Source organism: Glycine soja, chromosome 8 (assembly GCF_004193775.1).
Source record: "Glycine soja cultivar W05 chromosome 8, ASM419377v2, whole genome shotgun sequence".
Lineage (NCBI taxonomy): Eukaryota > Viridiplantae > Streptophyta > Magnoliopsida > Fabales > Fabaceae > Glycine > Glycine soja.
In genome coordinates, this window is record NC_041009.1 from 11,953,252 (window position 1) to 12,097,430 (window position 144,179).

Consider the following 144,179-nt stretch of genomic DNA (forward strand, 5'->3'; position numbering starts at 1 on the left):
GCATCTTTAGTGCTAGATCTTAAGCAAGAACCTTGTGCTCAAGATTTGATCTTGCATAGATCTTACAGTAAAGGTGTTGTATAGATCTTCAGGGTGGAGAATGAGTTCTTGTAGAAAAACCTTGAAGGTCTTTGCACAAGCTTAAAAAAAACAAAAAAAAACTACTTAAAAACAAACCAACGGACCAACATATCAACCCACGTGAAGAAAAAAAATGGAAGAAGGAAAAAAAATACAAGAACAAAAATGCAAGAACAGAAGAGGAAGAACGAAAAAAAAATACCTTGAGTTCAATGGAGGTTGCGGGAGGAAGAATGGAGAGGGGGAGGGAGGAAGAAGGAGACTGCGGGAGGGGGAGGGGCCAAAGGAAGAAGAATGGGGAGAGGGAAGTCGCAAAGGGGGAGGGAGGAAAAAGGAGAAGGGGTGCAAGGGGAGGAAGAAAGGGGAAGGAAAGGGCAGAAGAAGAAAGAAGAAGAGGTTGGAGAAAGGGAGGAGAAAAAAAATGAGAATGGGACATTGGGAAGTGGAGAGAGGAAGTGAGAAGTTGGATGGGAAGTGGGACGTTGGGGAAAGAATTTTTTTTATATTGTTTTCATTTTTTTTTATTTATAAGTGGGGTCCATGTGGGACTTACAAAAAATTGTCTAAGATCTCAAAATGAGATCTACCACTAAAGAAAAAAAATATAACAGATCTTAATAAATCTTTAATCTTATGTGACATTATGAGATCTATCAAAAAATGGTCTAAGATCTCAATTTGGGATCTACCACTAAAATTGTTCTTATCTTTCTTATTAGCATTATCCCTATGTGCTCTCTGATTAGGTAAACCATCATTATCATCCTCTTGAAGAACTTCAAACCTAGATCCAAAGCCCCCTTTCTATCCTTTCAATTTCCCGTCCACCCCAATCAATGGCATTTTCCCCTTCTTAAACCTCTGTTCGCATTGGACAACCATCCAGGGACCAAAATTCTTATCAGGGGCCTCTTTCACTCACTTAGGACCTTTTTGAAATGACATAATAGAGCTCCCAACTCCCACACCATTATTCTCATGGCCTTCCAAGAGGCATACTTCTTTTTGTGCCTATATCTCCCACAGGAAAAACAAACCAATTAAAGTTCCTCATACTTTGCACTATAAACTCTACTATTCAACTCAAATTGTAAAGGAAACACCATGTTCAAATCAACCTCAATACAAATCCTAGCAAATTTTGCCCTCTTCATCACATAAATCCCTAATTCCATATCCTTCTTTGCTCGCAACATATTCGAATCCATCTTCCAAGATCATCCCCAATACTCCACACAATAAATTTCACATAGTACTCAATTTGTAGGTCCTTTTCCCTAACTTACATAGCCACCTTTCTCATTTGTCTCTCATAGGGAAAAAAATCAGGGTCCATCTCTGAACCAACAAATACTGGTCCATGACCATTCATGGACCACCTTCAAACACGAAGCACAAGTCTGATAAAACATAGAACCTAATGAGAAAATAGTCACTCTCCAGGTCTATCATCTCCATCTCACCCAAAGGTTGCCAAAGCTTGAGTAACCTAACTCTTAGAAATCTCATACTCAATTTTTTCCTTAACAACTTCACAACAATTGCCTTCTTCCAAGGTCTACATGCTTCCTTAATCTGATCCTTGGGAACCTTAACCCTAGGTCGCAAAATAGATTTCGGCTCCAAATCCATGTCAACACCCAGCAACACCTCTTTGTCCTTGCTCACAGAATCATCCTAAAAAATCCACCCATTATTCTAATCCACCTCACTATCCACAATAGCACCATTTAGTCCTAAAAACATGTCCTTTTAGGAAATGCCAGGTCGAATCATAGCTTCCCCTGTGGCAGTAGGGAAAAGGGGTATCCCCTTTGTTCCATTTGGCAAAACCCCGTTGGCAGGTGGCTAAGTCTCTAGGACCACGGTCCCTTGGGATTCATGCCCCTTAGATAAGCCAGACACATTAACACCACCAACTTTACCCTTTTTCTTACTACAATCAAGGTGGTCCAACTCCTTGGTCAGATTGTGCAAAACCCTAAACGTCACCATCTTGCAACTTAGTTTTTAATTATGCATGCATGTCATTTCCTTGAATAAAATTTTAAAAAGTAAAAGATTCCATGGTTTTTTAGTTCAAAACTTTTGGTTTTAAATGCTAATGCACATCAACTATGATGGATATTAGCATTTCCCAGCCCCCCTTACTTTGTCATACCAAATTATTCTTTACACACCCCTAACAACAACCACTTTATTCAAGATGCAAGTTTTAGATAAAGGACCACGCTGAAATCTAGATTGGTTTTTGCTATAAACCAAATAGGATGGCTTATGAACTAGTAGTTGTATAAGCAATCTCAAAAGGGATGATAAATCAATAGGACACTCGATGAGTTGACTTAAAGAAGCCCAAAGATCAAGAGCAAAAGAAGATGGGATGTTGTTTCAGCATAGGAACCATAATGAGAGCAAATGGAGGCAAAAGATTGACCACACTTTTGTAGATTATCATCAGTAGGTAGACTATTATAAATCCAAGGCCAATAGAAAAAAAAATATTTTGAGGGAGGAATCCCACTGCCACAAATTAAGTTTTTTTTCCAAACCATCTAAATCTAAAGTGACATTTTAATTTTGTAAAAGCAAAAAACATACTAAAATTTTTACATGAACGAATTTTAAATATTTCTATATTTTTAAAGATAAAAAATATATTTTAACATATTCAAAATAATTAAACACATAGTTTAAGTCATAAACCCCATCATACCTATTTTTTTTCTCTTTCCTCTCTTAAGTGTTAGATGACATTAAGTATCCCTCAAATATTTTCCTAAGAATAGCTGCTTTATTAATTACCTTAAAGGGCTAATTCCCAAATCAACTGGTGAGCAAACCTTGAGCCAAGCAACAGTAACCAATTTGGACTTGTCCACATCCTCCATCCAAATAAAATGAAAATAGCGAATGCACGAATCTAGCTTGTTTAACATTGTATTTGGCCAAGCATAATATGAAACAAATGCAAATGCAAGCTATGAATAACAAACATAACAACCTAAACTCTTCCCGTATAGGAAAGAACAAACCTCTTCAAGCCCCTAAATATGATCAAGGAAAAGAAAGGAAAAACTTAAATATGTTTTTAACTCTTTTGTCCTTCAAAATTTAAAATTACTAGAATAAACAATTTTAGTTTTAGTTGATGTAAAAAGAATTGATTTTCATTCATTCAAAATTTGAAATCCCTATTTTTCATATCTAGACGACTAGACCTTTCATTAAATCAGTTAACGGACGTCACTTGTTTTTTTTTTTTTTTTAAAGAACGGATGTCACTTGTTAATAAGACCCAAAATAATTATTTAAAATTTTGTAGGAATGAAATTCAAAACACTTTATTGTGGACAAGGAGTGGAAGAAGGAGTGGAAGAAGAATGTCGTAGATGTAAGAAGAGTCGGAGATCGTATCATAGCCTTAAAATTGGTAGTGGAACAGGACACCTTTAATGTTATTAGTGGGTACGCACCTCAGGTTGGGTTATCAGAACACTTTAAGGTAAAATTTTGGGAGGATCTAGAAGGGGTACTTCAGGATATACCCCAAGGAGAGAAAGTTTTCCTAGGAGGGGATCTCAATGGACATGTAGGTAGCGTGGATAGAGGTTTTGAGGGGGTGCATGGGGGTTTTGGCCTAGGGGAGATGAATGGGGAGGGTAAATCCATCTTGGAGTTTTCGGAGGCTTTGGATCTTTCTATAGCCAATACATGGTTTAAGAAAAGAGAGGAACATCTTATCACTTACAAAAGTGGAGGGACATGTTCTCAGATAGATTTCTTCCTTATCAGGAAGTCTGATAGGAAGTATTGCTTGAACTGTAAAGTTATCCCGGGAGAGAGCTTGACTACCCAACATAGAGTTTTGGTTATGGATGTAAGAATTAGAGATAGGGCAAAGAGAAGAAGTCCTATGGTAGCACCAAGGATCAAATGGTGGCACTTGAAGGGTGAGAAACAAGGAATCTTCCAACAAAAGATATGGGAGGGATGGTGTGGACAATCACAAGGAAGTGCAAATGATATGTGGAACAAGACGTCCCAAGAGATTATTAAAGTGGCTAAAGAGACGTTGGGTGAATCTAGAGGTTTTGGACCTAGGGGTAAAGAATCGTGGTGGTGGAATGAAAGTGTTCAGAGCAAAGTTAGAGTAAAAAAGGAGTGTTTCAAGGAGTGGTCTAGGTGTAGAAATTCTGAAACTTGGGATAAGTATAAGATAGCTAGAAATGAAACCAAAAAGGCGGTGAGTGAGGCAAGAGCCCAAGCTTTTGACGGACTATACCAATCTCTAGGAACCAGGGACGGAGAAAGATCTATATATAGGCTTGCTAAGGGTAGAGAGAGAAAGACTAGAGATTTGGATCACGTAAAGTGTGTTAAGGATGAAGAAGGCAAAGTCTTAGTGCATGAAAAAGATATCAAGGAAAGGTGGAAGGTGTATTTCCACAACTTATTTAATGATGGATATGGATATGACTCTAGCAGTCTAGACACAAGAGAAGAGGACCGGAACTATAAGTATTATCGTCGGATTCAGAAACAGGAAGTAAAGGAAGCGTTGAAAAGAATGAGTAACGGTAAGGCGGTGGGGCCAGACAACATACCTATTGAAGTGTGGAAAACTCTTGGAGATAGAGGTCTTGAGTGGCTCACCAAACTCTTTAATGAAATTATGAGGTCAAAACGCATGCCGGAGGAATGGAGGAGAAGCGCGTTAGTGCCAATCTATAAGAACAAGGGGAATGTACAAAATTGTGCAAATTATAGGGGAATCAAGCTCATGAGTCATACCATGAAATTATGGGAAAGAGTGATCGAACGGAGATTAAGAAAGGAGACTCAAGTTACTGAGAATCAATTTGGTTTCATGCCGGGAAGGTCGACCATGGAAGCGATTTATTTATTACGGCGGGTGATGGAGCAATATCGCATGGACCAACAAGACTTGCACTTGATTTTTATTGACTTGGAGAAAGCGTATGATAGAGTGCCTAAAGAGATTTTGTGGAAAGCTCTAGAGAAGAAAGGGGTTAGGGTTGCATATATTCGAGCTATCCAAGATATGTATGATAGGGTATCGACTAGTGTTAGGACACAGGGTGGAGAGTCAGACGATTTTCCCATCACAATTGGTTTGCATCAAGGGTCAACCCTTAGCCCCTACCTTTTTACCTTAATTCTGGATGTCCTCACAGAACAAATCCAAGAGATAGCGCCGAGATGCATGCTTTTTGCAGATGACATAGTCCTCCTTGGAGAGTCGAGGGAGGAGTTGAATGAGAGGTTGGAAACTTGGAGACGAGCTCTAGAAACACATGGCTTTCGCCTAAGCAGAAGCAAATCGGAGTATATGGAATGTAAGTTCAACAAAAGTAGGAGGGTATCTAACTCAGAGGTGAAAATAGGAGACCATATTATCCCTCAAGTCACATGGTTTAAATATCATGGGTCTGTAATATAGGATGATGGAGAAATTGAAGGGGATGTGAATCATCGCATTCAAGCAGGATGGATGAAATGGAGAAAAGCATCGGGAATGTTATGTGATGCAAAGGTACCGATCAAGCTAAAGGGAAAGTTTTATCGGACTGCGGTAAGACCGGCGATTTTGTACGGAACAGAATGTTGGGCGGTCAAGAGCCAACATGAGACTAAAGTAGGTGTAGCGGAGATGAGGATGTTGCGGTGGATGTGTGGTAAGACTCGACAGGGTAAAATTAGAAACGGAGCTATTAGAGAGAGGGTTAGAGTAGCGCCTATTGTAGAGAAGATGATGGAAAATAGACTTAGGTAGTTTGGGCATGTAGAGAGAAGACCGGTAGACTCTGTAGTGAGGAGAGTAGACCAGATGGAGAGAAGACAAACAATTCGAGGCAGAGGAAGACCCAAAAAGACTATAAGAGAGGTTATCAAGAAGGATCTCGAACTTAATGATTTGGATAGAAGTATGGTACTTGATAGAACATTATGGCGGAAGTTGATCCATGTAGCCGACCCCACCTAGTGGGATAAGGTGTTGTTGTTGTTGTTGAATGAAATTCAAAAAGAATTTATCAACACCGAATTCTAAATATACTCATTTTACAATTTACATAGCCCCCCCAAAAAAAAAGAATGTAAAATGTAACTATACTCTTGTCCTTTTAGACTTTTATTTCTAATATGGAGGGTTGTTCAATTAGTTCTTTTAGAATAAATAAAAATTTGATTTAATATTAATGCAATTGAAATGAGATGAACAAAATGTAGCCAAATAAAACTAAATAACAAATAAATTTTCCCTTAAACAAACAGGCTTCTTAAATTGAATGAAATTTCACCAGGAATCGTATATTCAATGGGTGAAACTTAGATTGTACTAGTATATTCATCAAAAGGAAACGGGTCAACAATACAAGGGCCCTGACAAAGTCCTATAAAAGATAACAAAACCGATACATATATGTTGAAACCTTTCCTAAGGCTCTTGGTGCTGTGCCACCCACTAGCAAGGAAATCCCAGTATACAGTAAAAAGGTATATCTTGGATCTCAATAATGTGAACAGAAAAGAAACTTCATCACCCCAATCAATGTTTGCATATTAACATTGAAATCCGCCAGACAAGTAATACTTCTAAAAGTCTCACCGATGGCTAAAAGAGTGCATTCCACCATGCTTCAAATAGAGTATACCACCATCAATCCATACTTGGATTTATATGCTTTAAAAATTAACTTATTTAAGTTTTATATACCCTCATAGCATGTCCATCTACCATTTAACGCATGCACTTTATTACAACAACGACAGAATGTACAGTGCAACTTCTTTCTCTGGTATCCCTGAAATTTTGATTAAAATAAATAAACTACACAGTTTACAATAAAACACACAAAAAAAGTTTACAATTACAACTTGGACAAGAAATCGATTGTTCCAAAGTAAAATGTAAGGGTTCGGGGGAAAAATCCAACACCACAACTTGATGTTGTAGGAAAGAGAGAACACTAAAAAATTGCCTGAAATAGTGCTCTGATACTTGCACCCTTTCTTATGTTACTAATTACTAGTCAACAATCAAAAATTGAACCCCACTTAACACTAATCTTACATAAAAATATAAAAGCTAAGACAATCCACAAGCAGTATTCAAATCAAATAAATCATTTAAACACTGCAGCCTTTGTGGCCTTTGTGTGCTATGTAATAATTATAAATTTAACTACAAATAAGAGTCTCTGTTGCGGAGTCAAGACACAGGAATTCATGATTGGGTTTCTTATTTTGTTTGTGTCTTATCTGTTGCTACCTTTCCTTTTACTCTGACAACACCCCAAAACCCTACACAAGTGTTTGTACAAACTACAAAGACTGATAGGATTATTGTAGACAAGACATTGGCAAAGATGGCTACTACAACCAAAAGCAGGATGACTATGATGGAAAAGGATGGACGTAACTTGAATTGCAGCACCTAAGCTCAGTTTTGGGCTATGGGCCAAGCCCAAATCGGTAGAGAGAATGACTAGGATGTTGAAAAAGGAAACTATTTTCTATACACAATGGAAGCACTCAATCCCAACTCACTAATGAAAGGGAATGCGGTAATGAAAAAGGAGAATAGTGTCTATCCTAAAAGAAGCACATGCTTCAAAGGGAACCGAGCCTTTAAGATCATATTACTATACATTTGGTTTGGCCACTATAGAAGACAAGAAGTAGAGGGTCACTTCAGCAATGAACGAATGTTACTTCTGGAGATGAGGTCGGGAAATAATGCAATGCTCGTGATCCTTTCTTGAGTTAAAAGTACCAGGCCCAATTTATTAAAGAGGGAGGCAAAACTTTTGGGGTTGAAGTCATGGTGACCTGTAAGGAGAAAACCACTTCACTTGGCTAAGGCTCAATAGCATGGGTGAGGTTGGAGATGGTTCAATGACAACCATCACTTAGTCATCGGGACTCTCATACCAAGTCAAGAACACAAGAAACAACAATCCCAAAAAGAAAACTGGTTTTATATTCTCTGACAAAATGGCAACAGAACGAAGTAAGAATGAAAGAAAGGGCCTATAGTTTTCAGGAAAATGTAACTCCTTTCTGTGGTGGGCCATGGGATCAAGTATTGCTTATGGACAAACAATCTCAATGATAATGCAAAAATAATGTGTATATATGCATACATGATAGAAAATGATTGAAAGCAATAAATAATACCGGGTATCAACTTCAGATAGTAGACAAATTTAAAGAAAAATCTCTAATCAAGACCAACAAAACTTACATTTCAGAAAAATTTGGGGTGATCAAGTGCATATGGTTTACTGAAAAAGCACCAATTGCAGACTTGCAATGTAAAAATAACTTTTGACATTGAAGCTTGTCATTTTAAGCAAGTATCCTGCAGAGATAACACGCAGGAAGCAATTAAAACTAGGGATATCAGAGAAAAACAGAGGCACTAGGCTTAACAACAATTCTATTCAAACAATTATGCTTAGATGTAAAAAAATAAAAAAAAGCATGCATCAGGGCTAGATATTTGGGAATAAAAAATGAGGTAGAAAAACAAGGTTAACTTATATGTGAAACTCGTTTGGGAATCAGTCCCCCAAAAAATAAAAAATAAAAACTTAAACTTTAATGCCTATAAGGGTGCATATTGGAACTAAAACATAGCAGCAGGGACCAATGTTTACTAATAAGGGTGTATGGGGATTAATATCTAAGCTTCTTCATACATGAACTGATTCCTAAATGAGTGTAACCTATTGGGACCAAAGTTGAACCAAAAAACAAAGAAAGACCAATTAAAGAAAGATGAAAACAAATTTTTCTTTGCACTTCTGTAAGAAATATTCATTTGATGGCAGTATCTATGGTTGGAAAGTAAAGATAATTAGAACTAAACCCTGCATAATCATTCACCAATTTTAGACAATCATTTGATTTTCTCTTTCTTTGATCACTTAAGGCCAAAGTTCATAAGCTTTTAATGTCCATCATTCCCATTTTCTCGAAGGCCCTAAAATTGCTTAAAATGGCCCTAAAGAAGTGGTGCTTCCTTCTACCTAGTGTGATTATCCTTTACTAAATAGCAACCAAATACTAGTTCTAGTTGATTCCTTTCTTCACCTGTTCCATTCCATATCATATGTCTAGATGTAAAAGGAGAAAGTTGGTTATAAGGCACATATGTACTCTCACATTCAAAATCAAAAGGCTACATGGAAGCACACTAAACACATTCATTTCTTCAACCCCAACCCAGAATAAAATCTAAAATTGAACATGTTTATGCAAAGATAATATGAGCAGACTACTATTACTAAATGTGATGTGGCTTCTAAATACCCATAAAACCAATCACCATTCATGGGAGCATCAACATTGTTCCGTTATCACCCCTTTTGTTTAACATTGTTGCAGAAGGTTTGAGTGGCCTAATGACCAAAGCAATTGAGGGGGGATTTTACAAGGGATTCTTGGTGGGCACAAAGAAGGTGGAGGTTAGTCTACTTCAGTATGCAGATGACACGATATTTTTGGGAGAAGCAACTTTAGCGAACGTAAGAACAATCAAAGCAATACTTCGAGCATTCGAGATGGCATCGGGGTTAAAGATAAATTTCGCCAAGAGTAGTTGTGGGGCCTTTGGGGTGTCTGAGCAGTGGACTTATGATGCATCCAGTTATCTCAACTGTGGGCTGATGTCTTTTTCCTTTCACATACCTTGGTATACCCATTGGTGCTAATCCTAGAAGATGTCAGACTTGGGAACCCTTAATCACGAAGTGTGAGAGAAAACTAGCGAGATGGAAACAGACACACTTGTCTTTCGGGGGAGAGTGATTCTCATAAATTCCGTGCTAACATCTATTCCAATTTACATTTTATCTTTTTTCAGGGTCCCGAGGCAGGTGGTTAGCAAGCTAACCAAATTACAAAGGAATTTCTTATGGGGTGGTGCAGCGGATCAAAATAAAATTCCGTGGATCAAGTGGGAAAAGGTTTGTATGCCTAAGGAGCTAGGTGGGTTGGGAGTCAAGGATATTATCTCGTTCAACACATCATTATTAGGAAAGTGGAAATGGGAGATGTTTCAGAATCAGGAGGAGACTTGGTCTAGAGTCCTTGAATCGAAGTACGGAGGATGGAGGAGTCTTGATGGAGCTTCGACGGTCAGCACTGAATCATTATGGTGGAGGGATCTAAAGATAGTCAATCAAAGTCTGAATCAAGGTCACCAGCTGAACAGGTTGATATTGTGGAGGGTAGGATGTGGGGACAAGTTTAAGTTTTGGGAGGATAGGTGGATAGGAGGAGATAAAAGCTTGGCTAGGAAATATCCTAGATTGTACACCATATCAGCTCAACAACATCAGTTCATTCATCAAATAGGTGCTGTGAAAGGTGGGTGGGAGTGGCATTTTAAGTGGAGGAGACTTTTGTTTGATAGCGAGATAGGTATGGCGGTAGCTTTCCTCCAACAGCTGGAAGGGTTCACAATCAGGCCGGAAATAAATGATCATTGGAAGTGGGCGGCAAAGCCTAGTGGTTGTTATTCGACTAAGAGTGCATACAAGGCAATTCATCATGTCACAGTGGAAGATGGACAGGATGGAAAGTTCAAGGAGCTATGGAAGCTTAGGGTCCCATTGAAAGTGGCTATCTTCGCGTGGAGGCTGATTCAAGACAAATTGCCAACTAAAGTTAATCTGAAAAAGAAGCGGGTTGAGTTACAAGAGTAGGCCACTTGTGTCCTTTCTGCAGATTAGTGGAAGAGACTGTAGGCCACTTATTCTTCCACTGCAGTAAAATTAGTCCCCTATGGTGGGAGTCACAGTCATGGGTAAATATGATGGGCATTTTCCCTTATAATCCGGATCAGCATTTTATTCAGCATATTTGTGGAGCTTCTGCAGGGTTGCAGGGAAAAAGATGGCAGTGGTGGTGGTTTGCTCTCACTTACTCGATTTGGAAGCATAGGAACAGCATTATTTTCTCCAATGCTGTTTTTAATGACCAGAAATTAATGGAAGATGCAGTGTTCATGTTATGGTCATGGCTCAGATGTTTGGAAAAAAATTTCTCTTTACATTTCAATCAATGGTCCTCAAATCTCAAAGATGTCTTTCTTAGGACAGCAACTTAGGAATAGAATTTGCTCCAGGTCTTTTTTGAGTAGTTTGGGCTATTTTAGCTACTGTATCTTGTTTTGTCCCGAACTACCTGTAAATTGGCTCTAAATTTGTATTATCTAGTACCTCTGGTACTCATCTATAATATAATATATTATTTTTGCTGAGCAAAAAAAAAAAAATGGGAGCATCAAACTTGGGTAAATACCATAAAAGTTTGGCTCAGCTTATCAACAATAGAACAAATGGTGATGCTTCCCAAAGAACTATCATAACTGAGACTTCAAAGATATAAATTAATAAAAAAAAAAAATTAAGCACCAAATACGAAAGTAAAATCATGTATCCAGAACATCCAGAATCACATTGCCATGTTTGGATAAGCTTCTCCATTGCACTTATAGAAGAAGAAAATAAGAAGGAATAATGAAATAAGCTTCCACCATAAGCTAAGTCAATGAGAGAAGCTTATTTCATTATTCCTTCTTATTTTATTTTTCATAAGTGTTAATGGAGAAGCTTCTTCAAACAGGGCCTAAGTAATTTTGTTGGTTTAAGAACAGGGAGTTCCTTAGATGAACATAAGATTCTTCAAACCAAAGCACCATAATGAAGAAAAGGATACAAAAGAAATATTATTATTATACATTAATCCATATACAAAAGTTGCCCACAATTTAGGTAAAAGGAAACACAAGTTTGAAACTTACTGGAACATACAAACAAAAGCATTCATCTTAAATGCATGTTAGAAAGGAAATCTGACAACCTGAAAGCATCAATTTTTAGGTTAGTGAAATGAACAAGAAAAAAGAGTGAAGGAAAGGTTAAGGCCAGAGATAATGAGAAGGCAAAGGGCAACCTGATGTCTTTTGCAATTACAGTATCACCCTCTGCAGCCCCTAGATGTCGCAAAACTACCTGCTCCAGACGGCCATCTCGAAATGCATGCTGTGAATAAAGATGGAAGAAAGCAATCTTCAGTCAATTTTGCTAATAGATAATCCTCACTTTTAAAACAGTTCAAAGGCCAAAACCACTATCTAGACATCATAATTCAACACAAGGTTAGGGGAATAGAAACTGTATGCCTGCAAATACTAATAAACTTAGGTACCAGAAAGGAAGAAACAAGTTGCAGACATTGTTTTCAATGCTGCAATGCTAATTTATAGAAAATTCAAGTCATTAGGACAACTGAAATTGGCTTATAGCAAACCAAATTTAGTACACACTTTAGACTCTAGTATGAAAAAATAATTTACTAATGCAATGAATTCTAAGAGTGTATAAGAAAACATCTATATGCCTCGAGAAAAGATAATTATAAGTGCTTAGCCGAAAAAGAGAAAAATGGCCCAGGCAGGGAGAGGGAAAGTTACAGTAGAACTAGTTATTATATTCATAGAATTACCTTGTAGAAACAACTAGTTCCAAAAGGGCAGTTTCCTTCCCCAAAGTCAAAGTGCTTGCAATCAATTGACCTACAAATGGATTAAACAGAATATCAGAAAAAGAGATAGTCATTCACTATTTCACTCAGCTGAGCCTTTTTTTTTCCTTGTGAAATATATGCTATATGGCTTGGCATCAGCTGTGCTGGTCAATATAGAGAAGGGGGAAAGGAAATGGATCATCCCTCATCAACTAAGCAGCATATAATGGTGACCCAAAGTTACAACTCTCCGCGCTTTAGTTGTGATTAAATCATGGATTAATTGGATAGGAAAAACAAAAGAAGTTATAAGATTTTGTAAGTGATCAAGAAATTACTTGAGCTTTGCCTTGTAGTTGTTAATGATTTCTTGTTTTTCTTCAGTTGTTGAGTACCAAATGACACTTGGAATGACAAAGTACGACAGCTTACGACAAATAGGACATGCCCTCAATGTGCTATTAACATCCATCCCCAATGTTGGGTTACTACTACGCCAATTCCTAATACAGGATATGCAGAATGGATGATCACATTCTGATAGCAGCCCAAACTTACACTCAGCTGCTGTAGGCTTTGACAGAACATGCTCCAGGCAAACACTGCATTCAATTTCTTGACTTTGTTTCAATGCCTCAAGATGCTTACGCTTATTTTCGCAAGTCTTCATATGTTCTTCTCTTTCCTCAGGTCGGAAAGGATGCAAGCAATGTTTTCCACAGGTGGGACATAGATCCCCATGAATATGAGGGCATTTTTCGCCTCGTGGACAGTTTCCAGCTCCAGCAAATGAACAAATTGAAAGCTCAGAAGGTGAAGTGATTATTGATTGACCAACATTGTCTTCCCATAAAGGTTCATGATACCCAAATTCTTGATTCCAAACCAGTTCTCGATTCCAAGCCGGTTCACTAGGAAGAAGGTAAGGACTACTGGAAAGAGAAAACTCTGCCCCTGTAGCAACACCATTTGATGCAGCTCTAGTATTTCCAAAAGCAACAGTATCTGAAACCAGGGTCTGGGGTTCGATTACTGAAGAAGATGGAGCAGAAGATTGCTCTCGAGAAGCTTTGACATGATCATATCTGCAGCGACTACCATAAGCACAGACTCCTTTCTGATAAAATGTGCATACCTGTCATAATGAGAAGAACAAGAAAAAATTATCAGAGAAACGTAAATATCTATCAATTAGTAGGGTCTGCAGCAAAGAAGAGTTTGCATCACAAACATTATTTGGAGGATCTTTCCAGTCATGAGAAAATTCACAATGCTCCCCTTTCAGACAAGCTCCATGAGCAAAGAACTTGCAAAGAAACCTACATGATTTCGGAAGATAAGAAATTACAAAAATTAAAATAATCTTCAAGTTGCATAAGAAATTAGAGAACAAATTAACAGAGAAAGAAAAGGTCCACACAACACTTGTCCTAAGTATCAAAAACCAAGGTCCCCAATTAAAACCTTTTATCCATATTTCCACAAACCAAAACAAATGGATCAATTCAAATGATTTCATAGTTATATCACGTCAAGTGTCAAGTACAATCCACAAACAAGATATCAATGCCAAATTTCGCTCTTCTACCTACTACAGAATTCAACATTGTTATAACCTCCAGGAATGGTTTATTGCCTGTCATGACCATAGAAGTCTCTGGGAAGAATGATACGTTAAAAATCATAACCTGATTGAGTTTCCACTAACAAAAGCTATCTAAATCAAATAAAGATTTTCCAAATTCGATAACAAAAGGGGCAAAAAAAAGGTAGTAACTTTCAACCCTTTTTCTTTTGAATTCTGCTCAATGAATGTCACACCCCAGATGGAAAACAAAAACAATCTTTTCTCGGTTCAAAGAAAGCCGGATTATAAGAACAATAAATAACAGAAACATATAAATAAAAAAGTCAATAATCAACAGAAATTGGAGAAACTGCAGAACACAAGACAGAAAACCTACATCAAGAAAAAGTTAATAATCCAATACAAAACACAAGATGATCAACCTCACCTCTTAGACATGGGCGGTTATTGAAAAAAAGAAAGAAATATCCTTTAATTAGGAGAGAGCCGCGAGGACCAAAACCCTAAACCTCCAAAGGGATTATTGGTTGAAGAAAGAGGTGAACAAAAAAAGTGGGGGCAGCCAAAAAAGTGAAGGAGGTAACACGTGGGGTTTTGCAGCCACTCAAATTGAGAAAAGATTGAGAGAGCTTGAGAGAAACGGTGATATTTGGGGGCAATGAGACAAAAAATAATGGAAATATTACGAAATATGGAAATTGGATTTGGATGGTGGTAAAAAATATAGGAAAGAAACTGTGTGAGAACACAATGTTACATTACAGCTTCGTGTCCAAAAAGTCTTGTCCGGTTCATGACTTTCTGTATCACGTGTACGTGGGTTTTGCTTTGTCATGTCATCACGTGTCCTCAATCCGTTGGTTGAATCTGAATTCACTTCATACGTGAGTGGATAGAGAGATTAGGGTTAGCCAAATTCAATGGAAATGCCTCAATTTTTACATATATATTGAAGTTGGAGAAGATTTGGGTTTGTTTTTTACATTTTACATGATGCATTCCTGGAGACAAACGAAAACGAAAATTTTTAAACATGTCTGAAAAAATAGAAACTTAAACAACAACAAAAAGTAGAAACTGATTGTCAGTTTTTATTTTTTTGGGTTTAATGTGTTCTCTCATTGTATAACCATAGAAAATAATTTATTCAACTTTGGTATATGGCCATTAATTGGATCGGATATCTCATCCATCGGTAGAAGTTGTTTGTTCAATCCAGTCGAAAATCTGACTGCAAAAGCAACATATGTGTACCAAACTAAACATGCATAGAAAGGCAAAGGTCTATACTGTAATATCGATTTGTTTTTTAATATGTCTATCATCATTACACTTACACTTGCACTCTATTCAATTAACTAAACTAAATTTCCTTGTTAAACAACATACATTTGTAATTCTTGCTTTGAACTCATTGAAAAGAAGAAACAAATAAAATAACTAATTTCTTCTTTGAGAAAATATATTTTTTTAATTACAAAATTCATATAGTATGTTTAGATTTAGCCAAAAGAAAATATTATTTTTATAGGAAAAACAAATTTATCAATAAAAAAATAAGCAATAAAAGCACCACGATTGCTGTAAAGGTGTACGAAAAGATCAATGAGCAAATAGATAAACATCTTGCTCCAATAGAAAGTAACGCATGAAAAGCCGAATATCTATTTTCTATTAGAACCCATTACAAAGTTTCAAGAACTTGTACCTTACTTTTGTATCCACCTCAGAATAAAACACCAAAACCTTCTCAAACTATATTTGATGAATTGAACAAACGACCCTCACAAACTATATCAGAACAAAACATAACACAGACTTGACTTCATTATAAAGACCTCATTCAATCCATCCTTCACTCTACCAGCTTCAACTGAACAAAACAAATTAACTGTAAACAAAAACACTGATCCCTATTAACCTTATGTAATGTATCCTGTAAACATAATAAAATTTGTGTTTGAAAAAGATATTGTTGACTGGTTTCACAATTCATGACATGTGATCTTAAAAAGCTACAGTACCAATTTCTGTCATTAATTCCCCATGCCCACCAGATGTTTGAAATATTAAACTCCAAATATTCTTGCAGCAACCACACCAGACCCATACTGAAGGATATTAGTATAACCTGTGCACCTTGTTTTGTTTGCCTACTACTCCAAAAGCTATTCATTTCGTGCTTTTTATTACACTGACAATTCAGTTTAAGAATATTTGTTAGTATATAATTTTTGTTCAAAAATAAAGAACTGTTAAGATCAAATGAATGAGAGCAATCCTGCATACCAATTGTGCATATCAGATAAAAAGAGATGTCCCTAATAACATGACTTAAACCATTTCCCAGCTTCATTTTCCAAAAATATCTCCAAATACTTACAAGACCCTCATCCATGACTTTGGTAATGTATTTTTTTATAGACAAAAATGTTATTATTACTAAACTCAGCATGTTTTCATACCAAAAAATGGGTACAATGAATGTAGAATCTGACTCAAATATATTATAATGAAAACATGTGAGTGAGATCATATAACATGCCAATGCCACCAACTCCAACAGCTTATATTCAAATAAAAATTCTACCACTACACCATTCAGTAGCTATCAATGTTGTCAATAGAAGATTGCGGAAAATTGCAGAAAGCTGAAAATCAGCTATAGAATATAGCAGATAACATTGCTGTCAAACAGCGGAAGCTGCATTGCGGTTGAAATAGAATATATATAACAATTAAATATGTATAAACAAGCATGCTATATGCAAATCAAAATAAGCTGGACAAAACATTAACATAATATTATCTCAAAAGTTAAATTGTTCAAGACAAAATATGTTCATTCTCCTCTGCCCCTTTCCCAATATAATAAAAAAAACTAAAAACAGCTAAAAGCTAACTTCTTCTGAGTCCCCAAAATCAATGCCTTGTAACTCTTCAGATTCTTCCGAGACTGCATTATCTTCAACTTTAATCATTTGCTCTTTTCCTCTAAGGGATGAAGATCCTCTCACTTGGCCTCTTTTTGTCTTAGGTGTAGCATCTTCAACACCAAGGGATTCTGGTTCCTTTTTCTTTTTAGTCTTTTGCCTGGTATACGTCATTGGCTGTCTATTCCTCAAAAACTACGTCCCAAGGAAGGCCATCATCATTTTCGTCATCACCATCCATTTGCCCCACAAGCCACTTGTGAATATCAATATCATTGAGTGAAATTGGATCAATTTCATCTCTATAATTGTATCTTTTAACCAATGCTTGATTACATTCGACATACACCAAGTTGTGTAGTCTTTTGTGTTCATGCCTATTCCTTTTCTTGGAATGAATATGTAACAAATATGAGAAAAAAAAATTATGAGCAACTAAGAAAAGAAAATATTAACTAGTAACTATTAATATAATTACTAATTAATAAATTACTAGCTCAAAGAAACTCCAATTGCATTCACATCCCGACGCACTACATGTCAAAATCAAAATCTTAATTGCCAAGTGTTGCAAATTTGGAGTTGACAATCCATATGATAGCCACCATTGCGCTACAAAAGTTAAATCCAAAGAAATGTTATGCTAAAATAATAAATGTAACACTCTAAAATTCTAAGGAATTAAGAAAACTTTTTTTTTTCACCTGGTGAGACAATGCTCCTTTGTTGAATAGCAAATTTTGCTCCAAACATACCACCACCCATTTTATAAATGGTAGCTCTGTAAGAATCTTTTGTCTCACCTCTTGATCAGGCACCAATTTTTCAAGGCATACATACAATCCATTTACCACCTCAAAATCAAATTCCATAGAATGATTGCTGAAGAATAAATCTGGGTTTAGAAAGTGACCAGCTGCATGCAAGGGGTGATGAAGTTGGCAAGTCCACCTACTGTCAATAATTTCAAACACTTCTTTATACTTGCTTTCATTATATTCAAATGACTTCCTTATAGCTTCTTTTGCCTTCTCCATTGCCTCATAAATATAACCCATGGCTGGTTTTTTTCTCACTGTCAACAAGATGCGGCACCTTCACAAGTGGAGCCATCACCTTAAGTATATAGAGCACATTATTCCAAAAAGCTGACATAAGTACAGTTTTCGTTGCTTCCTTCCCTTTGGCTTCCTTGGACAATTTATTATTTGTCCAATCATCTGATACAAACATCTTTCTAAGATTGCCTTTCTCCTTATGGAGCCTTTCTAATGTGAGGAAGGATGTAGCAAACCTAGTAATGCATGCCTCACCAATTCTCTTTTGTTGGTGAAGAACCTCAACAAGCTCAAAGTACTTGAATGGCTATAGATGAAGCCAACAAGGGATATTGCTCTTAGAATTGTCTTCTTTATCAATGGCAACTTACCAATGTCTTCCAACATCAAATCTATGCAATGGGCTGCACAAGGAATCCAATATAAATGTGACCTTTTTCGTTCAAGAAATTTACCTGCCAAAACATAGTTGCTTCCATTGCCTGTTATAACTTGGACAACCTTTTCCTCCCCAATCTCTTCCACAATAGAGTCCAACAACTCAAATGTCTTTTCACCAGATTTCACAAAATTGGATGGATCAATTGATTTATAGAACATTGTCCCTGCTGTACAATTCACCAAGAAGTTAATGATAGATCTCTGTTTTCTGTCTGTCCATACATCAGACATAATTGAGCATCCAAATCTTCCCCATAGCTCCTTTTGGTCTTTCAACAAAATTTCTGTGTTCTCTAACTCCTTGGCCAGAAGTGGAACTCTTATCTCATGATAAGAAGGAGGCCTCAAATTTGGTCCAAAGGCTCCCACATTTGTAAGCATTTTGTGAAAGCTTTGCAGCTTGACTAGGTTGAAAGACAAGCCAGCTTGGTACCAAAATCGAGCTATGTATTGATGAACCCTTGCAGTAGCCTCCTTGTCACATGACTGCCTTATGCTTTCTTGCCTTAATTTCTCTTTTTTCTTTTATTCAATTGCAGATTCTGGATTTCTGAAAAAAGATCAATTGAACCCTTTTAAGTGCTTTTCTTTACAGTAATGCTTTTCCTTGATACAATATTTGCAAACCCTTCATCAAGAGCTCTTTCTTCATCACTATCACCATAGTCTTCAAGAAAATGTTGACGCATCCTTTGAAATGTTTCACTCTCTTGCTTCTTTGTATCCTTCAAATATCCCCATAGTTCTTCTCTAACTTCTTTGGGACATTTGGCATAGGCTGCAACATTGCCAGGCTTTGCCATCAAGTGTTCTTTTGCTCTAGTAATTCCACCTTTTGTAACCTTGCCACAGAAATTGCATACACAACTATTTCCTTGTCCTCGAGTACAATATTTCCATCCAGAATCAGTGCTAGAAGGATTTGATGATCCCTCATTTGCCATACTGTGATTTAAAAAAAAAAAAAGAATAATAAGAAAGGTCGGGTATAAAACATATGACATGGACGAAGAAGGCGGAGTATTAAACAAAAGAAAGAAAAAAAATTGTTACTGTAAAAAAACAAAGGCACTGGACAAAGAAGGCTGGAAAGTTTTGGTAGGGAAGGGTTTACGTGGTGACTAAGAATCAAAGGAGGGAAGGGTTGAAGGGTTTACATTGTGATTAAGAATCAGAGGAGGAAAGGGTTTACGTGGTGACTATAGAATGATCCTGAAAACTGAAAAGTTGCATGAAGTAGAAGTGGAAATGCTAAGAGGTTCTAGAATGGTCTGGAAAACTGAAAAGTTGCATGAAGTAGAAGTCAAAATGCTACTGTTGGGCCTATTAGAAGAAAACCCAAGTCCATAAGTAAAAATAAAAATAGAGTAAAAACAAAAAATTTGACTCTGATGTTTTAAAAACCAATAGAGTAAAATTTTAAAAACCCACGTGACTACTGCACGTGAGTTTTAACAAAGCCAAAAACCTTGTCCACAAGCCCTAAACAACTCTGAAGACGCAACCCGATCTGCAGTCCGCTCCTGACCCAGTTTACTTTCTTTCAGAATGATGAATCAATGAAAGCCTAAATGCCGTCAATGCAATTTCTCTCTAGATTCAACCTTGCCAGAAACGGACGATGATATCCACCCTTTAAGAACATTGTTAATCTAGCACAATGGCAAACCCTGTAAAAAAAATGGTGCAAAAAGTAGTTTATGGCCTCCAATGTCAATTTTTTTTATTGGACTAAGTTAAAGTTTGCGAAAATAGATATTATTTCTGGCTTTCTAATCTCAGCAATCATGGCCTTATTCAGTGGAAACTAACCAATCTCTTTGTGTCATAACACAGTCCATTTTACATTAAAATTGGAGTAGTATAATATATGTGGATGTTAAATATAATTATATATGATAATGCATGTTAGCTTATTCATGCCAACAATAACATAGTATGAAATGAGAGGAAATGCAATATCTTTAATTATTGAACAAATTTCTTAAATGATGTGCGGCATATGATGTTTAGCTAGGGATCACTATTGGCACTGGCTTGAAAAACTGAGCTCAAGATCAACTTTGTACTATCCTAATATCCATGAAATCAGTCTTCAAAGGTAAAAACATTGGGTGGTTGCTCTCTATCGTGGAAGTCAAACTAATTAATCTCTGTATAAGAAATTACTCATGTCACTCTCAGCAATGTTAAAGAAAGGTACGACTCAATAATTGCATGATGAGTGCTATGTTTCACCCCTTTAAATATGTTGCAGAGAACTTGTAGTAGAATAAAAGGAGTTAAAATCAAAATATCATGTCAGCACCATAAAGGTCTTACTACACAAACTCATACACTACCAAGATAGAGTGATGGATCTCAGTAGAGAAAAGGAGAAACAATAATACAATATTAATATTAATCAATAACAAATGTACCTATAAGCTAACATATGACAGATATGAAACGGGACTATACTGTCAAACATCATGATAAACTTATAAATAAAAAAGAGATTTACCACTGATCTGGCAAGTCAAACCAAAATTGTATCACTAGGAATCATGAGTGCTACGATCAGCAAATGCCATGGTTAGAAAGGCTGGGAGCAGCATGCTTTAGCCTAAGTGACTCATCTGAAATAAATTAAATATACAAATTGTAAGGACTAAAAAAACTTAAGAGGCATAACTGAACATTGCATATTTGGGATGCCGTACAAAGAATAAGAGATGACTGTCGATAAGGTTTAAGAGGTTCAAAGACAAGCCTACTGTTGAGCCACATAAATTTAAAGTACAAGAAAAAGCTAAATGTGTTTATTCAGAACTCCTTTTGAATTGAATTGATACACTTTCTGCTTTTTTGCCTGGTAATTAATTGATCATAAATTTCAAGAACAAAAAAATAGAGAAAATATCATTGCATATTTGGGATTCTTCTAAGAGGTGTCATAAACTAATTTTATTCCATAAACTTAATACAATGCAATATTATCCTCTACGCTGAAATTGAAGTTTCTAGTGATGTACCAACATTTACGAAAACTTAATAAATGATTTAATTGAGCCTGAAATTGAAATTAATTCAATGCATAGGATCATATATCTTATGAATATATATAAAATCTTTGTATATACAGATAGGAAATAAAAAAGTAACTCAACTAATGGAGGAGGAAGATTTTGCATTTGTTGTAATAGCTCCAGATACTTATTAAGTGGTAGATAGGAAATAAAAAAGTAGCTCATACTTATTAAGTAGTCTTACAGTCCTAATATACACAAAGTGATTATGTCAGTGAAATTTTATAATGATGCACAGAGCTGAAGCCATATCTCACAAGGAAGATATTTGAACTCACATAACTCTTAAAAGGAAGCTAAGACAACATACCTTCTAGACTGGGAAGATATTCAAAAAACTGCAACATCTAGCAGTTATATTAATGAAAAAATGGATGTCCAGCAAAAATAAGAAAAAGAAAGAAGTGAAGTTCAATAATGATTTTTTCTTCTTGTGATAATGTAACTCTCTTGAAATCAGGCCTTGAGCAATTGATCCACTTAAGGCTCCATCTCTTATCACACCTGTGCAAACCTGACAATAATTAGACTCAGCCAACTGAGCTGAGCACCAACAACATTGAGAAAAAGTGATAGTAAGTAACAATGGGTGTTTAATTAGTTCATAGAGCTTCTAACTTCTGAAACAAAAAAAAGGAAAAAAAACTTCAATAATATATACATAACACAAGATGAAGAACCCAAAGGAGGAGATTGTAGAAAGCATAACATAAAATGAAAGGAACCGATTGCACTTACCCATGACTACTTACTGCTGCTGGAAACCTTTCTGATTCCTAAAATAAAAAAACATCAAGAAACTTTGACATTAGAATCACAAAAGTGAAAATGAAAAGAAAAAAAAGATGGACGAGAATCACCACATACGCACAGCTTCTTGTTGGACAAAACCCTTTTGATTTCTCAAATGAAAAACATCAAGAAATCCATTAAACAAAAATGAGGGAAATTAAAAACAAATATGAAATACCTGTAACAATAAGAAAGGTGAAAGTGAAAAAAAGGATGAGAAAACTTACCAATGGTACCGATGCAGTGGTGAAGGAACTCACTGTTCAGCGGCAGCGGCAGTGAAGGACGTCACTACTCAGTGGAGACGATGGTGAAGGAAGTCGCTGTTGAGCGGCGACGACAGTGTTTGGTCCGCCAAGTTACTCATTGGTGAAGGCGATTTTGGGGAAGGAGAACAGATCGGGGTCGCGATACAGCCACAAGAGAAGGATGGCTGCTGGTTTTCATTTTTTTTTACGAAAATTGTGTCCATGCTCAATAAAAAATGCAGAAGAAAATGGTGGAAGAGGGTCAAGGAGTGGAAAGGGAAAGGTGAAGAAGAATGTTGGGAAGAAGATGCAAGAAAGGAAATACAATGATGCGACTTTAGAGAAAGAAGCATCTCTTTCTATTTTTTTGCAGTCTAGAAGCTTCTGCTTCTTCCGTTTTTAAAAGAAAAAGAAATATATGTCGTGGCCGAAGGCAATAGGATGCTTTGTTGCAGGAGAAGTCGACACATGTCCCAGGCCAACTTTGTTTTAATAACAGGTAATAGATTCAAGATCATCCTTGGAGTTTTCCTATCAATTTTTGCTAACTCGGGCTATCAAGATGCATGATTTTTTTCGCATGAGAAAATAAAAAAAGATGCATCCTTAATCCATTATTTTATCTGTGAAGAAAAGCGTATTGGTACTATTGCAGATATTTTGGAACTTAGTAAATACATTCGGGTATGATTTTTATTTTTATTGGATTCCAAGTAAAGGAAAAAGAAAAGATCCCACATGTGTGGCATGGGGAAGAGACTGGACCATCCTGTGTTTTAGATGAAAGACCCCCCTGCTTTTTCGTAATCAATTTTAAGAGTTAGCTTTAAATAAATGGTATTTTACATATTAAAAAAAGCAAAAGAAAAGTGGAAATCATACTAAACTCATAAAACTAAGCAATCTTTTTCAATATTATTTAACTATGGCTCATCCGAACAACCAAAAAACAAATTCAAAAAAAAAAAAAGACTAGTGCATATGCTGACAACACCAAGAATAACAAGCCATATATTTATACATAGCACAATCACAATTCAAAACCTGCAATGAGACAAGACCAAGCCAAAACGCTTCTTTAATAGCATGATATTAGAAAATATACAAAATGGAATCAGATCACGAACACCGGGTATAAGCATGGCATGAGTATAAGCAAAATAAACTAGAATAAATCTTGAAGTTCCTGCCCCAATAATTGTCAAAGCAAAATGATAGGATACCATACTGCCAAAGAAACTACCTCAATAACTGGTTTATAGACGGGATTTATATGAACTAAGAAAATCTAGTAGTCTTCATCACTGTATTCTTCTTCCTCATCATCATCTTCATCTTCCATATTACAATGCATCATCATTGGTAACAAGGCAGCCTCCATAGGATTGAAATCTTCATTACCAATATCTTCGGGACCAAAATCATCCACACCAGAAGCAAGCGCTTCCGACAATGCAGCCATCTGAAAAATATCCAAGTCCTCCTCATCAGAATCAAAAAGACCTAAACAAGGACCTGAGTCACCAGCAAGCCTATGAGATATATCCATCATCTCAAATGGATCCATATCATCAAAAAAGTCTGAACCCCTCATGATGGAAAAATATTCTGCACTTGTTAAGTCAACATCTTGGAGCATGTCCATGTCATACATATCAAAATGGTTCTGTCTACACTGAGGTGGTGGCCTGTGATGTATCCATGTGTAAGAGCCAGGCTTCACTGTATGCTGAAATCAACAGATATCAGAATTATTTAAGGTCAAAGGAGAAACAAATTGAGGCTAACTCAGATTAAAAAGAAGTCTTTCAAAAAATAATCACAACTCCCTCTATTATATCATTTAGTCCATGTCTCCCATCAAGTTTGAAACAAGATAACCACTGAACCACCACCACTAAAATTTTAGAAACAAGGGAACTTCCTGAATCAAATGAAACAAACCACAGCCAGATCCAGTATGGCTCCAAATCATAGTTCATTATCTCTTCAATTATATTTTTATTAATTATAAATATAATAAAAGATAATACATAATACAAATTGTAGTACACTAACACAACAAAGTAGTTCATATGCTAGTACCTAATACAGTAATACCTAATATCAAAACCCAAAAATTCTAAAAACCAAACACTGGAACTTCTGGAACTGACCAAAACCAAAAAAACCCAGTTGTAGTAATTTTACTCATTCTCAGTTGGTGGTTCAGAGAACTCGCATTTAGTATCGGGATCAACACTGAGTAGTTTCTTGTACCTTTTAGTACCCCTGGTACTCAATTAATATACATATTATATTTGCTGATAAAAAAAAAAGGTCTGGAATTGATATTTCCCAAAAAACTGTGCTCTTGATATTCTTCAAGAAATTGGAATGGTGAATTGTAAACTAGTAGATAACCCCATATAACAAGATGTTAAGCTTCTTCTTGACCAAGGAGAATTATTTTCTGACCCAAGTAGATATTGGAGATTGGAAGAAAGCTTGACTTATCCAATTGTAACAAGACCAGACATCTCTTTTGTTGTCTGTGTGGTGAGTGAATTCCTTAATTCTCCCAGAGTTGACCATTAGAATGCAGTTGTCAGATATTTGATATTTCTTGAAGGATCATGAGTAAAAGGATGGATTGTTGTTTGAGAACAGAAGGCATAAGGAGATTATTGTCTATACTTATGCAGGCAAGGTTGAGTCTCCTAATAGGAGATCCACCTTTGGATATTGTGTTCTATTTTGAGGGAATCTCATTTCATGGAAAGAAAAAAAAAACATGAAACAAAATGTGGTTGCAAGGTCCAAAGCTGAAGCAGAAAATCAAGCTATGACTCTCACAACTTGTGAACTAATGTCTAAAACAAATAGACTAATCACTGAAGAGCTAAAATTGTGAGGTTGGAACTGAGACTAATTTGGTTTAATCACGCAGCTCCTCATATTACATCTAACCCAGTTTTTCATGAGCGTACCAAACATATAGAGATCGATTGCCTTTTTATTTCTAAGAAGACAGTCTCTAGAGAAATCAGCACATCTTTTGCTAACTTCAAATGATTAATTGGTTTATCTGCTCACTAAAGTTCTTCAAGGACCAATGATTTCTTATATCTGTGACAAGATAGATGCTTTTGATCTCAACGCTCAAGCTTGAGTAGGAGTGTTGGAAATAGAATATAAATAATGCTTCCCTTTTCATGTATCATTAGAATTTATTGTATCTTAGGAGTTAAAGCTATAGTTTTAATTTCTCTTCTAGTAAATTGTACTCATCATGTATATAAACAGATGCTTTGCTGGGTTACTAACACTTGAGCATTAGCATTCAGAAATTCCTATCTCATTTTTCTCAAGCTCTCAAATAAGATAAATATGAAAACAATATTTGTGCTAGATAAGACAAACAATGTTGTAGATTTTTTAACCAAGATGGATAGTGAGCCCACAAATATGATTATATAAAATCAAATTCAACAACTGATTCAAGGCTTTAGGGAAGACATAAGAGCCATGCAACCTAATAAATATACTTTAAGTGAAAGGAGAAGCATGGCGGAGTGCAATTCATTGCTCCAAAAAATGATGCTACTCAAATTAGTTAACAACAATGGTAATCAAATTTGACCAAGAAAAATATTAAAGCAGGCAAGAGACAAGAGATGGTAACTTGGATACCTTGTAGAAGCAACTAGCCCCGAATGGACAATTCCCATTTCCAAAGTTAAAATGCTTGCAATCAATTAATCTAAAAAGAAAAGCAAAAATAGGTAAGTTCAAGTTTCAAATATTAACACAAATTGGCCCTGTTCTCATTAATAATCAGATTGTTGTCACCCAAATAACTATACTCTGCATAAACTGCGCTCATCAATAGGAACATGTGAAGAGTGAACACGTCAACATCACAAGATATCAGGATACTGTGCGTGCACACATTTCTGTGTAGCTTGGGAGAGTTTGATTGTTGTGTGGTGTTAAGGGGATTGGGAGTAGGAGTGGGCATATAGAGATGAGGAAAGGAGGGAATTTTTTCCCAACTAACCACCCTCCAAAGCATCTTTGATTAATTAACCATAGCTCAAAAGGTTACCAGTAACCAAAAAACAAATCAATTTCTGGAAATTGAAGGGGAAGTTGAGTAGAGAAAATTTACTTGCAGTTTGCCTTGTAGTTGTTGATAATTTCCTGTTTTTCTTCCTTAGTAGAATACCAAATACCACTTGGAATGACAAAATATGATAGTTTGCGACAAACAGGACAGGTTCTGACTGTATTAGCAGTGCCAGCATTACCGATGTCCATTCCAGATGTTGGGGCAGCACTATTACGCCAATTGCGGATACAGGATAAACAGAAAGCATGGTCACATTCAGGAAGCAGCCCAAACTTACAATCAGCTGGTTTAGGTTTGGACAGAACACGTTCCAAACAAACATTGCACTCTACTTCTTGACTATCTTCCAAAGCCTTAAGGTATTTTCCCTTTTTCTCACAAGTCCTCAAATGATTTTCTTTTTCCTTCCAATCAGAAGGATGTAAGCAAAATTTTCTACAGTATAAGCACTGATTTCCATGAATGCGAGAACATTTATCTTCAAGGGGGCAGTTGGCAGCAGCAAATGCACAAAACAAATGTTCAGATGGTATAGCACTACTAGTACTGGATTGACCAACATCATTTCCAAGAGAGGCTGGATTCTTTTTTTGCGAGCTCCTTGCACGCTTGTCCGATGAAGATGACTTCACAGCCTTCAGAACCCAACTTGATGTTCCTTTAGTGATATGATTCACCACAGGATCCAAAACAGGAGAATGGCGTCCATTTGCTGAAGATGACGGTTGGGAAGCTTTGACATGCTTATATCTGCATCTACTACCATATGCACAGAATCCTTTCTGATAATAGCTGCAAATCTGTTCTCCACATAAGAAACAAAAGTAGGAAAGTAAACAAAAAAGATCCATTGGGGGTAAACACAGTACGCAAAAACCAGAATTAGAGTTACAACTTACATCATCCTTTTTCTCATGAGCAAAATCACATTGATCCCCCTTCAAACATGCTCCACGGGCATAGAACTTGCAAAACCTAAGACAATTCATTAATTTCAAATAAGTTACAAAATAATAAATTAATCAAGATAAAGTCTACAAAAATTCAATAAATAAGTAAACCCCTAAATAAATTATTAATTAATAAATCAAGAGTGTACAAAAATTCAATAGAAAAATTAAAAACATACACAGGGAGTGCATACATCAAACTAATCAAAATCCCCATGCTCACTAATATTCAAGAATTCCAATTTCTAACACAATTTTCAAGTCACGTCAAATGAACCATTACCATAACAAAAAAAACAACTAAACTTCAAATTCAAAATTCACCTTGTATAACGATCCCAAACCCAACTTTACAGAAAATTGATCACATTTTGTGTTTTAACAAAACAAACATTTCCAATCAGTAAAACGAGAAAAGAAAAAGAAAAAAAAAAGTGGCACAAGAATATGGCCTGTATGATCCATCACACAGGCGCCCCAACACACAAAAGAGTAGCAAAATGTTCATCATCTCACCACACCAAAGAACAACGGCAAACAACAAAAAAGAACCCTTCTTTTTTCTTTATTTTATCTTTATCTGTTTCCTCACCAAAACATACGAAGCAGCCAAAAAAACGCAAAATCGAAAAGAGGGTCATAGGATAAATAAAAGAGATCGAAGCGAGAATTGGTGGAAAGGGAAAAAAAATGAGTACCTGTTGGACATGGTGGGGTGATGGAGTAAGAATTGAGGAATTCTTAGGAGTGAGAAGAGAAGAGAAAGGGACAAAGATATGAAGGTGGAAACCTAGGTCAGGTGCGACCCATTTGTTTGAAATTGAAACCGGGTACGAGGGTTTTTTGGCGGTGTGTCGGGGTCCGTTAAATTACAATTGCGAACGTAAAGCCAGCTCATCCACCACACTCTCTCTCCACTTACGCAAAAAACGTGTTTTGGAGATGTTAGCGTATCATATAAATAAATAAATAAATCAGTATTTTTACTAATTAATTTTTCATTGTAATAATTTTACGCGGTTAATTATTTGATTAAAAGTTGGTTCAGATATGACTCTTCAGGATCCGGGTTTTCTAAAATGAGAAATTTATTTTGAAGAATGAAGTAAATAATCTTAATCATTAAGTTTTTTTACTGATTGAAAATATGGATCATATACGATTGTTAATATAATTATCAATATTCCAATAATAGTTGAAGAACATCAATATATTAATATGAATAACAAATTCTAAATGTATTGGAATATTAATAATTATTTTTTCCATCTAGAATTGATATTATATACTTACTTTGACTTTGTTTACTTTGTAAGTCAAATTCGATTTTTTATAGTGGCTATAATAGAAATACAAAAAACTTGTACATTATGACAATAGGATTGGAATTAAGTTGAGTCAAATTGTATTTAATTAAACTTCTCTTGATAAGAATTTGTTTATTTTGTAATTTGATTTAAATTTAATATGAACCTTTTTGCTTAGTTCTAATTCAATTAGATTCAAATTTGTGAATAGTTGGGTTGAACTTATTAACTCAATTTGATTTAAATTTTTTTTATTATGTTAGAGATTTTATTTATATATTTTTTCCATACGAAAAATAATATGAAATTAATTAAATAATTAATCATATGAATTTAATATATATATATATATATATATATATATATATATATATATATATATATATCAAGTTGGTTCATGAATTTTCAAAATTCAACTTGATTTTCAAATATTTTAAAACTAAAAAAGGAAAACCACCTGAACGGAGCCTAAATCTAAAACAGTTTTGGTAATTAATTTCTCAAAAATTGAATACGTAATGTTTTAAGTACGTAGTTCCAACAAAATTGAAACCTATACATATAGGCCTACTACTTATAATAATGTTTGATAAAAATTGATTAGAGAAGGCTTTCGAATTTTGAAATTACAGTGACTGTCTTGTGTTCGAATTTAATCTGGCAAGGTGTGTTATATTTTAGAATTTCGTAGATTTTTGCTTGAAGAGATATTTGTGGATTTCAAAAATAGACATCCTAATATTTGCAATAAGCTATCATATGTGGAAAAATAATCATTTGATATTTTACTTGAAAAAACTTACTGCAAAGTTAAAGGGATTGAAACGGGTTTTGTTTAAGTTACTAAGATATTATGCATGTGAAAAATGAGATAAGTTATTATTTTATGTGAGAAAGTCATCACAGATGAAAGTTGTTATTTCATAATAGAATAACTATTCTTAGCACACCACAATTAATTTGTAAGAAAATTATATATTTTATGTACTAAGATATTTGCTCCATGGGTAAAATAATTATTCTTAAGGTAAAAGTGTACAATTACGGGAAACAACACTAAAAAACACATTTAAAAGTTATTATGTGAAACACTTTATACTAATTAATTAATTAAGTATATAACTTAATTGTGAGATTTTTTTCTTAAATTAGATATCATGGAGAAATTAAACTAACACTACTACATACCAGAATTTTTAAACAAATCAATTAAAAATGACATTTTAAATCAATTGTATGAACATTTTAAAAAGTCACATCTTAAAAAAGTCATGACTTTTTTATATTAGTTTTCAATTATTTTTAACAATTATCATTTAAGATGTGTTTGTTTAGATAATCAATCTAAAAAATAAATAGTTTTAAACCATTTTTAGATGGCTTTTTGCCATAAGCAAACTAATTATTTTCATATAGCACATTTTATTTATTTTTCTTCCTATAAATAGACATCACACCCACATAAAAGACAACACAATGCAAATTATAATAGCAAATGCACTACTTAGTACTTACTCATTGTAAACAAATTATACTCAAACATTTTAAACAAATTCTACTATACTCGTTGAACCTTAATATACATAACACATATACATTTACCATAACCTTATATAAAGCATCCCAAAGATTTAAGTGCTAAATGTTTGTGAATTGATTGGATAATGTGTAACATGGTGTAATATACAACAAGCTTTGGTTCTAGAGTCAGTAGAAAAAGTAAATACATGTCTCACTTGTACATAAACATAGAACCAAAGCAAAAGCATTTGTCAACTGATAGAGAAGACTTGAGGACCCACAAATCTTCTTCATATGATAAATTGGATAGCAAAAGTTTTGAAAGAGGTGGAACGAAAAATCCATCAATAGTAGTCCCAAATGGATGAATGCATCAACAACTATATTACTTTTAGGATTTCATCCTGTAGTTGTTGGGAAAAAAACATTTGATTTAGTTGAGCATTTATTTTGCAAATACAGAGTATCAAACTATCACGATAAGGCTGAACTTGCTACTTCCTAATATTTGACATATGCAAACACTTCTAATGATGACTCTTAGAGACTCGAGAGAAATAAAATCACAATGTTGAGACAAATTTGAATGAGGTCCTAGAAAAGGATAAACATAGAAGCACCAGAAGAACATCAAATATGTTTTTTCCTCTCTGGACCCTCATTCACATTTGTCTAAACATTTTGTTACAATTTTCTCTTAGGCCTCATAGACTCATCACTAGAAGTGTTTGCTTACGCCACTACTAGAAAGTAATAAGCTCAGTCTCATCATGATAGCTTGAAACTCTATATCGACAAAAGAAATGCTAAACTAAATCAAATGTCTTATTTCTAACAATTGCAAAATGAAGTCTTGAAAGTAATTCAATTGGAGATACATTCATTAGTTTGGTATTACTATTGATGATTTTTTTTGTTCCAGTTATTTAAGAACTTGTGCTACCCAAGTTATTATATGAAAAAAATATGTGGGTCCTAAGTCTTATCTATCAATTAACAAATATTTTTTGCTTTAGTTCAATGTTCATGTATTTGGGAGATATGTACTTACTTTTTTGTCTGACTCTTGAACCAAAGTCTGTTGTACAATACATCATGTTACACATTACCCAATCAATTCACGAACATTTAACACACTATATGATGAAGATGAAAAAACCACTTAGGTTATATACAACATTCTACAAATTGACAGCTTCATGAAAAAAATTGTCCAGTGTTGTTGAATGTTAGCAATATTCTCCAAAAGCATTGAACTCGAATTGTTAAAGGTCTACAATTTAAAAAGAAACAAATAATAAAATATTATCTCAAGAACTAAAAACAAAATATAATTAATCTAGCTTGTGAAAATTGACTTACATTTTTCCATGAATCAATAATATTTTGTGACAATTGTGATCATATGGTGTATGACATAATATCCACACTCATAACCTCCAAGTTGTGTTTCGCACTGCTACAAATGAACATCAAATTAGTGACTACTTACATAGGATAATTTTTAATGGATATTCGATTTTAAAACTACTTACACGAGATAAAATCCATGTATGCTTCCTTCTATTTGTTGGTTGTATAGCCATGTAGACCATTAACCTTTGATATTTGTCCATAACACTAACATAAAAAAATAATCATGTGAATTGCATTATAGGTTTTAGAGTTATAAATACATGAGAAAGGAAATGTTTTAGAAATAAAAGCTTATGAATTAACTATGTTTCTCATTTCTCGGTTGATATACTTCTTGTATAATGAACACAATAACACCACAACAGTTTGCTTAGGACAAAGTATCAACAATTGTTAGTGGCTCCTACAATGGAGAACAATTAGTAACTAATAACACATAATTTGAAATAAATTGTAAACTAGAACTTACGAATACAAGTAAGGTGTTAAGTAAAATTGATGTTTGCCTTCATGTAGCTTAATTTGCAAATAGCTTTGAACATTCATTATCTTATTCCCATCATTCTGAAAGGATAATGGGTCCATGAATCCATAAATATGTGCATTCTCCATATCAGTACATAAGAAATGTAGATACCTAAGATATTGTAATAAATGTTAAATACAATAAATTGATATTTAATTAATTAGTATATTTGCAATTTAAATGTACTTACATAAACTAGAATTGTATGGCTGAGATGTTAAGCATATTTGTGCCCATATATACTTCCAAGAGGTTCCTCTGCTCAATATATAATGATGTGTTACAAGGGTGCCTAGTACATTTGGATTCCATTGTAGTTGTATAGGATGCTTAATTGTGTTTGCTACCATGAATAAACGTTCAACGAGATCAACTTGAGGTTTAGACCTTTCGTGTGGAACATCTTTGCTATGTGGCCAGGGCTAAACAATAAAGGTAAAACAATATTAGTAAACATTATTAAGTCATGACGACTATAAATTGAGAAAAACACAAGTAAATAATTGATTACAAATACCTTAGGTAAAATAAACTTAATGAGTCTTCTCGACCACTAAATGAAATGATTAAGAGTATTTCTACTATTTGAACGTCATTAATATGGAAAAATGCTAGAACATTTATATCTTTAACCTCTTCAACCACCACACCATGATTGTAGAATCAAAATGTTTGTATGTTTGAGTTGCATTTTCAATATACACTTAGATGTAAAAAATATAGGAAATAAAAAAAAATAGAAAAAACATATTTATGCAAGCTAGAAAATTTACAAGTTTACTACCTCAGTAGGAAATTTCTTTACCTAAATCAAATAGCTTCACTGAGTGCATCAACCAAAAGGTACCAGTAGATGAGTGTCCTACAACAAAAAAAAAACAAAAAAAAATGTTTATGTATAACACCAACAAAAATGGTTAAGATACATATGTGTGTGTGAAAAAATCAAACCTCATAATTGGTTGCTCCATCAACAATGAATATACAAATTTGTAGCCCATGTTCCAAAAATAACTTTATGCATGTCTAAGCATTGAATCGTTGAATATGCCATCACAAAAATATAAAAAATCACATATGAGAAAGTTATTGCTTAGTTGACAATTTCCAGATGAGTATTTTCCTACATATTATCTAACATTAACAAGCTTTGAGAAATTTTGCATAAATGAAAAGTGAGGCAAAATAATAAGTAACCACATAGAAAAAAATGGAAGACTAGAGTTGATGGATAATGAAAGAAAAAAAAATCTTATCATAAGCAATTGGATTATTAGAACCTGATGAGGAAAAAATATTAAACCTTGAATATCCATCTTCAGAATCTCCCGATCAAGGCCAAGTTGATGTTCGTCTTGATCTCATTTAGCGAGGATTTTGGTTTATAAACCCAAAAAAAGGTGAGTCATGTTAAGAGATTTAACACGATGAAAGGAGAAAGAGGTGAAAGGTACGAGATAGGCGAGAGCGGCTCTAGGGTTTCAACAGAGAAAGAAAATCTAGTGGTTATATTTTAGGGTTAGCCAAAAGTACTTCTTTTAAGTAAGCAATACAATATGGGCTTGGGCCTAATTTCATTCTATGTTTGTTAGGAACGTTTGGTTTTTGATGGATGCAAAAGATCAAAAATTGAATTTGCCTAGTAAAATCCATTCAAACCCATTTTTTCAACTGCCCAATGCATTTACTTGCCCAAACAATAAAAATATATATTATTAAAGTCACTTTATAAATTACATGAGTCATTATTAGATTTAAAATATATATACAGATACACCAAATCATATAGTTGAGTAATACACACACATTTACATTCATTGATAGATAAAATATTAATTTAATATATTATGGTCTATGACCTTTAATTTATAGATAGAACACCTCTAGCGGATTAGGTTTTAGTGCTTAACCTCCACTAAAATCTCACATGGACACAACATACTTTCAATAAGAAAGTTGGAAATCTTAAGAGGGATGCTAATAAGGAGGTCTTGATGATTGTTTGTACAAATGAGAGCCATATTCAGTAAAGTCAAATTTGCATCTATTTTGCAATCATTGTACTTATATTTGTAAAATAAGGATCGATTATAAATGTTGATCATCGGTAACAGTTGCAGTAGTTGGTCGTTGATCGTCGATAACAATCTTGGTTAGCAATCGCGGTTGCCAATTGCCAATAACGATTGTGGTCATTGTTCGCTGGTTGTTGATCGCGATCGTCGATTATTAGTAACAATCGCGATCGTTGGTCACCATTTGCCAGTCCATCATATTGACATTTTTTTGGATTACAAAATTTTATTGTTGAAGATACTTCGGAAGAATTTGGGAATGATTTTGAAATTGATTATGAAGTTCCTTTTCTATTTTGCATCAGTTTTCAAAATCCAAGTTGAAATTAAAAGTTCAAAACAAAAACTAGGTTTTATTTTCAAATATTTCAAAATTGAAAAATGAAAGCCACTCCAAACGGAGCCTAATATTTACGGATAAAAAAGAACATATTCATGAGATATATAGAAAAGAGAAGAGGAACATGGAAACAAAAAAAAATGAAGCATGGGCAAAAATAGAAAAAAAAACAACGAATAGGTAATGTAATTTGGGTATTTAAATAATCTACAATCTTATAACACTTATTATTTTTAACTAACAACAAGGACCTAAAATAAATCTTTTAATATATTAGAGACTCAAAACAATAAAAAATTATTAGGGATCTAAAACAAAATTTAGTAATGTATCGGAGATCTTAAACATATTTTAGCCTTTGTGGCATTGGACTTGGTTTATTTAAGTAAGGTCTTGGGGTTGAGCCTTGTAAATGAAAAAAAATATGATTAGCCAGGGAGATCCCATTAAAAGTGACCAATAAGGTTTTCTGACGAAAATTAATCATCAAGAAAAGTGGTGGATACTTTGCACCAATATTGTGATTAAAAAAAATTAATCCTATGTTTTGTTTTTATCACATTAGTTTTTTATATGTAGAAATTAAATATAAGTATTTGAGTATTTAGAATTGAACAAAAATCACCATACTTAATTAGGATAACAAGATTTTTTTTTACTCTTTCCTCTTCCTCTTCCATATATATTTATATCCATATGTTTCAAAGTTCAAACAGTGTCATGAATGTCTTAACACATTCATTTTTTTCTTTATAGAAAACACATATTCATTTTTTTATAACTACTGTTGAGAATAGTATAGACTAAATTATGACTTTAGTCCTCTTATAATTTTGAATCTATAGTTTTGATCCCCTATTTATAAATCAAAATATTTAATCCATCTATTTTAAAAAATAAACAATTTTGATTATTTCGTCATCCAGAGTTAGACCTTGACTTTGATGTCCATATTGATGCTGATATGATGCTTATATGAAAAAAAAAGATTAAATGAAATAAAAAAAGTATCTTAATATGACCTTTTATTCATAAACAAGATAATGGATCACAAACACACTTATTTTATTTAGTTAATTACATTAACATTATTTTTTATGTATTATTCATCAAGAGTTATTAATTTTTTTCTATATATCTACGTAAAATTAGTAAGATTTCTATTTGAAATATTTTTAATTTATAAATTTTGATAATTTTAAAAAAAATTAATAACTCTTAACTAATGATACATGGAAAATAATGTTAATATAATTAATTAAGAAAAATAAATGTTTTATTGTCTTGTCTAATAATAATTTTATGTAAATAATTAAATTAAAAATAATAAATATTTTAAAATTATTTTACAAAAAAATAAATATAAATAATTTATATATTAATTTATGAAATTTAATTGTAAATTGATAAAATAAAAATAAAAATACGTAAACTATTCAAAATAATAACATATCAATGATATAAAATAAAATTAAAAAAAATTATATATTAAATATTTTTTAATTTATAAATTTTAATAATTTTAAAAAAATTCATAACTATCGAAGAATGATACATAAAAAATAATATTAAAGTAATTAACTAAAAGATAAATATATTAAAAATTTATTATCTATTATATGAATAAAGAATTATAAATTTAATTCTTATTAAAATTTTATTTTTTATTTCATTTAATTTTTTTCATAACCATATTAGTTTACATAAACTCACATCACATCAGCAACATTTTGCCAATTATCATTCCGATTTCTTACATGGCATACTCCTATTGGTAGCCCCCAAAGATTTCAGTGGGTCAGGCTCCACATAAGCCCAATCCTCTACTTCCTCAATCTTCTGGTGGATAAGAAAAAGATCTAAACACTTGCCATGTTTCAATGGACAACAATAACAATAACACACAAAAACAATTCCACAGCTACATATCCACCACACCATGGCCACAACCACCATGTTCTCATCACCATCGGCAATTCTCTCCTCAGCCGCCACAACCACCACCCCAAAACCATCCTCTGCAGCACCACACTCCCCATCATGCAAGCATCCTCTTCTACTACCCTTCAAACAGCCCTTAACAACCTTAACTGCCGCCGCCGCCATCGCCACTATTTTAACCTCCGCTCCAACACCCTCCTTAGCACAAGAGTCCCTCTCATATAAAGTCTACTATGGCACCGCCGCCAGCGCCGCGAACTACGGCGGGTATGGTGGCAACTCCAGCAAGAAGGACTCTGCTGAGTATGTCTACGACGTGCCTGCTGGCTGGAAGGAACGGTTGGTGTCTAAAGTCGAGAAGGGTACCAATCACTGATGCTTCAATTTGCTTCACGTATCTCATACTGATACTCATACGTATTTTTGAAGTATCCAAGCTTATGAAAAAAAAAAAATGAAAATTTCAATATAAGAACATGATATATGTCTCTGTATAATATATAAGCATGGAAGCATTGTCCATTGAAGAACTAAAATTTCAAAATTATTCTTTTTATGGATGATTTCAAGAAAGGAATGAAATTGATAGTACTATTCTTATTTGAAAATAATAGGAAAATAATTTATGATTAGGTTTATAATTTTTTTTAGTGATGTCTATGTTTTTAATTTAGATTTGTAGAATTGCAAGTATATATTCATTACGTTTTATGAATTTTTATACATGTCTCGATATGAATGTATCTTAATACACGTATTGTATATGTGCATCATCATAGGTACCAATGGAACGGACAGTGAGTTTTATAACCCAAGAAAGAAGGCAGAGAAAGAGTACCTCACTTTTCTCGCCGGGTTTCGCCAACTTGCGCCAAAGGATGTGATTTTGAACAACTTGGCACTGTCTGATGTGGACCTGCAGGACCTGATTGGCAATGCTGACAGTGTGACCTCTGAGGAGGTGAAGGATGATAAGGGGCAGCTGTACTATGTGTATGAGATTGATGGTGTTGGCACTCATAGCTTGATCTCAGTGACTTGTGCTAAGAACAAGCTCTATGCACATTTTGTCAATGCTCCTACTCCTGAGTGGAACAGAGATAAGGACGTGTTGAGGCATGTTCATGAGTCTTTTAAGACTGTGGGGTCTTTTTAGTTGGCTTGTGGTGTTTTGTATTTTGTAGAGGTAATGGATGATTATCTATTATGAGGATGAGGATGGTTTCTTTTGATGATAAATTTTAAGTTTTTCCTACTTGTCTGCTTGATTCAATTTTTGGCATAGTTAGCTTCAATTTGGAACTGTTTTAAATAGAGTGTAGCTGTTGCAAGGTGTAAGTCTAGGTTGTTTGTGGTTGAACTTGCGAGTGTTCTTGTAGTTGTTTGTAGCTTGAAAAACTGAAGGATGTTGTTGGACTTTTTCATGTAAAATTCAAAATTTAGGGATTTTCAAAATATTTTGGCATGGAAAATTTAGAATTATTCCTCAGGAGTTAGGCACTGATTATCTGTTCTATGCAGAGGATGGGGTCCTTAGGATGGCTTCTTTTGATAAATTTGGGATTTTTACTGTTTGTTAGCTTGGCTGAATATTTGGTATAGTTGGCTTTGGTTTGGAACTTTCAATTTCTAATGTGGTTAATTGAGAAAATAGAGTTTAGCTTTTACAAGTCTAAGTTGTGTGTGGTTTATGGTTGAATCTGTTAGTATTATTCTGGTTGTTTGTTGCTTACAAATTCAATTTCTGATGTTTTTGGACTTTCTTTTTTATGGAAAATTGAATTTCTGATTTTTAAATTGGAATTGACTAATGAAATTTTGGGTAGGCCGAGGAAAAGGCTGGAATTAGAAATATTCCTCAGGAACCAGGTAATGATTATGTGCTCTATGCAGAGGATGGTGTCCTGCTATGGGTTAGAAATTTTTACTACATGTCAGCATAATTGTATTTCTGGTTCAATTGGATTCTCTTTGAAACTTTCAGGAATCCCTCATGTGAAATTTTTTCTGTGGAAATTAGAGACTAGTGGTTGAATCTAATACTTGCTGTAGCTTGAAATTTGAAAACTCTTGAGTTGAGTTGTGGCAGTTATCATAAGTCTTTGGAGATGTTTTCATGGAAAATTCAATTTCTGATTTTTAAATTAGAGTTATGATCATTGCAATTTCGGGGTAGGATGATGAAATATCAGGGACTAGAAAAATTCCTCTGGGTCAGTGACCTCTCGTGGGATTCATTTTCACGATCCTTTTGATCACTAATATTTATAATTCAAATCTCAAAACTATATGGATGGCTACTCTGTAACTGATATTGAAGGTTAATTGACTAATAGATTGGTAAGATTTTTGGTTACTAACTAAATCCTCTAACCTCTTAAAGTTGGATGCATTTATTTGAGATAAAGCTTGATTTCTGGTACTGTGTTACATGACCTTGATGTTGTTTGATTCATATTGGATGTGGCTTTACCAACCAACCAGTTTAAACTTAAACACTAATTGTCATCAAATATATAAATACTGTGGACTGCAAAATCATAAGAAGATAAACCAGAAGAAAGATGAAATCAAAAGAAAAATTCCTTAAGAATGAAGTTCAACTCATTATAGCTTATCCTACAAATGAAGTTCACGTTTAACTTGGGAAGATTTTGATTTGGCACATTTGATTTAAGTATCAGTTTATTTTATTTTAAATTTAGTAAAATTGATTTTGAATTGCTAAATTAAGTGTCTTACTAATCCTAATATACTAGTTAAGAAACCAATAATAGATAGTATTTTTTTTATTTATTGAAAATCATTTTGAGAATTTATTAGAAATCAGTGCAATACATTAACAATATTTTTAAGGATTAACTAACTTTCTAGTTATTAAATTTTTTCAAAATTTAATCTTTAGTCCCCGAATAAAAATTTGTTCGATGAATGTCTGTTAATTATTTTTCTTTAATGATTCTAGTTCCAAAATAATAATTTGATAGGTCAAAATTCTTAAATTTTTTATTTTTTAATTTATGGAAAAAAGTTTAAACTCCATTATGTTTAGGATGCACATTAATTGTTCATTGGTCAATTGAATATTATTGTCTAAATCAAATTAATGGTGTTAAAAATATGTATTTTGTGATATTTTAAAATCACATAATTATAATTTTAAATTGTCATAAAGTACAAAAATTTAATATCATTCATTTAATTTAGACAATACAATCAAATTGAATTAATTTAAAAAATTAAAGACCCAAATTAAGTAAAAATAAACTAGAAGAACAAAATAAATCTAAAAAATAAATTAAAGAAAAAAAACAAATTCAACCAAAATATTTTTCACTCAATTATCGTTCAAGAAAAGAGTGTGAACAGGGTCAAAGAAATGGAGGTGGGGATAGATCCATTTTTTCTTATTTCAATTTTTTAGGGTTATTTAAATAAAGAATCCCCCCTCCGTCTCAAAGCTTTCCTCGGATCTGACCTTACGCGAAAGAAGAACCCTGGAAGAGAGCGATCCATAATCCATTGGTAAGGAATCTTCTCTGTTGATTAATTGATTTTGTAATTCCAAATTTCGAATCTTTCAAGTTGAGATCCTCACAAGAACTTGAATCAATGGTGCTCATAACCCGTTGCTATTTTTAGTTAACAACAAACAAGGACACGCAAGACAAAAGCACGAAACTCATAGGTATACACAGCTATCTCTTGAGCTTCTTAGCAAAGAGAATTTTGAGCAGAAACTTGGTGGTGGTGTTGGAAGAGGAACAATACATCGTCCCTTTGGTATTCCAGCAAACCCAGAATCCACTGTTGGCTTGGATACACCGTTGTGTAAGCTGTGTTGGGATGAACAAGTCAAGGGTAAGTTTTCACTTCTTGTTTCTTTCATGTATGACGAATGGGTGGACTAGAATTCTCTTCTTTTTTTATGATTTCATTCATAACTTCTTCACATCACATGTTATCTATTTCCTCTGCAATATTTTGTCATCAACTACTTGTAGTATCAACCATGTCTCACAAAATAAACCGATTCTAACATAATTACTCCATGTCCACCTTAATTACAATGCAAAAGAACCACTTCTATTTTTATTTTATTTTTTAATTTCAAAAGAACACAATATCATAAACACACTTAACACCGATAGTAGTCATTGAGCACAAATAACCTCACCAAGAAGCACATGACAGAATGAATACTATTGGTGTTAGAGAGATGATGCGAGATACCTTTAAATGTGGTTTGGCTCCTTGCCTTATATAAGTTATGGTCTACTGAAGTTAACAAGTTATTAGCAACAATGTGCTGAGAGAATATTTCTCCCAAAAAAAACTTTATAATCAAAATTACAAATTCATCGAAAGACCTTCAATCGTCAATTGACAACATTTTTAATATATAATTCACCAATAAAAAAATCATCAAATTTCTATTCAATTGTATCATAAAATTTTACCAATCGTCAACCAAGCATTATATTTCACTAATATATATATATATATATATATATATATATATATATATATATATATATATATATATACTAAAAATCAAATCAAATTACATTAAATTAACTTTACCAATTATTACATCATTTTAAAACTTTAAATTAGATGATATTTTTTTAAAACTTACTGTTTGATGGAAATTTTTTTCCACATAGATCACATATGTAAAATTTTATATTATTTTTCAAAATCATTTATTATATCTTTCATTTAAATTAAAATCAACATCATCTAAATATTAAAAAATATACTAAAATATAGATCGGGTGACTATCTTATTGTTGTTATTCAATTTTTAAAAAAATCAACATAAATTATGTTTGTAATATGAAAATATAATTTAACGATTGAATTAATATAAATCTCATATATATATATATTATAAAAAATAAATCATATTACTTTGTCCATCAATAAAATTAGAATATTTCATGTAAGATTTTAAATAATCAATTTGTAATTATTTCATAATAAAATAATCAATTAACTAGTAATATAGAAAAGAAATTTGAAGAAATAATATAGAATTTGCTATAGTCTCCATTATTTACTCATAGACTTCCTAAAATACTGGGATTGAAGCCAACAAACATTAATGGTGGGACGTATAAATGTAAGATATCATTAATTGAAATTAAGTTAGAAATTCAATGTAAGATATAAATGTAAACAATTTTTTTAACTCTTGATATAACTCTAGAAATTTCCAATATCATTAATTGAAATTTTTTCAATTTTTAAAAAATTATAATACTCCTTAATTTATTTTAAATTCCTCTAATTCATTACCTATATAAAATATAGTCATGTGACTGAAAAAGGTATGAGCAGAATTATTCAGCTAAATTCAACTCCTTAAAATATAGTTAATATAAGTCTAAGGTTTTCCATCATCTCTTTCAAGCTTAAATGACATTTCCATTATTTATATTAACAATATGATACTCTATATTTCTACACTAAAAAGGATTTCCTATTCTAAGTAGTTCAGATTTTATTGAAAATTATAAAATTAGAAAATAATTATTAAATATAATGTGAGACTTATAAAATTTTATTATTGTTTAATAAATTTCATTCAACAAGGTGGATGTGTTCAAAAAAATGTCATATTACTTCTTATAGAATTATGTTTTGTTTTTGCATGTTGGTTTTGTGGATCCTTAAAAACTTTTTTGTTTATTTTTTTTACGTTGGTTGGTGGCTTCCAGTCATCCACCCCCCATAACTATTTTATTTTTATTTACTTCATATATAATTATATTTATATCGATATTTCGATAACTTTTAATTTATTTTATTTACTTATGTATTTCATTGGCCATTTTGTTGACAATTTTAACTCCTGTTCCTCTTCCTCGTCGGTTCTTTCTCTTCTTTTATTAAATACTCTCTTAAAACTTAAGGATATTTCATATAGTTAGTTCTTGTTTAGTTTGACTTGCGAAAAAATCGCTTCTTTTGTCAGGTTTTTGACATAGTTTTTGAAAAATGAAAGAGTCATTATTTTTAATCACTCAATGATAGAATTCTTTCGTAGTTAGTTTTTGTTAATAATAAAGATTCAAATCTACGATCTTTATTTCTCTTCTTCAGCCACCGAACGAATCTTATAACTCTTGAAAGACCCATTATTCTCTTAAGATTGTTACAAAAGTGTGCAAATTATCCTTTAGAAAGTTAATATGTGTACAAAATGTTTCATCATAAGGGCATAACCTAAGCATTTCCTATTCTCTGCAAATGATGCTTCCCACTCTTAGGTGAATTACTGCAACAGGGATTTGAAGGAAAATTTTAAAAAATTAGTGTAGGTCACACATAATTCAAATATTTCTTTACTATTTAATTCCATTCCATTATACTCTACCAAAATATGCTCACAATGAAATGAATGCCTTGGTTTCACCTAGGTAAATTCAGGGAAAATATTTTATTTGTCACCTTCTCAAAAACGCCCAACTTGAAGATTATTGTAGAGATATTATTTGAACACTATGGATATCAAGTGCCCGATTTTCAAAGTGATGAAGAAGCAGTTAAGCGATTGGGACTTTTGCTTAGGAAAATTGAGGGAAGTTCAATGTTGTTGTTCCTGGATGATGTTTGGCCTGTCTCAGAAGCCCTTGTCAAGAAATTTCAAGTCCTGATACTAGATTCTAAAATTTTGGTAACTACTAGGGTTGGATTTCCTAGATTAGGCACTCAGTGTATCTTAAAACCACTCGTTCATGATGATGCAATAACCCTTTTCCGGCATTATGCGTCATTGGAAGAAAGCTGTTCTAGTATTTCTGAAGAAGTCATCCAAAAGGTGCGAACCATATGGTAGAAGTCATTCAATTGAAGTAGATATCACAATATTGGATAATGGATATTAACACTTGGAACCTTTTTATCATTGAACTAACATTGAAGAAACATGTACAAAATAGAAAACCATGTTTTGACCCCTCAAAATAATATGATAAATTACTTGCAGCTTGGGGGCCTAAGTCATAGAAATTTGGTTACTGACACTGGCTATTTTTGGTTGCAAATATAGGTTGTGAAAAACTGCAAGGGTTTACCACTTTCCATCAAAGTGATTGGTAGCTCACTCTGTAATCAGCCTTTTGAGTTGTGACCAAAGACAGTGGAGGAATTGTCCCAATGTCTACTTGATTCTAACTTCAGATAATTCTGTCAAGGAGTGCTTCAGGGACCTAGGGTTATTTCCTGAAGACCAAAGAATTCCTTTTACTTCTCTTATTGATATGTGGGCAGAGTTGTATGGACTAGATGATGATGGCATAGAGGCAATGTCCATCATCAACAAATTAGACTCCATGAATCTGGCTAATGTCTCGGTAGAAAGGTACAATTACAGCATATATTTTCTTCACTTAATCCTAATATATACAACAAATAACATGAATTTATGCTCTATAAAACAGATAATTCAATGTCTTGTATAGCTTATGTGAGAAGCATATGTTTCATCATATAATATTACAAGAGAAATGCTAGCAACACTCTCTAACATTCTTTTTCTGATACTCTATGATTGGTTTAAATTTATTGAAAACCACCAATTTTGGTTGGTCCCTCATCTCATTTAATGATTCTTTCTCCTAATTTAGAAGTGGGATCCACCAAAATTAGTCATTTCTAATAATTTTCCACCAATCACAAAGAGAGTATTAGGAATAGAGTGTCACTAACATTCCTCATATTACAAATTACAAATGACCATTTATCTTAGTGAAATGGAGCACCTTACAGTCTGTATTTATTAATGTGAACTTAAGTTGAAATTCATAATTATTCTTTTTCATAGAGAGCATTTTTATTATCTTGAGTGAATTTCTCTTAAGGAATGAATTTCTGCTTATTTACCCGGAAAAATGCTAGTGACACAGACAATTACTTCTACAATAACCTCTTCATCGTCCTTCATGACCTTCTGAGAGCTTGCAATTCATCAAAGCACCCAGGAACCAATTGAACGGAGAAAAAGATTGATTATTGAGATAAATCAAAATAAACCTGAGTGTTGGCTTGGGGAGAAGTCAAAATTGCTTGGCTGGCGTGTTAAACAGAAGCCCCAACATGCCACTGACCACACATTGTCTATATCAACTGGTGAGTTATACCTTTTCTAAAGGCTATACTTACAAAGTAAAAATTAGTAGTATAGTATGAATGTTAGTTACAGTGATCTGCCATTCATTATATTCACAACTGATGCCATATGGGTTGCATTTGCAGATGAAAATTGTACTTCAGATTGGCCCCTAATGATGCAACTGGCTCAAGTTGAGGTTCTGATTTTTAATCTTTAAACTAGGAAATATTCCTTTCCAGATTTCATAGAAGAGATGAACAAACTAAAAGTTCTGATAGTCACAAGTTACAGTTTCCATCCTTCTGAAATGAGCAACTTTGAGCTATTTGGCTCTTTTCCAACCTGAAAAGAATACGACTAGAGTGGATTTTTGTTCCTTCCTTTGTTGCAATGAAGAATCTTAAAAAGTTATCCCTCTACACGTGTAATATGAAGCAGGCATTTGAAAACAATCACATGCTAATTCCAAACGCTTTTCCGAATCTTGAAGAGTTAAACATTGACCATTGCAAAGATATGGTGGCATTGCCTAAGGGGCTCTGTGATATCACCTCCTTGAAGAAGCTCAGCATTACTAATTGCCACAAACTCTCTGCACTGCCGCAAGAAATTGGAAATTTGATGAATTTGGAACTCCTAAGCCTCAGTTGCTGTACTGATTTGGAAGGTATACCAGCTTCTATTGGAAGGCTTTCAAATCTACGACTTATGGACATCTCAAATTGCATAAGCCTTCCTAGTTTACCGGAGGACTTTGGTAATCTGTCTAGTCTGCAAAATCTCTACATGAGAAGTTGTGCAAGGTGTGAATTACCATTCTCAGTTGCTAATCTTGAGAATTTAAAGGTGGTGGTATGCGATAAAGAGATAGCTGCTTCATGGGACGATTTCAAGCCTATGCTTCCCAATCTAAAGATAGATACTTGTTCCTTAATTATTGTTAACCTGAATTGGTTTCATTCAATCTCTTCCTAATATCATGTAGTTCAGGTTGTCTTTTCAAGGTGTGAATTACCATTCTCAGTTGATAATCTTGAGAATTTAAAGGTGGTGATAGGCGATGAAGAGACAGCTGCTTCATGCGAAGATTTCAAGCCTATGCTTCCCAATCTAAAGGTAGATGTTCCTTAAATTAATGTTAACCTGAAATTGGCTTCATTCAATTTCCTCCTAATACTTGCTTCATGCATTTCAGGTTGTCAATTCAAGAGCTGTTCAAGTGTTTCTGTTTTAAACCGCAACTGATGTAATTTGCGGGTTGGAGTTACTCGAACTCCTTGTGACTTAACTCCAACCATAATAATGAATGTTCTTCTGTTTGCTGTTCAAAAAAAGAAAATCACACCAAAAAGGAAAAAGAATAAAATACAATTTTCACGTTAGTAAAAGTAGAGCTGTCAATTTGGCCAAGTTACAAGGTGGGCCAGGCAGAAAACGCACATAGGGCCAAAATGCCCATAAAAGAAATGGCTATAGGGACAGAAAGCTCACAAAGCCCTGTGGGCTAGGACAGTCCATGGGCCTTGAACTTTTAAGAAATTTATTTATTATTAAAATTATGTTCCAACTCTATTCATGGACCAGCTCACTCTATAGATGAAGAGGATTGTTACTAGCCCCGTCCTCTTTGCTATTCACCCCATCCACGTGGGTAAATTTTTTGTTATTCTGAAAATATCCTTCACACGGAATGTTGATTCTGTTGTGATATTATACAAATGAAATCATGTTTTTGTTCATATTCTTTTTTTTTCCACCACCAAATCAACAAAACATGATCATGTTCTTGTTGTACATAATACAACAAAAACATATTTTTTATTGTTTTTTTAAAGTGTTTTAATTATAAAAAATAAGTTTAGAGTTTTATATTGTAAATATTTTAGAAAATTAAAATAATATTTAAATCAAGAGAAACAAATATAAATTAAAAGTATTAAAAATCTTACAATATGCATAACTTGACAAAATTAAATTTAAATATAAACATTAAAATATTTTAAACATAAAAAATTAATTGATTCAATAACCATTTTACAAAAATATAAATTAACAATATACATTCAGGTATTCAACATAAATTCATCTACAAGAAAATTCACATTAACAAAATAAAATTAATTCGAATCTTACAATAATTAAATTAGCATAACCATAAACATTAATTTACCAACAAAAAATTAAAGTAAATAATCCATTCTATTAATAAACTAAACTAACAAAAAAATGGATTTAACTATTAACTTAAAATAAATATTAATCATTATTTCAATAATTTTAAAAAAATATGAAAAACACAATACACAATGAACAATTTCGTTTTGTATCTCAACCAAGATCACAACATAATTGAATTTTTGTTATGCTTTTTTTAAAAAACACAATAAAATTTTATTTTATTGTGTATTTCAACAAACAACACAATAGAATTATATTTTTGTTATACATTTTTTTAAAACAACAAGGGTTGGGGGCGCAAGGAAGGAGTAGTAAGTTTTAAATTTTGAATTGAGGGATAAAATTATCTTTTCTACGAGTTTTAAATTTTTTAGGGGCTAATAGAAAATGTTGTAGGGATCAATAGCAACCCCTACAGATTAACCATCTCACTATGTTGGCTAACTAAACTAGTCCACTTCTAACTTTAATTATAAATAAATCATTCAATTAAGATGAATTTATTTTAAACTAAAATTAACATTTTATTTAGCATTTCAAATATTCAAATCCAAATATTTGTCAATATATATATATATATATATATATATATATATATATATAATATAAATCAATACAAGTAAAGCAAATGTCTAACTTGTCATTAGCAATGTATTGCAATTAATAAAAAATCAGTTAAGCAAGATACTACTAATAATATCAGTATTTTTGTAAGAAGTATCAGTGCTCATGACGTTAATTCTTTAATTATAAAAAGTTCATTATTATTTATGTTATTTATTTATTTAATTAGAAAAAATAATCATATGATTAAAATTTATATACATACTTACATAGTATAAAGTTTTATTGAATAAAATGTTTAATGAATTTCATTTTTAAAATTAAAAAACTATTTTTATTAGTCCACTTTAAAATATTTTAATTTTTTTTTCCATACAAGACAATTTTGTTCAATCTTGCTTTCTGACTTGGATACGTGCTCAGTTCCCTTGAAAAAATCACGGGAACTATTCCTAGAACACACACTAGCTCTAAGAAGAAAGATTTATTATTAATATAAAATTAAGGACTAGATCAATAGATGTTTATGATTTGGCCAACACTAAAGTTGAATTAATTTAAGCTCATCAATTAAATAAATTACATAAATAAATTTTAAAGTATTTTTTAAGTCGATCAGTTCATCTAAAAAGGTCTTACAAATTTAAAAGATCAGGTTTTTAAGCATATAATAATAATAATAGTAATATCATCATTATTAAATTAATTTTTTAACACATTAAAATTATATATTTATTAACATATTTAAACATTTAAATCTATTTACGTATTTAAGGACTTAAATTACTAACATATTTAATATATGTTCTTAGATTATTTTTATTTGAAAGTCTCGTTAGTTTAGTTATTATATCAGATTACGAAGTAAATGTTGAAATAAACTATATTAGACACTGTAAAATAATTTTACTGTAACACACTGAAAACAACTAAAAATTATTGTGTGATTGTGTGTAATATAGCTAGTTTAATAGATTTTTTTACTTCATAGTATAGCTTAATAGATTAGAAAATAGAGAAATATTTATTTTAATTAGCTTCAATTTTAATTAATAGTAGTATTAAAACAAAGAATTTAGTTAAGAAAAACAAAGTTTAACTTTAAATAAAGCTTGATCAAAACGAAGTCATAAGTCAATAAAATTAGTTAAAGAAAGAGAATGACACTTTGTTAATGGCATTGTTGTAATTAAGTGAAACTTGAGTCTAGAATCTAAAATTAAACTTTTGAAAGTGTAATCATCTAAAAAAACCCACTAATAGATCTAGAGTGACTTTGAATAGTCAAATTATTTATTCTTAAATGATTAGTGATTTTAAAAATTGTAATTAAGTTAATTAAACTTAAACGGACTAAATTACATTGATTATCTAAGTGATTGGATGGTTGACTATCTAAGTTTTAACTTTAACCATCCAAGGAACTTGAAGTCACTTTTAAGACGTAAAAAACTTATGGAACCTAGATTGTTTTTATGTCAAAACTTTCCAGAATCAAATTATTTTGGATGACACCTTCAAGGCCTCTTCATCTGGGTATGATGGAAGTGACAATGCTGATCACAAGGATTCTATCCAAGTGTTGTGTCCAGTCAAGGCTTTTCGTGAAAAACACAGATGATGGCTTCATTTCAAGGTTATGGGCACTTCCCAATCATCTCCAATGACACAATGTTGTATCTAAGGAATTTTACTAATCATGTGATGTAAGTCCATGAAGTACTCAAACTAGAAAAGGAGCAGTGGGCGAAAGCTTACCTAGCTGAAGTTGTTGCCAAGGAAGCTGAAGAGAAAAGTACAAAAGAAATGGTTGAGCAAGATGCAAGAGCTGCAAAGCAAGCTGGAGAAGATGCTACAAAGATTACTGAGGTCCTTGTGTTGATCTCAGCATCCTTGGTGATTTGCAAGAGATTAATGAACAAGCAACGTCCCCTGCAGAGTCCATTGCTGCAAAGGCTGATGAGGTCATCCAATCCATTCAACCTGTCCCTGCGTTCTCAAGTGTTACTTTTTTGAATGTCCATCATTAGACACATCCTTTCTTTGCTCGAAAACATATTTTCGTTCTCACGTGTTACTTTTTTTGAAAAAATTCCCTTTATCTAATAAAAAATACATTCTTGAGCATCTTCAAGTCACTTCTTGCTCTGAGTGTTATCATTAATAAAAAATATTTAATCATTTCTATACTTTGAAAATTTTTCTCAACAACCCAACATAAATAAATAAATAATTTTAATTAATTAATTTTAAATTAATATTAAATATGTTTTAAGTTTTCTAGATAGTGAATATTTGTACTTCTACTTTTATAACTCTTAAAATATATTCTCGGATGGCAGTTGTTTAAAAAAAGAAAAACACTAAAGAAGTTATATAAAATACACCTTATACAATCTATTACAATTAAGCATGTATGTGAAATTAATTAATTAATTACATGAAAAGTCACTTCAATTTTGGTTTTCCAAACTTATTAATTTTCACATTGAGATATCCCCATCATGTTCAATTTCGGAGGCCGCTTCATCTTCTTGCATGCAATCAATGTCAACAGCACCGTGGCCATGGCCAAAGGCCTTTATGTGATCCTTTAGAGATCTTTTGTGTTTGAAATCAGACCCACATAAACAGTACCATATTTTGCCACAGTTCTTCTCGTGTGTCCTCCAATCACCTTTCACCGCAAACGTTTTGTCACATTTTCTGCACATGTAGGGTTTAATGCCGTGTTTTCTCTTGTAGTGTGTTTGAAGGGTTCTGAAGTCCTTCAGAGGCCTTGCTCTTGGGTGGTCTATGTTGTGCTTGCAACCTGGTGCACAACAAAAGCATGGAAGCCGTAGCATTGCTGATGGTTGTGTTCCTTTTAGAGAATCAGGGCCCTTTCTATATTGAGATCCATGTCCCCACATATGCATCTGCAAAGCAATATCAACATGTATATAATTAAATACAGATATGTGCTAATCAGTTGTGATTTATGAATTTTAACTAATTTGCCAGTAAAGAGGTAGTAAAACAAGTATAATTGCTACCCCTTCCTACCATAAAAAGAAAAGTTTGGAAGAAAATTTAGTAACTACGATATATATATATATGCAAGATGAAGGGTGTATTTTAGTTTTGTCTTCGTTGAAAGAAATAGACAATGAGAGAGGGATGTAAATAAATTTATAGATCACTTATTGTTCATGTCACAAATTCATACAGTATTTTCTACAATTAACTTATATGTTTGCCATTTAAATTATTTTCCACAATTTACAATACTAGTGTAACAACAAGCAAATTAAAGCAAGGCAGATAGAAAACTCAAATAATGTATTTCTTTAATTCCACAGTAATATGGCTAATAAAAGGCCCCGTGCTTACAATTTTTGCACAAAATAGTTATTGGCACACAGATATTAACATGATTTTCTCAACCCTGCACAATTAGTTTCATGGGGTATAGTGGGACTGGCTCTTTAATTAATCACACGAGATCTCAATGCGATTCCATATATGAATCTTATCACAGACATGGCTTTGAACATTTTTACTGTGTTTTATACACCTGAAATGAGGTGAGATGCTGATAAATTAAGAACATATAAATATCCAGAAAGAAGCGCTGCTATTATAAATTTCATAATTCGTTTTACTTTCCACTCATTTTCAATCCTGCGCAGAATAGTATTATAAATTCATGTAAAAAAAAATCACTTTATTTTTTGAGAAAACAAATTTATAAAATCAAGCTTGTGTCTAATATACCAAATAGCTAATTAATCATGTTCATATAAATATGTGTGTGTAGTAGATAAGAGAAAGATCGAGAACACCATGCACAAGGGATAGATATATAACAAACCAAAAAGAGATGAAACTTAGGGACTTTACATGAAAGAGAACAACACAAAGGAAATAAAAATACTGTACATGTATGTAAAGTAGCCATGATTTTATTTTATTCTTTCAAATGTTAATATATAATAAAGAGTACAAGGAAAACAACAACCTATTGCATACCTGAAGATTATTATATCTGTTGAAACTCTTAGAGCACACATGACACAAAAACTGAGTAGGACCAATGAGAATCTGAGAAGGGGTGGGAATCCAATACTGAACCTTGTTCAATCTATCAAAAGGGTGTCCAGAAATCACACTCCTCGCATCCTCCTTTTCATTCATTTGTGCACAAGCTGCAGGGATCTTCCTTGACCCATTAAGATCATCAGAAGCAGCCACGCTAGGAAGCCCTATTTGCAGTGCTACTGTCACAGTTTCAGCATCACCCTCTTCAGTAGTAGTACTAGTCATCAAAAGGGTCGTCTCATCCATGTCCCTTTTCTTTCCTCCTTCCTCTTCAACCATACCACCACCACTCTTTGATGGTTCATTTTTTTCCTTTTGTTTTCTGAGGCTTATGTTGTTTATGAGAGGAAGGGCTTCTCTGAGAGGAGGAGAAGGAGGAGCATAAGAGGAAGAGGTTTCAGATTGAATGGCGAAAGTGTTGTTGTTTGAGTAAGAAGAGAATAAGTTTGATTGAGAAGTACTAAAAGAAGAGAGGTGAGAATAGAGGGGCATGAAGTTGAAGGTTTCAGTGTATAAATTGGACTTAGGATCTGTCATAGTGAAGGCTTAGAAGGTTTTGGATCGATCTTTGGCCAGTAGCTATAGAGTGGTGTATAAATATATTGTGAGCATGTGAAGAGAGAGAGAAAGGGGGAGGGATATTGAAATCACCTTCTTCTAGTTTTTTTTGTCCTGGTCGTCTCATTGCTTTCTTAATTAAAAAGTAGTAACATTTTCTTTATTGATATTATTACTTTATTAGATTTTTTTAGTTAACATGTGTGAGACACGAAAAATTACAAAAGCAAAGCAGACAGCTGCATGAAATAATTTTAGTCGTACCATCATAATAACTAATAATAAGATTAATTTTATAAGAGTGTATATATTTATAATTGGGTAATTAAGAAAGAATAAAAAGAAAAAAGATGGCCGGTTCAATTTTTTATTAACAAAAATTAATAAATTAAAAATTAATATTTACCTTTTAAAAAAGTAAGATTAATATTATAGTATTTTCATAATTTAAGAATTTTATCACTCAACATGAACTAATTGGTGTGTAATTATTTTAGTTTAATTAGTAATGTTAAATTTAAGTGTTGAGTATATATTTGTGTTAAATAGTCAGAGTAAGAATTCTATTAAATATTAGTGGGTAATTTAAGTCTTGAGTTTAATTAGTGACATAATATTTTTACTTGAACATGATTAAAAATAAAGAATATAAATAATTTTGTTCAATTCAATCAAAATTACTTTTAATAAAAAATATACTTTACTTTTAAAAAATTCCTTTTCATTTTTTCTCTTTTCTCTTTTTTTTTTTATACTAAGATTAATCCTTAGATTTCTTCAGATACCATAAATAACTCTTTTTTACACAAGAATCACATGCAGGACTTAAAAATGAATCATATTTCTTCAATAGACTTTTACTCATATATACAACAAGAAACTAAGTCTGAATCAGTACACTAATCATGTCTGTATCTGTCAGGCTTGATCAAGTAAATTAAAAGTGTTTTGAACCATATGGGTAAATTTAAGGTAAAAGAACTAAAAATGGAAGCAAAGGTGTGTGTGGAAGTACATACTCAAGAAATTACCCCCCTGCAAACCAATAAGAGTAGTTAAAAGCTACATGGAAATCCAAAGATAGAATCATTGATTAGACAATGGCTGGTTGTCTCCCCAAGGGATAGATAGAGATGTTGCACCATCACGTACACATGCATACACATCTACACAAAAGAAATGTGAGAGAGAACATTCTGTTATTTTTTTTAACTTTTTGCTTTTTCTCTTACCCCAATAAACGGATAGATCTTATTTTATATACTTAATTACCTAGCTACTTCCAGCATTTGCTTAGTTGGGCGTGTTTAGTGTTTCTTACATTTGCACGCATACTCATACCACTGTTCATTCTGCCATTCTCACTTTCTGGCATTTTGTCTGATCGGTCAACAAAATATCAAATGCACTATTGATTTTGGAGTCAAAGTGTTATTATAGTTTGATAATTTCTAAATCACTAATTCCATTTTGTTTATTCCAAGTCTAACCATGGTTCATTTTCAATTGCTGCTCATGATCGGATACGTACTCTCTCTGTTTTCTTAAATAAAAAAAACTTAAATTTTTTATTTTCAAATGTAATAAGTAAAATTTAGCTATTTTTTTCTTTTTTAATAAAATTATAATCAAAATATTCTATATTTAATAAGAATATTAAGTTTAATATAAGTTCTAATAAAGAATAATTTTAAAAAAATATGTTTTTAATTAAAAATGACTTACAATTTAATAAAATAAATTAATTTTCTTATTTTTTCTTATAAAAAAACAGTGGAGTACTTTTTCTTTTGTAATATATTTTGTTAATTTTATGGAACTTCGGTTATTTTAATATATATATATATATATATATATATAAAAGGTGTTAAACTAAGTATTTTTTTAATTTATAAAAATATTTATTATATTGAAAATAAAAAAAATTAACACTTAATTCTTTATACTTTTATTATTCATATGCTTTATCAGCATGTGATTTTTTTTACTTAAATATAATTTTGATCCCTAAAAAAAGGATCATTTTGATTTTTATTTTTTTTCAAATTTAGTCCCTATTAATATTAATATTTTGGATTTTATATTTTACTATTAAATAACAATATTAACTGTTAGCATAATAATAATACTTATAGTCCAGTGACTTACACACGTCAATACGTAATTTTATACTAAATTTATGTGTAACTTTTTTAGTAAATTTTATTTTTAAATTCTTTTCAAATTTAGTTCTTATAAATATTAATATTTTGGGTTTTATATTTTACTATTAAGTAACAATAACAATATTAACTGATAACACAACAAAGATACTTATAGTCCAATGACTTAGACACGTCAATAAGTAATTTTATACTAAGTTATGTGTAAACTTTTAGTAAATTTTATTTTTAAATTTCTCATCAATTAGTTTGATATTATTAACTGTTTTGAATAAATAAAAATTTAAAATTATACTTTAATAAAAAATATGTAATTATGTTATCAGAATCTTTGATAATGTAATTAGGTTAAAATTGGAGTTTTATCTTGATAACCAGTACATTATCTATTGTGTTGGTTATTCGAAGTCTAATTTTAATTGTAAACAGTATAAAAGAATATCCAATCTCTAAGCTAAGTTTTATCCTTTATTATATTGCCACAGGTACCAGAGGAAAACTGCTCTTCAGGCATCAAATTAAGGTGGGATCAAATTGAAGAGGTTATGAGTACTCTGAAGAACAACAATTATAGAATATAAAACCCATACCAATAAATACCATATAATTTGGACGGGAGTGGTAAATAGCTTTATTACGTTGAATCATACTGATCACACTACTGTTAAAGGTGGACAAAAACACAACCTGTAGAAAATGACGTATACGTTGTCGTTTTATTCTTATAATTCAACTTTGCTCGTATTCTTGAGATCACCTCCAGTGTGAATTCTATTCCTTTTTCAAAATGTCCTCAAAGAGATCGAAGTTTCCAGTGGTAACACGTTTTTGACACGTGGAGCACCTATTAGGCACAACATTTGAAGATAGTATTAGTTGGCATGGACACTGTTTGATGCGTGGAGGACAAAATCCAAACATGAAAATGAGATGCAAGCTTGAAGATAGTGGCTGGGAAAAGTATGTGACATGAATTGAACCAGGCATAGATAGCAATGGACAAATTAAAACTATATACTATGATTTACTAACTAGTACTAGTACTAGTAAGAGACTAATTAATTAATATCATGAAAGATTTAAGAGAAATTAACTTTTTTTTCCTACAAAAGTTTATCCAGTTAATAAAAAATGAGACTTGATGAACCCTAAATCTAATTTACTTAAACTTTTAGTTATATATATATAGAAAAATCTGTTTAAACTAGAACTCTTCTAAGTAACACGTAGAAGCCATATTCATGCCATAGAGCATCTCAGACGTGGCAGTTGCTATAACCACTTTAATTCAAGTCATGCCATTACAACCAGTGACGGAGCCCGAACCGATGAGAAGGACCAATATAAAACTTAAATTGCATGTAATAAATACATATTTTATTTTTTATTCAAATATTAGTAATTATATAATTATAATTGAATTTTTTTAAAATAATTAAATAACCTTATTGAATCTTTTAATAATTGAGGAACTCAATTGAACTTTTAATTATAATTAAGAGACTAATTATATAATTAAACCTTAATTTGATCAAGAGCCATGATATTTTAGGGAAAGATATATTTGTTAATATTTTAATTAATAAATCATGTAATATTTATTTAATTAATGGATTAATCAATTATATATTTTAGGGGAAAATCATTTAATCAGTTTAAATTTCGTATAATTATTTTGAAATTTTTATGATTGTTTAAAAAAATCAGAATTTGAGGTAGAAAATGAATATATTTTTAGGGTAAAATCAAATCGCCAGTCTCATTTTCCTATAATAAAAAATGTGAATTTGATTTATTTTAAGAACTAATTTATTTTATGATTCTTTATAATTGTCTCCCATTTTCTTATTACTGATTAGGGAAAAATCATTTTTCCAGTCCCAATTTCCTATATTAAAAAATGTGAATTTGGTTTATTTTATGATCTAATTAATTTTATGATTATTTATAATTGTCTCCCATTTTTCGTATAATTAATTAGGGAAAAATCATTTCTTCAGTCCCAATTCCGTGTAATTATTTTTAATTTTTTTGAAGCAATTTTTAATTTTTTATGCTTGTTTACAAAAACTGTATTTAAGGTACTTTGCACTGAAACTTTTTGCACTTTTATCTCAAAAGAGCAGGGGACCAGAAAACCCTTGCATTTAGAATGGTAGTACTCAAGAAGACCAACAATTATCAATCAGAATTAGAAAATTAGAAATTGAATTAGGAAGATTAAGGATAAAGTGTTTTTAATAAAATATTAAATTAAAAACTAAAATAAAAAGTATAAAATTTGTTATGAGATCTTAGTAATTTAATTGATTGGTGTAATTATGTAATTCCCATTATATTTTATAATTGGACAATACATAATATATAGCAGTGTTGTGATTTATTTTAAAGTTAGATCAAAGTAACGGTTAAATATTTTATTCTTTTGTTGGGGTTGATATTATTTTCGTTTTAGCTCCTTGCATCATATTATATTTCTATCATCATATTGAATCAACGAAAAGGACATTCATTTTATCCTAATTCAAAATTTCCTTACAGATATAAAATTCAAAAATAACTAAATTAGAAGAAATGATTTCGCATTCACTAAATGTTAGCCTCCTCACACTCAAGTAGACTTCTTCTTAAAAAACACATATCATGATCAGGGTTAATAATAAAGAGCTTAATTTTCCTAAAGCAAAAAAAAATCATGTTTATAACAAAACATTTCAATTAATTTTTAATTTTTTTAATAATTGAAAAACTTATTTAACTGTTCCAGAAATAAATTATTTTAATAGACTTCTTCTTAAGCAACGGTTCAATATTTTATTCTATCTTTTGTTGGGGTTGATATTATTTTCGTTTTAGCTCCTTGCATCATATTATATTTCTATCATCATATTGAATCAACGAAAAGGACATTCATTTTATCCTAATTCAAATTTTTCTTACAGATATAAAATTCAAATTAACTAAATTTAGAAGAAATGATTCCACATTCACTAAATGTTAGCCTCCTCACACTCAAGTAGACTTCTTCTTAAGAAACACATATGATGATTAGGGTTAACAATAAAGAGCTTAATTTTCCTAAAGAAAAAAATTATGTTTATAACAAAACATTTCAATTAATTTTAAATTTTTTTAATAATTAAAAAACTTATTTAACTGTTCCAGAAATAAATTATTTTAATAGATTTTTAGTAGCTTTTAGCAAAAATCACTTATAATTTAATTAGGTTTTTAACTTTCAGCTTTCAACTAGCTTTATAGTTTTCAGTATTTCTTGCTTTCATCTAGTTTTTTTAGTTAGTTTTGCCTAATATAGTTTAAAATAATTTACTTATACTATTTTTATTTATCAAAAATTAAAAATATACAAACCTTGTTATTTTGGAATCCTACCCAAAAATAGTTATGTCTTAACTAATTCCAATTGTTCATAAATAAACTTTTTTTTTAATTTTTTCTTCATAATAGATAAAAAAAACTGTATTCTTCATAAGGGTTCATTTTCATCACGTATCCTTAATTAAACAATTAAACAAAAAAAAATCAATAACATTTTTCTGGTACTTTGATCTTCCTAATTCCTTCTAAAAGAAGAAAAAAAAAATTAAAACAACACTATATCAAGAAGAAGTAAACATTCTAGTTTATCTAAAACTGATGATTCATCCAACAAAATTTTATGAAATCTAATATTATTGTGTATTGAAACGGAACAAATGATCGTGAGACATCTATCATACTTTCATCCTTTTGGATGTCAAAAGAGATCAATAACTAAACCATTGTTGGTGCATGCAAAAGCATCCAGTTTACTAGTAGAACCGATTTCTATTTCATAAATTCTGTTTTAAAATTAGGGTTTATCTATGAAAAGAAGTTTAAAACTTTCCAATTAATGTTTCTTACATGTCAGCATCGCCCTAAATAACCTAAACCTTGCCGCCACCTAAAAATAAAAAAATATCCTAAACCTACATATTTTGCTAAAGGAAGATGACAAATAAGTCAGCTAGCTAGCATCATATTACTAGGAAAAAATTATATAATTCTCATTAAGAACAATTAAAATCGTCAAAAATAGAAGGTTTCTTGGATTTTCTTTTGCGTCTAGGTGAGCCCACAAGTGTCTCTTTGGATGGGTCATCTAAATGAATTCTAGACGAGGAAGATTCAAAATCAACACAGATCTGAATGCGAGAACTCAAAGATTAGACGATTAGCAACAGAGTCATTTTCTTGAAGAATGTGGCCATTAAGGATTAGTATTAGCTGGGAGACCGGAATTTTTTGTATTTCTCCACGTTGTTTTTTATTTTTTCTTTGACCTTTTCGACGGTCTCGGAGAATCCCATTATCATGGAGAATGCTGTCCCTTGTTGAGGCTCCAAAATTATCTCCATGCTCACTATTGTGAATTCTGCATGTTGTGAAATATGCAATGCTCACTATTGTGAATTCTGCATGTTGTGAAATATGCAATCCACTATGAGGTCATATATATATAATAAAAACTATATAGTCACAATTGTAATGATAGAAAATAAATAAATAAATAAAGTATCAGGACAAGATTCCTCATAACCTTTCACCGTATATAGATACATAGATTTGAGTAGTTGAATTTTATTAAAATTTCATATTATTGGTTTATTTTTTGGGGGTAACCGGGGAATTTAAGTATTTGATCACTGATTTGATTTATATATTGATTATTGATGTTAAATAATAAATCACAAAAATAATAATACTTACATTTCTTCTATCACATTAAATTAAATAATGTGATATGTGTAAATCATCATTAAATTAAAATATAATTATATTAATTTTTGAGATTTTCAAAATTAAAATTTCTGAAATTTGCAACAGGATTTGATGGTTATTATATCCTATATTGACTACCAAATGAGTCCTAAAAGATTCTATAAGTATCTTTTAAATTGTCATAATTCTACTTCTCCCAAATAGTTTGAATAATAGATTTTTTTTATTTATCTTGATCACATGTATCTTATATGCAATCCTATTTAAGTCAAGTATGATCATCATAGAAGCTAAAATTCTTCTTTCAAGTATTCAACTCAGTTGCATATTTTTTGAATTTGAGATCCCTAATCAAACTGAAATAATTTCACTTCAGTTGGATAGTTCAGATTGAAGAGTAATTTGTCACTTAAGTGAAAACTAGTTCCTCTTCTAAACTCAAATCCCAAACATATTTACATATTTATTTAAATTAATTTATATATATTATTTATTATTTTAAATACTTTTATTTATATCTATTACATTTTACTTAAAATATTGTCTATACGCATTATACACTTTTCTTGTTATATATTTAGTTAAGAAAAAGCTAAAGAAATTAAATATTTGTTATTTACTACTAATTATTGTAGATTTAATGAACATCTTCACACCTATTACACTCCATTATAAATTTTCAAAAGAATATAAGCTTAAATTTCAAAAGAATACAGGCCTAAACAAGGGCGGAGTAAAAAATTTGATTTGAGGGGAGCCAAAAAAAAATTTAATAAATAAAATTTAAATTTTTACATGCATTAAAATATATAAAAAATTTAATATTATATATATATATCTAATATTTTTTATAAATAAAAAAGATAACTACATCCGGTATAAAAATAATATTATCTTTAATTCTTTATATAAAAATTAATAGATACATTTTTATAGCTCTAATTATAGAAATATAAATATATTTTCCAATATATTAATTATACAAAATGATCATTTTAATCTTTTATCTTGTTTATTTTGTAAAAAAATAATCTTTTATGTTTTAAAAAAATCATTCTGTCCCGATGTTTTATAGAAATATATCTTTTTATATTTAATTACAACACACATTAGCATTAACAATATATAGAAATGCATGTTTTATATTTAATTACAACACATTAACATTTAAATAACTATGTTACTTAGACACGCATGTATGGATCGATAATCGGATTAGCATGCACAGCACATGTGAATTAGCAATCCCAGAAACTACTCCTGATGTTTTACAGATGCCATCATTATGAATAGACGAAATTTCGTTTTGAGCCGAAAATGTTGGCTGTGTGTACAGATGCTATATTCCCGCTGCTATAACCTCAAGTTTCTCTCAGTTCCTCAGGAATTGCTGGTGTAGTTGTTACCACCACATCCATTAGCTTAGCGTGAAACATATATCTAGGCACTTCAATTCAAAAGGATAAGTTGATGAATTTTGTACCCAAAAAGGAGTATGCGTGACATTACCTTTTTATTTTTATAACTTTGTATCGGTTAGAGATTCAATATTCATTAGTGATATATTTAAATTAAGTATATAAGTAGGGGTTAATACTATCATTTTATAAGTTAATTTTATAAGATTGAATTTAACTCATAATTTACATTATAAAATATTAAAGTCTATTATACCAATTATTATTGGATCCATCAAATCATCTATTGTTAAATCGTTATCAAATCATCCGAAGACATCTAGTCTTCAACATGATGGAGTGTGTTGAAGATTTCACAACAACTAATAATATCAGATCATCCACTATAAGGTCATTATCGGATCAGATCATCTCTAGATATCTAGTCCTCCAATTTTCACCCTCAACATGTCTACTCCTCGACTTGATGGGATATGATGTTAGAGATCTCACATTGATTAGTGATTAAATTAAAATATATAATTTAGAGACAATAACTTTTACATTATAAATCAATTTTGTAGAGATCAATTTTGTAGAGATGAAGTTAGGCATAAATCCAAATTCTAAGATGGTATGAAGATTTATTTTAAAGATTATTGTTGGATTTATTTGACCATCTATTATTAGGTTGAGATTAACTTTCAAATGTATGACTAGCCTAAAAAATTTAATACTCAAGATGTTTAGTTCTCAACATGAGGATGTTGTAGTAGATATCCTACATAGGTTAGTGATATGATTGAATTAAAGTATGCATGTGAGAGAAATTCTCATCTTATAAATTTGTTTTGTAGAGTTAAATTAGATCAAACTTGCAAATTCTAAAATGCTAAAAAAAAATCTTGAGTTTATAACTTTTCAAATTAACTGTATAATTTTTCTCTTTTTTTCTCTTGCTTAATAGAAATCTAGCTAGTATTTTTTTTTTTCGGGATACAAGATAGAGATTTTGAATTGTGAGTGAAGATTAGTGGGTGGTTTAAAGAGCAAGAATGAGATGGCGACGACGAAGAAGAAAAAGGTGACAAACGGAGATAAAAAATAAGTCACGGAAAAAGTGATGTTTTCAATAAAGAATACACATTCATTTTAAGAATGAGATGCGATAACGAAATGTATGTAAAAACTATAAAAAAAATCACATTTATTACAAAATTATATATAAAAAAATAGATTTTTATCACATGTTTTCAACCAAGAATACAAATAGGTACTCTCTACAAATCAACATCTACGTTATTGATTCAAATAAAATTAAGTTAAAATTCTTTAAGAAATATCTCATTTAAATTTTGTAAATTAAAAAAACATAATTAGCAAGAAAGACATGTCTCTACATAATGTGCTTGAAAAAAAATTATATTTTTTTTTTATTAATTTTCTTTTAAAAAAAGAAACATCACACTTTTATTGTTATTTTTTTTCAAGATTAGAGAAGAGAACCGTACCAAAAAGAAAAAATACATTGTCTCTAGCTTTAGTTTGTTGTGTCTCCCTTAATATAAGGGAAAGCGATGGAACATTGGAGAGGCAGAAAAGATTGCAGAAAACTTGTATAAAAAACTGGCCATAAGTGTATGTATGTGGGTTCATGTGACATTGACGTATGAAGAACATTGCATGGGGATATCAACGGAACCATGATTGGAGATTACTATTCACAAAACGTCATGATTCTCTTGTCAGTGTTAAAATATATATTGTTCTATTTATTTTTTGTGCGGCTATGCTCTTTAAGTTAAGGTAATGGCGTGAGAAAATGAACGATGGATGAGTTTCTCTTTCAATGGCTTGTCTTTACCCTATTTCAAGTCTCAACATCATCAGAAGCTTCAAGGAAATTAAATTTCGTGCTAGCTTGCTTGAAAGGTACTATACGTTGATGGAGAAACAAAAAACAAAGAAAATTGTCCTCATTATAATTAGTAATTACCTAAGGTAATGTAAGTCTGTCCTATTGAAATAGTGCACCAATGTTTTGGTTTCTAATTGTTCAAGACTTCTGTTCAACTATAACACATACAAATGATTATTTACTTGGTCAAGGACAAAGTGATTATTTAGGTGTTGTTTGTTTATTGTTTATAAAAACAGTTTTCTGTTTTTTAAAATTTGTTTGTCCTCTTAACACATTATTTGAAAGTATTTGTTCTTTTGAGTACAATTTTGTTTTCTAAGAATTTGTCCTCTTATACTAGAACAAAGCATTAAAAGAAAATTAGAAGAAAATGACTAGAAAACATTCATCAATTGTTTATATTTATTAGTTTTAAAATACTTGTTTTGGTTTCAAAACATAATATATTTTATATCAAAAATTGATAATTAAGTAGTATTGAATTGTTTTTTTTTTAAGTTTTTGAAACAAATATAAGAAGAAAATCAAATAGGATCTTATTTTTCGGGTCTGTGAAATGCCTAGTTTTACACGAGAGTAAACACCTAATTACACATCATTTCTAAAGAATATATAAGAATATAAAAATATTGATCATTTTAGTTTATTTCAGATACAACGTGTCTAATATTTAAAGATTAATATAAGGTCATTTATGATTTCTGAAACCTAATGTAATTTTTTTGAAATTATTACACGCTAAGATGTCCTATATATGTATGATACATATCCCATACCAGTATCCAGTTTCAAAGTTTTACTCCACGAGTGAGCACGATGTTATTTGTATAAACTATTCATTGACAATAATTAATATTTATAAAAGAATTTGAATGATCATCTTTATCTTCAGGGGAATTTCTCATCGAAACCAAGATTTTTCAATTCACAATGCTTAAGATATTCTTATTTAAGAAATTTGAGGCAAGTTTCGGTTGGACCATATGTTAGTAAGAGTGAGTTTCTTTGATGAACTTAAAAACAAATATATATATATATATATATATATATATATATATATATATATATATATATATAAAGAAGACTAATAAAAAGTTTTGGATTAAAAACCATTGGTTGTTTTGTTTTTTAAAATTTAATTTAAGAATATTATGATATTTTATTATTTAATTTTAAAAAATTATCCTAATTTTTTTTTCATGATTCTCTCTTATATATGAAAAATATTTTTATTTTTTAAAAATTATATGATAAATGACGATAATTTTTTTAAATTAAATTTTAAAAAATAAAATATTCAATAATCTTTTAGTCATATCCTTTTTGTAGCAGGAACGCATTAACAACCAAAACACCATAAAATTTGGAAAAAAAACTCAAGTTCTCTTGTAATTTTAATTAATTAATTTTAAAGTTATTATAGTAAATCACACTTTTAAATCTTGTTCTCTTTTATTAATGACAACTATTTTTTTTCTCTCCTTATACTTTAAACCATTACAATTAATCAAGGGATTAATATACAGAAATTAAAATTAAAATTATTTAAGTATTATTCGAATTTAATATTTAGTAAAAATAATTATTCATCAAATTTTATTCATCTCTCAAAATTTCAAATTAATAAAGACTTATTTCAGTCAAAGGATGAAGACAATCTTGATATAGTAATTACCACAATCTCATCTTCGTCTGCTTGTACCACCACGCAAGTGCAAGTGTGCAACTTCACCTTAATTGCACCATGATCATAGTACCACCACCCTAACGGATGCCGATCTCCGAACAAGTACAATCGGAGCAAAATGAAAACCAGGCAATTGGTAAAGCTCACCAAAATGAATACAGACATTGATTATCAACACCTCCAATTTGAAAAATTTGTAAATTTGATTATTAACCATAATAGCTAAACCTACCAATAAAACAAGCAAGATAGAGGCATATAGGTTTTTTTTATAATTATTTTAAGGCTACATAAAGTTATTTCACTAAAGGCATCTTGACCTTCATAAACAAGAATTACGAAGCAAATTAAATAGCTTGTGGTTGTGACGATTATCAAGTTTGAAGAGAGACAAGGATGAGGTTTAAATTATTAATTGTAGTGGTTAATTAGAGAGAAAGAGAAAATTAGTTGTAGATAATAAGGGAGAGAACAACAAGGTTTAAAAGTGTGATTTCTATATTAATCTTAAAATGAATTAATTAAAATAGAAGATAGGTTAGGTTTTTTTTTCAAGTTTTATGGTATTGATTGTTAATGCATTTATACTAAAAAAAGAATACAAAGTATAACTAACTCCTGTATAAGACATAATTTAAATTAAAATCGAACCAATGATCAATTTGGTCAAGGAATTATATCATCGTATCAGTAATTGAACCAATAAATTACTTATTGAATTACATAATCTAGGCTTTAATTAAAAGAATTAAAAGTTTTATGTCTTAAAAAAGTAAAAAAATCACATAACAAATTAATACTGATATAATTTCACATATTAATATAAAATTTTATTATTATTGATAATATTTAGTTTAACATATAATATGTATGATATATTAAATTAATATTATAAATAATTTTGTATGATATATTATTAAATTTGTCAAATATATAACAACATGTTGGGTTGGTGGTAATATATATATATATATATATATATATATATATATATATATATATATATATATAAAAAGAAACTATCTTATATATAAGAGTGATAAAATTAAATTTAGACTGTATAATCAAACATGAATGATCAAGATTTAATGTTATATGATAGTTTTAAAATTATGTGATTTTTTGATATTAAATTTTAAGCTTTCATGTATAATTATATAGCTTAGATTTAATTTTTATATTTTTATATAAAAAAAATTTCTCATAAAATATGTCTTTATATGTATAAATTTAATAATTAATGAATCATAATCCATCGTGTATAATAAATTTATTAATTTTTAAAATAATTATTATAAATTAATTCAAACAATAACATATAATTAAATTGAGAGTGAATAGCCATTGAACTCCCTCTATATTAGTTTTGGCACTTGTTTACTATACCACTATTGTAGATGAGATGGTAATTATATTTTAAAAAGGTCGATCAAAAGATTATGGTTGGAATTGGGATATATAGTGTGACTTGCGTCCAGTATTTTTATTTTGGTTGAAGGTAAAGGTTGTGCACGTGAACGGGTCCTCGTTGACTGAGCTGATAGTTGGATCAAACGGGTTGGTCCTTGGGTTTTCCTCCGTTAAAACTATGCTACAAGACTGCCATGAGATGGCTTTGATGTGAGCTATGACACCCCAAAACTCTGCCTTCCATTCCTTGAAGATGATCTTATTTCTTCAAATACTCCACCATGTCGCGTGCCATGCATTTACAATATATAAAATAGTTTTATACCATCAAACAATAAAAAATAAATATTATAAAAATTAATAAATTGATCATAAATAATATTTATCATCAAATAACAATTTAAAATGATTTTATACTATAATACAAGACCGTTAAATCCTAAAATTAGGTAATATCTTAAAAAAATAGGTTATGCGTGTTAAATCTATTGTCTTATACCTGATTTCATGCATGCATGTCTTGCTGCTATAATTATAAATTGTCTCTATCATTTAAAATACAGTAAAGAAAGTTAATTCATAACATATTGTTGCCCGCAAATATATATATATATATATATATATATATATATGATATGTCCCAACGACTTGAATTTTTTAGATCTGTCACTTTATTACCTTTACTCAACCCTATTTGAACGTCTAGTCTTCTATGCATGCCTTTTCATAATACATTTAGTCTAATGAATAGAGTTGCTTCAGGCCTATGATAGATTTTCCAACAAATTAATTTATCAGATGAGATAGATGCAGAGCATTAAAGAAAGACAACTTATTAATTAGGAAATATTGGATGTATGGCAAACCAAAATTGTTCAATTTTTATCTGTGCAAGTCCAAAAAAAGTGTAGGCATGGGCATGGCTTCTACTGTCTGTATGAAAGAAGATAGCAACATTCTTGAACGAGTATCCCATGCAAAGATTGGCAGAAAATGAACCTTGAAATGAAAGCATTAGTGCAAAGGTGATAGAGACATGCATCTTCCATTCACTTCAAGGTCAATTTAATAACTTTGTTATGGAGGCATCACATAACGGTGATCAGAGAAGGAAATCAATAACTCATAATTATATGTAAGATCGATATGTGAAAACAAATATAAATATCTGCATCATATATAGTTCACTGTAACTCAAACTATAGAATAAGAAAATAAAATAAATCATAATTATATGTAAGATATGTAAAAATTGACAAAATGATACATGAAGACTTTTAATATATATATATATATATATATATATATATATATATATATATATATATATATATTTATTTGACATTTTTATCACATCATATCACCTAAAATAGAAGGAGATCCAACTCAAGAATTGGATGTATGAGTTTTTATATATACCTAAATTTGATCTCTACGATCAAAGAAAAATCACCATTAATATTATAATACATGCAATTCTCTTTTTTTATCTCTTTTTTTTCCTGGTGTCTATTATTATTAGCATGTAGCAAGGTATTCACAGAAACATTATTCAAAATATCAAACTAATTAATAAATGGGGAATGCATTTTTTCTGTCACGAGTGGAAGAATTTAGTTACCGACACCTAAATAACACTTTTGCCCTTAAAGATAAATTGGCATATCCCGGAAATCCAGAGAAAAATTGACCCAGAAGTTATGAAGCTTAAAGAACAAGCATTACTACGATTGGGTGGTGTTGCGGCAATGGGGCCATACATTTCCTCTGCACAATACTAATGGTAGGGGGTCCTTATTCTTTGATTTTGTGTGAAAGCAGAGAATATTCTTAATGTTGCTTTACTATGACAAATTCTTATATACACAACTTGACCTATCATTGTAAAGAAATTATTCCATTTTCAACACAACTGAGCCAAAATTTCTATGAAAACAAAGTGATGGAAATCAATTGAAGGTGCTAAAGTAAAAACCTTAAACAGTGGAAATTACTTTTAGATTTAATATTTTCTTTATTGAACAGGACTGTCCAATTTAAACTTGGAATAGGGTGTGTGATGTTGCAAGTGGAACTAGAACAAAATGTCAAATGGGTTTCTGTAGTACTTGAAAATTCATGTAGCAATGCTGTTTCCAGAAGAGGGCGATATTATCTCATTACAACAAGGAATGGTAAGTGAAGAGGGAAATTACAGAAATAAAACATTTTCTTATCAAAAAATTATAAAGAATAAATTGATACTTTGTAATGATATTTATCTATATTAATTCGTATAAATTCAGTATACCATCATTCTTCAATTTTGATTTAAGACACATGACCCTCAAAAAAGAGATTTCTTCAACTAATTTCGTTATAGATTTCTTGGAGTGAAATTTAGATGTAGAGGGAATTAATAAATATAAATTTTGAAGGAGCAAATTGATGTATAATTCAATCTTTCAATTTTCAATATCAAAAAAATCATTTACCAAGTAAAAAAATGTAGAATATTACATTGACATGGACATAGCTAGATCATGGGTGTGCGAATAAAAGGTCTTGGGTTCAGTTTCTTAATTTAAATAAAGATTCAGGAAAGGTTGTTCTACATAAATATTGTCAAGTTCAAACCATAGAGAAAGGACAACGTACATAAACAAATTAAAGACTTTTGGGCTATTATCCTGCCCTCAAAACTCTCAGAAGCTTCAATTCATATATCTTTTTCTCTCTTGTTTTCCTGAGGTTATGTCACAGAATATTTACTAGTGGTCAACACAGCATTGTTGGCAAGATCCATGAGGTTTCATGGTGGTCAAGTATATATAATTGTTATGAATGATGAGACAGTTATAGCATCATGAGCAGATAAAATTCTTCATTGTGTTGATTAGGTTTTGAAACGTACACCTTCAAGTTGCAGCATATCCTTAGGAGGCTTTAGCTTTAATATATAAGCTCGGGATTCTAGATTTGAAAACAGTGCTACTTGTCATAATTTCCCAGTGAAGTTTACTTGTACCAATGCTTACAATTCTTCTACATATTTTTAACACTTGAATATGACTTTACAACTTTCTGGTTCTATTTAGATTCTTACAATCTTTTAAATGCTACTTAATTTAGTGCTTTAAAAAAACATCTCCTTGAGAATTATCAACTTCATCTACGGGCCAAAACAAAATCCATGACATTTAAACATTTCTGCCCATGTCCAAATTGATTTCCAAGCTCCCCACAAATTTTGTTAAGTCTATTCGTGATCATACGGAATGACTAAACCTGCTCAATTAAGGATTTCCAAAACATCTCTTTGAAAAAACCAGTCCAGAAAAGTTGCCCTAGAAATGAAGAGCATGGATGCTGTGATAATTGTTGTGCAACTATTCCCTAATATATGTAAATATGTAATGCATTGTGACGAAAATAAAAAGCTGAAATTTCTGCTCAAGAAAAGATCTATCAATTATGGCCTAGTTAATTTGAATTTATTTGTGAACTTCTCTAGGGGAAGAATGTCGAGTTCTATAATGTTTATAGGTGTTTTTTTGGTACATATATAATGGTGATTGGTGCTTATAGAATAGATGATAAAATGATTGTAATTAACTAACTAGTTTTCTACATGTGCAATGTGCGCAATTTATTTTAATTTTAACTTCATTTTTAATCACAGAAAATATAAACAGATTAATATGTAATAATATAAAAAAATAAGATAAAATATAAAATGAAATTGTATAAATTACATTATATAATTTTTTAAAAAATATTTTTTTACAATGTTTATTATTGCCGAACAATTTTAATTTTCTTTAATACAATATATTTATGCAATGCATGAAATAATTAAAAATATTTTATTTATGATGTTAGCAAAGAAATTATTTAAAACTATTTTGCAATATAAATATATTTAATGAATCAATTATGTAATTTTAACAAATCTCATATAAAATATTACATGAAGAGAATTTGTGAATTATAACTAAATAAAATATGGATATATTTTATAATATATATGTAGACATCAAAATGAATAAACTGTATGATTTTCACAGATAAAAAAAAAAAAGATTAATCCTTGAGTGTTCTGAGTCCGTAGACTTCCCTTGCCTAACTACCAAAAAAAATAACTAAAATAAAGTTCACAATACTATTACTATTTAGAACAATTACAAATGGTAGCCAAATTACATGGAAAGAGAAGGGAGGGGCTGAAGCTCTTAAATATGCGAATTTTCAGTTTTCTAAATTGTCGAGGATGGTGTCACAACAAGAAGGTTTCAAGGTTTTGTTTTGGTCTTGCCCATATGCTGCAATTAGTAAAGCCTCTGCCCTTCCTGAAACATTACAAATTCATTAAAACCAAAGCACGTTCAAAAGGTGTATAGTAACAAACAGGAACCAATCACCACGAACACACTCTTTTTCAACAAAATTTCAGAAATGGAGAGTGCATTTAGAAGAAAACCTACTACTAGGGCTCAATGGATGTTTGAAATCTTATAATATAAGTAATCTGAATAGATAACAGAACCATGTATTGGCTTAAATTATATGAAATCAAGGGGTTCCAGATTAATGGATCCTTGAATTGGGTAATAAAGCTCTTAAGTTCAATAATGAATAAGAGAAATGCCTAAAACACATTCTGATACACCTTTCAACACTTTATATTATTGGGTGACATATCATATTGGGGAGTGGGGACTAAAAATAACCCAGGAAGGTTCACTGTTTATTAGTAGGGTCAACATAAAATCTTAGCTTATTATAGTGTTCAAAATAAAATGTCAAAGTGTTTTCCTATCATTTATCTGATGAAGAATATATTACTATATATGCGGGCACAAGCACGAAAGACCATTCATTCATTGGATAAGCTTTTGGATAAGTGGGAATTCCACAACTTTGTAGTAGAAAAGAAATAAATTTGTTGAAGTTAATGCTACCAAGGATCAAATGTCATTTGTTTATGGACAGGGAGTGACTACTAACACTAATAGTTTCTACTACAAACTATAGCTTTTTTGGGTTCGCAATCAACACAATTTACCTAAATAAAATAAAAAATTTGTAGCTGCCCTCTCCCCAAATAAAAGGAATCCAATCAAAAGCTGCAATATGATCCACAATAACATGACACTGGAGGAACCTTTCCAGTGATTTAATACATCATATAGTACTGGACTACAAGCCCTTTGATAAATTGTAGGATCTTTAAAATTTTAACAGCGAAATTTTAAAATGTGTAAAAGCAGCTTACGATTTCTAGCATTTGGATTAGTTTCATTAGGCATTAGCATTCCCATTCTAGTACATTTTGAAGATAATTTATGATCAAATAACATGGTAGTCAATTAAATAACATGCAAAACAAGAGAAGTACCATGATCTTTTTTCCTACTTAGCATGGAAGTCATTGAAGGAAATAATGTAGATGCAATTCTCCTGCTATCATCCTGCAGTATAAAATGTCCAAAAGCTATTAAAAACCAAGAAGAGTCAACAATATTTAGGAAATACCATGTAGAGAAAGCATTGCAGAATATACAGTAAATGCTCAAATTTCCTTTAAGGATGTTGAGAGATAGTATACGTTGAAATTTTTGGGTTTTAGGTAGAGGGAGGAAAAGTTACTGAAATATGAGAAATGTTAAAAAAACTCTTTTGAACAAACTATCTACTATTGGCTAAAATTTATTGGAAATTTCAAATTTTTGTTGGACTCATTTCTTGTTTAACGAGTCTCTCATGGATTTGTAGTTTTCAATAATTTTTAACCAATAATAGAGTGTGTTAAAAGGAGTGTGTTAGAGTGTTACTAGCACTCCTCATGTATCATTGAATTCATATTAACTGAGATGTATTACAATGTGTTGATCTATTATTTGATATGTTCAAAAAACCTAGAGCACTAACCTTTATTTTCATTAATAAAAATCCTAGCTAACTTGAAAAAAGAATAATCTATGATATTCTAAGATATGATAAGTTATTTTCATATAATTTAACACACCCTCAATCTAAAGCTTACGAAGTTTTAAGCTTATTACAAATAAACCCCTTTTCTTTTTATCTTTTTGCAATAATGTGGACTCCATCCAAAAGACAAGGAAACTCTGAGACGAAAAGCTGAAGACATCAGGGAGATTCGGATAGGGTCAGACTAAAATTAGTACAAAAGTTGGGGCAAGATCACATCTGAGATAAAAACAAATGCTGAGGTCAGATCTATTGATTGAGACAAAGACCAATGTGGCCAAGACAATTTTCTGGGGCTTCTGGTCTGAATCCCTAGAATGACCGCAGGGCAAAGGATGATTCACTGGGACTGCCATGGGACCAAAGTGCTTTGAGATAGACTAAGGTAGTGTCTGGGACAAAAGACAAGGCTAGACACCTTTCTCCTTTCTCTCCCTCAAAACTAGAATCATGTGTCTTAAAAGGAAAAAGGAAGTGAGTTTGCCAGTTGTGACTACAAAGAACCTCTAACATGCTGCCAAAAACCAAGGCTCCCATAAGACCCAAACAACAGCATTTGCCCACAAACAAACAATAGAACCAGCAGCATAAAAGAGCTGACAACAAGAAGGCAACACCAGTGAGAACAATAGTAAAAAATATTCAAGAGATGAATCAAAAAAGGAACTCGCAAATTACAAGTGGTCATCAAAATCAGACCAGGGGAGGCTAGCAAACTCAACAGGACTGAAGGCAGTGGACAGAGCACATGCAATGGCAAGGGAAACCAGAGACAAATAATGTGTGTAGTCTTATGAAGACTCTGATGACTGTGAATGGAGAAACTTGCAGGGATAGGCCATAGATGACATGGTAAGACAGATCAGATTATGACTCGGTGGATAAGATTTGAGCGGATGGTGGATGGAAAAGCTGCAAACAGCAGGGGTAGTGACTAAAATTAAAGGAAAGCCAAAAAGAGTGTGGAGATCCCATATTGATTAGAGATTTGGCCAATGTAGTCCTTGTAAGGCTTGACCAGTTCTCACCTTACAAACAAGCCAAATTTTGGGTTGAGTTAGGCCCTAAGCCCAAATTCTAAGAAGCATAGTATGCAAAATGTTAAGTACTTGCTTAAATATTATTAGTTTCAACTGACAATATTTTTTCTTTCTTCCATGAAAACTAACATCACATTTTTGGAAATAAATAAAGAAACCTTGAAACTGAGAAAAATTGTGCATGATAATTAGTAAGCATCCGCTCTAATCTGTACAGTTGGGACCAAACCAACCTTTGTAGTCCCGTTTCCAGAGAGTTCAAATTTTGCTTTCCAAGTAAACGATGGCACTGGAATAACAGAAAATCCTGAGGCAACTAAGATGCCAATCCACAGCCCATACCCAAATCCTCCACTCCACCAGCCCTTGAATGCAAAAAGATGGAGAGACAAAATATTAATATGACATAAATAAAATTAAAACACTTTTCAAAATATTAATACAACAAAATTAAAACTATGATCAAAAGTTCAAAATTAAAACTATGATCAAAAGATCAAAATTCAAAACTGAAAAATAAATCATAGAACAAAGCAAACTACATGCATTTCATTGAAGAAAAATCACCTAACCTAAAAAGTTTAAACATTAAAAAGTAAAAACTATTGCCAATTTCCGGATCTTTCAGTCATTATTAGCAAGCATATGAACTTCACTTAAACTTGATTAGCACAATTCTTGTCAAACCTCAGAAGTCCCCACAAGTACGTTAACTAGGAAAATGCTGCTCTTCCTCCCCTGTTAAAAATGGGTCTCTATCAGAAAAGAATAGACTATTAGATATTAGACTACTCATGTTAATAAGTAGGTAGTCTAGTATTACTTGACAACAGCCAATATCCCAGCACTCCCAACATACACTGAATGTAGACACCACCCTAATGACAACCATCTCATTCTAGTCCGATTACAGTGAAGATTTGAGCAATTAATTTTGCTGCTACTCAAGGAAAATGTTTTGGTCGAGCTCGGAAGGAAAAGCATTTTAAACTCACAGACTCTTTAGGCAGAATTTTCTTCCCAACAGTGACTGAGAAGTTGATTAAGAATCATGTCAATTATGTCTGTCAGAAATCACAAAACCATATCAGAAATAATTAGAAATACTGTTTGGGAAAAAACTGGTCTGGAGAGGTTACAGCATAGAAATTTCAGGAGATGTTACAGATATTTACAGCAGATTAACAGGAAAGGAAATAAATTCCTAAGATTTTCTCAATGAAATTGCAACATCCAATTAAATAGTAATGACAGCCTAAAGACAGAGTTGTCTCTAACTCTATACAATTGTAACATATACTCCCTCTCTTCCTATTTATAAGACCCAATTACTGAATTGCCTGATTCATCAAGATTAAGGAAAATGGTTAATTTAGTTGATAGCAACAAATTTGTCTTAAATTTATAGCTTTTTCCAAAACCACCCTTGTCATTAACACTCTTCTCTCTCTTCTTTTCTATGGTATAGAATATTCTCTCTCTTCTATGGTATACAATTAATTAGGGGTGTTTTAGTCTAAAAATAATTAATGCAAGGGCAATAAGGATTGGGTCTTATAAAAAGGAACAAGCACTACTTTTATTTGGGTCTTATAAATAGGAGTTGATGGAGTAATTAAATAACAATTATGACAACCAAAAGTACAAAAGAGTTTTTAACAAACCGAAACATCTTGAAGTTTTTAGAAAACTTCAAAATATGTTCTACTTTGAGCAAGCATACCAACCTGCTTCCCATCTTGCGGATAAGGGAGTGACTGCTCTATAAATGCAGTGGTTCCTGATGAAATCAAGAGTCAATTTGCTAATAGCCAACCATAAATAGTGTCAACCTTCAAAAGAAATATGAAAAGAGCAAAACAATAATTCAAAATTTACTGTAGCAAATTGCAGAATTGGTACTGAGTCTATAAATTACATTGCCAAGGATAGAAAAGAATAAGTAAGCATCATTATCTCAGAAATGCTAAATAACAAACCAGCAGATTCAGAAATGTGATAGGGGACAAGCAAAGGAAGTATGGATTACCATCAATTGATACTTCATCCAATAGTATTATCAGATAATACACAGGAGAAATCACAAATATCAATTCAACTGTTCAAATGTAAAAGATGAACTTATGACTTTTTACATTAGATCTACTAGAAATTAGAAAAAAACAGAGAGGAAAATGGAATATTCTGTGATTATTATTGACTTGATGCAAAACAGTGATAAGCAATGAACAAGAGAAAGAGGAAAGGATTATCCTAAATCTAGTAGAAATCAATCAGACTTCCTATGATACAGCAGTTAGGAACCAAGAATTGAAATGAGAAAGAAAAGAAAGAATTTTATTGACTAGTAAGAAAAAAACAAAAAATATGAGAGAAAACTCTCCTCCAAGGGTTTCCCCTTCACAAAGAATTTCTCCTTTCACAAAGTGTCAATGCTCAATTTACAAAATGATACAAATCTATGTTCCTCCTATCCTTCTTCCTCCCCTATTTATATCTAATAAACCCCTCTAACTAACTCATCAATAGTCTAGTTATCTTAACTAACTTTTGCTTCTCCTTATATCCTAACAATACACCCCTCCTAAAGATCAACCTTGTCCTCAAGGTTGAAATTTAAAAACTGGAATTGCACACTGAAATGACACACTTCAAGTTTTCCCCGATGCTGGAAGCCAATTGCACTCATTGTAGCTTAGCTGGGAATGACCCACTGTCCTTTCATGCAGGGGTTGAGTTTGGTGGCTTCGATAGAGGTCGGGATGAAAGCAAATTCTGATTAATCTGGACCTCCATAGGTGATGCTGCAATTTTTTTCCACCTCTTCTCTATTATCATGTTATCAGCTACACAGGCATCCAAGTTTAACGGTATAAATCTTGCCACCCAGTTTGAACTTCAAGTTTCTGCTCCTCTTTTATGAATCTCATTTCTACAGTCAATTTGGGCCTAACCCAATATGTAAAAAATTGGACCCACTTTGTAGAATTCCAAAACTCTCTCATCCTTCAAAACCGAATCATTTATTCAAATAGGATGTGCCTCCCTCCATTGGAGATCAACTGTGAACCCACTGGCCACTGCATGCAAACTCAGGTCTGGCGGCTTCAGTGGTGGGTTGGACAAGGGTGGATTCCATATAACTTTAATCACCATGGCTGCCTCAGTACATTCTTTCTACCTTAGCTTCACTGCTAAGCTGTCAGTCATAGATGCAACAAAGTTTAACGCAAAAGGCTCACCCAGCAAGTTGAAATTCCAAGATTCCAACACCGTTGATGTTCCAACCACCTTCATGATCGAATCTGGGTCCAACAATGATTTTTGTTTCATCATAACAACTTTTTTATGGAAATCTGAATATTGAAAACAATGAGGCTTGGTTGCATCTCCACCTTCAACTTCCATCTTGATCAACTCTGTTATTGGATTATCAAGAAAATCCTCTTCGCAGCCCTCATTCTTCACTCTATTTTCCTTGGCTGTCTCCCTCTTCATCAATGGATCAACTTCTCCGTCCATCATAACTTTTTCAATCTTTGTTTCTCTAGCTAACTTTGTTTCATCATTTTTGGTTTCTTCTCCACCACAAAGAGTGTGGTTCTTGATTATTGAACCTTCTTTTCTTCTGTTTTTTTATTTTATTTCAAGAATTGCAATCGGTCACCATCACTCTCAAAATTGCTACCCTTCAAGTTAGTTCCCCATTTTGTGCCTCCATCAAAGGTGGGTAGTTCCACCTTTGCTGTCCAAGGACTAGACTCTGCTTCACAGCAATCAGACCCACTTCCATCCATGCTGTTTTCGTAATCAGCCACTTCATTCAATATCTTGCGCAACATGTGTGTCTCAGCTAGGAAATGTTGGTCCTCTATTTCAAGAACATTGTGGAAATCTCCTTTTTTTTTCAATGCGGGTTTTTGTCTCAATTTGCTCTTCTTGCTTCAAGGTAGTCAATCTGTCAAAGAAATGGCTACCATAGCTATCTCCGAATCTTTTGATCAAGTTGTGGAAAATGACTCCCAATCTGAATCCGGGATCTTTTGGCTCCAAATGTAGAACCAATGCATTGCAACACCCTCCATGCTCATGAATACATATTGCAGCTTATGGAATGAAGGAATTTCTTGTACCTCAAAGAAATTTTCAGCCCTAGCAATCCACCCAATTGGGTCTTCCCCGGACCCCCACGAATGCTGGCAGCTCCCCCTTAACCCGTGCTTCCTCCATCTCTAACACTAGCTCTCCCTTGAAGATCCGGCAAGTCGGACCAATTGTTTTTCTGTTTTTTGAGAGAGAAAGATATTGACTAGTAAGAAAAGAAAAGAAAATAGGAGAGAAAACTTCCCTCCAATGGTTTCTCCTTTCACAAAAAGCTAATGCTCAATTTACAAAATGATACAGATCTGTCTTTCTCCTATCCTTCTTCCCCTATTTATATCTAATAAACCCCTCTAACCACCTAATTAACTCATTAATAGTCTAGCTATCTTAACTAACTTTCCCTCCTCCGTATATCCTAACAACAGCATACTTTCCTAAGATACAATAATCCTTCCTAAAATATAAATCTTTACAGCCATAATAACAAACAAATATAATCAAAACATAATCTACAACAATCTTTCACAGTCTCAAGTCTCAACATCAACAAGTCTTCTCAAAACTGATGACAGTCAAGTGGAGAGTAGTAAATACAACATTAATGCATTAGAAATTCTAAATACTATTGATTTCCCTGTTTTTTATTTTTTAACTATTTTATGTCCACCCACAGTTTCCTTTCAATCAACATTTTTCATTAAAGAAATTGATCAATAAAATATTAATCACGCACACAAGTACGTAAAGACTCATATAGTTAATCAAGTCTGTAGCTGACTAGCTGTTAAGGTTGAACAATAGAATAGGAAACTGAATGGTGTATTGATATATTTCTCAAAATGGAGTAGAAACAAGACTGAAATCTGAAAAGAACAGTGATGGAATGGAGCTAAGTTCCTTACAACGTAAAAACAGAAATGGCAGAAAATAGGAACACCACAAATAACCTTAAGACCGAGAGAGATACCCCTCAGCTCACCCAAATACCCACCATCCTTCAACTCCTCCCCCCACATTCTGTTATTTTCCCACTTATATTCCTTCCATGATTTCTGCACATCATTCTCCCTCTTCTTGCTTGCCATCTGTACATTCATTACAACTCTATCTTTCCCTTTTTCAAACTCCACCTCAGCTTCCATAATCAACCCACATTGGCTTTGGGCCCATTTTCCTTTCCCACTCTCCCTTCAGTATTTTTCCTTCCTTTTCTCCAATATACTTGCAAAATGGGCCTAACAATAGCCTTGCCTCAGTATATGATAATCACAATCTCAACAGATCATAATAAGATTCTTACAAGATCATAAGTCTAAACATGTCATAATAATCTTAAATAATAAGAAAATGGAAAATATAAGAAATCAAGAACTTTACCATGAAGACTAACAGCTATTACAAAATGTCAAAACAGATAATTAAACCAAATTCTAAAATTATTCATTTTCCACCATTTGTATAAATAGAAGCAAATAGCTAGTTGGAGCACAAAGCCCAAATGAGGAAGTTTAGAAAAAAAAAGGTCTGCACATTAATGTAGAGATAAAAATAGAGAAATACAGTATACCAATTGGAGCATCGAAACCACAAACCAACTCAACAACAGACTTGGCATCTAAGCGTCTTCGGGTCCTCTTGTTCTTGCCGACAAGTATTTTCACATGAGGAGAGTCAAATACCTGCATATGCTGGAGTAATGATATAATAACATCTTTTTGAAATATGGAGACAATATTCTGAACATAATCTAGTAGCTGATTTTAAAATAAGAATCAAGGGCCTAGAGGATCTAATGCCAAACCACTTCACAAAAGTGGAAAGGAATACAATTTACTATTGAGATCAATCCTCATCCAGAATCTGCAACCATTTTAGCTAAACTGCACCAATAAAAATCTAGTGTACTACCCCCATTGGAACTCACTTATTCCTTTTAGATGAATATCCTCTTCCTCAATGAAACTTACAATTAAACAAGTAAATAGCATAACAAGACACATGTTACAAACACCATAAACATGAAAGCAAATCATCTACAAGCAGACTTATTCCATCTAAATCCAATCCTCTACTGGTCAAGAGGCAACAGTATCTACCAGCACAACAAGAAGAACACAGCATGTAGGGTCTAGATGACATTATTGATATCCATTAACACTGCTTTTACTCCACAACCTTCCATTCACTGTCATAAACACAATGCCCGTAGTTAACCAAATTTGACAAAACCACAATCCTTCTATGTCAAAACAGCCACATTCAGAACCTAACCTTACCCATAAAATACAGTTCCTCCATGCCCATTCAAAACCATACAAAACCCATATCAGCACATCCTAAACCACACCCAACCCCAACAAATCTCCAGACAAAAACCCTTGTGCTGCACAAACGTAGCACTTGAAAATTTCTTTTTTGTCCTACCTAAAGTTTCTCACTACTCATAAAGTAATGCCAAGGTTTCAAAATAAGGTCCGCAACCAGCATCAAGGTTTTCAGGGTCTTGGCAACCACAGTTGCAGCCGAATTGGTTGGCATTTGGCAATTTCCTACAATATCAAGGATTGCAGCAAAACCATGACCACGACCACAAGTAGCACCTCTAAAATTTTCATTTTTTTCCCACTAAAATTTCTCACTATTGATAATTAATGCCAACGTTTTAAAAAAACAGTCTTCAACCGCAATTTCAGCTGCAGTATCAAGCTTTTTGGGTCACCACGACCACAATTGCAGCCAGATTGACCACAATTTCCCACAATATCAAGGACAATGAAACCGCAACCAAACCATGTAATGTAACAAAGGACAGAAAAGGAAAGAACTTTAGCCAGCAGAGACAAAAAGAAGCACGGTACCTGAGCTGAACAAACAGAACCGTGTGTTTTCAAGAGTGCAACAGCGCCAGAGACATCTGGATCAATTCCAAGGACCCATTTAGAGCCATCATTTTGGTGGGTCGGTTCATGCTCTCCACTCAAAAGATGCGTCTTTTCTGGAAAAGGGTAAGAGAGTGAAGCCAACCAATTCTCTTTGAATTGGGTATCAGAAGAAGCCTTCACCCTACGCTTTCTGTTAGGAACTATGATTTGAGGGTCACTCGGATTCTGGGTTTGGGTGAGGGTAGTAGAAGGAGAAGAAGAAGAATCACAAAAGGTCCTGAAGTGAATGGAGGAAATTGTGGGTTTGAATTTGGGAGAGAGTTTGTTCATGAAATGGAATTGGAGTTGGTAGGACTGTGGTGTGAATTGTAGGGATTCCATGAAAAAACTCATACAAAATGAATGAATGAGAGGGGTTTGAGATACGGAAGGGAGGGAATAAACGGACCTAAGCAAAATCAAATTAATATACGAGGAAATAGTTATTTTTTTTTTCTCACGTCACATTCACTAATAAATATGTTCCTCTCGGATATTAAAATATAAAATTTAGTTTCAAAAGTAAAAAAAATGTAATAAATATATTTATCTGTTATCTTTCGTCTATGATTATTAATAAAATAGTCTATATGATAAAAAATAAATTTGTCAATGTAATAATGGTCAGCCTAATCCCAATAATTGTCAACGTGGTCATACTTATTAGATTGAACAAAAAAATGTAAGTAAGATATTATTCTTGGATGTAAATGTCAGTTATTTTTTGTTGAACGAAAATATCAATATTTTTTGTTGGAGAAAAATATCAATAATTTTTAACCTAAGTATTAGTATGTTTTATTGAACAAAAAATGTTAATAAGTTATCATTATTGGATGAAAATGTCATTAATTTTTTTTTATTGAAACTAAATATCAGGATATATCTGTTGGACTAATTTGTTAGGCCCGAAATTTTATTTAATTTAAGAGTAAAATATAATCTTAAAATAACATTACAATAATCACTTAAAAAATACATTGACAAATATAATTTAAAATTAATATAATAATAAAGATAATATTGATTATCAATTATAATTTTTCTATCACAATAGAAATTATTCAACATAAACATTATATCAATTTACCAAAATAAAAATTGTAACACGTACCAATCCTTACAATTTTTTTTTCAAATTACCCTAAAAGATAAATATATCTCATATTTCATTCTTTCACATCTTGACTATTTTATTAACGGTGATGGACAGAAGTTAACAGTCAACTACATTTGTTGTATTTTTTACACTTTTGGAAACTAAATTTTGTATTTTCATCTTTCAAGAACACATTTATAAGCGAATTACACATTTAGTGACAAAAGTCACATTGACTATTTTATTAACGGGGACACGTTAACGCCTGCATATATTTGTTGCACTTTTTACATATTCGAAGACTAAATTTTATATTTTTATCTTTCAGAATGTATTTGTCGACAAATTACACGTTTAAAAACAAAATATTTTCCCTTTTTATTACATTTGTTGAGCAAGACGGTATGCCTTCAAACTGTTTGCAAAAAATGATAAGGGAGAACTGGGTTAATTCCCCCGTAATAATCTTTGGATAAAAAAGGGATGAAGAGTAAATATTTAGTTCAATCTCCAAAAGTGTTAACTATTACGTTTGATTATTTAAAAATAAAAAATTAAAATTTAGTTTTCAAAAAAGTAAAAAAAAATGATAGATTTATTCTATCGTTAATTCTTTTGTGTTAACATTAATATTTTTACCTATGTGATAATCTGCGTGTAATTAAGATATTAAGTGATTGATAAATTAAAAGATGTGTCGACAAATTAACCTCAGACCTTCCATTCGACAATCTAGGGTACAGTGTTAAATTTTCTCAAGAGAATCTAAAATTCTAAAAAAAGTTATCATAATCATATCTAATTATATAGAACAAGATTCTGATTATATAAAACATATTCTAAGCTCAAATAATCATATCTACAATTGAACAATCAATGGTAGTCTTGTTTTTGCGTGGTGAGTCTATGACCTTTCAGACATCTTTATGACTCATTGGTTGTCACCATTCTTCATGCTAATAGGACGTCGATAGTACATGTTGGATGTGTGAGCGGATAATTGACCACCCAAGGGAGATCCATCATCCTTGATGCAAAATATTGAATCAACAATGTGCTTCAGTTCAGATATGGTAATGTCTAATTGAACAATAATACACTTCTTGTTATCGCTGTTAAATGTGATACCTTCAGCTCCACCACAAAGGGTGTCGCCATTGTTGAAGACACAGACCTTAACACCTGATTCACTCATCATTTACTTCCAAAATGCTCTAGCACTACAACAAATTCTAAATGGTCGATAACTTCTTCATAAGAAGTCATTTAAATAGCACCTCAGCATCATCAATGTAATTAATTCAAAACTATATAAATTGTTGTCAGACACTAATACTTTAAAAAAAAGGCCATAAATTAAAAACTATATACATGGTATTCTAACGGTAGTCGAAAGCGTACACCAATGTTTGTGTAACATCATTTTCTTGTTGCAACTGGAACAGGAAGGCTGTTTTGTTGCTACAGACATAAATAGACTCATGGCGACAAAATTGTATTCGGGGTGGGGCCGTATGTTTGTTGCAACTTGTTAATTTTATCCTCGTTGAATACAACCTAACTAGCAGAAAAGATGGAAATAATAACCATTTCTTACATTTTAAATATATACCGATACACGACTCTAACATTACATATGACATACATAAATCATGAAGCGCTTAATCCATAGCAGCATAATCATACAAACTGTCATCAATAAAAACCTGAGATATCAAATTTAACCCTGCATATAAGGACATGTAAGTCAAGTGTCCTTTGAAAACACCTGTGTATCCATACTTAATTTTTCATTAAAACAATGGAACTATAATTAATTACAAAATACACTAACTAAGAATTAGTTTAATATCATAACTTCACAACATCTTTTAATGTAATATGCAAACTAAAACTTCACATAACAAAAAAGAAACGAAAACAAAAACATAACTAAGTAGTATAATATTCAAACTAAATGCACACACATACATTTCGAAGTACTATGGCACATTCAACGGTTAAAGCTTTTGCAAATTATGGTTGCTTTAGTACTTTCTTATGCACCGTGCCAAAAACAACACCAGTGGGATCCTATGACACAAATCGAACCTAATGACACACATGTTTGCACTTGCCTATTTTTTTTCTTCTTAATTTTGTACTAGCAAGTTAACACGAACGATTTATTGGGTCAATGAAGAACATAGAATATAAGGCATGGAACTTTTTATTTGTTCAAATGTTAAAGCCATAATTTGTTTATTTATCAAATTAACTTTACAAATGCAAAACCTGGAGATTATTTCTCTCTTTCTCTTCCATACATATTCACAAACACATGGTGCTCACTTGCAAACATATAAAAAGATGAGAGGTGAATGGAGAAGAGACAAACAAAATCAAACACGAAATCAAAAAACAAACCCTAGATCAAAAACAAAATCAACCAAAATAAATAATGAAACACAAAATAACAAAAATTAGAGATACAAAACCAACATATGAACCACCATAAGAGTGAGAGCGTGAACCGTCACACAAGAGTGTGAGAACGCACTCTAAACCACCACGCGAGAGAATATAAGAACACCTGAACCACCATGTGAGAGAGTGTGAGAATGCACTCTAAACCACCAAGAAAGTAGAGCAAGGGTTGCAAGCATATAGTCACGAGAGTGAGAGTCATGCAATAGCATCTCCAAAAAAGAATTTCAAATTTTCTATTTTTTGGAAGCATTTTGAATTTCACTTATTTTATTTAATTAAATTATCAATAAAAATAATAGTATTTCAATTTCATTTTAAATTTTTATCCAAACAAGCCATTTCACTAAAAGAATTTTAATTTCCTTAACAAAATGAATTATTTGATTTAAATACCCCCATCCAATCACACCGTAAGACATTAATTAATTATTTCATTGAGAAAATCATAAGGTGGAAAATGTGTGATTAATACTTTATGATTAACAAAATGAATTCCTGATTTCTCTTCTTGACCCTCAAAGTTCCCAAAGACTACCTTTGGGATGATAGACTCCACTCAGTCCAACCAAATCTATCTAGAAAATCTTCTGTGGTTGGTCATGTATGCTTTAAATAGAGAATTATGTTTTGGAAGATAAACTCTACAAGATAGGTTCTCATTCTTGCATGTTCTTTATCTTCCCCCATGGGTTTCCTGAGTCATCAACACCATGTTGTCAGCAAGGGAGTAGCTTTGAATGGAAATAGAAATTCCAACTATTGCTAACCCCAATAGTTTTCCTTCTCACATGCAATGTCTGTTTCTGGAAACTCAACTATATTTAGTGTTTCTACTCAAGAGTAACTACAAAGATGACTCCTTCAAGATTCTTAACTGTGCACCGAGTTCCAGGCACTTCTTTCATCTGCATCTGTAGCTTAGAAGCTTCAATAAGAATCATTGAATCCATGCTGCAAGGGGAAAAGTTTTAATTAGGTGAGAACAATGCTTATACTTTTGACCAATTATATCATCATCTCAATCAAATCAATAGCTTATGGAGACTAGATAAGCTATGACATCCTAAAATCAGATAATGCAGTGCTTGTGGTAAATAATTTGTTGGATTTGAGGTATGAGCTCGGAAGAAAATTGAAACTTTAACCGGGGATAAAGTAGGAGGCAGGGGAAGCTGCAATTCACAATTGCGATCACAAGTTACAAGAGAACAGAGAAAGTTCATGGAACTTGTTTGCGCAAAGGTATTTTGAAGTCTCTGGTAGAAGTGTAATAGTAGCAAAAAGTCAAAGGTTAGTTTTTATATTTATTTTTTAAAAAAAATAGACTAATTCCCCTCCAAATTTTGGGTTGGACATGAAAAAGATTTTAAAAAGTTCACAAATGCAGTTCAAAATCTGATATGCTTCTTTTACCTTTTCCAGTTTGATAAAAATTGTAGCAGTGGCCAAATTTTGAAAAGAACCAATTCTTATTTGATAATACCAAGTCACAAAAATTTACAAAACAGTACATGCAATGAAAATAGCTGAAAACTAAATTTTAGACAAACTCGATAGTCTAGAAACAACATAAATTTGCACTGATTTAAAAATCTAGTTACCACATAAATCAGTTTTGAACCTGTTTTTGATTTATCTAAACACTCCCTTATTAGCTATTTCCTAAGGCTAACTGATACTTCACATTTGAGAAACGTCAAATCCAAAAGGCAAAACTGAATCAGTCAACCTCTGGGATGAGTATGCTATCAATCAAACAAAAAGGAAGCAAAGAATATTAACTTAACAAAGAATATTTACTAAACATGCCTTTTTTTTAAATCAGCAAACACTCTTTTTCATTAAAAAAAGGTACCAGGGGTACCAAATTGTGTTACAGAAAGTGTAAAACTCAGATCAATGAGGTTAATATATATTTTCCCCCAAAAAAGAAAAATACTACGTAACCTCATGTCTAATATCCCCTGCACTTCACAACCAAACAATATGCCCACCAAATATAGTTCTACAGCATATCCCCCATCCTTAACTATATGTTGTATGTAAATAAAACTAACAGGGGAGATTCCTATCACTGTCACGTGGACCGATAGTGCTTCCAGGAAGGCTCTAATGCACAAAACAACCCCTTAGCCAATCAGACAAACGTTTACATTACTACTCCACTGGACAAAGGTGTAGTTAACATCCGTGCTCAATGAATGAAGCCAAGACAATGATACAAACTTCACCTCCTCCACCAATGAAATCCAATTAACATTATCATGGTTGAATATGCATTGGTTCCTTTTTTTCCAAATTACATGAGTGATCGCACACCACAGTATTGGCCAAAGCTTTTTCTCCAAACCAGACCTACCAAAGCCCAATACCATCCTACTAAACACACCTTTAATATTGAGGGTACTAAACACACCCCTAATATCTATTCCCTAGGCTATCTGATACAATACATTTTAGACACAAAATGTGTAAGACAAAAAACTGGATTCATTCAATCTCTTAGATGAGTGTGTTGTCAATGGAACAAAAGAGGTAGCAAAGAATATTCAATAAACCAAGAAAATAAACATAAAATAGAAGAATAACAAGCTAGGTTGCATACGTCTTAGCTCTTGATATATAGGCTAGAATGAATTTGCACTTTCTGTCCTCCCTAGCCTGCAGGAGCTGTTTAACACTATCAAAAAGCATAGGTATGCTTGACTGCTGAAAGCTTATGAATTGTCAAGGATTATGAAATCAATTTTTCAGTGATATTGAAATACTATTACACAAAATTTTGATAAAATGAACATATTTTAATTTCAAGTATCACAAAAATCTGCATAGTCGGTTATTTGATCTTATTGATTTCATTAAATACCTGGAATCAGTCCTCATAAAGCTATAATGACACGAAAACTTAAGAAAGAAATCACAACTAGCAAAAATTTATAATTATGATGAAGGTGAAGAAGAATGTGAAGAGGTCAAACAGTGCCTTCAAAGGCTTTGGAATTGATTATCAGAAGAGTTAAACAGCTTGAAATGGATGCATGGTTAGTAATGAATATAACATCACAGCCCAAGTATTGTTACAGTTCTGAAGACAAAATTCCATCTTCAGAAACATAAGACACAAAAATTTAGTAGAATTTAGAAAATAAACTATACAGATGGTGGGATTATCAGCTGGGGTAAGAAATATGAATAACTAGCTTAACAGATATCTATGTATTATCTATATCTTGTGCTGCCTTTTTTTCTGGAATTTATGCTAGTTAAGTATGATAACAGTGGGAATCCATACATAAAGGATATATATATCAGCTCCAAGTATGAAGTCGAAACCTCCAGGATGTTTTTGTAATATTTCATTTATCTGATCAGTGTTCCCCCATTCTAGTTTCTCTGCTACTAATCCTGCATGGATATTAATGTAAGTTTCAGTGGATCAAACATGTATCTTTCATTCTTCCTTTAGAAGGTTTTTTACTCACCATGAGAAATAGAAGTAATATTCTCAGGACATGAATGCAGCTCTATGTTTTTCTTTAAGATCTGAGAGGAGACAATATAATTAAACTATATAGCAGATAACCAGGGATGCGTAACCATGTGTCACAGGAACAGATTTTCACAACACTACCTTGATCACTTCTTCATTATGATCTGTCATCACAACTTTATGGCAGAATCTGCTGCAAAGTATTCCGGTAATACCTAGGATCAAAGCACAAACCATTCATAGCATCAGGGTAACATTATAAAAAATAAGGATAGTGTATCAAGTATCAACATAATCAAGATTGAGATCCTACCAAGGATTGGGATGGGGTAGAAACACATAAAAAAATGATATCATACAAAAAGTGAAAAATCCTACCTACCTACATTTTGTGCATGTATTATGTAATATGTATGTATACTAAAACAACCTAAATATGATAATAACACAACTAAAATTTAATTAAAAGTTAAAACTCCAATTAAAAAATGTCAGAACTCAAGTTACAAGTAATTTACAGCTCAGTAAATAAAAGACAACCACACACAAACCTAAAAGATGACATTTTCACATGATCACAATTTCACAATCAGTTCATTGAGCAAAGTCTGTACCAGATGATCAAAGCACACAAACAGGATGAAGCAGCAACTATAAACCAGCAAGATTCTGAACCATAAGCAGAAGCAGATTGGAGAAGAGAAGAGAAAAAGTTGAGGACTCAAAGCACCACTAGAGGTCTGTCATCCACAACTGGAAGTTCCCACAGATTGGAGATCAAGCAATCCTGGACAGAACCCACAGGTCATAGAATAGGGATTCCATGAATGACAGAAGAGGTTGTAGGGCTTTGAGATCTTTAGAATTTGGATTTCAGTTTCAAATATGGGCAACTCAGCCAGCATAGTGGTATTGTTTAATCCAATCCCACCATTTCCACAGCATATCTCACCCAAACAAATGAAAAGGAGTATCATGTGATTGGTGATCCTACAACTCATCATTTGATTTTGACTACCATGATAGGTTTAGGTACCGTGTAATATTTTGGATTTTGGAAGATAATAAAATAACTTAAGAAATTCATTTTCTTAAAAAGGTAATCATGAGCAACGGGTGATAAAGGATGCATTGCTGATTTGTAAAACAAGGAACATTTTAAGGATGCATTGTTTCTCCTACAAACATCAAAGAATCTAAGTATAAGAAATGGTATTTACTTTTAAAGGTGAAGATATACATACCAACACCAGAACCTAATTCAATGGCAGTGCAACCCTGAAGCAGGTTAACATTTTTTGAAAGATACTCATTCAGCAACATGGCTCCAGGCCAAACCAGCTGCCCTGTCAAATCAAAATCAGCTGATACAAAAGATGATTAGCATTGTAACCAAAGCTAATAGAAGATACAGAAAGCAAAAAAGGAACCAATCAAAAGGACACAGAAAAGTGTTGCACTCTCATTTATACAGAAGCTTCTAAGTTCCCAATTATGTATTGTTACATCATGTTAGACAGTTCGACTCCACTTGTGTAAACAGTGTTATGATCTAAATGTTCTATTTGGTATACTCTTTGAAGATTGAATCACAAATGGTTAACCCATTTACTACACCAAACCCCCTTTAAAAAATAAGAATGGCAATGTAAAGGGTCTCTTGGCTAGATAGATTTTCAAATGCAATTTAATTTAAGGTTTAATATGTTGTTAGTCCTTGCAAATATGATGAATTTTGGTTTTAGTCCCTACAATTTTTTTTATTGGTTTTGATCCTTAAAAGTTTTGAAAGTGGTTCCCTATCACAATTTATTGATGGCATGGCATGCATCTAGACTGTCACGTCACATGCCATCTCAGAGTGGTTGTTGTGTGACATGTCTTGATGCATGTCATGTCATCATTGAGAGATGATAAAGACCATTTAAAAATATATAAATTTACAAGGAACAAAACCAACCAAAAAGTTTTTGAGGGACTAAACTAATGGTCTGTTTGGTTAGATGGAAGGAAAATAAGGAAGGAAAGAAAATTTTAAAATTTGAATTGGAAAGAAAATAGAAGAAAGGAAAATTTTAAATTTTTGTTTCTAAAAGTCAACTTATCCTTCCATTTTCCTCCCATTTTCTTTCCAATCAAACATAAGAAAATACTCCGTAAGTCATGTTTTCTTTCTTCTCTATTTTCTTTCCTCCTACTTTCTCTCCTATCAAACGAACCATAAAAGTTCGTCATATTTGCAAATATTAAAAACATATTTAAGCCTTAATTCAATTTCATAAAAATTCAAAACCATAGGCCAGTTAGATTGGGGCTCTGCCAAGCGGTGTTTATTATAATTTCAGATCAAGAGAACTTTTCTAGCAGATGAAAAGCATGTCCTAGTTTATTGTCTTCCATTGAAAGACTACATAGAGAATCAGTTTTCATTCACAGGTCACAGCCTAAGCCTGTCAAGTGAATAATAGCTTTAGCAAAGAACTAGATGGAAAATTATTTAATTGAGCTAACCACATACTCAAACTTAGCAACAAGCCATATAGCCATATATCAAACTCAAAGCACAATAAAGTTCCTTTTTGAGGAATCAATACAGCAAATGCATAGCATTGCCAATTACCTACTAGAAATTCCAAGTTACAAAAGTCAGTAAATGTGATTGAACACACAAGACAATATACCACCCAAACAAAGTAAATGCCCAAACTATGACTGTGAATATATGCAGAATTGACCAATCAGTGTTACAGTATATCTATTTAAGAAAAGAAATGCTAGGAACACATTATCTGTTGTAGAATGAAATACTGAAATTCATGTGAGAATGAGACTCAATAAATGATGTGGTCACTCCAACTCCCCCTATATAATGGATCTCATGTAAGTACGCATGGTCAGTCAACTGTAACAGCGATGGTTCCTAATTGTTAGCTAGTTCCTGTATACTCATTGATTGATTATGATTGCAATCATTCGCACTATAAATAAATAAGACAGAAGTTGCAGTCTATAACTGGTACACACAGTTCCTCTCAAAACACCACTTTTCAACAATTAGTTTTGGTTTTTTTCTTTATTTTTTATTTAAGCTCTGGATAAACTTTTCTAGAAGCATATGAGAAAAAAATAAGATAAAATAAATTAAATTTTTCCACAAGTTAAAATCAGCTTATGCGCCAAAGAAGCTAAATGAGAGAGTTTCTATCAAAATTGAAGTGCATAAATTGATATAAACTAATAAGTTGATTTTAACTTATGACAAGAGTTTAATTTATTATAGGGAAAAATATATTTTAGTCCCCATACTTTTGGTCAAACGTAGTCAAGGTCCCTATATTGTCTTATCCATGAATTTGGTCCTTAAACATTAAAAAACATGTGAATTTAATATCTCAACTTAAAAAAACATGTGAATTTAATATCTCAACTTAAAAAATCATGATGAATCTTAGAGAGAAGAGACAAAATCTACATATTTATTAAAGTTTGAGGACCAAATTTATCAAAATGAAAGTACAATAAACCTTGTTTAATTGAGAGTTCAAGGACTAACGACACATTTTTCCCATTCATTATATCTTACTATTTTCTTCTTATACAGCTGCTTATAAATTTATACCAAAAAAAAAAAAGTCGTACTTTCATAACCATTACTGGTTTATTAACCCGGTTATAACGACCATAAAGAATTAAGAATGAGAAACAAACACTAGCATCAGTATTAGGATTCCACAAAGAATGAGAACATTGAAATGCACATTCCCTTTATCACGAGTCTACATTCCTACTCGTATTTACTAATCAAATCAAAAACTAAAAAAATACAACCTTTTAATCAAACTCTTCTCCAAAAATAAAAAATATATATGAAATGTACAACCCATAATCAAGCACGTGTTGTTTTGTAAAACTTAAAAACTAAATAAATAAATAAATACTCACTGGAAGCAGAATGCAGACAGAAGAGCTGAATGTCTTGCGAACCGAACGTGAATTTCGTCAGCTGGTAACTTCAAATTCAACCAAAGAGAGAAAAAAATTAATCGTCGGAATCGTGAATTTGAGAACGAGGTGCAGAGAAAGCGAGAAGGTGGGAATTACTTGTCATCGACGAAGAACGACGCGTCTAAGCAAACGATTTCTTCTTCTTCTTCTTGTTCGTGTTTGTGTTGGTTTCCTCTTTCTTCCATATTCGGTGTTCGGAGATGAATAAGACGGCGTTTCGGTCTCTTCTGCGGCGGTAGTGTTACTGTTGTGTTCGTAATTGCAAGTTTCGTCAGCAGACTAAGAAAGAGGGAAAGATATACAAGCAGTGTTTGACATTACGTATACGACGTCGTTTTATGTGGAATATAGCATTTTGCTGTTTGTTGCGTTTTTTTTTCACGAGTTAGAGAAAACCGGTGTTCCCAAATCCCAGGCACTGTTTCCCGGTGATCATTGGTTCAATAAAATTTTGTAAATGATGAAACTTTAATACATTATCATCTAATAAAAATCAATATTATTAATTTTATAATGGTTAATTTAAAAGTTATTTTTAAATTAATTTAAGTATAAAACTTTCATTTTACATTTCCAATACATAAATTTTAAACTTGATATTATAATGAAAGTTTTTTTCATTATTAATTTTCTTTTGTAACTAGATAGATATTGATTATTTAAAGACTTAAATATATTTTTTATTGTAATTTAATATTTTTTTATATTTAGTTTCTGTAAATTTATTTTTTTAATTCTAATTATGTAAGATTGTGTTTTTTCAATTTGGTACATGTTAGATATTTTATTTATTTTTTGTCTTTATAAATGTAAACTTATGAAGATTATAAATAAAAAAAATTAAAATCTTAAATAAACTAAAATTAAAAAAAAAACACAAACTTATAGGAAACAAAAATTAAACAAGTGTCAATCTAAAAAACCAAAAACAAAAAAATGCTAACTTACATGACCAAAACCTATTTAAAGCTTGTTTAAAATAAATTGAATACAAATTTCATGTATAAAAAATAAGGTAAGAACGAAATAAGAAGAAACAAGCACCATAAACTTTATAAAATCCTAAGATATTAAAGATTTTTTTGTTTCTCATGGAGTTTTTTTAAAAATAATTTTGTTTGAAACACACATTAAAAGAAGGACATCACTCTAAATTTTGAACCTTAGTTCATCACACACATTATGAAAGACTAGTGTAACACTTTCACTAAACTCAAACTGCATTGAGCCGTTGACATGCTATTAAAAACCATCTGTTTGTTGTAGACATCATCAATTAGCCTAATGGTGTTAAAGAACACTAATAGAACGTTGACCTGCTACATTAAGTCGCATTGCAATTTGCAACAGTAACACATCCACTAAATATAACAATATGCATTCACCCAAAAAATAAATATAACAATACATTACTTATCCAGTATAAAATAAATTAGACTTCTACACCACTTGCTCTTAATTCAATAATTTTGCAAGAATTTAAAATAAAATAATATAAATTGTTTATCTATAAATATTTCATGATTAAGTTTGACTAATATAATTTAGTACATCTGATTAATCACTTCAACATCAATTCATATTCATATGTTTCAAAAGATAACTCGTACAAGAGAAGACTTGACAAAATATTTCTAAAACAATAGAAAATAGAATAAATTAGTAATAATTTATGCATGAATATGTCCATTCATATATTTTCTTAAGAGTTAATTATCACTTTTATCCTTCATTTTGTGCTAATTTTTGTTTTTGGTCCCTGGCAAAATATTTGATTAATCTTGTTCACTCATAAATTTATCCATTTTGTTTTTAGTTTCTGTTGTTAATTTAAATTGTTGAGTAATGAAGTGGTAGTTACATTGGCAGACATGTGGCAGAAATTGTGTGTGAATTTTTTGTGTTTAACATTATATCAATTTTTCAATTGCTACAAATTTTTTGGCAGCCTAAAATCACCATAAATGTTGCGAAAAAAAACAAGCTAACACAAATAGAATATTGTGTGGGTGGAAAAAGGGTGGGGGTATTATCTACAACGAAGGTTGGTGGCTTCCTAGTGCAAGGGGGTGCTAATGGTTTCTTTGCGGAGCAAGAGGGTCGTGTGGAGGGACTAGATTGTAGATGGTGGTGAAGACCTCGTTACCGACAAAGATGTTGGTGATGCGTCTATAATATTTTTCTTTGTATAATACTTGTTAGTTTGTGTTGTAATCTAAATAATAAAAAAATAAGATTAAGGATGGAAATTATTTTGTTTTCTTTTCAGTCCTAAATACCACTATTCGATCTTGATACACTATTTTTCAGCTTCATTTTCTTTTTATTCATATAAAAAGAGTTTTTGCTTGAGCATGCCAAAAGGAGGAACTACTCCTATCTCAATTTTTGTTTGTCATAGTGTTCTACTCGAGTCGCACAAAGTATTAAGATGGTCAATCTTAATATTTCAGGATAGCACAACTGAATTTATGGTATAACAAATAACTAATACACACCAACAATGTTAGGCAACTTTACACAATGCACTAAGAAAACACATAAAGACACATAACACATATTCTGATTTGTATCGGATTCCTTTGATACCACTAAATATAACACCTTAAGAGTATTAATGTAATTACACTTTTAACATTCTTCTAAAGATGTGAAAAATAAAAATATAAATATTTATACATCAATATAATGTCAAGGCTGACAAATAAATATACAAAATAAATCAAACATCATACATGGATAAATATAATACATTCCTCATAGCATAGGTATCATACATTACAAAAAAAAATACAAGAAACATAAATGTGACTAAATTACATGAAATATCAAAGATCACGCTAGAATGAGGATTGAATAGTGTGTTAGCAAATATGATAACTTTTTCATTAATGAATGATTTTCACGAATAGATATGCAAAAACATAGGTACTAACTGTGTTGTCCAATTATTGAAAAATAGTTTTTGTGAAAACAAATAATTATCGTCCAATGCAAGATAAAATAAAGTTTTCATAAAGGTTTTTCAAATAACACTTGTGTGATCAAGTGTGTCAAATAAGCTTAAGAGAATATTAATCAATTAACTTAAGAGAGAATAAACAACACTTAGTTTATGCTGATTCACTCAAACAGAAATACGTTCAATTCTCATTTACACACATGTGAAGGGTTCCACTAATCAAATTTGATTACAAATAAGTATTTTATTTTGTCACCCTTGGCTATAACGATATTCTCTATGACATATTAACATACTCTTAGACTCCATCTAGATCTAAAACACTCGAGTATTATTTAACACTAAGTCAGTTATGACTTTTACAAACAAAAAGTTTGAATGAATATAATGACTCAAATAACCCGATAAAGTGGATAAAAAATTATTTTTGAATACAAAGAATAATTTTGTTAGGCAAAGGATGAACTAATTAAGTGTAGTTTGTATTGTCCAATAATTTGACAAATTTTTCTTCAAATTTCTTTTTGCTCGTTTTCTCTTGGTATGCTTCATTTTTTTATAGCAGAGCTTGAGTAATTTTTTATAGACTTTTGAGAAGTATCCATTATGGGATTATTGCTAGTCTTTTATATGACCATTGTCTCAAAACTAGAAGTAGTGCAACATGTCACGCTTTGGTTTGAGAGAGAAAGAATAAAGTACAGACAACTACATGTGCTTATTCTCCTTAGCGAAAATGACCCTTGAGGAATATTCTCTTCAATCATTCTATTCCCTTCTATTATGTTCTTTCATTCTTAAAATTCAAAATGTTAGCAATTCAAAATACGAGGGACAAAAATGAAATCACATAAGATAAGTTTGTGCACTTCCTTTTTTTCAGCTAACATGGATTTAAGTACAACGTTGGACATTACTTATACTTAATATAAAATAAAATGCGTAAGTGATTAAGTCCATTAGACACAAATAAAAGCAACAGAGTGTGTGAACACTGGTTTTCACAAAGAGTGTACGCTAGTTAATTAACAATGCATTGGATCTTGGATAATAATTCTTTAATAAAACAAATTGCACTTGTGATTGGGCGCATATTAATAAGAGTTATAAGATATAAAATAATACCAAGTGTACTCATATGTAGTAAGTCCTAATCACTTAAAAATCATTTATTAGTTCATCAATAATTTATATCTATATAATTATCAAAAATCATGGGTAAGGGTGAATCGTCTAATGATGGATTGTCAAATCTCAACAATCTCTCCATTTTTATCATGACAAATCATATAAAATTTTGACCAAAATAAAATATAATCATGATATGATTGAATGATAATGCATGATTATGAGTTATGTGTTAGAGCAAATAAATAAGAGTACATATATGTATGAAGATTTGTTAGAAATTCCCTGAGAGTTCAAAAACCTTTTATGCATGTTGCAGATAATAAGTATTAAAGATAAACATACAAAACGTATATGTAACGACATATAACACCAAAACCACACCTGTTATTTAGCAGAGTGCATATACATATCAAAATTCTTTTAACCTTCCCCCATTTTATCATTAACCAAAAGACATAGGATTCAAAAAAAATTGATGATTAGACATCATTGTCACTCTTGATTTGGTGGTGGTAGGGGTGGTTGAAGTGGCGGTGTTGAAGTTGGTAATGGTGGTGTTAGTTCAGCAGGTGCAAGCAATATACTTGCTAGTGGTGGCTATTGAATGAAAGGTTGCAATTGGATGGGTGGAGGTTTTTGGACGACTACAGCAGCAGCAACCCCCATCATAGCATTTGAGCTTGCTGAAGATTTTGCAATAACATGGAACCAAGATTGTTAAATTGGGCAGCAATAGTATTATGCATAAATAGTTTGTATTGCTCATTTTCCACCCTCTATTACTCAACATATGTTTGCATAACTTGACTTATCATTTCTTTGGTGTGTCTTTTAGTTAATGCACTGGGATCAACATAGTTGAATGGAGTAACACCAAAATTGCTTGAGTAGACTACCATTACATCAAACATTTCTTTTTTCCATTGAAGTGGTTTCATTTGAGGTGTCAACCTACTTGGACGTAGGTTCAAGTTTACTTGTATGAACAACCTTATCAATCTTTTATGCATTGGACTTTGTTGATTCTTCATTGTCTTGCAATGCACTAGTGTTAATGAGATCAATGAGGACCTCATTGACTATGGCAACGTTATCCACAACTTCATCAGTTGTCGCAACAATCTCAGCTTGTACCTGAGCTCCTTTTTATGCATCTCCTTTTGCATCTATTTTAGCTCTTGAATCATGTGGTCCTTAAAGTCCTTTTCATTTATCTTCATAAGATCATAAACAGTTTCATTGAAGATGTTAGTTAGTTCCTTTAGCATGGAGATTACTCTAACTTTTATCCACTAAAGAGTGAACTCCAGTTCTTGGGATGGTTGATTACTTTAACTTCTTGTTATCTGTTGGGCATTTATTTATTCATTGTAATACACCTTGAACCCTTTCTTCTTGCCTTCATCCCTAATAAGCAAATGCGGGCAGTAGCAACCAAGCACAATATTTATATCAATAGTTCTATTGATGTGTAACCCTGGTGGATAAGCAATTCATTGATTAAAAGCATACATCTATGCAAGGATGCCAAGGGGCCTTTCAGTAGAGATTGGACCTACCATCATGCACCAGCACCACCATTAGCCCCTAAGACCAGTGGGCCTTTTCGTGGATCAGAAACCCATGGAAGCCGAAAACAGACCCTGTTTCCCTCAAGCAACACATTCGACTCCCTCCTCTGGCCATCACTACAATAACACCATTGGTGGGAAGAGTCCATCATCAAGGACAACAACAAGAGTTTGAAGAGTTTGGATTTAATTCATTTTTTCCTTAATTTAATTAAACAATAATCATATTTATGTTTTAATAAACTCATCTTAAATGTGTCATATCACATAATAAACAATATAGAAATTAACATAGGATCAAAATCACAAAGTTTGAAAACTAAAAAGATTGTAATAAAATTTTGGAGGATTAAAATAAAATAATTATGAAAATAAAAGGATCAAAATTACAATTTGAATAAAAAGTTATTACAAAACAAACGTCATGATAACTTTTCAATGTAAATTATGTTCAATAAAATATTTTAGTCAACTTTTAGCATTTTTTAATAATTGAAAAACTTGTTTGACCATTTGGTAAACACATTTTTTTTTATTAATTTTTAATATTTTTTGATATGTTACTTTAAGTAATATTTTTAAAACATTAGTTTTTAAATTTTTATATATATATTTTTTCCCTTTTATCCTTAATGTATCTAACTATTAATTCATTTTCTTTGTTATCTTTTATAAATAAATAATTATTTTATTATTTTTCTTTCATTTGAAACTCTTTAATAAGATAATTTTTTTAACTTATGACTACCAGCTTTCAGCTATCAGATAATTTTTAAGTTAATTTTACAGAACATAATTATAATATTAATTGTTTTTTCATTAATACTTCTAATAAATTTTGCTTAAGCCTTCAAATTTAATATTAATATTAAAGTTAATTTTCTAAAATAATAAATGCTAACAAATGTCTTTTATTAAAAGAAGAAAATTTTTATTAGAAATTATATGGGAGCATATATTTTAAAAGAGAAAATGTTTACCAAAGATGTATAGTTGGGTTGATTGAACAAAAATATAATATTGTAAATTCCTTGTATTTTCTTTAGTTCTGATTAATAAAAAAGGAAATATTTTTATCAGGATATAAAAAAATACACTCTTTTATAATTTTAAAATATGCTCTCATATAATTTTTAATAATTTTTTTTACCGGTTTCCTAAAAATATTGATTAACAATTGGTTTATGTAAAACAACTTATTACATTACTTATTATAAGGCAAAGAAAATAATATCTATAAAAATAAATTTTAAATAATTAATTAATAACATAATAATGTTTATCTCAAATACTTTTTTTGTTAACCATATTGCTAGTTGATAAGCGAAACGTGATTAACTTCTTCTAGTAAAATCTTTTTTTTCTAATTATATTTTTCTATTTATAAAATTTAAATTTTAGATTATGTTTAAGAGATTCAATATCCGTTGTACTAGAATCAACTAGTATAAAAATGAAACTCATAAAAATGTATTTGGTCATGAAAATATCAATGGTATTGGAGGACTTTTTTTTTTTTTTTTAATTGTCACTTTTTTTAGACTTTGGAAGCTTCCAAGCGCCAAGGACTGAATGGACGGTGATTAGGGTCCGAATCATGGCCAATTTGGTGCAAACCAATCAAATTACGACACGTGTCCACGTGGTGGGTTCCATGTAGACCTAGGTCGCAATAAGAAAGGCTCCACTATTCTCCATTTCACTTCGTTCAAAGCACGCCGTGTTTCGCTATCTCTCCCATTCTCTCGCATCTCAATACCCTTTTGATTTGTGAAAGGTAAAATCCTCTCTCTATCCTTCGCTTCCTTTCACGCATTTTCTCTCAAGATCTGAACAATTTTGTTCCTCTTTTCTCGGTTCGATCTTCAGATCTGTGCCCGTATGATGCTGTCTTTGTGTTCGTTTTTTTTTTTTTGGTTTGAACTGTTTTTTACTGTTGGATACGATTTGTTTTGGTTTTGTATGTGTTTTGGGCATTGATGTCCCGTTGTTGAATCCGATGAACTGAAAGATCTGTGTCGGTTTGTTCTTGTGTGTTCTCTTGGCTTGATCTGCAAGCCGAATCTGTTTTGTGAGTGGGTGTTTAGAATAACGGTCTTTTCTTTTTTCGATTTAGAATTATGGGCTTTTTTATTTTAGTTTTTTCTTTTAATCGTCCTTGAAAATCTAGTCTTTTTTAGATTCAGAGATCGCCATTGTTTTATGGATGGATCTGAATTTATTTTTCTTTTATTGGTCCTTAAAAGGCTGAAATTTTTATGTGTTCTGATATGAGTCTCCGTTTGTTTTGTAGATCTGTACTGGTTTCCGACTTATTTCTGTTTTTCTTTTGTTTTGTCTGTCCAAGTGATCCTTTTGTGCCCGTTAAAGGACAATTTATGATCTTTGTTGTTTAGTTGTGGTTATGGGATTATGAATATTAGTAAGTGCCTCATTTTCCTCGTTCATTAGATTTGCTTTTTATAAATAACTGATTATACTAGTTCTAAACTATACTGTAGCAATTTGTAACTGAATATTGGTATTCCAAATAAATAGGAGTGTTTCTTTTATGGATGGTTACTGCATAAGGACTTGTATCTGACAGTTTTTTTGTCATACTTAATCTTAATGAACTCGACATACTGATTACCACCATGTTTTGCTTGTATCCTGACGCCGATAGCATGAAGTTCCTTTTTATTAATACTTTTGGATGTCTGGGTGTATTCTATTCTAAGTTTTCTGTATGCCTTACCTTTGTCTTGAGTCTTGTCTATCAAATTGAAAACTGCGTGCTAGACCTTACCTGTGTCTTGTCTATCAAATAGAACACTGCTAGATTTATCGTAGCCAATGTCCATGGTTTAGTGAATGCCTTTGCTGATTGCTGTTATGATGCTATATGCCTTTTTTATGGTGACATTATTTGACCTTGGATACTTTCTTCAGGAAAGCAAACATGCTTGATCAGGTCCAACACCCTACAATCATGGACAAGGTTGCTGGCCAGCTCCATCTCCGTTCTGGTGTTTCTGGTATTAGGAGTTATGAAGGAGCCTACTGCCACCCCACAATGTACCAAAGACCCTCTTTTGGGAATTACTCGAATGCTGCATTGCAGTATCCTGTGATGCCCTCATGCAAAGCTACTATGGATTTGTCTGCTGCTGCAACAACTGCCTCCCCCGTCTTTGTTGCTGCTCCAGCAGAGAAAGGCCATTTTCTTATAGACTTTCTCATGGGAGGTGTTTCAGCAGCTGTCTCAAAAACTGCTGCTGCTCCCATTGAACGTGTTAAGCTTTTGATCCAGAACCAGGATGAGATGATCAAAACTGGTAGACTTTCTGAGCCCTACAAGGGTATTGGTGATTGCTTTAAGAGAACAATGGCAGATGAGGGTGTTGTTTCTCTATGGAGAGGAAACACTGCAAATGTCATCCGTTATTTCCCTACCCAGGTTAGTTATTTTGTAATTTTCATATGAACTATAGATGTAGTGTTTTCCAATGAGAATTACAGTTGACTCTGGTAATGTATGATGACCTTTAATGCAAACTTTTTTTAACCAAGGTGAAACTTCAATTCTAAAACACCAAAAAATGTGATGCTGAATTTGCTGTTTGTATTCTACCAGGCTTTGAACTTTGCATTCAAGGACTACTTCAAGAGGCTTTTTAACTTTAAGAAGGATAGGGATGGCTACTGGAAATGGTTTGCTGGCAACTTGGCCTCTGGTGGTGCTGCTGGTGCTTCATCCCTTTTGTTTGTTTACTCTCTTGACTATGCCCGTACCCGTCTTGCCAATGATGCTAAGGCTGCAAAGAAGGGAGGAGAGAGACAGTTCAATGGCCTTGTTGATGTCTACAGGAAGACATTGGCATCTGATGGTGTTGCTGGGCTCTACCGTGGTTTCAACATCTCATGTGTTGGAATCATTGTGTATCGTGGTCTGTACTTTGGATTGTATGATTCCGTGAAACCAGTTGTCCTCACCGGATCATTGCAGGTTGGTTTTGGCCCCTTTATAACTGATATATTTGATATTCTGTTTAATCAAATTCTTATGGAGTGTTGCTAGTGCATTTTTCATCAAGTTCATGCTTTTTGATTTGATTTTAGACTTGAAATTGTTTGTTTTGGAAGTCTTTCACATATTTAAATATTAATAGTTTTTATTACTGGGTAGTAGTTATATAGTGGTGATAATGTGATATTGACTATGCCATATTTAATCTAGTTGTGTTGTGTCATTAGCCATTTTGAGGTGCATGTGGTGGCCTGTAACATAACTGGACGTGTGTTAGTCATTGTTAAGTGGTGGCATGGGTTATTTTAAGAAATGACTAATGAGAAAATACAGTAATTTGTTCTAATTTTTTTAACTTAATATAGTCCTATTCCTTGAATGTAATGACTAAAATGTCCCATATTTATAATCTTGAGGGATTGAATTGCTACTTTATTTTATTAGGGATTGATCCTTCTCATCTCTTTTATGTATAAATTCAGTAGTCACCCTTAAATAATTTTAAATATGCTAAAATTAAAATAAAAATAAATTTGAAGAACTTAATTCAAATAAAACTATTTGCAAAGACCAAAGTTATACTTTATTACTTAATTATGTTAATGCAACCAAAAGGTTCTTCAGGGTTTTTATTGAAATCTTATGCAATGAATTTCCCTTGATGATTGCAGGATAGCTTTTTTGCCAGCTTTGCCCTCGGATGGCTCATCACCAATGGTGCAGGTCTTGCATCATACCCAATTGACACTGTTAGAAGAAGAATGATGATGACCTCTGGTGAAGCTGTCAAGTACAAGAGTTCCTTGGACGCATTCACACAGATCCTCAAGAATGAGGGCGCCAAGTCCTTGTTCAAGGGTGCCGGTGCTAACATCCTCCGTGCCGTTGCTGGTGCTGGTGTGCTTGCTGGTTACGACAAGTTGCAGGTTCTTGTGTTCGGCAAGAAGTATGGTTCTGGTGGTGCTTAATTTCAGTGCTGAGTCAGTGTTATTATTATTGTTTTTTAGATGGCGATGATAAAAACCGTTCTGAGTTTCAAGAGTTTTTTAGACTAATGGCTGCCGCAAATTTTGTTTAATAAATTTTCTAGATGGGATATTGTCCCAAAAACCGTTTTTAAATTTCATCATGATGGAAATTTTACATTGAGAATATGATTTATTTGAGTGGCAGGGATAAGTGGCTGTCACTTGGAATTCCAATTTAATGATTTTAAAATGTTACACATTATTGTTCAAGTTCAAGATTGTCAATTCGTCATATTTTTAGAATAAAGTGCTGATGATTGTTTTGCTTTCATATGATTTATTCTTTACCTAGTTTTTCGCTTGTCTATTATTTATAAAGTAGCTGGGTTGATCTTTAACGAATAATTATAATTATAATATTTCCAAACTAAAATGCTATTTAGTACGAAGCGAATGATCCCATCGGATGTTTGGTCCTACGTGTGATTTTATTAAGCAAAATTGCATGATAGCTCCACTTCTTTGGTTAGAGCATCTTCGTTGCAGCAATTTTAACTAATTCATTTTGAATTCTTTGTGATAATTATTAGTCCTTGCAATGTCATGTTATAGCTGACCAATTCATATATTTAATCTTTAAATGATATAATTTTAAGTAATTTTAAATTATTTTTTAAAATGATAAAAAAAAATGTTTTTGCACTCGTAAGCAACCGTTAATTACAAGTAATTGGAGTTTAACGGTTTTTAAAAATAAAATTTTATTCTTAATCATTGGAGAGGGGAGTGAATAAAGAATTTTATTCCTAGAAAGATTGTCGTGTCACTCGTATGTGAGCGCTACACATGTTAGTTTGGCAAGACATAAGAAGAACACGTGGGCAATGTGTCTACCAAAACCGCTGACTAGAAAATTATAGGGAAATTGAAATTCCAAAAGTATGTAAAATAAACACTAATATTAATAAAATTATGGATTTTAAAAAATAAGAAAATCTATATCATAAATAAAGATGAGAATCATAAATTAAGAATTATAAGATTATCAAAATTATAATTTAGTCATAAGAAAAACCTTGAGTTGAATTTAGAGATGACAAAAATCTCCCATTTTTATGTATCTATTTAAACTTGTCTTGATTTTGAAGAAGAATAATTAATTTTTTAAAACATAAATGAGTATGTAATTACTCTTTCCAAAAGATATATTATATTTTTTTATTTCATACTTTTAGACTTGAAATCTTTTTTATTATTTTAATAGATTGATTTTATGTTATAGATAATTGTACTTTTGTGGCTTATTAAATTTAAATTTAAATATGCCATATTTATAATATAATTTATTTTGTTCATAAAATAAGTATAATTCATTTTTATTTTACTATCAAATATTTTTTATGTTTAATGTTAATATCTGTTGTTAATCAGAATTTACTAAATAATATTGTGACAAATTAATAAAATATCACATTATTAATTAAGTAATGACTAATATGTTATTAGAGTGTTAGATCTTTACTTAATGGATCTTGATTAATTATATGTACTAAAATATTAAAGGTAATTTTAAATTAAAAAGTAAAGTTTAATAATAAAATTTTAAAAAATATTATTTACATATATGCTACACATATTTAAACTGTTAAGCTTTCAGTTTAAGGATATTTAAAATTAGTTTTGGATTGAAAGTAAGAAAAAAAGTATACAAATATATTATTATAAAATACTATAAAGTATACATTGATGGTTTCTTAATCATTAGAGTGAGCGAGTGGCATTGAAGTGTTTCTTCTCAAGATGTTGAGATTGCAGCCGACAAAGATGAAGTATTTAATCATTAATCGAATTGAAGATATTCCTGCCTAAAGATGCCGAATACTTTTTCTTCTTATCACGTCCTTTTTTTTTTTTCGCGTGTCTTTTTCTAATATTTGGCAAAACAATCACATGAAGGGTGTGGGATACCATCAATGTGACATTCAAGTTAATTTTTGACAAGAGAAATATTACCTTGAGAACTTAAGTTATTATAAACACATATTTATAGGTATCAAGATCCGATATTGTTAATATAATATTAAGATAAGTTAAATTCTTTAACCTTCATGAATAATTGTCAAGAGAATACTAATTTATGTCGAAAGGATTTTAGATTATGATGAGAGATGTGTTTGATTGTGACTAAAAAGGTATTACGCCATGTCAAAGGAATTTTGTGATTTTTTTTTCAATCTAAACTAATTCTCTCCAAATAATTATCAATTTATACTATTTCTTAATTTAATTCCCAAATTACACTTTTTATTTAGTTAAGAAGTGAGATTGGGCCAACTCGACTTCCCACTTGATTTTTTAAAATATTATTTTATTAAATTAAATTAATTTTTTAGTTATATTATTTAATTTTAAATAATATTTTTGTATAATAATTTATTTATACCAAAATACATCATAAATAAAATACATTACCTTGAATTTTTTTAGAAGTGCATACTACTTTATATTATAATAAAGGATTAAAAATATAAAAAATGACGTTGAATTTTTTTGGGAAATAATTTTCAGTGCTGCATACTATTTTATTATAAATAATATTTATTAATTGTACATAATTTTGAATTTTTGTGATTGTTTTTAATGTAATTGAAAATACAAAAATTACCTTAGACTTTTGGGGAAAATAATTTTCAACTTGTATACTACTTTATATTATAAAGGATAAAGATTGTTTAATTTTTATTTTAATCAAAATTTTATTAATGTAAACTTTTTTTTTTAATTTTCATGTAATATGTTATTATATTCACATGAGAAATAATATTTAACATAATAATGTTGATTATCTCAATATAAAAAATTAATCTTTAGCCTAATAAGTCATATGCCATCATCTTTGATATATGACAACAACAAAAAAACTAAATAAAAAGAAAGGTATTTTAGAATACCTCAATAAGGGATTTGAGAAGAAGGCTATGTATGGTTCCTGCAACTGCTAGTTTCGAACCAAGAACTTGATGGTTGACATTCGAACTGCAAGCCAACAAGTCACTCGGGGATACCAACATCTCTACATTCAACGGATTTTATTTATTGCCAAAAACTGGCAGCATATTGAAATGGTTTCATGCTCATGAGTATCAGGAATCATCATCTTTCTCACAATCCTTGTGTGTTGAATAACCATCCTCAGTGGTTCTATTGTCATTCAAGGTATGCAAGCCCCTATTAATTTTTTTGGTTACTTGTTGCTCTCTCTCTAAACCCCATTTTCTTTTTCCTCTTTCTTTCTGATTTTCAGTATAAAGTTTGTTTTGTTCCCTTGGAAACATTTGAATGGTTTTGGACATGGAGAAGAGGTATAGTAGAACATCTAAATTTCAGCATATAATTCATGTTGTGAAAGATACATGGATCTTTTTTTTTTTCCAGTTACTATAACTCACGCGATTATGTGTTTTGATTCTATACTCGTGGTCTGGAGATGAGTGGAGGGGAGAGGGGGAAAGGGAAAGAGAAATTGAGTGAAAGTGGTAAAGGGAAATAGTGTGTCAATGAGATAGGTGGGAGAAGAGTAGTGGATGATGAAGGATGAACGATAGTGAAAGGAAGAAAATCTGGTATGCCGAATCTTTCTCCCATTTTTCCGACGAATTTGGGATCAAGGAGTTCTGGAGAATATTTGGGAGGTACGGAAGAGTGAAGGAGGTGTTCATTGCAGCAAGAAGAAACCAATGGGGTAGGAGGTATGGCTTTGTTTGTTTTGCGGGGGGTAATGAATCCAAAATCGCTTGAAAAAGAATTGAACAATATTCGCATTGGTAATCAAAAGATACATCCAAACCCGCCCAAATATAGAAAAAGACAGATTTTTAAATTGGAGATTCTTATCAGAGCCATCAACTACAAAGTGATCAATTTTGTAGAAGAAATCAAAGACAACCAGACTGTGATCTCTTAGGACCGGGTCAGCAAAAAATAAGTAAAACCAATCAGAATGCTCCCCCTATCCCTTATAGGAGTACAAATTCTCAGTAAGGAAAGCAAAAAGATAAAGTTAGAAGAAAGTTTGGGTAGCTAAAGAGGGCAATAATCAAAGGACTGATGAGGAAGATTGGAAAGGAATGATTATAAATGTCAACATAGAAGCTAATAATCGGCTAACATAGAGTTGGGTGGGCATACAAGTGACTGATTGATGGATGGATGGTAAGGAGGTAAAATTGAGATACATGGGAGGGGATTTGGTTTTTATTGCAGGAGTAGTTCAAGACATAGTAAAGTAGGCAGCGGAAAACTTCCTATTCATTTTCATTTCAATTGTGATGTCATCCTTACTCGGAGTGGATTGTTTGATATAAGTTACGGAATTTTGGATGACGTTACTTTCAAAGAGGGAAGATAAATCAGAGTAGACACCACAAGGATTATCTTGATAAGTCCGAGATTGGTTAAACAAGAAACCCATAGAGAAGCTTTTATCAAATTTGATCAAATATCAAAAGTCTTTTTATTGAAAACGAAAATCAATACATATAGTATATATAAACAAAAAAGAGATAAAAATAGACATGGGTCTTCAAATCAGTTTGGACAAAAAATGACAACGTAAAAAGAATGAAAATATAAAAAGAACATGTTGGCATAGAGCTTCAAATTAGTCTGGGCCTTCAGCAATAATTAATATTCTTAGTAGTGTCTCTGCTTCTGGACCTTCATCATTCTCCACTTAGGCTTTGTTAAGTATGTCTGCTACCATTTGTTGGAGGGTAATTGACTATTTGGTCATACTCCTGATCATAGGTCCCTATATTTAGGCAATTTTTGGATTCTCATCAAATTGAGAGATGGAAATTAAGAGGATATAGTAACAACAAAGAGACTAGCCTAGATAAAAGTACATGTATACCAATAAGGGCATGAGCGAAGAATGTTATTCTCAACACCTTGTGTTATGTGAAAAAATGTCAGAGGGTAGACTATGTTCGAGTGGGGGTGATTACCTTATCCCTGCAAACTATTGCAAGAATAGTTAGGAGTCCAAAATACGTGGGATAATAACCAGGTGGTTCATCCTAGCAAGTCAACTTCTCCGCTATTAGTACAAGGAAGCCACAATAGCATTGTCAGAAGAAATGGGTCTACAAGGCAAGCAGGTACATCTATCAGCAATACGGTGCTTGATTGCCACTTCAAGAACTGCAATGATCTTTTTTAGATAAAGAATGACTTGGAAGGTGCAAGAAAATCTAGGAGGTGGGAAAGTCATTGGGAATATCTTGCGTGGGACTGGACAGACAAGAGATGATAAAGAAGATCATGGAGAGGGAGCAGAGGGATAAAATTCAAAAAGAAGAAAAAGGCTGCCAAAAGAAGAGGGGAAACCATGAGAAGTTTTACATATAATGTTAAGAGTATTGAGGGGGGGGGAGATTAAAACTGAAGTTCTTTTAAAGAATTAGTGCAAGAAGAAGAAGATTTAATTTTTGTTTTTGCAAGAAACAAAAAAGGAATTGATCAACAAGGGAATATGTTATTCTTTGTGGTGAGACCATGAGGTGGAGTGGGAAATGAATCCATCCGAAAATTCAACTAGCGGCTTATTATGTTTATGGAGTAAAGAGGTTTTCAACTAAATGATTCTTTTAGGGGGCATGGTTTCCTTGGTTTAGAAGGGAAGTGGAAAATTGGAGCATTCCAAGTTACTTTGGTTAATGTGTACTCACCGTGTGAATTGGAGAAAATTGTATGCAGAATTAAAATCTTCTAGAGCATCTTCTAACAATTCTAGATGATGTGTGTTGGGAATTTCAATTGTGTTAGGGATCCAAGCTAGAGACAAGGTATTCATTGAGAGTCACAAGGGAAAAGATAAGTGGATGAATTTAATCAATTCATTGAAGATATAAAACTCACTGATATTCCTTTGATTGGAAGAAGCTTCACATGGTATAAATCAAATGAAAAGGCAAAGAGTAGGATTGATAGAGTTTTGGTCTCTAGAGTGTGGCAAGGTTGTGTCCAATATGTTTTGAATGGGAATGTCTCAAACCATTGATTTTTTAAATATTTTTTAGCATATTTAATCCTTTGATTTTCTTTAATTGTTGTCACAAACCCTCTCCTTTTTTTTCCTACTAGAAACTCTCAAATTCTGATTTTCTACTCAAAATCATATCATAATAGTTTTTTTACTCAAAGATCACCAAATAATATATCAAATTTGGGTCATTGACTTTTAGGTTTTTTGTGATGTTTTGGTTTTCCAACTAGCCTAAATGCATAATTACATGTGTTCTTTCATGGAATTCCGGTTACCCAATAGTAGAATGTGATATTTTTTTTTTATTCTTTGTTAGTCTTGCAATTGGTTTTAGGTACATTGTGTTATGATACATCATCTGTATGCTCCTATTATCAACCAGATTTGTGCCTTCAAGCAAAAGACTTTGTAAGAAAGCTTCATCTTCAACGGATCCTATGGTCACTTTGTCATCTGATCCTGTTTATTCTAAGACTTTGTTGTTAGTTAGTGCTCTTAGGATTTCTTCCTTGAGGCTATAGCTCCCTTGCTTGTTTCTGTTTTTTTTTTGTTTTGTTTTTTTTACAATCATAAAAAATAATATCAAATTTGATCTAAAATCTAAATTCTACGTTTTCTTTTTCTTCAAATCTTAACATTACATCGTACTAAATCCTTTATCAAACATTTATGAGTTCTAAATTTATCTTAACGATTATCGTGGGGTCTAAAATAAATATTTATGTATCCATAATTATTTAAAAAATTAAAATTTTAAAGAAAAAAATACGAAAGAATTAAACTTATTTAATTTTAAAATAACAACAACTGAATTTACTTGAAAGTAATTTTAGAAATTAAAATTTTACACAATCTAAATTAGATGAATGAAAAGTAAAATTATAGATAATATTGGCACAAATATAGAAGGGGGCGACTAGGAGCTTGAATTCGAGCCCCTCTCTTGAAACATATATATATATATTAAAGTTAATTAGTATAAAATATATAGAATTAGTTTTATATGTTATTGTTATTATTATTATTATAATTTTAATTAGTATAAAATTATATCAAATTAGTTATGTTTGTTGTTTCATTTCAATGATTAAAATGATAATTAGTGTAAAATTTATGTAAAAATAATTATATGTTTTTTATTATTATAATAACAATTAAGATTATCATTGTTTAATATAAAAATTAATCTTAATTTTATGTATAAAAATAATAATTTCTTAAAAAATATTATTTCTTAAAAATTAGATATTTAAACAACCAATTATAAAGGAAATTTTTTTCCACTCCTTTTATAAGGTTTCTGAATTCACTGGTTGTAGTATATGGTAATCATTTTATCATCAACGCTAATTAATTATAACTAGTGATGAATGAATCAACGAAGATCTCCAACGGTCAAAAGCATATGCTTAGAGCGATCCAAGGTCGGTTCCTAACGTTTCATTTCTCATTTCTCTCTGACCCATAACGGTCACATTTACATTCTTCACTATCACGTGCACACACACTCTCACTCAACGCTTTCTGGGTTTGCACTCACTCACTCATCTCTTTCTCTCTCTCTCATCAATGGAACCCGCGAAAATTGATTGGAAGAGGCTAGAGTGGAGCTTCGTGGAAGACAAGCTCTACGAGCACATCAACGCGCCCAAGTGGGTTGACTTCTTGTCCCTTGACCACTCCCTCAATGATCATGCTGACGAAGCTTGGTTCTGCAAGCCTGGTATAATTCTTCTCTTTTTTTCTTTTTTTCAAGATAATTTGCATCTGGGTGTGCCAAACTTTGCATCTTTTTCTAAACGGGTATTGCCAAAGTTTTTAAATTGGGCTGTGATTTTGCATTTGGGTTTGCCAAAGTTTGCTTCTTTTTCTAAATGGATATCGCCAAAGTTTTAAACTGAGGTCGTGGTTTTGTCGCAATTCTTGATTTTGCGGGAAATTGTGGACAAATGTAGCTGCAATTGCAGTGGCTTTGCAGTTTTGCGGCTGAAATCGTGGTTGTGGATTGATTTTTTAAAACTTGGCTTACTAATTTTGGTTGCAATACAGATTGCAAACATCCCAAGACAGCAGAGGATTTTCTGAGATCAAAAACTCCTCCTTCCAAGGTTTTTTTTCCCTTTTCTTCTTAGACCCTCTTTTGTTAATTGTGAGATTCTCAATCTTGGGTGTCATCCCATTTGACAAACATTTAACCTTGAGCTGGTTTTCTTATGCTGAGTTTCTAATTATGGTCTTTAGTGATCTTGTGCTGAGGTTCTTTTAATCTTTTGTTTTCTGTAGAAGGGTTTTAGCCCGGGTTATGTTTCAGAGAATCTTCCAAGTGGTGACAAAATTAGAAGGTACATTCTTGTAAACAACAACACTCTTTCTTTTAACTTGCAATTTAAGATTGTGTTAAAAGATTGAAATTCACCAATTTTGTATCTTGGTTCAGAGATGCGAAAATCAAGAGAAGGGTGCCTGCACTATTCAACCAAGAAAGTGAAAACCAAAACCCGAATTTGTTTACTCCTCCTCCTACTACTAAAGTTAACCCCTTGAAGGAAGCAATCAAGTCTACTGAAGAGAAGAAGAAAGTGGTTGATAATGATGACACATTTGTGGATCACAAGGCGCCTTCATTGAGATCAACTCTATCCACCAAGAATTTGTTTGCCGGGAGGCCTATTCTGAATCAAATCACGGAATTCTGCAATGAATTGAAGAAATTGGCAATAAGAGCTAAGGAGAGAGAAAATGCTGAAAATTTGAGCCCAAAAGAGAGTGAAGAGGTGGTGGAGAAGACCTCTTGTTCTATTCAAGCTTTAGCTGAGTCAGATACAAAAGAGAAAGAAAGGAAACCACTGCTTGAAGTGAGTAAGGCTGAAAGAATTGAAGGGATGTGTGTTAAAGGGAAGCAACAGAGAAAAAAGTAAGCATATTATTCTCCCTCTGAGTCTATGTAATCTATCGTCCCTATAAGAAATTCTAGGAATTACATAAAGAAAACCTTAGGGGATACTTTGGGCTGACAAAATATTTTTCTTTTTTTTCATTTTCAATTTACAAAGATTTCACATGATTTTTCTGTTTTTAAAGATTTGTATAGGAAAATCTTAAAACAACTTTTATTACTGAACTAAAACTGAATAAAATATAGAAAATATTTATCAAAATAAAAGATCTTTTGGGGACTAAAAATTCCATTTGTACTTAAACTATAACTGCAAAAAGACACTTGCACACTGTGCTTTGGTTGTACTTACAAGCAACTGCAAAGAAAAGTAAGAAACATGTGATTTCAATTGGGGTTGCAGTTGAAGTGCAGTCACCAAAAATGAGTGTTTGGTTGGTGTACGTGTGTCCTTCCAAATCACAACACTGCTTCTGCGTCTTTTGAATAATAAAAACATTAATTTATGAGCGTACAAAATGGCCACACCAAACGCATAAGAAAATTACAAGTAAATGTGTGGTCCTCAGAAAATTACAAGTTGCAATTGCTGCCGTCATGTAGATGACTGTATTCTAGTGTTGAAACAAAAACAGTGCTTTGATCAATAGTGTAACTAGTATAAGTGTTTGTTGGTTTGATGTTCTTATTTTTAAATGACTAGCATGCTCAGAACAGTGATAACTAATGCCAAGTGATATCGCAATGTTGATCAAAAGTTCAAAACATACAGTGGTAATTAATGCTTAGAAGAGTGATAAACAATGTTGATTGATTGTTGAAGTTATATATAATATAATCATCCTCAATCTTGGAAAATAAAACTACGTTTTTGTTCATGTACCCTATTCTTGCTTAATCTACATTGCCAATAAATGTGATGATTAAGTTAGCTACAAGATGGACCTGGCCTACAGTATTAACTGGTAACTCAATTATTATAGTTGTATAATTCATATAGCCTAAGTTTGGTGGAGGGTCAATTTTCTCACAAAAAGAGAAAGCTACCTAGGACACACTCACTTGTGCTTCATGAAAGGCTGGCCATTGATTTTTCACCTAGGACTACACAGCATTATCTATATATAGTTCAGTGACTGTAAACTTGATTGTCAAAAACTGATTTATCGCCCCATTCTAGCATTTCCCAAGATAATCAATTGTGTATTACTGTATTCTGCAGAAGACCTGATGAGGCAGAGAACATGCCAGTAACTCTTGACCTGGAGAATCTAAAGCACAAGAGGGAGGGGAGCTTACAACAAATTAGAACAAATCCTCCCTCTCCTCAGTGCTTCTCTGTTGCACGTGGATTCAACAAACCTACCCCTTCAAAGGCTCCCAAATCCCGGATAATGGTATGTTTATACTGCATTTATACAGTTGAACTTTTTCAGATTGATAGAAGACTGACTTGACAAGACAATATCAAGAGATTTTGAATAACAAAGGTCAAGCAATACGTTAGTATCAAAGATTTTGAATGGATTAGGATAAAAGGGTTATGTAGTTCTTTTTGATAGATTTTCATTATTATCTTTTAAGGTAGGTCATTGCTCCATATCAAGAGAGCATAATATCTCCTGTATCATTTTATGATACTTTAAAGGATCATGAAAATGTACCAATTCATGCTCTTTGATAGAATGAGAGAGAGTGATAGAGAGATTTTAGAGAGAGAACTGATACTATTTCATTCTAAAAAGTTAGTTACAAAAGAGGTATATATAGACCTCTGAACCTTTGAACTGAACATACAGAATTAACTATAAAGAGAGAATTTTTGTTAGTAGAAGCTAACAGTTGTCTATCACCAATGAGGTGCTGTTAGCAAAAGCTAACAACCCTTACAAACATCACAAAACTGTTTTCACAGTTATATAAACAGATACTTTAATAGCCCCCACTCTAATACCCCCCTCAAACTCTTCACATTGAGTTTGCCCCTAAGAACTTCAAATCTTGCTAACAAAAGAGACTTGGTTAGCATGCTCATCTGCTCACTGATCTAGAGCTGGGATGTGTAAAACTGAAAGCTGCTTGGGCAGAACTTTTTCTCTAACGAAGAAGACATCGATTTCTATATGTTTTGTACAACTGTGGAATAAAGGATTGTGAGCAATGGATATAACACTCTGATTGTCACAATAGAGAACAGGAGTGGTGAATGAAACTTGCAATTCTATTAGTAGAGCATGAATCCTTGTTAACGTAGCAGAAGTTTGAGTCAAACTACGGTACTCAACTTTAGTGTTGGAACTTTTGTTTGCGAGACCACCAAGATATTAAGTTTGGGCCAAGAAAAAGGCAGCCCCTGAGGTGGAACGCCTATCATCCACATCAGATGCCCAGTCAACATCACAAAATGCACAAAGAGCCAAGGACTTTGTAATAGAAGTAGGCTGAAGAAGTAACCCATGAAACAACCTACCTTTGAGATACCTTAAGATCCTTTTAACCACTGCCCAGTAAGAGTCTAGAGGTGTAGCCATGATTTGACAAATTTTATTGACAACAAACTTGACTTCAGGTCTAGTTAGTGTAGCATATTGTAGGGCACCCACCACTGATATGTATAGAGTTGGATCATGAAACAAATCAGCACCATGCCTAATAACTCTATAATAATGATGACTTAGAGCAAATATATTTGTGATTTACTCCACAAAACTCACATGGTTGAAGCTCATTCTATTTCCTCTCCAGCTTCAACCATGTGAGTTTTGTGGAGTAAATCACAAATATATTTGCTCTGAGTCATCATTATTATAGAGTTATTAGGCAAATACTTGATCTCTCCAAAAAATAGTCCAAATGACCCAATTGCTTAAGGGAGAAAGCAATGTGCAGCTTGGTGTTGCTGAAGAAGAGAAGTAGAGGTACCTGTGATAATGATATCATCTACATAAATTAAAAGATAGACAATATGCACTTGATGCTTGTAGATGAACAGAGAAGAGTCACATTTGCTTCCCACAAAACCAAACTGAAGTAGAGTAGATTTTAGCCTATCAAACCATTGTCTTGGGGCTTGTTTCAGCCCATAGAGAGCCTTGTTAAGCTTGCAAACTAGGGACTTATCTTCAACCTTAAAGCTAGAAGGTTATGTCATAAATACTGACTCCTCAAGGAACCCATTTAGAAAAGCATTGTTCACATTAAGTTGAAATAACTCCCACCCACGTGAAAGAGCAAGAGTGACAACAATATGAATAGTGACAAGCTTGACCATAGGAGAAAATGTCTCATGGAAGTCAAAGCCATGGACTTGATGAAAACCTTAAGCTACCAGCCTTGCTTTAAACTTGTTGATGGAACCGTCAACATTTTCCTTTACTCTAAAAATCCACTTGCACCCAATAGCTTGTCTGTTGGAAGGTAGGGGAACTAAGTCCCAAGTTTTGTTTTTTAGCAAGGCATCATACTCTTGTTGCATTGCAACAAACCAGTATGAATTTTCCACAGCATGTTTAACAATTTTGGGTTCAGAATGAGCAAGAAACAAGGAAGGATGCAACCTAAGATTGTGAATTCCAGAGTTAGACCTTGTTTGCATAGGATGATTGTTAACAGGGATGGAATGAGGTGCTGGAACAAGCTCAGAAGAAGATCACTAAGGGTTATGGACTCTGATGTTTGAGGGTGTATAGAAGCTGACTCAGAGGAAGGTTGATGAGAGACAAGAGGGAGATTGTAGGGGAGTTGGCTGAAATAGGAGAAAATCCAGGGGGAATAGAAGGTGTAGAAGGGGAATGAGAAGGATACAGTTGAGAAGATTGAGGTGTAGGAACTACAAATGAGATTAAGATTGAAATATGAGTCAGGGTAAATAAGTCAGAGTAAGGAAACCTCAATTGAGGTGCTGGAACAGGTTCAGAAGAAGATCACTAAGGGTTATGGACTCTGATGTTTGAGGGTGCATAGAAGCTGACTCAGAGGAAGGTTAACGAGAGATAAGAAGGGAGACTGTAGGGGAGTTGGCTGAAATAGGAGAAAATCCAGGGGGAATAGAAGGTGTAAAAGGGGAATGAAAAGGATACAGTTGAGAAGATTGAGGTGTAGGAACTACAAATGGGATTATATGAGTCAGGGTAAATAACTTAAAGTAAGGAAACCTTAATTGAGGTGTTGGAACAGGCTCAGAAGAAGATCACTAAGGGTTATGGACTCTAGTGTTTGAGGGTGTATAGAAGCTGACTCAGAGGAAGGTTGACGAGAGACAAGAAGGGAGACTGTAGGGGGGAGTTGGCTGAAATAGGAGAAAATCCAAAAAATCTTTGGGTTGTGGACTCTGCCAGTTGAAGACAAACATTTATAGCCTTTATGAGAGGAGGAATACCCAAAAAATAGATACTCTTGAGAATGAAAATCAAGTCTATGTGTATGATAAGGTCTCAGCAAAGGAAAACAGGCACAACCAAAGGTTTTGAGAAATTGAAAATCAGGGTCCTTGTTGGAAAGAGTAACAAAGGGAATAGCAAAGTTGAAGGAAGTAGCGAGAAGTCTATTAATTAAATAGATAACAATAGTAAAGGCATAGTCCCAAAACTGTAAGGGTAAAGATGCATGATATAACAAAGTAAGACCCAAGTCAACTATATGTCTATGCTTTCTTTCAACTACACCATTTTGGTGATAAGTGAGGACAGATGAGTCTGTGAGAGATGCCATAAGAAGTTAGGAGAGTAGAGAAAGGTTTATATTCACCCCTTTAATTAGATTGAACACTTTTGATTTTAGTGTTAAGTTGTAGTTCAACCATTGATTTAAAAGTTTGGAAAATAGATAGAGTTTCGGCTTTAGATTTAATAGGAAATATCCAAATGTATCTGGAAAAATCATCAATAAAGGACACATAGTATTTAAAACCAACATAGGAAGTTAAATGAGAGTGTCCCCATAAATCTGTGAAAATAAACTCTAAAGAAGAGTAAACAAAAGTAGAAGTGTGAGATAACAGTTTGTGAGACTTTCCTATACAACAAGAGGAGAAAAATTTTGAAAAATTCTTATTAGAAGAGAAAATATTACAATGATTGAAGAGACTAGAGACTAGCTTCATGACATGATTGTTAGGATGACCTAGCCTAGCATGCCAAAGACTAACATTGCTAGGAGATGAAATTACAAAATTCAAAGCTACACTAGAATTTTTATTGACATCAGAAGCAGAAGCTGCATTAGACAATCAATTAGATGAAGTTGAAGTTGAAGTAGACAACAACAGAGAGAAATTGATTGTCTTGAAGCTTGAGATTATGAAATGACCATTAGCACCAACAACTCCCTGAAGAAGGATTTTATTGGTCTCCTAAGATTTAACAAGATATAAGTGAGGATAAAATTCAAAGAAAATAGAGTTATCTTTAGCAAACTGACGCACACATAACAATTTTTTTTATATGGAAGGAACATGCAGTAATTTGTGAAGCTTAAAGGTAATTTGAGAGTCATTAGGAGACACAAAGGAAGAGGAACCAATACCAGAGATACTTAAACCTTCACCATTTCCTATGAAGATCTGATTAGGTCCATCAAAGTGAGTAAACTAACTGCTTGATATTTTGTGATTCATCAATCACATGGAAGATAGCACCAGAATTTGGAATCCAGGTGGGAGCTAGCATGATCATTTCCATGGGAGGAGGAATTGGTAAGCATAGCACTGGGTTGGTTTGAAGTTGGAACCAACAGGCTTGGAATTGGGATTAACCCAAGTATTAGAGGTTCGTGTAGAACCAGAGGAGTAGGAAATTGGTTGAAGTGTGGCTCGATCAAAGAAAGTGAGTACATGGAAGTTAGCACCAGAATTTGGAATCCAGATGGAGCTAGCATGATCATTTTCCTGGGGGGAGGAATTGGTAAGCCTATATATAGCACTAAGTTGGTTTGAAGTTGGAACTAGGAATTGGTTGAAGTGTGGATGGATCAAAGAAAGTGAGTGACTCATAAAGCTGAAAACTCTTATCAGACTGAAAGTGACAAACATTTACAGTGTGACCATACTTAAAGCAAATTTGACATTGAAAATTGGCAAATTGGCCACCACCTTGATCTCTACCGGAGCTACCACCATTGCGTCCAACATTGCGATCAGGAAAACCACCACGACCACCACCACCATTGCTTGGAATTGGGATTAACTCAAGTATTAGAGGTTCATGCAAAACCAGAGGAGTAGGGAATTGGTTGAAGTGTGGCTCGATCAAAGAAAGTGAGTGATTCACCAGTCACATGGAAGCTAGCATGATCATTTCCATGGGAGGAGGAATTGGTAAGCCTATATAGCATTGGGTTGGTTTGAAGCTGGAACTAGGAATTGGTTGCAGTGTGGCTGGATCAAAGAAAGTGAGTGACTCATGAGGCTGAAAACTCATATCAGACTGAAAGTGACAAACATTTACAGTGTAACCATACTTAAAGCAAAAATTGGCAAATCGACCACCACCTTGATCTCTGTCAGAGTTACCACCATTGCGTTCTACACTGCAATCAGGAAAACTGACCACCACTGCCATGACCATACGAACTACTAGAATCATCGGACTTGTAGGAATTGGAGTGCGAATATCCTTGAGTGTAATTCAGGGGCGGAGAACTCATTGCCTGATTTTCTTTATTGTAGCGAACGAGGTGAGTTTCATGATCGTAAAGTAAGGCCACAATCTCGACGATGGACAAAGTAAGTTTCTTTGAGTGAAACAGCGCGCATCGCAGTTCGCATTTAACGGAGATCACCGATGCCTAATCTGACGAGAGTCCTTCAAGTGTGTCAACATACTCCTCATGACGAACCAGAACTCCAAAACCAACAACAAGCTCATCGACATAACCTTTGATTTTACGTAGATATTCATAATGGATTTACCTTTGAGTGAAACAGCACACATCGTAGTTCACAGCTGGCGTGCACGAGACTTCTTATGGAGGTTGAAGTACTCATGAATCTTTTCTCAAACTTGATAGAAATTATTCGAACCAAGAACACACGGTAGAACAGGCTTTGAGAAAGGGGATTAGAGCCAAACAAGAAGCGTTTGGTCCTGAACTTCCCATGCTTCATACTCAGGATTAACACGATCATCGATGCGATCATCTTCCATGAGATGGCCAAGTGGAACAATAGGTTTAACAACGAAACGCTGCAATTTATGCGATTTAATAACCGGTTCGACAAGCTGTCGCCGATGGAGATAGTTTGAATCATCAAGCTTCTCGACGATGGAATTTGGGAAGGATTGAGATTGGAGATGCGGAAGCCATGGATGGAGGAAAGGATCTGGAACTTGCGAAGGTGAGAACACTACGAAAAATTGGCTCTAGATCTTTAATAGAAGGAGAGTGATAGAGAGATTTTAGAGAGAGAACTGATATTATTTCATTCTGAAAAGTTAGTTACAAAAGAGGTATATATAGACCTCTGAACTGAACAAACAAAATTAACTATAAAGAGAGAATTTCTGTTAGTAGAAGCTAACAGTCACCAATGAGGTGTTGTTAGCAAAAGCTAACAACCCTTACAAAACAACATCACAAAACTAACAGTACCTCTAACAACCCTTACAAAACAACATCACAAAACTAATAGTCACTAATGAGGTGCTGTTAGCAAAAGCTAACAACCCTTACAAACAATATCACAAAACTGTTTTCACAGTTATACAAACAGATACTCTAATACATGCAATGTTTTATTCTGCATCTGAGTGATATTACATGCTGATCTTGATTAGTAAGCACCATTAAATATTTTTTTGATGTTAAATGGCACTACAGGATAATGCTGAAGGTTACTTAGAGAGAGAATGAGTGAGAGAGAGCGACACATAGAGAGAGAACCAAACACTGTGAGAGAGCGGAACATAGGGAGAGAGCCAAACACTGAGAGAGAGTATGATGATGTGAGTGAGACTGAGTGGACGACGGTGAGGCATAGGAAGAATAGGAATCTGCCAGCACGCCGTTATGGAAGGAGTGGGATACGCCAGGAAGACCATCCTCACCGAAGGAACTGGAGGGAGAGAACAGAAATCACCTCATTTTACTTCACTCAATTCCCTGAGGAGGTAACAAAAATGGAGCTGTGGAATCGTTTCCGTAAGTGGGGGGAGGTAAAAGAGATTTTCATTCCTAAGAGGAGAAACAGAGAAGGGAGGAGGTATGGTTTCGTCCGTTACAAAGGAATCTCCGACAAAGGAAGAATCGAAAAGGAACTGGATAACAATATCGTAAGAGACCTTAAACTCCATGTTAACACTCCGAAATATGGAAGAGGAAAGACGAAGATGGACCAATACAAGGTCGTTCTTGCGAAGAAGGGGGAAGGTGTGGTTGCTCATGATCAAAGGGAAGAAGTCTCGTTCAGAACAACAAAGAATAAGGCACCTAAGAAGTCATATGCAGAAGCAGTGGCCTTGTCGTTAGATAATAATACACACAGGGGACCTGGCGATGCTCAGGTGGCTAGTTACAGGGGCTCACAATCATCGATAACATTGGATATATCGATGGAAGATATACGGCGACATGAAAATGTATGGGTGGGAAGATTGAAGAAGTTAGAGATCTTCGAACGACTAGATCTTCGAACGACTAGAAGATGAGGTCTCATGGAAACTAGGTCCAGGTGTGTCGCCCAAGTACTTGGGTGATGACATGACCCTTCTTCTCGGCCTCTCCGACACGAGAGCAACGGAGATTATAGCGGAAGAAATCGAACAAGGTTCATCCTTGTTTACTCGTTGACGAAATGGAAACCACAGCTTCGCACTGGAACTAGGCTGATATGGCTTCGATGCTGGGGTATCCTATTAGTCGTGTGGACGATAGACAACATCCGTAAGATAGTGGCGGCGGTGGGCGATCTTGTGGAGGTAGACGACGATGTGGAGCACATGCAGAGACTCGACCGTGCTAGAGTCTTGGTTAGGACACCTCGACCACCGTTAATACAACAGGTAGTAGAAGTCCACGCCGAAGGAGAGACTTACCGCGTTCACATGGTGGAAGAAAACGGCAGTGACGGGTCGAACAACAGGTGTCGCGAGAGATGTAGATGGGAGTCTTCGGAGGAGATTATATCGGACGATGATGATATGGACAGTGTCCAATCATGGAGGTGCGAGGCAACGCCGTCATCACAGGGCAAAAACCGCGTCGGCGACAGGCGCGAACCACACCCAATTCTTTTACCGTCTCCACAGAGCTGATGACCCAGTGGGTAAAGACCACTCTAAAAAGGCACTCTGTCCAGTTCATACGTCGAAAAGCACACCAGACCTTTAAAGGAAAGGTTTTGAAATTACAGATGGTCAACACACACATACCCGGCAGATGACGAGGAAGAGGAAATAGCTACAGCAGAGATACGTATCAACATAGATGGAAAAAGGAAGGATGACGCCAGCTCAGCAGCAGGAGCTTCTGAAAAATCCTATATTGAGCCTGCATCAGACTCTAAGCTTGGCAAAAATGTGGATATCATTAATATCCCCAATGGTCCAAATATTTCTTCAGATTACTCACCAGCTCACAACTCCAACCTTATTGGGCCTGCTACCAGCCTGGACTTTTCCACATATAACACCCCCGAGGCCCAACATAACATCTCTGCTAATTCTAAATTGCAACAGCAGGAGTTAACTAATACATTACAAGTGTACTCAAGAAAAAAATGGTGTAAAAAGAAAGAAGCCCAACAGGAGGTTATGGAAGATATGGCTAGGGACTTTTCAGACATGGAGAAACAATTCACTTCTGAAAAACAATGGGAGCTTATAAATCAAATGGGTCTGACTCATGGGGGTGAAATTCATCAGATCAAAGGAGTGCTGGCTGATATGGAGAACAGAGATAAAACAATGGCAGTTGAGAAGGGAGTAAACATCATTAATAATGATAATTCTCTCATATAATTGCAGAGGTTTGGGCAGGGGGATAAAATGGGCTGCTATTAAAAAGCTCAATTTAAAGTACAAGGTGGACCTTGTGTGTATTCAGGAAACTAAGAAGGAAAACTTCAACAAGCTTACCTGCCAGAGCATATGGGGGGACTCTAATGTTTCATGGGACAGTGTCCCCTCAGTCCACACTTTTGGTGGATTACTATGCTTATGGAATAACTCTGCTTTTGAGGTAGACAGGAGGGTGAAAGGCAGCAACTTCCTAATGCTTGCAGGTAGCTGGATTAAGGATGACCAGAGGATATACATTGTTAATATATATGCTCCCTGTGACCTACCAGGGAAGAGAGCTATGTGGGAAGAGTCGAGGCAATTAAGAACCTCTAACACTGATGATCTATGATGTTTCCTTGGGGACTTCAATAGCATTAGAAGTCAGGAAGAAAGAATAGGCTCATCTCAAAGAATGGGAAGTAACTCTGACATCTCTGAATTCAATAATTGGATTTCTGATATGGAACTGCAGGAGATCAAATCCTATGGTAGCAGATTTACTTGGTTCAGACCCAATGGATCTGTGAAGAGCAGATTAGATAGGTGTCTGGTCTCAGAACAGTGGCTATCCCATTGGCCGGATTCCTCACAACATGTAATCCAAAAGGACTTTTCAGCCACTGCCCAATTATATTGAAAATAGTTATGGTGGACTGGGGCCCTAAGCCCTTTAGGGTGCTGGATTGGTGGCTCAAACATAAAGAATATCAAACACTGGTGAAGGAAACATGGATCAGAGATCAGCAGGCTAGCTGGGGGGAATAGTGCTTAAAAATAAGCTGAGGAATTTAAAATCCAGCTTAAAACAGTGGAGTAGAGAGTTTGGGGATGTCAAATTCAAGAAAGTCCAGCAGCTGAGATAGCAGTTAAATGATATTGACACTATTGCCTGTGATAGAAGCTTGACTAAGGCTGAGCTTATGTCTAAGAAGTCCATACAACATGACCTGTGGATGGCTTCAAATGCATATGAATTCCTATTATGGCAGAAATCCAGGGTTAAGTGGTTCAAGGAAGGAGACAGTAACACAGCCTATTTTCACAAAACAATCAATTTCATAAGGCATCATAACACCATCCATGGAATCTTCAGCGAAGGGATATGGGTCCAGCAACCTAAAATGGTCAAGGATGAAGCTGTCAAATTTTTTGTTAGAAGATTCACTGAGGAAAACTTCTCTAGACCTACTTTGGATGGGGTTCACTTCAATAGGATTACTCACAGTCAATGGGAGGAGATGACTGCCCCTTTTTCTGATCAAGAACTTAAAGAAGCTGTGTGGAGCTGTGGAGGAGAGAAATCCCTTGGACTGGATGGATTTAATTTTAACTTTATCAAGGAGTTTTGGGGGGTGCTAAAACCAGAATTTAGGAGATTTGTGGATGAATTCCATGTGCATGGTAGCTTCCCTAAAGGCAGCAATGCTTCTTTTCTGGCCTTAATTCCAAAATCAAATCAACCTCAGTCATTCAATGACTATAGACCCATATCCCTTATAGGATGCATGTATAAAATAATAGCCAAACTATTGGCAAATAGACTGAGGATGGTGGTGCCTGGCCTTATTGATGAAAGACAATCAACTTTCATAAAGGATAGACATATCCTTCATGGAACTTTGATTCTCAATGAGGTTGTGGAGGAAGCAAAAAGATGTAAGAAGCCAACTTTGGTATTTAAGGTGGACTTCGAGAAGGCATATGATTCTGTTTCATGGTCATTCCTGGATTACATGTTGGATAGGAGGGGTTTCAATCTTACATGGAGAAAATGGATCAATGCTTGTTTGCAATCTGCCACTATATCAATCCTAGTAAATGGCAGCCCTACAAAGGAATTTGTTCCCACTAGAGGTCTGAGACCAACATAGTGGCTGAAGGCTTGACTGGAATGATGAGGGTTGCAACAGCCAAGAACCTGTATAGAAGTTTCCAGGTAGGGAAGCAAAATGAGCATGTCAATATTCTGAAATATGCAGATGACACAGTATTTGTGGGACATGCTTCATGGGATAATGTCATTGCTTTGAAGGCTATGCTGAGGGGTTTTGAATTGGCATCTGGATTGAAGATTAATTTTGCAAAAAGTCAATTTGGGATCTTTGGAGCTGAGGCTAACTGGATTCATGAAGCAGCACAATTTCTGAACTGCAGACATATGGAGACTCCATTCTATTATTTGGGCATTCCCATTGGGGCAAAGTCTACTAGCAGTTTGGTGTGGGAACCTCTGATCAGCAAATATGAAGATAAGCTATCTAAATGGAACCAGAAAATTTTATCTATGGCTGGGAAGGTTACTCTGATCAATTTTGTCCTCACTGCTCTACCCATTTATACTTTATCTTTTTTCAAACTTCCACGAAGAATAACTCTCAAACTTGTCTCCTTGTAAAGGAACTTCCTGTGGGGGGGGTGATCAAGGGCATAAGAAAATCCCTTGGGTGAAGTGGGAAGTAATATGTCTCCCTAAGGAGGATGGGGGCCTTGGGGTCAAAGATATTTCCAAATTCAATACAGCTTTGATGGGTAGATGGGTATGGGCTCTATCTTCTAATCACAATCAGCTGTGGGCCAGAATTTTATTGTCAAAATACGGTGGATGGTCAGATCTTAGTAGTGGGAGGGATAAATCTTGTCATTCTCAATGGTGGAAGGACCTTCGAAAGATATATCAATAGCCTGAGTTCAGTCTTATTCATCAGCAGATGGTATGGAAGGTGGGAGGAGGGGAAAAAATAAAATTCTGGAAAGATAATTGGTTGGGGGAAGATTATAAACTTGAACAGCAATTCAATCAGTTGTTTCTGATTAGTGATCAGCAGAATAGTACCATATCCAACATGGGAACCTTCTTGATGAGAATCCTGAAATTGGCCATATACAGGCTAAAGGCCCAAGTGGAGAAGGGCGAAGGCCCAAGTGGAGAAGGATAAAGCCCCCGAGTGGAGAAGGATGAAGGTCCAAGTGGAGAAGGATGAAGGTCCAGAGGCAGAGACACTATCAAGACTATTAATTGATGCTGAAGGTCCAGATTAATTTGAAGGCCCATAATAAATATGTTCTATTTAGTTATAATTTTTATTTATTGTAATTTTGGCCCAAACTGTTTAGAAGGCCCATGTCTATTTTTATCTTTTTGTTCAGATACACTATAAGTATTGGTTTTTATTTTCAATAAAAAAAAACTTTTGGCATTTTGATAAAATTTGGTGAGAGTTTCTCTCTGGGTTCCTTGTTGAACCAATTATCAGACTTATCAAGGTAATCCTTGTGGCGTCTACCCTGACTTATCTTCCTTCACCGGAAGTGGCGTCTACCCAGACTTATCTTCCTTCACCGGAAGTGGCGTCTACCCTGACTTATCTTCCTTCACTGGAAGTGGCGTCATCCAAATCTTTGTAGCCTGTATCAAGTGATCCGTTCCTAGTCAGGTTCACATCATCTGGTATCAGAGCTTCGGCTCTTGATACAGGTTCTATCTTATCCTATTATTTTTCTTTGTAATTTGTCCTGGTTCGTGTTTTGTCCTTGTTCTGTTATTTGTTTTTCTTGTTTGCGTCTTGTTGCGTTCTTGTTTGTGTCTTTGTTTCGTTCTTGTTCTTGTTGTTGTTCTTGTTTCTAGTGTCTTCAAGACTTTGTGTCATAAAAAAAAATTGTTTTGGTTCTGTTTCAAGTAAAAAAAAAAGTTGCAGAAATTTTGAAGAAAAAAAAAGAGAAGAAAAGAAGAAAGAGAAAAAAGAGAAAGTGGGTGTTTGATCTTTCAACACGAAATTGAGGCAGTTAGAGGCTTTTTTTTTGGCAGAAAATCGTGTACCAAATCCCCTTATCTAGATTCTCCTCTGAATTCTGAGCGTTTTGATATATAGTGGGCCTCAAACGGACAACCGTAGCAAAAGTTATGAGCATTTGAAGTTTACTTGTCATATCTGTTATCTTATCTGTTATCCTATCTGTTATCTTATTTGTTATCATATCTGTTATCCAAATTAAATCTAATTTGTTATCCAAATCTGATCTATTATCCAAATCAAATCAAATCAATTTTTTTATCCAAATCAGATTTGTTATCCAAATCTAATCTGTTATCCAAATCAAATCTAATCTGCTATCCAAATCAAGTCCAAGTTGTTATCCCAAATCAAATCTGTTACTCTGATAATTATATTGTCTTTCCTTTTATTTTATATTACCTTGTGTGTCTAATTCGATCCATCCAGGAACTTAAGAGGGAGTGAGTGGTAAAAGGCAAGAGTGAAAACATCACACAAAAGCCTATATTGAGAGCATCAAACACGAGTGAACTACCATTAAAGAGAGAAACACGTGAGAAGAGTGTGGTGAGGTCCTGAATTTTTTTTAATTTACTGCAAAATTCTTTGTTCCTTAATCATGGCAAGAGCTGGTGACAATGGTGGTGTATATCATCAACTGGACGAATCTCAACGCTTATTTCTGGACGCATGGACTACACAAATGCAACGTTTGTTGAACCGTAACAAAGAAAAGCCCTACAGACGAATAGCCAAATCTTCCTCGTTTACTCTTAAACCTCTATCCCCTAGAGAAGTGTGTGATGACCAAATCAGAATGAGAGAAAAGAGAGAACAAGAGAAAGAAAATAGTGAGGCACCACAAAGGAATATGAAAAAGAGTGATACACCCGAGGAAAAGAGTGATACACATGAGAGAAAATTTAATTATTTTGCAGAGGCGAGTGAAGTGAGGAAAGTGTTACCTGCTCATGAACCACTCAATCTACAGTATTGCAAAGACAGTAAAATTTCTACTCATAATTCTAATGAGTTTACTATTTCTATTTCTCCTAGTGTTCAACCCTTATTGCAGGAATTTAAAAATGTCTTTCCTATGGAGATTCCTCATGGACTACCACCTTCAAGAGGCATAGAACATCAAGTTGATCTCCTTCCAGAAGCTTCATTGCCTAACAGGCCAACTTCCAACAGCAAGCCCCAAGAGACTCAGCATAAGGATGCACAGACCAAAGTTGCGTATGTAAAAAAATTGTATGACCAAGTGAAGGTGCAAATTGCAAAGAAGAATGAAAGCTATGCCAAGCAAGCCCACAAGAAAAGGAAGGAAGTGGTACTTGAACCCGGTGATGATCTTGGACATTTGAGGACAAATGTTTTCCAAGAAGGAGGGAATGATGAGAATCCTGAAATTGGCCATATACAGGCTAAAGGCCCAAGTGGAGAAGGGCGAAGGCCCAAGTGGAGAAGGATAAAGCCCCCGAGTGGAGAAGGATGAAGGTCCAAGTGGAGAAGGATGAAGGTCCAGAGGCAGAGACACTATCAAGACTATTAATTGATGCTGAAGGCCCAGATTAATTTGAAGGCCCATAATAAATATGTTCTATTTAGTTATAATTTTTATTTATTGTAATTTTGGCCCAAACTGTTTAGAAGGCCCATGTCTATTTTTATCTTTTTGTTCAGATACACTATAAGTATTGGTTTTTATTTTCAATAAAAAAAAACTTTTGGCATTTTGATAAAATTTGGTGAGAGTTTCTCTCTGGGTTCCTTGTTGAACCAATTATCAGACTTATCAAGGTAATCCTTGTGGCGTCTACCCGGACTTATCTTCCTTCACTGGAAGTGGCGTCTACCCGGACTTATCTTCCTTCACTGGAAGTGGCGTCTACCCTGACTTATCTTCCTTCACCGGAAGTGGCGTCATCCAAACCTCCGTAGCCTGTATCAAACGATCCACTCCTACTCAGGTTCACATCACTTCTCCCAAGGCAATTGGTGTTGGGACTTAAAGTGGAGAAGGAATCTATTTGATTATGAGCAACATACAGCTGTGACATTCATGGAAGCAATTACTGATATTCAAATCCAGCCTCATATGCAGGATATTAGGGTCTGGAAAGCTGATCCCAGTGTTATATATTCTACTAAGTCAGCCTACAGATTATTGATGACCAGCAATCCAATTCCGGAGGCCAACATCTTAAAGACTATATGGAAGCTGAATGTACCCCCAAGGGCTGCGATTTTCTCTTGGAGACTTCTTTTAGATAGATTGCCCACTAGAGGAAATCTCCTTCGAAGAAATGTGCAGATTCAGGATAATTCATGCCCTCTGTGTGGGAATGCTCAAGAGGAGGTGGATCACTTGTTCTTCAATTGTAAAATGACTTTAGGGCTTTGGTGGGAATCTATGAGTTGGAACCAGATGGTTGGCCCCATTGCATCATCTCCAGCATCACACTTTGTCCAATTTTGTGAGGGTTATGTTGCAGGGCAAAATCAATCTCATCGATATGGATGGTGGGTAGCATTGACTAACTCTATATGGCAGCATAGGAACCAGTTGGTATTCGAGGGCAATCACTTTCAACCATCTAAAGTGATGGATGATGCTTTATTCCTCAAATGGTCATGGTTAAAGACCAGAGAGAAAAACTTTAGTATTTCTTTCAATCAATGGTCTTCTAACCTTGTGGATTATTTTAGTTGATATGGGCTGGGTATATTTACTCTCTGTAGTGGGTTGGATATATTTATCCTTTGTAGTGGGATTAATGCAGGGTTTTGTTTACGTTGGGAGGCGACACTCTAAGTGTCCTGTAATTATGTATAATTCATCAGTACCCCTGGTACTGCTATGATCTATATTAATAATATATATATTTTTGCCTTCCAAAAAAAAAATGGCAAATTGTTGGGCAAGAGGAATCATCTGTTGTAGCCTAAGTCATTGTTAGTGTACAGTAGGAAGAATAAGATGAGAAGGAGTGACAGTTAGGTTGTTGGGAGTTAGTTAGACTCTGCCAGCTGTCAACAGCTGACAAGTTAATTAGTAGTTTTGAATAAATAACAACTTTATTGAGAAGGAGAGAGGGGGGGGGGGGGAGATTAATTGTATTGAAAGAACTTGAGAGGTGTCTCAGTGTTGTAAGAGAAGAGAGAGCTCTACCTTCCAGTGTGCATCCTCTACACTACAACCATTTATTAGGAAATTTGTTCTGGATTTCTTTGATGATATATTGATATATTTCATCATAGGAAGGTCATTTGCAACATTGGAGGACTGTTTTGGACTTTTGGCAACCTTGGTTCAACATGAGTTTACTGCCAACCTAAAGAAGTGCAATTTTGGGCAGCAAGAAATTGAATATCTAGGGGTCACATTATTTCTGCAAAGGGGAGTGGCTATGGATACAAGAAAAATTGAGGCAGTGCTTCAATGCCCGTTACCCAAATCAGTCAAGAGTTTGAGAAGATTTTTAAGGTTGGTGGGGCATTAGAGAAGATTCATTGTAGGAGGATATAGGAAGATTGCTAGGCCTCTTACCAACATGCTGCAGAAAGGGAATTTTATTTAGACTAAGGAAAGCTCATAAGCCTTCTGCAATTAAAGCGAGCATTAACTACAGTTTTGGTGCTAGCAATGCCAGACTTTTCTCAACCTTTTGCCATTGAGTGTGATGCTTCTAGTAAGGGGATATGAGCTGTTTTGTTTCAGCAGAAGAGGGTCATTGCTTATTTCAACAAACCTTTATCAGAAGCATCCTTGAATAAGTCAGTGTATGAGAAAGAATTGATGGCTTTGGTGTTAGCCAATCCAGCATTGGCGGCCTTGCCTGGTGGGAAGAAAATTTCTGGCGTATACTGATAAAAAAATGTCTCAAATACTTGTTGGATCAGAGGATTACGACTCAGAGTCAACAGAATTGGCTTGCTAAATTGTTGGGATATGAATTCGAAATCATCTACAAGCTGGTGCAATAAATCAAGTAGTTGATGCTCTGTCTGAGAAGGAAAATGATAAAGAAACACAGACCTTATCCAAACCTTATTGGCAAGATATCTCTGAGATTGACCAGAAGTATTGGCAGATCCTATTTTGGGGAAGATAGTAAAAAATTTGAAGGTGGAATCTGGATTTGCATGGCAAATACACCCTAGAGAATGACAAATTATACTTTAAAGGCAAGTTAGTTCTGCCTACCAATTCAAGCTGGATCGCTCAACTATTCAAGGAATTTCACTCTTCCTTGGTGTAGGGGCCACTCAGGGGTGTACAGAACTTATAGAAAGGCTAGCACAAAATCCCTCCATTGAAAAGGAATGCTGAAAACTATTACAGACACTTGGTGGCAGCATGCCATATTTGCCAAAGAAGTAAGTACCTCACTTCTTCACCAGCTGGTTTATTACAACCATTGCCAATCCCCAATGCTGTGTGGGAAGATATTAGCCTGAACTTTATTGTGGAATTACCTAAATCTAAGGGGCATGATGTTATTCTTGTAGTGGTGGTCATTTTTTACTATTGAAGCATCCCTATATTGCTAGTAGTGTGCCGGATATCTTTACTAAGGAAGTAATAAGGCTGCATGGGATTCCTTCTTCAATAGTGAGTGACAAGGATGCATTGCTTTTGAGTAATTTCTGGTAGGAGTTATTTAAAAAATGAGGAACAACTTTGAAAATGAGAACTGCTTATCACCCTCAGTCAGATGGACAAATTGAGGTACTAAACGTAACCTTGGAATATTTGAGATGCTTCTATGTAAAGCAACCCAAATCTTGGGTTGAGTTTATCCCATGGGCAGAATACTGGTATAATACATGTTACTAGGGAGCTGCTAGGTGTTACCCCATTTGAAATAGTTTATGGTCGACCACCCCCATCTTTGGCGAGGTTCATTCAGGGGAAGTCCTAGTTGAGGCAATGACTCAAGATCTTATGGAAACAATTAATCAGTTGAAGTTTCATCTAAACAAAGCTCAGAATCACATGACAAAATATGCCAATAATCATCGCTTACCTTCGAAGATTAAGGAGGGGGATTGGGTGTGTCTCAAGATAAGGCCGCATAGACAAGCTTCAATGCCTACAAGATTAAATCCTAAGCTATCAGCCAAATACTATGGCCCTTATCGGGTGGTTAAACAAATTGGAGTAGTGGCATTTCAGTTGCAATTACCTGACGCTGCTCAAATCCACCTTGTTTTTTTTCACGTTTCCCAATTGAAACTTGCAGTGCAAGAACATCAAATTGAGGTAGAATTGCAAAGGAACTATAAGCTGAAGAAATAGGGATATAACCTGAACAAGTACTGGAAAAAAGAATGTTTGGTCCAGTAGGAAGAGAAATTCCACCAAGTATTGATCAAGTGGAAAAGGACATCTCGTTGAAGGAGCAACTTGGGAGGACAAATCAAAATGATGCAACAATTCTCTACTATCAACCTTGAGGACAAGGTTCTTTCCAGGGGGGTATTGTTAGGCAAGAGGAATCATCTAGTGCAGCTAAGTCGTTGCTAGTGCACAGTAGGAAGAATAAGATGAGAAGGAGTGATAGTTAAGGTTGTTGGGAGTTAGTTAGACTGCCAGCTGTCAACAACTGGTAGGTTAGTAGTTTTGTATAAATAACAACTTTCTTGAGAAAGAGAGGAGGGAAATTGATTGTATTGAGAGAACCTAAGAAGTGTCTCAGTGTTGTAAGGGAAGAGAGAGCTCTTCCTTTTGTAAAGAGTGAAAGAACTATCAATAACAATGATCCCTTTATCTCTAAGTGTATTGTCCTATGTTGGTTCTTATGTGCATCTGTTCTACCTCTAGTTGCAGTCAGTAAAGTAGAGAAGATTCCTAACAAAAATGATGACATACTTACTTCCCTACACCATCATTACATGTTTCACAATACTGCATTTAACAAATTTGATTAGTAAGCATCCTTGTTATTCCTGTTTTTGTGCAAACTTGTGCATTTAACAAATTTCTGTCAGTCCCTACTGTGCTAAGGCTAAGGCAAAGACTTTGTTAAAAAGTCTATTTTGAATGTTACAAGGGAATGAAAGTGTTTTGTATTTGTACTCTTCCTATAATAACTTAATATCACTGAAAGTGTTTTGTATTTGCAGGAGAGAGGAATACTTGGAGAAATTGAACAAAACAAGGAAATTGTGAAGGAGTCTCCTGCAGAGAAAAGCAGAAGCACTTCAATAGTTGATGGAAGAGAAACAAAAGCCTTGGACATGTTTTGGTTCCTCAAGCCTTGCACACTGTCAGGCTGAATGAATTTATTGAAACCTTGGGCAAACAGATTATTTCATTCTTTCATTTAGGTCGATAGTCATTATTTATAATTGTAATCATTCTTTATTAATTTGTCGTCTAATGTTTGTACCATTGATAGAAGAATATGAAACTGGACGAATCAATCAATATAACATGTACCAAAGATTTTGTTTATAAGCTGTTATCTTTTGTGTCTGTGACTTACTTAAGGAATTAATGTTTTACGAGCGAGCCTCAATGACGGGGTATGTTTTTCTCTCCTTAAAAGCTCTTATTCCAAGATTAAGTATAAAGAGCATTTTAGTCTATCTTAATCTTTGATGCATGGATACTTTAAAATTCGCTGATTATCAATATTGTGACCCATAAAAAGGATATTGATATGTCAATTATGCTTCTTCTTTATCAAAATTTGGATGTTTTATATTCTAATCTCCTATATACATTTCTTTAGAGCGAGACAAATTTGTTATCATTAACCTCGATAACTTTAAAGAATGAATTATAACAGTTTTATAAAATATGAACCTACAATGTAATCTACGTTTATATATATTCTTTTTCTCTCTTCGTTCTTTCTGATATTTGTTTTTATTTGAATATTTCTCTCTCATGAAGTAGTAGTGAATTTCACTCTCCTTAAATGCCTCCTATAGATCCAATTATGTTTTTAATATTTACAGTTTGATATTGATAAAAAAAAAAAATATTAATCGTTTGACATTGATTAAAAAAAACAATAAAATAATAATAATAACATTTTGTTATAAATCATAAGAACAACGTCGAGAATCTCATTCATAAAATAAGCAGCAAATAAAGGAATACATGAATAAAATTCACCTCATGCATCTAAAAACTTTCGTGGTCATATCATAAAACAAAAAATAGTGTGTATAGTGATGTAAACGTTAGCAACAAAGGGAATTAAAATATACAGCTCAACATAGGAAATAGAAAGTATACCAAAATGTGTACATAGATGACGTGTAAATACAAAATGTTGAATCCCTAAGCTACCTATATCAAATACATAAAATAGGAAAGCTAGGACTCAAAGTAGACATTTATTGTATAGTATACTCACATGTTGTACCCCAACCCATAATCTAAGTGGATCTCTCAAAAAGGGTCTTCCTCAATCTCCTTATTCTCAACAGAGTTTTTCCATCCTTTTAGGAGCCACACAATACAGACCTTTCAGTTCACACAATCCTATTGATCACCGTGATGTGGTTCACTAGCAAACACCACTCATGGAATCCTAACTCAGGAGATCTATTCTCACCAACAAATAGGAGTAGGAATAGGTCAAGTCAGCCTACAAGAACCTACGATCTGACTTACATAAAGTCTGACTTGAATTGACCTATTTAATTAAAAGGTTAGGTTAGGCTCAGGCTTTTTTAAAAGTCTATTAAATTAAATAGATCAGGCTTAGGCTTATTAAAAAATCTTACAAGTCTAATAGGCCGGCCTATATATATATATATATATATATATATATATATGTATATATACTTATATTATTTTTTGGATATCAATAGGGGTGGGAATAGGTCAGGTCAGGCCAGACTTTAAAAGGTCTGAGCTTAGCCTACGATTAATTTTTGAGGCCTGAGCCTGACCTATAACCTATCAAAGGCTTTTATTTTGGCTCGGCCTGGCCTTTTTAAAAGCCTAGCCTGGTCTGGTAGTCTATTTAAAAGTCTATTTAAGAGTCTTCTTCACATTAAATCTTTAATATTCCTAGTTGTTTTTACCAAAAAAAAAATAACACACCTTCTATAATAGGCTAAACACAGAATGTTAATTACCTCTATCAAAAAGCTTGAAGTGAAAAGGATATTATTTTTGTTTGGTTAGGAACGTAATAGGAAAGTTAAAAAAAAAAGGAAAACTGATACAAAAAGGATATGATTTTTGTATAGGAACTTAATAGGATACAATAGGATATGATTCTTGTATAGGAACATAATAGGATATGATTTTTGTTTGGTTAGGAACGTAATAGGAAAGTTAAAAAAAAAAAAGAAACCTGATAGAAAAATGATATGATTTTTGTATAGGAACATAATATGATATGATAGGATATGATTTTTGTATAGGAACGTAATAGGATATGATTTTTATTTCCTCTAAAATACAGGAATAGAAAAAGAAATTGTTAACAGAAATAAGAAAACTAATAAAAATAATGAAAAATATAAAGGAACACCTGACTCACACCTTGTAATTAAAATTTTACTTAATTATAGAAATCAAATCTGGTAGTTTTTTAAAAAATAATATTAATTGTATCCAAAAAATAATATATATATATATATATATATAGGCCGGCCTATCAGGCTTATAGGCTTTTTAATAAACCTAAGTCTGGTCTATTTAATTTAATAGGCTTTTAAAAAAGTCTGAGCCTGGCCTTTTAATTAAATAGGTCAGGTCAGGCCAGGCTTTATGTAGGCCAGGTCGTAGGCCCCTGTAGACCGGCCTAGTCTATTCCCACTCCTAGATATCAATATATACTTATATTATTTTTTGAAACTATCAAACTTTGATTACACATTACTGCTCCATAGTCAAGTAAGATTTTAATTACAATTTAGGTATGAGTCATGTGTCCCTTTATATTCCTCTGACTTTCCTATTCTTGTTAACGTTTCATTTTCCTTTAATTTTTCTATTACGTTCTTACTCTATCAAAGGAATATTAAAGATTTAATGTGAAGAAGACTTTTAAAAAGACTATCAGGCCAGATTAGACTTTTAAAAAGGTTAGGCCGATCCAAAATAAAAGTCATTGATAGACTATAGACTAGGCTCAGACCTAAAAAATTTATCATAGGCTAAGTTTAGACTTTTCAAAGCTTGACCTGGCCTGATCTATTTTCACCCCTACGAACACATCACACCTTTTGGGCTTCCAATGTCACTGAAACTTCCAAAACTCAGTAGTCTTACATGACGCTCTTTGGTACAAGTGTAAGATACTTTTACCAACTATGGATATGTCAAGTCATATTTGTGAATCCTCCAACCTAAATTGGGTCATCACAACTTGACGCCACTACTCTTGAGGACTTTTTTGAGCCTTAGGACATACACCTCACCATTGGTTGTCCTTCACATATCTTTTTCAGAACACCATCGGCTTAAAGGTACACTCTAGATGGTAAGTGGGCAGCACATTGAAGCATAAGTCACAATAGCTTTATCTCCATAAATATCATTATTTGTGACACTTCGAACTTCCATCCACTAATCACATCATTTACCATTGTAGCTGTCACACAATCTCGCCCAAGCTGTTTACTTCCTCTTCCTCGTAATACGAGCTGATTCCACATATATTCCATGACATTTAGTGCCAACGATTCACTTCATTCAAACAAGAGGAAAAAAAGGGAGGTTTCCCTTCTTTTCTCGTAATGCCATAATTACTTATGACAACACACAAACTTCTACATGCTCCAACTAAATCACTCATGTGCCATAAGCAACTATCATGAACTCAATTTATGATTCCACAACAAGTCTTGTTAAATATCAAGTCTCTTATTAAGTCTTATGCTTCCTCACCATCTCAAACTTAGTCTAGTAATTAAATTTTACTAATCACTTTTACTAAGTTTAAGTGAAATTTTAAGGCATAGTTTCATTACTAATCAATCCTACCTGTGTTTTATGAAGTCTTAAAAATTATTGGTACATCCTCACTCGCTCCTCCATGCATAGGTCCTAATGAGTCACATTAACTAACTTTCCAAGTCCTAACAATTATTCCCGTAAGCATGCCTCACATAACTTTCTCATTTCAAGTCCAAACTTGCTCAAATTTTTGGGGTAAGTCTAATATGTGTGCGTGTGATAGGTAACTAACTCTATCAATTTTACATGATTTTAAAGGATTTAAAAAATCACTGTTTTGAGTTAATTTATTCCTACTGGACAGCAAGCAACACTTTCACTATAATCATTTTTAGTCATTATATAAAATAATGTTGATAAAGCTAGGAACAAAAATGAGAATTTTGTAAACTGTAAATCATCAAATTAGTCCTTAAAATTAATTACTAAATAATTTTAATTCCTAAAATTAAACAAAAAAAAGACCATGTATCAGTCATCTTAGTTCATTTAATCCACTAATGCTATTTTTAAAGCTTCTACTTATTAAATTCATGAATTTTATATTTACTTAAATTTAATTGAAGATTTTTTTCCAATATTTACCTTATTTCCTCTTCTTCCTCATGCTATTAAAAAAATATCCGTATAACATTTATAGTATTAGAGTTCCAAGATGAACAACGCAAAGGCGACAATAATGGGAAGTATAGGACTATTTGCACTGTCAAGACAGGATAAAAAAACAGTACAAATGGAAATTAGAGTGCATCTGCAAGCTCGAGGGATCAATAATTGCCATTTTGTTATTATATGTTAAAAGTAGGTATGTGAACCAACATATCATTGAATATTTGAGTAAAATTAAACTCATTTTATTAAGTAAGATTTTGAATTTAAGTTTTATGATAAAAAAATGTAAATATTTTTTTTATTAAAGATGATTAATTAAATTTTTTTGATGAGACTAATTAATAATAAAATTAACAAAAATTTACATAAGTATTATGGTTAAAAAAAAGTTGTGAATCTTTAAATTTAGTATCCAATAGGGATATAAAAAAAGGTTTAATGTTATTTTTGATTTATTATGTTTCGTAATTATTTTATTTTCATATATTAAATTTTAAAAGTTGTAGTATGATTCTTTATATTTTTCAAATATATCATTTTAATCTTTTTTTAATTTTTTATTATAAAAAATATTAAAATTATACATTTTAAAAATATAAAAAGATTAGAATAAAATATTTAAAATTTAATATATAAAAACAAAACAACCGTAAAATATAATGCACTAAAATTTGACATTAAATTAATCAAAAAGAGTTTACCTAACCATTGACCCTCAAACTTGCAATGCACTCTAACTCTATTCACACTTTTTTTTGGCTTGATTACGCAAATGATCCTACTCTACCATCATCATCTCCTTTGTGCTTTTCATCTTGGAGCTTTGATTTTGTATATTCGAGGGTTATATTAATGTTTTTGAATAGAATGACGAAGAAAAAGGAATAAGGTAAAAAATGGTCCTTATAATTCAATTGTCATGTGTGAACCAACATGAGAGTTAGATGGATATTATCCTATAATTTCAAGGATTAACATGGTAAATAATAACTTAAAGAGATTAACATCAATTATTATTTTTAATAAAAAATTAATTATAAAGAGAATAAATAAAATAAACAATGGCATATTAAAAAATTACCAAAAAAAGTATATATAATTATATTTTTAATCTATGTACAAAAACTTAAATAGTAGATAAAAATAAATCAAAGAAGTTATAAGGATCCCGATATATTAACAACACTAATAAAATAATTAATAAATAAAAATATTGAAAATAAATACATTAATAACATTAAGGGTATATTTGGTTTGCATTTTTATTTTCTGTTTTCATTTTTAAAATATTAGAAGTCTGAAAACATGTTTGATTTGACTTCTTGTTTTCTACTTTCAAAACAAAAAGACTGAAAATGCGTTTTCAAAATAAAATGTATTTTTATATTTGCTTAAAATTACATTTCTTGTCATCGCGTTTTCATTTTATTCAAAACGAAGTTCCTGATTTCAACTGAAAAACATATTGTTTCTAATTTTTGGTTGGTTTGAAAAAATATTTTCATTTAAAATATTTTAAAAAATTCAATCAAACATATTTTCATCACCATTTTCTATTTTCAATGAAAATGAAAACAGAAAACAACCAAACCAAACATCCCCTAAATATTTTATTTTATAAAACTTTTTTACTTTAACTTTAAAAGGACATTAATCAACATTTCCCTAATAACAAGGCTAAAATAAAACTTTGGTATCTATATTTTTTCAATACGCAATTTTAATTTTTATTTTAAAATAAAGATATTTAATCTTCCAATTTAAAAAGTCAATAATTTTGATCTAATTTTTAACTGTTCATATGTTATATTTTTTTTTTGTGCAATTGAATCCTAGTCCTAACAATAAATATATGAAACCAAATTTTAATTAATTAAAATATAAAAAAGAAATAAAATATAGAAAAAAATGAAAATTTGATCAAAATTATAAAATTTTGAAAATTAAAAGACTAAATTCTTTTATTTTAAGATGGGAAAAAAATTACTGATTGAGCATTATAGAGTAACTAAAGTTCTATTTTAATCTAATAATAATAACATAAAAAATACATATCCAACTCTGAATACCTAATCTCTCAAATTGAACACAAGAATTCTAGATGTGGCAAAAGAATTGCAGATAATAGAAAGGGTGAATTCAGTTTGAACCCCAACATCACATGGTTCAAGGATGAGTACACTCATTTTTACCCTTAAATATTGTTAACGGTTTAGAATATACATATTAAAAGATGGATAATTAATGTTTATTGATTTATTAAACATAATCAATTCAATAAGTCACTGATCCGACTAGTATTAGATTTGATCATTACAAGTAAAATATTAAACTTAAAATATTAAACTTAAATATTGTGATGAAAAAATATATAATTAAAAAGATAAATTTTATTAAAGACGATTATATAGATTCTAGTCATTGATAAAGTGTGAAGATATTCTCTATACATGATAATAAAAAAATAATCAATTCAATTATTTTATTTTTCTAAAACTCTCTCACATGATTTATGGCATAATTTTAAAAATCAGAGCAAACTAATTGGTTCAATGAGGAACAGGAGTACCCGACGGTTTCATAATCCTGACAGGTTCATGTATTTTTTTTAAACGACATGGCTTTGGCTGAAAAATAAAATGAAAGAGAGAAACCGAGAAAGTAAAGGAATGCATACAAGAAAGAAACAAAATATTGAATTGAGCATTCAAGGCCTCAACATTGTCTCACTCAGCTTCAAACAAAACAATTTCGTGACTGGGTGAAGGTAAGACCCCCATGGAACCCTATAATTCATAGCTCTAAGATTGATTCCTGTGTTGGAGCCTCGAATTAGAAGGACTGGTTACTGCATAGTTTACAATATATTGATCCAGTCAGAGTCTCATAGATTAGCCCTTCCTATTTGGAGTTACATGAAATAATATTGGTGGTCTAGGAATGATTCCATCTTTAATAATAAAGTTTGGAATTTTGGAGGTGATGATGAGAAATTTTCTACCATGACTCGTGAATCTCATCATTGTTAGGAACATTTTAAATGGCACGGGCTTATTTCTTGCCAAAGGCCTCACTAAGGAGATGTTGCTACTCAGGCAATTCAAGAATAAAATAACTAAAATTTATTAACCCATTAATAAAAAAATATATATTTTAGTATTTATAAAAAAATGTTTTATATATTGATAAAATATTACATATATTAGAAAAAAATTTAAATATATTTAAAGTAAAAATTTTCTTTTAAAAATTATTTTGAGTCTTATTTATAGTTACCCTGTTGCTATTAATACTGATGGTTCAGTGTCTCATATGGAGCCTTAGCAGCTGTAGAAAGAGGAGATTGTGGTGAATTTCTTTTGGCTTTTGCAAAGAAACTTGGCTCCTGTTCGGTGCTAGTTGCAGAGTTTTGGGGGAATCTTTTATGGTTTGAAGTCAGCTTGGGAGAGAGGCTTTCGTACATAAATTAATTTTTTAGTTCTTCAATTTTTTCATATTTTAATTTTCAGTTTTTTAAAAGTTTTTTTTTTCCATATTTTTAGCTATTTATGATTTTTTCATTAGTATTTTTATTCTCTTAAATTTATTTTTTCTATTTTTAATTTATTTTTATTTTTATTGTTCAAAATTAGTTTTTATTTTGTCTACTTTTAGTACCTCATTTTTATATATTTTAGATTAATTTTAAACGATAAAAATAAATCAAAAATTAAATATAGAAATTTTTTAAGAAACTAAAAACTTACTTAATCTAATAATAATTTGTACTATGAATGTTGTAAGTTTTCTTACGAAAGGGTGCTGCTGCATGACCATTAACATGGAATTGTGTTTTAATTTAGGTAATTGTTATTTATATTTTTTTTATTATTAATACATTTTACTTTTATTATTAATTTTAACACTTCTTATTTTAAATTTTGAAGTATGAAATTATAGATAAATTTTTCTGAATCAAATAATGTTAGTTATATATTTATATATAATATATATATATAATTTTAAATTTTTTAATATAAATCGAATCATATCGAACCAATTAATGATCCGTCGATTGGATCACTGATTCACTAACTTACTACCTTGACAATTATGGATATAATATAAGGATTATTCTTATTTATAAATATTCACTCATAAAGAATCCACGTCTTCTATTGCAATTTCCCAACCATGTCTTTCTCATGGACAAATTGATTTTTTAAGTTAATAATTATTATTTTTTATTTAAATAAATCATTCATGATTAATTTTATGTGAATAAATTTAATTTTTTATATATATATGGATATGTGTACGTTAATATATTAAAATAAAAATTATATATAAAATATATAACTCATAGGGAAGAATTTTTTTTATATATATAAGAACAAGTATGAATTTTTCACTTAATTCACGGATATAAACATTATAATTGATGTCACATTAATTTTTAAATTATTTTAGAAGCTATCATCTAGTGAGAAGTATTCATGATATCCATTAACATGGAGGAGCTATCTATTGGATGCATGTGCTAAGAGAGGCCAATCAAGTTGCGGATTTATTAATCAATCATGAGCTTCTATGTCAACTTCTTTTCATGTTTTTGAATTTACTCCTAGCTTCATTGCTAATGCTTTGAGAGTTGCTTTTCTAAAGGTATTTAGTCTATTTTTATTCACACACACACAAAAAAAAAACAAATGAACGGAGATAATATGGATTATACGAATTGTTAAAAATATATTTTATGAAATAATTTAAAATTAATGTTCCATATAAGTTTCAAATCTCTTACTTTCACATGATTAATATAACGTTCTAAGTAATTAAACTAATACGTCAATTATATTAAAAAATAATTAATGTCGTTATATATAATATTAAATTTTTTAATATATATTTAATACACATATAAATTTACATAATAAATTTTGTAACAATTAATTAAGATTTAATAATGTAAAAAATTTAATAATAATTTTGATCTAATAATATTTTTTTATATATATAAATTTTAAATAAAAATCATAGGTTTAATAAAAATTTATATATGTAAAAAAATATATTATTAAATCAAAATTAATTGTTATAAAATGTATTATGTAAACTTATATGTATATTAAATATACATCAGAAATTTTAGAGTTATATACATGAGCCATTAATATAACATGGGTTATACAAATGGTCAATCTTTATGAAATTATATATAAGAATATTTTTTATTTTATCCTGGGGGTGTATTGGAAAAATGCGTGCAGAAAGATAATTCCGATCCTGTTTGCCTCAACGCAACCCCATCACAACAGCTTCAAGCCCATTATGTATATTGAGCCCCAACCAGCCCATTATACTTAAGTAAAATATAAAATAAATATACTTAAAGCTATACTTGTGCCATATTGCCATTTAGTGTAATTGACTATTCAATTCTCAGCAACATTTTTTAATTGACTATTCAATTGCAAGCCTTCAATTTATATAATATATAGAATATTTTTATTCACAACTTAATTAATTGTTATAACAATTTCTACAATAAGGAGAGTGATAGAAAAAAGAAAGAACAATGAGACTAATTAAATAACTGATATTTACAATTATAAGGTAGGGAATGTAATTTTTAATTTGTTTAATATAAACTAAGTCATGTGTTTCACTTAGCAATCTACTAATTTAATCATTTATGAAGTAACTCAATGTTTTGACTATTTTTAAAATTATGATTCATGGATTCTCCCCCAAAAACTCAAGGTCTCTGACTTCTCCACACTACCTGCGGCATGCCAGCCTACATAGTGCCAAAGATCCTCCTCCGTGTGGGGGATATACTGATTACAACAAAAACAACACCTACAATCACCAACAAAAGGACAAACTAGAGAACCAACAATGAAATTGTCCAAAAACAAAACCCAACGATGATGAATTCAAAATTGAATTCTTAGACTTCAATTGAAAATCAAATTCACAGGCTTTACAAATCCCTCAACAATCCATTACAATTACAAATAAAGTTCAAAAGGAAGGAGATTAGGTTTAGGTTTAGGGTTATCTTTAATTAAAGAATAAAATCTGTTTATAAATGTTATAATCCACTAAATCGATTCGTTGAATATTCTATAATATATCTAACGGTGGTAAATGAAGAATGGATAATTTACAGAGCCTCCAATGTTGTTGTTGCCGCCTCGTTGGCTTCTCCTCAATCCCAAAAGAGAAAAAGGACATAGAGTTGACTTCATATCCTTCTAGCACATGATTTGGTCATCTTTTTTGCAAACTCAATAATATATTTTCCACAAAAAAGTTCCAAAAATAGTTCTCGGTTTTCATTTGTACTTATCATCGGGTTGGTATACTCTCTCATGTGAGGTACAAATATGTGGCGCTACCTTAGTCGTCCAAATCTAATAATATTAAAAAAAAAGTATCAAATTCAACTATTCTAGTTACCAAATTATAAAGGAACCCAGATTATTGATTCTTAAAAATAACACATTTCTTCAACAATCTAATACGCCCCAGAAAATTCATGGTCATTTAATTTGCACGGTTACGTGACCATCAAAGAGAGATCTCAAAAAAATGCTTCCTCAAAAAAAGGCAAAATAAATAAATAATAGGAATCCACAAAATGGCATCACATAGCCTAATTTTATTAGTTTATTACAATAATTTTACTCAACATGGTCCCGCAATAAGAGCAACCACTGCTCCAAAAGTCCAAAACAACTCCATGATGGGAATCCAAAGCAAATAAATTAAAGAGCAAAAGAATTAAAAGAACAAAAAAAAAACACAGAAAAGTAAAATATTTACATTAAGATCCATCTCAAGACCATTAATTCTTGAATGAACCTACCTTGTTCTGTTGCACAGTATACAATTCATGACCCTTGACCAAGCCACACGCAGGCGCGGGTAGATCCTGTTGGTGTGGATTCTTGACTCTCTTGCCATGTCTTCAATGGTTTCAACAAAGAGGTTCAAGCTTCTGAGTGGTGGAATATAGAGGATCAGAGGCACAGCAGAGAAAGCCACTGAGAAGAACAAAGGCAGCATAGTTTTTGGTCTCTCCTTTGGAAATTCTGGCCACACCCACCAACAAGAGAGGAATCACTTGAACAAAAAGATAGCCAAAGTTGAAGACTTTGATTCCAAATAGAAAAGGTTCACTAACTTTGAACACAAAATAGAGAAAGAAAGAGATGAATGTCAACAAAGAGAGAGAGAAGAGACAGCAAGCTCTGGAAAAGTTTAAAAGTGTCAATCTGACAATTTGCTCAATCACCTAAATCCAAAGTGAAGAGAATATATATAGAGGAAATAGTTTATATACGTGTTCAATCAAAATGTAAAATAATTTTATATTATTATTTAATTATTAATTATAAATTATTATATATAATAATTTTATTAAAAAAATTGACTATAATAAGTTTACTAATTTTAAAAGTCATAATAAAATATTTTGACTGAGTGAGAATATGATTTTTTTAATACTAAGACCATATTCAATTTAAAAGGGTTGTTTCAATTTAAGCAATGCTCAGTAAAATTTATGTTCAAATATATTTTATTTTATTTATAATTTAGTATTTTTTATTTTTATTTTTGTAAAATAAATTAGTTTTATTCCTTAAAATATGTGTTTGTTTTTTATTCTTAAAGAGTTTTAGATAATATTTTGAATGATAAAAAAATACTTTGAACAATAAAAAAATATTATTTAAAGTGTTTTACATATGAAAAACAAAATAAGTACATTCTTAAGGACTCGAACGAAAAAAATTATAAAGACAAAAATAAACAAAAGTACTAAATTACAAGGAGAAAAAATATTTAATCCTAAAATTTATCATTAGAGCAAATGATATGACATTGTTTGTATTAGCAGCATTGTTTAATAAATTTTAAACAATAAAAAACATATTTTGCAGGTCAACTTAAACAACTCATTTAATGTTTATCATTGAAAAAAAAAAACTCTTAAAACAATTCAATAAGAAATTTTATATTATAAATGCTCTAATAGTATACAATCATCAAATATAGAATGATCATATCATCTGAAAATAAAAATAATCAATTTTAACCGTTAAATTAAAATAAAAGGTTAAAATTAAAATATTTTAAATTCAAATTAAAGTTTTATTTAATTGTAATCTCCAAAACATTTTAAATTTAAATATTTTAAAAATTTAATTCATATCATCCTAAAATATCTTAAACTGATCACTATCATAAGTGTCATGATCACTTTCATCATAACTTTAATGGCCACCATTGCCATAGTTAAATAAAATTTAAATTTAAATTTAAAATATTTTAATTTTAACATTTTATTTTAATTTAATGGTTGAGATTGATCATTATCATTCTCGCATAAAATAACTATTTTTACATGATACGCCCTCATTCATATATATATATATATATATATATATATATATATCATTATTTACTTATTTTTGCCATTTTTTTATTATATTAATTATCATTATTTTTTTTCTTGACTTCAATCTCATGTAACTAAGAGGTCTAGCTCAATTAATTTAAAAAAGTGTGATTTGTTATAATTTTTCTTATACCTCCATTTGATTCTAAGGGATGAAAAAATAATGTGATGTATAAGTTAATATTTTGTCATGCATGTTATGGTCCTGACAAATGCAGAGCGAAGAAATACATATATTGTTAGCAAAATAAAAAAGAAAAGGATTATTATTGTATTAGTAAGTTTACTATAAAAAATGACTGCAATAAGTTTACTAATTCTAAAAGTCATAATAATTTTTTTTGACTGAGTGAGAATATGATTTTTTTAATACTAAGACCATATTCAACACTGTTATTTAAAAGGATTGTTTCAATTTATACAATGCTGCTTAATAAAATTTATTAGTAGAACAAATGATATGAAGTTGTTTATATAAACGTGGTTGCTTGTATTAACAATGTTGTTTAATCAAATTTAAACAATAAAAAATATATTTTATAAATCAATTTAAAAAAACTCATTTAATGTTTATCATTGAATAAAAAACTGTTAACCAATTCAATAATCAATTGTATATGGTAAATGCTCTAATTGTATATAGTCATCAAATGTGTCTGTATATATATATTGTTTACTTATTTTTGCCAATTTTTATTATATTAATTATTATTTTTTCCTTTTCTTCACTCGAATCTCGTGTAACTAAGAAGGTCTATCTTAATTAATTAAATAATATGCATAAGTTATTATAAATTCTCTGATACATAAGTTTTTTTCTTACGGATTGTTGATGAATTTTTCTGACAAGTGCAATTGAACAAGTAATACAATGGATAAGTCTCAATATTATTTCCCAAGAGACTCATGTAAAATAAATAAGGTAGCAAACT

The 144,179-nt window shown here is 32.3% G+C and overlaps 8 protein-coding genes and 1 pseudogene across 17 annotated transcripts; 4 read left to right on the top strand and 5 right to left on the bottom strand.

Annotated features, from left to right (window-relative positions):
* Positions 1 to 6,359: 6,359 nt before the first annotated feature.
* On the bottom strand, positions 6,360 to 15,151 carry LOC114421999 (putative RING-type E3 ubiquitin transferase C3H69). 3 transcript variants are annotated; one of them, XM_028388159.1, is made up of 8 exons: positions 14,658 to 15,149; positions 13,874 to 13,961; positions 12,981 to 13,777; positions 12,622 to 12,691; positions 12,070 to 12,158; positions 11,918 to 11,976; positions 8,351 to 8,467; positions 6,360 to 6,908 (listed from the first exon to the last, which is right to left on the bottom strand). In XM_028388159.1, the coding sequence occupies exons 1-6, from the start codon at positions 14,666 to 14,668 to the stop codon at positions 11,940 to 11,942; spliced, it is 1,092 nt and encodes a 363-aa protein (XP_028243960.1). In that variant the 5' UTR covers positions 14,669 to 15,149; the 3' UTR covers positions 6,360 to 6,908; positions 8,351 to 8,467; positions 11,918 to 11,939. The 3 variants fall into 3 exon arrangements, with proteins under 3 accessions (XP_028243960.1, XP_028243962.1, XP_028243961.1); XM_028388161.1 differs by lacking the exon at positions 11,918 to 11,976 and having other exon boundaries at positions 14,658 to 15,151; XM_028388160.1 differs by lacking the exon at positions 8,351 to 8,467 and having other exon boundaries at positions 14,658 to 15,150.
* Positions 15,152 to 16,980: 1,829 nt separating this feature from the next.
* LOC114422001 (E3 ubiquitin-protein ligase makorin-like) lies at positions 16,981 to 28,731 on the bottom strand. Of its 3 annotated transcripts, XM_028388163.1 has the most exons (10): positions 28,530 to 28,731; positions 27,781 to 27,856; positions 26,921 to 27,681; positions 26,443 to 26,512; positions 22,469 to 24,499; positions 22,041 to 22,273; positions 21,166 to 21,280; positions 20,131 to 20,332; positions 17,868 to 19,607; positions 16,981 to 17,775 (listed from the first exon to the last, which is right to left on the bottom strand). In XM_028388163.1, exons 1-5 carry the CDS (start codon positions 28,538 to 28,540, stop codon positions 24,059 to 24,061), a joined length of 1,359 nt encoding a protein of 452 aa, XP_028243964.1. In that variant the 5' UTR covers positions 28,541 to 28,731; the 3' UTR covers positions 16,981 to 17,775; positions 17,868 to 19,607; positions 20,131 to 20,332; positions 21,166 to 21,280; positions 22,041 to 22,273; positions 22,469 to 24,058. The 3 variants fall into 3 exon arrangements, with proteins under 3 accessions (XP_028243964.1, XP_028243966.1, XP_028243963.1); XM_028388165.1 differs by having other exon boundaries at positions 21,166 to 22,234; XM_028388162.1 differs by having other exon boundaries at positions 21,166 to 22,273.
* Positions 28,732 to 36,881: 8,150 nt separating this feature from the next.
* Positions 36,882 to 38,406, top strand: LOC114422002 (thylakoid lumenal 19 kDa protein, chloroplastic-like). Its single transcript, XM_028388166.1, has 2 exons — positions 36,882 to 37,319; positions 37,737 to 38,406. The coding sequence occupies exons 1-2, from the start codon at positions 36,956 to 36,958 to the stop codon at positions 38,111 to 38,113; spliced, it is 741 nt and encodes a 246-aa protein (XP_028243967.1). The 5' UTR covers positions 36,882 to 36,955; the 3' UTR covers positions 38,114 to 38,406.
* Positions 38,407 to 39,246: 840 nt separating this feature from the next.
* LOC114421162 lies at positions 39,247 to 46,648 on the top strand (annotated as a pseudogene). Its single transcript, XR_003668498.1, has 7 exons — positions 39,247 to 39,277; positions 40,600 to 40,818; positions 43,383 to 43,783; positions 44,015 to 44,326; positions 44,871 to 45,093; positions 45,220 to 46,192; positions 46,272 to 46,648. The product of XR_003668498.1 is annotated as a probable disease resistance protein At5g66900 (transcript).
* Positions 46,649 to 50,163: 3,515 nt separating this feature from the next.
* On the bottom strand, positions 50,164 to 52,522 carry LOC114423921 (zinc finger protein WIP2-like). The gene is made up of 2 exons (XM_028390832.1): positions 51,830 to 52,522; positions 50,164 to 50,736 (listed from the first exon to the last, which is right to left on the bottom strand). Exons 1-2 carry the CDS (start codon positions 52,433 to 52,435, stop codon positions 50,302 to 50,304), a joined length of 1,041 nt encoding a protein of 346 aa, XP_028246633.1. The 5' UTR covers positions 52,436 to 52,522; the 3' UTR covers positions 50,164 to 50,301.
* Positions 52,523 to 69,764: 17,242 nt separating this feature from the next.
* LOC114422003 (Holliday junction resolvase MOC1, chloroplastic-like) lies at positions 69,765 to 80,253 on the bottom strand. 2 transcript variants are annotated; one of them, XM_028388168.1, is made up of 6 exons: positions 79,773 to 80,253; positions 78,482 to 78,593; positions 74,538 to 74,590; positions 73,044 to 73,175; positions 71,175 to 71,247; positions 69,765 to 70,125 (listed from the first exon to the last, which is right to left on the bottom strand). In XM_028388168.1, the coding sequence occupies exons 1-6, from the start codon at positions 80,187 to 80,189 to the stop codon at positions 70,025 to 70,027; spliced, it is 888 nt and encodes a 295-aa protein (XP_028243969.1). In that variant the 5' UTR covers positions 80,190 to 80,253; the 3' UTR covers positions 69,765 to 70,024. The 2 variants fall into 2 exon arrangements, with proteins under 2 accessions (XP_028243969.1, XP_028243968.1); XM_028388167.1 differs by having other exon boundaries at positions 78,482 to 78,602.
* Positions 80,254 to 83,810: 3,557 nt separating this feature from the next.
* On the bottom strand, positions 83,811 to 91,223 carry LOC114422610 (protein N-lysine methyltransferase METTL21A). The gene is made up of 8 exons (XM_028389057.1): positions 90,995 to 91,223; positions 90,836 to 90,903; positions 88,138 to 88,257; positions 87,035 to 87,108; positions 86,886 to 86,946; positions 86,707 to 86,808; positions 86,009 to 86,120; positions 83,811 to 84,354 (listed from the first exon to the last, which is right to left on the bottom strand). The coding sequence occupies exons 1-8, from the start codon at positions 91,081 to 91,083 to the stop codon at positions 84,234 to 84,236; spliced, it is 747 nt and encodes a 248-aa protein (XP_028244858.1). The 5' UTR covers positions 91,084 to 91,223; the 3' UTR covers positions 83,811 to 84,233.
* A 6,992-nt stretch (positions 91,224 to 98,215) lies between these two features.
* On the top strand, positions 98,216 to 101,865 carry LOC114422004 (ADP,ATP carrier protein 1, mitochondrial-like). Of its 2 annotated transcripts, none has more exons than XM_028388169.1 (4): positions 98,216 to 98,339; positions 99,494 to 100,001; positions 100,179 to 100,550; positions 101,243 to 101,865. In XM_028388169.1, exons 2-4 carry the CDS (start codon positions 99,504 to 99,506, stop codon positions 101,537 to 101,539), a joined length of 1,167 nt encoding a protein of 388 aa, XP_028243970.1. In that variant the 5' UTR covers positions 98,216 to 98,339; positions 99,494 to 99,503; the 3' UTR covers positions 101,540 to 101,865. The 2 variants fall into 2 exon arrangements, with proteins under 2 accessions (XP_028243970.1, XP_028243971.1); XM_028388170.1 differs by lacking the exon at positions 98,216 to 98,339 and adding an exon at positions 98,368 to 98,441.
* A 6,958-nt stretch (positions 101,866 to 108,823) lies between these two features.
* Positions 108,824 to 130,733, top strand: LOC114422005. Of its 3 annotated transcripts, none has more exons than XM_028388171.1 (6): positions 108,824 to 109,308; positions 109,635 to 109,693; positions 109,869 to 109,927; positions 110,023 to 110,499; positions 111,704 to 111,878; positions 130,382 to 130,733. In XM_028388171.1, the coding sequence occupies exons 1-6, from the start codon at positions 109,155 to 109,157 to the stop codon at positions 130,532 to 130,534; spliced, it is 1,077 nt and encodes a 358-aa protein (XP_028243972.1). In that variant the 5' UTR covers positions 108,824 to 109,154; the 3' UTR covers positions 130,535 to 130,733. The 3 variants fall into 3 exon arrangements, with proteins under 3 accessions (XP_028243972.1, XP_028243973.1, XP_028243974.1); XM_028388172.1 differs by having other exon boundaries at positions 109,872 to 109,927; XM_028388173.1 differs by lacking the exon at positions 109,635 to 109,693 and having other exon boundaries at positions 109,177 to 109,308.
* Positions 130,734 to 144,179: the final 13,446 nt, after the last annotated feature.

Excerpts from the sequence above, each read along its gene's own strand:
- LOC114421999 (XM_028388160.1), bottom strand. Across the intron at positions 12,692-12,980 it reads AACTACAAGGCAAAGCTCAA|GTCAATTGATTGCAAGCACT; the intron begins GTAATTTCTTGA and ends ATCCATTTGTAG. Across the intron at positions 12,159-12,621 it reads GAACTAGTTGTTTCTACAAG|CATGCATTTCGAGATGGCCG; the intron begins GTAATTCTATGA and ends CTTTATTCACAG.
- LOC114422002 (XM_028388166.1), top strand. The coding sequence starts at position 36,956 with ATGGCCACAACCACCATGTTCTCATCACCATCGGCAATTCTCTCCTCA. Across the intron at positions 37,320-37,736 it reads GGTGTCTAAAGTCGAGAAGG|GTACCAATGGAACGGACAGT; the intron begins GTACCAATCACT and ends GCATCATCATAG.
- LOC114422003 (XM_028388167.1), bottom strand. The coding sequence starts at position 80,189 with ATGAGTTTTTTCATGGAATCCCTACAATTCACACCACAGTCCTACCAA. Across the intron at positions 73,176-74,537 it reads ATCCGCAAGATGGGAAGCAG|GGCTGGTGGAGTGGAGGATT; the intron begins GTTGGTATGCTT and ends TTTGCATTCAAG. Across the intron at positions 70,126-71,174 it reads AAGTAGGAAAAAAGATCATG|GAAGGGCAGAGGCTTTACTA; the intron begins GTACTTCTCTTG and ends GTAATGTTTCAG.
- LOC114422610 (XM_028389057.1), bottom strand. The coding sequence starts at position 91,083 with ATGGAAGAAAGAGGAAACCAACACAAACACGAACAAGAAGAAGAAGAA. Across the intron at positions 90,904-90,994 it reads TCGTTCTTCGTCGATGACAA|TTACCAGCTGACGAAATTCA; the intron begins GTAATTCCCACC and ends TTGAATTTGAAG. Across the intron at positions 87,109-88,137 it reads TGAATTAGGTTCTGGTGTTG|GTATTACCGGAATACTTTGC; the intron begins GTATGTATATCT and ends CTTTGATCCTAG.
- LOC114422004 (XM_028388169.1), top strand. The coding sequence starts at position 99,504 with ATGCTTGATCAGGTCCAACACCCTACAATCATGGACAAGGTTGCTGGC. Across the intron at positions 100,002-100,178 it reads TCCGTTATTTCCCTACCCAG|GCTTTGAACTTTGCATTCAA; the intron begins GTTAGTTATTTT and ends GTATTCTACCAG. Across the intron at positions 100,551-101,242 it reads TCCTCACCGGATCATTGCAG|GATAGCTTTTTTGCCAGCTT; the intron begins GTTGGTTTTGGC and ends TGATGATTGCAG.
- LOC114422001 (XM_028388165.1), bottom strand. Across the intron at positions 27,682-27,780 it reads CTCATGAGAAAAAGGATGAT|ATTTGCAGCTATTATCAGAA; the intron begins GTAAGTTGTAAC and ends TGTGGAGAACAG. Across the intron at positions 26,513-26,920 it reads AACTACAAGGCAAACTGCAA|ATTAATTGATTGCAAGCATT; the intron begins GTAAATTTTCTC and ends TTTTCTTTTTAG.
- LOC114422005 (XM_028388171.1), top strand. The coding sequence starts at position 109,155 with ATGGAACCCGCGAAAATTGATTGGAAGAGGCTAGAGTGGAGCTTCGTG. Across the intron at positions 109,694-109,868 it reads CAAAAACTCCTCCTTCCAAG|AAGGGTTTTAGCCCGGGTTA; the intron begins GTTTTTTTTCCC and ends TGTTTTCTGTAG. Across the intron at positions 110,500-111,703 it reads GGGAAGCAACAGAGAAAAAA|AAGACCTGATGAGGCAGAGA; the intron begins GTAAGCATATTA and ends TGTATTCTGCAG.
- LOC114423921 (XM_028390832.1), bottom strand. The coding sequence starts at position 52,435 with ATGACAGATCCTAAGTCCAATTTATACACTGAAACCTTCAACTTCATG. Across the intron at positions 50,737-51,829 it reads ACAGATATAATAATCTTCAG|ATGCATATGTGGGGACATGG; the intron begins GTATGCAATAGG and ends ATTGCTTTGCAG.